Here is a 144,179-nt window from a genome sequence, read left to right as displayed (position 1 = left end):
ACTTATACATGTCTCAATTAAGTAATTAAACAATGAAGATGTTTTTTATTGCTTAAGTAGGGAAAGGGCCTTGATCCCTAACAAAGAAAGACAACAAAAAAAAAAACTAAGCAACAACTGAACAACAACCAACACCACACAGTAAGAAGCCATAAAAAAATCAAGTCTAGGGACCTTTGGCTCTCCGAAGGGGATAGAAATACTAAGTTCTTCCATTCCTCTTCTAAGCTTAAGAGGCTTCGTAATCGAATTTCCTGTATTATTGATTCTAATGGTAACAGTCTGGTTGATGAGGATGATATTGATTTTGAAGCCGTTAGGTTCTTTAAGTCACCGCTTACAGCGGAACCAGTTGCTATAGATAATGAATTTGTGAATTCGATTCCCCCATTAGTGTCTCAAGAAGATAATAAGATGCTTATGGCTCCCTTTTCGTTGGTTGAGCTAAAAGAGATAGTCTTTTCCATGCAACTGGAAAAGGCCCCAGGCTCGGATGGTTTTACGACTCTATTTTTTCAGAAGCGTTGGGACTTTATTGGAAATGATGTGCTATTAGCCTTGGAGGAATCCAGAAGAAATAGGTCGATATTGAGAGAGCTTAATACTACTCTTATTGCTATTATTCCGAAAGTGGACAATCCTAGCTCTTTTTCAGATTTTCGTCTGATTGCCTTGTGTACCACTTTATATAAAAATTTTACTAAGGCAATTTTGGTTAGGCCTTCTAGGCTCCTTCCTCAGATAGTTTCCTTGGAGAAGGGTGATATTGTGCCTGGTCGAGAGACATTTGAAGGTGCGATTGTAACTCATGAAATTCTGCACTCCATATCTCAACAAAAGGTTTCGGCCATGATCCTTAAACTAGACATGCTTAAAGCTTATGATCGTGTTAATTGGCAGTCCCTTGTGGTTGTTTTGTATCATTTGGGATTTTTGCGCTGTTGGGTCAAATGGGTGTTTTCATGCATATCTTCTACCCGCTTCTTAGTTTTGATTAATGGTTCCCCTTCGAGGTTTTTTGCTTCCTCTTGGGGACTTAGGCAAGGGGATCCTTTGTCCCCTTTCTTGTTTATTCTTTTGGCGGAAGCTTTAAGTAGGGCCATCTCTAATGCTATGACATCTGGGTTATGGTCAGGTATCAAAGTTGATGGCCTCCTTTCTCCACAATCCCATTGCTTGTTTGTTGATGACACGCTTCTGTTTGGGGTTGCCTCTTTGAGGGAAGCTCGAGTTATAAAGAAAATTATCTCTGACTACATTGCTTTTTCTGGACAAAAGGTTAATAATCAGAAGTCCAAAGTCTTTTTGTGAATGTCTCCCCTCTAGTTAGGGATAAACTCATCTGCTTTTGGAGTTTCCAAGTAGGGATTTTTCCGTGCATGTATTTGGGCTTTCCTTTCTTTTTGGGCTCTGAAAAGACCTCCTTTTGGGATAAAGTTGTTCATTCAATAACCTCCAGAATTTCCTCCTAGAACCACAAGTGGCTTACGATGGCCAGTAAGATCCTTTTAATCAAATCAGTTTTGAATGCCATCCCTACATATTTGATGTCTATTTTGCAGGCTCCCTCTCAAGTTCTTAAGGACATTAAGGTTTCCCTTAGATCCTTCCTTTGGAATGATAATTTGGGAGGTAGGAAGAAGATCCCTCTTCTTGCTTGGGACAATATTTGTCATCCCAAAGAGCTGGGGGGTGCGGGTATTCATGATTTAGCTGTTCAGAATAAGGTGTTGGGGGCAAAATTGGTTTGGAAGTTATATGCAGACCCTTATAGAAAATGGGCTTCCATCATGCTTGCTAATTATTTAAGGGGAGCTTCCAGAGAAAGGATTTTTACTGCTACATCTCTTTCGAAGGGTTCTACATTCTAGAACTTTTTGGTATCTTGTAGGAGGGTTGTTTTACCACATCTATCTTGGGTTGTCCATAAGGTGAAGAAGGCCCGATTTTGGGATGAAGTCTGGAATGGGCATCCTGCTCTTTTAGGTATCCGAGACTGGTCTCCTTTTCCCAATATTCTATTGGACCTTTGGGGGCCTTTTGTTGCAAATTATTTTGACATTGCCTCCACAGGTCCATGTTTAGTGGCTAAATGGAAGATTATTCCTCCCTTACCTATTGATAATGATCTTAGACTTGCTTTTGTGGAAGAACTTCACAAAAGACCTCTTGTTTTTCACAATAAGGAGGACTCCTTGGTCTGGATTAAGAATGTTGCAAGTTCATATTCAGTAAAAGATGGTTATAATTCTTTGGTTTAGATTTCTTCACCCTCTTTCTGGCCTACTAATCTTTTTTGGTATCCGACTTGTCTTCCTAAGGCAGGGTCTTTTGCTTGGCTAGCAGTCCAGGATAAAGTCCTCATTGGGATGTGATTGGACAGGCTTGAGATTACAATAGTATTTCCTTATGTTTTTTATGGTTATTGTATGGAATCCATGGATCACCTTTTCTTGCTTTGTCCATTTGCTTCTGAGTGCTGGTATTGGCTGTTTGGCATGCTTGGTTGGTCTTCTACTCTTTGTCCTAATCTATTTTCCCAATTCATAGTCTGGTCCTTGTTGTTCTCCTCTTCATTTTATTCATCTCTTTGGGTTGTGGCCCTATCACTATTGATCTGGAATCTCTGGCTTGAAAGGAATTCTAGAATTTTCAAACATAAATTTGCCACCCTGATTGATGTAATTGGTAAAATACAATCCTCCATTTGTGAGGTGCTACAATCTTCCATCCATAAAAATTTAGATCACCTCAGGTCTTTTTCTCACTGGGACAATTGGGTCACTTGGAAATCGTCTTCGCTTTGTCTAATGCCTTCCCATTGGGCTATATCAGATGGACTATCTTCTCTTGTTAAACGCAAGATGGCTAAATGGAGCCCTCCCCCCTTCCCTTCATTCAAAATTCAATTTGATGGGGCTTCTAAGGGGAATCCGGGAAGGTCTGGTGTTGGAGTAGTTATTTTTTATCATTCTTCTAAGATCATTAAAGCCATGAGAAAACATATTGGTCAGGGTACTAATAATGTGGCCGAGTTGGGCTTGATCTCGCTCTTTCATTAAACATAAAAGATATTGTTATTGAAGGAGACTCAATGGTGGTGTTTTAGGAGGTTGTTGCCAAAAAATGTCTCTCTTGGCATTTGCAGTATTTTTTAGACCACATTCTTGTGCAATTAAAGTGCTTTTCCACTTTCTCTATCTCTCACTGTTTTAGGGAGATCAATGTCATTGCGGATTTCTTGGCGATTAAGGCTATTGCTGAGGATGTTGATTTCTTAGAGGTTTCTCCTTCGGACATTCCTGTTTCCTGCATGAAACTTCTTTCTTAGCAAGATCTCCTTTCAGAAACCTCCTTCATTTTCTATGTTTGATGTGGTTTTCTTTCGTAAGTGTTTGTAGTGAAGGTGTTGGTCTTCGGGACAATACCTTTGTTGTTGACATTTCCTGTTAGAATTTCCTCATGGAGTAGGGAGATTGTTGTGGCTTCTACTATCAGATTGAGATCCTCTTTATGGTATTGTCTTCTCTTGTCTCCTTGCTTTTTGTGTTTTTTCACTTCCTTATATGGCTATAGGGGGGATGTTCTCCTACCTTATGGCAACATCTCTATTGTAGCTATATTTGGTAGTACCTCCTCACTAAGTATGGAGGTTGGAGGGGCAACTTTTATTTGGCTGGTAGTTTTGGTATTGTATGGGCCTTTTTTTTGCTATCTGTCTGTCTTGTTTGGCTGCGTGCTTGTTCATTGATAATATCCTTGTCGATGGGTATCTCGATTTCCTTTTGATGGCATTCAGGTTTTGTTTCGGGGACTGTTTGGTACCAGTCTATATTCAACTCCACTCATTACATGCTAATTAGTATCTACTCGGTAGGGGTATGTTAGTTATATTTGTTAGATCCTCTGCTTTTTTAGTAATCATTTTACTTTGTGGTCGGAAGTTGGTGCCTTTCTCATGGGGCTTCGTATCATAATGAAAAGAGTTGGTCCTTTCTTTGAATCATTTGGCATCGTGGTTGATCTGATATTTAGGGAATTGCAATGTAATGATTGCGGTTGTTGTGAGGAATGGGTTTATTTCATCATCAGTTGAGCAGCCTCTTGCTTGCTGTTTTCTCTTATGATGGAAGGATAATCATTACCTGGTGATCTCATTCTCTGTTATATTCTTGATGGTGTGCAAATATGACATCCATTCTGTCTTTGCATTTTTTCTTACTAACACAAAATGCTCTGTCTTTTATGGAGACTTCTTGTCAAAATCGGTGGATGGTGGCTTTTTCCGAGGAATTGGAAAGAGCAGTTAACATGGTGGTGCAGATGGTTTCTTATCCTGTTGTTACTTCTTTGGCTTTTGCTTTGGATTATTCTATGGATCGGTCTCATCCTGCTTCCTGAGGGTTTTCATCACCCTTCTCTTCTTTTTATCTGGATTGGCATATGTTTGCTCACCATATTTGTGCTGGTAGGATCGCTTATTCTTGGTTCTCTTCTCGCTTTGAGTTTTGTTCTCTTCAGAGCCTTGGAATCATGGTGTATATACACAGATTGGTTTTGGGGTGATGGCACTGGTTATGGTTGGACATCATTGGCTCCATTTTGAGATATTTTCTTCTAGACTGGTTCTCACAGCTTCCTTTATATCTAATGCGGTTGGCTATGTATTTGGGGGGTTTATTTGGGATGCCTATGGGCTTTTTGTATTGGGTAGACAGGCTTCTGTTCTCTTGAGCAATACTGAAGGGTTTTCTTACTGGTTCTTTCCCTTCAGTGCTCTTTGAGCTAGACACATGTAAAAAAATTATAGATTTAATATAATTTTAGTGGTTTCATTCACTTTTATCAAAAAAAAAATAGTAGCCATAATAATATTAATAATATTGACAAATGATATTGCCATAACACAAGTAAACCCAACCATAGCTTAGACCAATGTTGATGAACAAGGTGAACTTAGACCAACTATAACATACTTGATGGTACACAAGGGATTCTTACAAAGTTTGACCAAATCAACTCATTCCAACATGAATCACCATCCATCTCATTGTATTAATATCAAACATTAATGGCATTGATTATTTCCAAGGAAAACTCATGTGATAAAAAAATCATATACACATTTCTTCAAACATGACATATCAAATTATTTCAAAGACATTTTTCTAATTTATTTTCCTAAACCTTTGAGAAAAGAAAAATAAACTTAAGAAATATCTAATAATCTTATGAAAAAAGAAAATGACATATTTTTTGAAAATAGTACTATATAATTTTTTTTACATAAATTAAATATTTTAAAGATGTAAAAATAAAATGAATAGAAATGAAATAATTAGATAAATATTAATTACGATACGTTTTTAATACCACTCCAGCTGGCATTGTCATTGTCAGCCTTCACTTCATTCATCCCCACTTGTGAAAAATAGCTCTCTTTTGGAAAATGACTTGACTTGACTTGATATGAAATAGCGTGTTTTCCAAACTAAAAGAGGAGGCGAAAAAATCCCGAGACATTTCAATTTTCAGCGTGTTTGACTTGACTTGATATTGTGGAAAAGCGAGAAAATTTCGCGGTTTGTAACTCCCAGATCAACAGATGGTCTTTTCTACTCCTCTACTTTCAACTTTGCCCAACAATTAGTCACAGACTATGAACCCAATAATTAGTCACAGATTATGAACCCAATAATTAGCGACAGATTATGAACCCAATAATATGAGAACTTCCTTTGCTACTCTAACAATGAAGATCATGATGATGCTTCCTCTGCTACTCTTTTTCTCTCTCTCTGCGCTGCCTCCTCACATGGCAGAGTCTCACATGGCAGAGTCTTCCAATCATTCTGATGAACAAGCTCTCATGGCTTTCAAAGCTGCTATCTCTCACGATCCATATAATTCCTTACTCCATTGGTCTCCCAATCACACCTTCTGTAATTGGCCTGCCATTACCTGCTCTTCTCGTCGACAGCGTGTGGTTTCCTTGAATCTCACTGGTATGGGATTACTTGGCCCCATCTCTCCCTTTCTCGGAAATCTTTCCTTCCTCAGAGTACTTGATCTCAAAACTAATAGTTTCCAGGGCCACATTCCATATCAGCTTGGAAGGCTATTTCGCTTGAGATGGCTTCGGTTGTCTTTAAACAATTTAAGTGGAAGCATTCCACCTGAATTTAGTCTTCTTTCAAATTTAGAAGCCATAGGATTAGGAGGAAACAAATTGACAGGTATTATCCCACCTTTCTTAGGAAACATGTCCCTTCTAAAGATCCTTGACTTGTCCGAAAATACACTCCAAGGTGGTATTCCTGCCGAGTTGGGTATGCTTAGTCAGCTAAACTGGCTTAATCTTTGCATCAACAACTTCAATCCGAGTTCGATCCCCCTCCCCCTTTCAAATTGCACTCGTCTCCAAACTTTGGAGCTCTGTGATAACAACTTAAACGGCCCAATTCCATGGGAGTTTGGAAGGCTGTCAGAGCTGCAAAAAGTGGTTTTGTGGCAAAATCAACTCAGTGAAGAAATACCCTGCTCAGTGGGGAATTGGACTCAGTTGGAAGCGCTGGATCTGGGGATCAACCAACTGAGCGGCACAGTGCCCCTGGAATTTGGTAAAATGCAGCAGCTGAGATGGTTTTATTTGTGGGGAAATAATTTTGTAAGTGGAAGCAGCGGTCTGCCTATTCTAACAGTGCTAACTAATTGCTCCAGCTTGGAAATTCTTGAATTGGGATATAATCATCTCACTGGCGTCTTGCCCACTTCAGTTGGTCGCCTTTCAAATTCACTCTCTGCTTTATCTTTGGACAGAAATGAAATTGGGGGAAACATACCAAATGAGATTGGTAACCTAACAAACCTGGCAACATTAGATCTAAGTGCAAACCGATTCAATGGGACCATTCCATCTGCACTTGGCAAACTTCCAAATCTGGAAAGATTATATCTAGAGGCAAACAATTTGCAGGGAAGAATTCCAGAAAGTTTTGGACAATCAATAAGGCTTGGATTGTTGTCACTCAGTGAGAATATGCTTTCAGGCCAAATTCCAGATAGTCTTGGCGAGCTTGCACAATTAAGAGACCTTATTCTTTATCGCAATCAACTATCAGGCAAAATACCTGCCAGTTTAGGGAAATGTAAGACATTGGAGATGGTGGACTTTTCCCACAACAAACTAACAGGAGACATACCTCCTGAAGTTGCAGGTCTTCAAAATCTCCAGTTGTATTTCAATGTTTCCAACAATTTCTTGCAAGGTTCTATTTTGGAAATGAGTAAAATGGTTATGGTTTTAGCTATAGATCTTTCTCAAAACAATTTCTCGGGTGTCATTCCTAGTGCACTAGCAAGCTGCAAGGGTTTGGAACATCTAAATCTTTCTTGGAATGCATTTGAGGGGCCAATCCCTGCATCACTAGCAGATCTGCAAAATCTGCAGGACATGGATCTTTCTCGCAATAATTTGTCAGGTATGATACCGGTGACTTTCAAAAAGATGAAAATGCTCCGACATCTCAATCTCTCTTCAAACAAGTTGACTGGAGAGGTCCCAAAGGAAGGAGCTTTCGCAACACTCGATGCCTCAGAAGTTATGGGAAATCTTGGCCTCTGTGGTGGATGGATAAACTTGCCACCATGCCCTCATTCCAATCACAAACAGCCATCAGTCTCCAAAAAGGTGATTATTCCTGTCATAGTAGGCATTGCAATTTTGATCATGTCTCTTCTATTGGTAGTATTTTCTTATATATTATGGAGACATTCTAGTACCCCTGCTCTCAATGTATGGCCTCCAAAAATTTCATATGAAGAACTTGTAGATGCAACTGGTGGGTTTAGTGATGAAAATCTGTTAGGAATTGGTAGCTTTGGGTCAGTTTATAAAGGGATTCTAAAGAATGGTACAATTATTGTTTTAGCAGAGAATGCAATGCATTAAAGAGAGTTCAGTATCGTAATGTAATAAAAATCATTTCAGCATGCTCCAATCTTAATTTTAAAGCCTTAATTCTTTCATTCATGTCAAATGGAAGTTTAGAGAGATGGTTGTATCATCTCGAAGGTGGTAGATTTAGATTAAATTTGAGTGATCGAATAAGGATAGCAATGGAGATAGCAGAAGGAATGGCATATCTTCACCATTATTGCTTTGTTCAAGTGATTCATCGTGACCTCAAGCCCAACAATGTCCTGTTAGGAGATGACATGACTTCATACATAGCAGATTTTGGCCTTCCCAATATTATTTTTGGCAATTCCGTGGATTCTTTGACTTCTATAGATGCACTTAAAGGATCTGTTGGCTACATTGCACCAGGTATATATTTCTCATTATTTCATTATGCATTTTGCTGGTTTTCTTTATCTTATACATTGTCAAATTCTTCAAATGACAGTCTTTGATCCTTGTTTATTTGTTATTATAGAATATGGAATAGGTGGAAAGCTTACTACAAAAGGAGATGTATATAGTTATGGAATTTTAATTCTAGAGTTGTTCACAAGGAGGAGACCAACAGATGATATGTTCACTGAAGGAATCAATCTACAAAAATGGATAGAAATGCATTTTCCAAATAGAATCTCAGATGTGGTGGATAATTGTTTGCTTATAGATGCTCATGAATCAGGGACATCAATGGTAATAGAATGCCTTACTCAATTTATGCAAATTGGGCTCTTTTGCACAAGGGAGTCACCTCAAGAGCGACCTGATATGACTGAGATAGTTGAGAGATTAAATACAATCAGAGGTGCATTTCTTGATACACCTAAAACTCCTCAATTACCAATAGACATCTCACCTTTTCTTGACAATACAAGAGATATAAATATGGCTGGTTCAGGGAACAATGAAGGTTCATCTACATCTACTTCCTAGGTCTACATAAATATTGTTGTTTTGTTTGCTAGTCAACTAGATAATAATAATGTCCATGTATTATATTTTGTAGTTCATTATATATAGTGGGGAGATGAAATAATGTTTAGATTGTGATATTTATAATGTATAGAATATTGTGACATTATTTATGATATATTTGAAATTGTGAGCAAAAAGGAGATGTGCATGTTGTTTATTTTCAGTTATATCAATCATACAAATTAATTTTTTTATAATATTAGTTGTATTTTATTTTTTATTGAGAAGATATTATAATGGTAAATTTTGTATATCTATGACATTTTTTATATGGCTATTTTTAGAGAATGCTTTAATACATGTATATATTGTAAAATGACACAATCTAGTGTAAAGTTTGGGCTTGATCATTTACCTCTTACCTTATTCTAATTTTGAGATAATAAAAAAGATTATTACTTTTTGATCATTAATGAATAAATTAGGTACAAAATCCACATTACTCTTGATTCCCCAAATTGAATTTCGTATTTATTTATATTTAACTTCTAAAAATAACCTTTCAATATATCGTTTTCCAACTTTTATTAACTTTAATTATGATTTACTAGTTAAATAAATACAAATAAGATACTCTTATCCAAATCATCATCTTACATCTAAGATTCTGCCTTTTAGTCACTAAACAACTTCATGCTAACATTTTTCATTTTAAAAATTATGTGTAACTATTTCCTAGTAATTCAAGCATGTAACTGTTTCTCATATTATAAATATCTTATATGGATCTATAGTTTTTTTATTGGAATAAAAATAATTATTATCAATAATAGTTACAATAGTTACAGAAGAACACAACTGCCACAAAGTTGTAGCTAAACATGGGCCCATAGTTTATATTGACTTAAAAGCTGATTACACTAGAAAAGAAACCAAATCTGATTCCATTGATAGCCCATTTCAATATAAAAGTTACTCTCTACCAACCCACTAATGGAGTCTTACAGACTGAGTGACATTATGAATGTTTATATTCCCAAGGAGAATGATAATTTGAATTGCCAATAATATGCAAGCACTATACTAAACTTTAATAAGAAAAGATTAAATCATATAATGTTGTCTGTTTTTTGTTCAATGAAGAATTCCGAGGAAGGAAGTGTTTACAGCCATATAATAGGTTGTTTATTGGGTTTTTCTAATTATATACAACAGATTAATTTATATAGGTTTTCCTCTAATCTCTTTTAGTGTGCATTCTATCAACGACTATCTGCTATAACAACTTATTTGCCCTCAGTTAATTCTGTTTTGCATGCATTCTATCTTTTATAATACTTGATACAATTTGAAATTTGAAAAAGAATTCGAATTGACTAATTTAATTATATAATTTATATTTTTATTGGGCTTTTCGAGGTGTATATTACCTTTTTCTCAAACCTTTATAATTGGTTTTAAGGCTTTATGTATAGCATAGATGTTCATAAATTTCTGTAAGTAATTATTCTCCTGCAATGGCTTCTATAAGACATGGAATGGTTTTGATGATAATAACAGTACTGTGCTTATTATCTAAGAGGATCTAGTATGCAAATCTATCCAAGATTGTGAACATTCTTGATTTTCATATCAATGGCACTATTATAAAGCTTGTGCACTATGCTCTAACTGACTAGAACAGTACCCATGTAATAATAATTAATCCTTTGTTTTTTGTGAGATTTTGCCAAGATCAAGAGCTCAATGAAAAGTACAAAATAGAGAAAAAATATTGATAGGAATAAACTGTATTCTATCAAGATGAAATACTGATCAACTGGATCATCAATCAATACATACAATGAATATGAGCTTGCTTATATAGGCAAGGCTATATGGATATGTGAGCACACAAACATGACATGTGGCTCAATAAGAAACAAGGGTAGGTAGGAAATAGGTGTGGTAGGTAGGAGAAACAATATAATATTCTACATGAGATGGATCAAGGGCATTGTTGCATGTTTTTGTGTTGGTAACAAGGGCATTGTTGTATCATGTTTAGTATACATTTCCACACACTCATAATTGTATTGATGTGAACAAGTTGAAAATGTGTTAAAGAGATATGTCATCATCAATTGTAATAATACTAAGATATACATAAAATAGATATATTGAAAAGATTTTAAAATTTCAAGAAAATACATTTGGTAAGTGGATAGACAAATTCCACTCCCTTTGCCAACATAATTTTCCATCTACCAAATTAAGATTTCTAGAATAGAATATCGACATCCATCAAAGCATAGTAAATAAATGAATTTCATTAGATGTTTAACTTTGCCCCATGTTGTAATTAGAATTCCCTTAGTAGAAATATATTAAAAAAGGAAAACCTAAAAAAGGAATATAAAGAATTTGAAGTAGTGCCTCAAAGAGATGTGCTCTCTTGGAGTATAATGATTCTAGCACATGCACAAAATTTATTATTGTAATTTCTTTAAAACATTCAAGTTAATGCAAATTGTAAGAGTAAATTAAGGTTTGACAATGTTTGCTTATGTCAAAATAAGATTTTTGGTATCTTTGGATGCTCTTTTGTATAAATACACGAGAAATATGAAAATGTAGATAAAGCAGAGAATAGTATCTTTCCAAATAAAATGAACAAGTTTTGTGTTCCATATCAAGGATGTACAAAATATATTTGTTGAAATGGCTTTATAAATTTTAGTAATGACAAATATTACGTGTGAAAGTTACCCAATGACTTGACTTGGTATTAATCTTCTTTTCCCAACAAGTACATCGTGTTTTTCTGGGCAAGCATCAGGGCTACGTTGGAAAAGTCTGTAATAACAAATGCCTGGAAGTTAGCCAATGACTTGACTTGGCTTTTCTTGCCAAGTGTTTGGGCTACGCTGGCAATGCGAGAATAGACAGAATGAAGGATGTGCAGGTCATCTTCACCTCTCACTTATTCACAACACACTCATCTTCAGCCTTAGACAAATACAAGAGGTATATATGTGGCTGGTTTAGGGAATAAGGAAGGTTCATCTACATATACTTCCTAGGTTTACATTTGTATTCTAGTCAATTAGATAATAAGAATGTCCATTTATTATATTTTGTAGTAGATAGTATTTTCGAAGAGATAAAATAATGTTTAGATTGTGATACTATTTATGACACATTTAAAATTATGAGAAAAAAGGAGATGCAGATGTTATTTATTTTTCAATTAAATAAATGATACATTTATTTAAAATTTTATAATATAAAATATTTCATTTTTTAATTAAAAAGATATTGTAATGGTAAAGTTTGTATATTCATGCCATTTTTTATATGTTTTGTGATTATTTTGAGAGAATGTCTTAATACATGTATATATTGCAAAATGACACATACTTGTGAAAACTTGGTTCAAACATTTAACTCTTACCTTATTCTTATACATGTACTCTAATATAATCATTCAAGACTTGTATTTATTGAATTTCTTTCTACATTATCCTTAACAAAAGTAGTATTCATCTAGACTTGATAGTTTGCATATCCAAGGTCATTTTGATCAAGTTGTGAAAATAATCATTGACTATATAAAATCTAAATTTAAATGTTGGTTAATTTTTGCACATTTTTTTTCAATAGAATTGTTTTACCAAGTATTAATTGCCATGATTTACTTGTATATGCTAATATTTAAGGGCATTCAATTACATTCATGTCATATCTTCTTAACTTTGAAGCATCATTCACATATCATTTGCATTAGGGGAGACAAACTCTTCAATTGGCATATTAAAAAGAATCCAGATCTCCGTGATTACCCTAGAAGTGTGTGTATGCTTGAGGAGAATCACAATTCTTTACCTAATATTTCAATGAGTTTAACTAATAGAATGTCTCCCCTTATATTATTAATGATAATTTTCTAAAGGTATTTCTAAATATCACAAGTATTAGACATGTAAAATGAGTATAAAAAATGAATAAAGTAATAATGTGAGAAGTGGAGAAGAGAATCACACAAAGGACAATTGATTTTATACATAGAAAATAAATCCACAACTATAGATGAGAGATATACTTATAGATTCAATCCCAAAAAAGAACTAATTAAAGATAAAATTAGACAATTTAGAAAGATAGAGAAAATGCCATTCCTAGAATAAGTATTAGCCAAATCAAAACATCATTAATAAATAAAATCATTCTTCACTTGCAAAGTTAAGTAGCCATTTCCATTATGTTTCATTTTTTAGTGTAATATTTAACTTTAGAATGAACTATGGCTTATAATATACACGTAATAAATATTTTTAGTTTAGATATATTTTTAAAAATATGACTCAAAGAGCATTAGTCAACACAAAAAAGTATAATGTCTAAAATAATTTAAAAAATGATTATCTAGGCTTAACTAACCATCATAATATCATAATAAAAAAACAGATCAAAGAAGAACTTGAACTATGATAAATTACACAATCTATTCTAATTTATCAAAAAAGTGTTGGCAACAACAATGAGAGAAAACTGAGAGGCTGGGTGAATCAGTTTTCTCCGGATCAAAAAACTTAATCACAAAAATAGATCTGATAAACTGCAACACTAACAAAGATAAGCAAATTGATAACACAACACACAACACCAATATTTTAACGTGGAAAACTTGTTTAAGGGAAAAACGACGGTGGGAACCTACCCACAATAAGATGATACTTTGTAGTAGTATGTGAAAATATTACAATGGGGAATGGACATGCATTTAGGCACACATCTTAGAGCTCACTACTCAAAAGATAATGACCCAAAAGGCTACAACCCTCAGGGAAGTCTCATCAACATACAACAAGATTCAAACTACGATTCAGAAAGAATGAATTGCAATAATAGCATCTCCAAATGTCTGATGACAGTTTTGGTTAAGCACGATTGTCTGTTCTGCAACACCAATCTCTGCTCAATCACAATGCCTCAAAGGATGAATCACTTGATCACACATACACCACGCTCTGATAATGTAGACACAACCACAACACCTAATTAACATGACTATATCACCTATTTATACAATTCATCAACCTTGACAACAAGGTCGACTAAACTCTCAACTCACAATTACAAAATTACATCACATGATACAAAGATCGACCACCTGACCAATATAATGATTTACATGACATAACATGGACCTAATTAAAATTCCAAAATATGCAACACCACTGAAGATCATGCCAAGATCAACTGCAACACACTACACCACTAGGAAAACCACATAACATGAAGAGCATCATCGAATTAGCAAAATCAACAAAAAATCACACAACGATCAATGCAGATCATCAAAATAAATAGGACACAATTAGGAAACACCATAAAGCATGTTAGAATCATTGGTAACAACTACACCAACACAACTTATCAAATCTTCATTGATCAACATTTGAACCTCAAGAATACTCAAACAACAACAACTGTCACAAAGAAAGATAACTTGCAGAACACCAAATCATGAACCATATACAGTAAAAATACACAAGACCATCCCAAACAATATCCCAAAATCTCAGATCTAGATCTAATCACACCAAAATATACTGAAGGAAATAATAAACTCTGCAAAGCACTGACCAGAAAAGTAAACTGCAAAACTGGATCATATGATATGATCAATTAAGCTTCATGAATCACCAAAAATAATACAGAAGAATAGAATGATACTAGAAATAAACCATGCACCAAACCATAATCCCAATAAACCAATCCGCAATCACCAGAGCATGAATATGTTATCAATGACAACAACATATCCTAGCAGTAGCAATGTCCAAAAATCTCCCCCTTTGGCATTGATGGCAACATATGAATGTGAAAAATAATCAATGCAAAGAAAGAAACATATCCAGCAAACTCCCCCTAAGATCAAACAGATAAAACAATTTTTCATATGCATCTCTCCCCCTTTGACAATAATGCCAAAGATCTCAAAATAGATAACCAAACTCTCCCCCTTTGATAAACAAATCATGAATTTCTCTCCCAGGCTAGTCTACCACAGGAGCAACACCAACTCATCAATGCAGATAGAAAGATAAGGCTATGAGATCCACTAGATTGATGCAACTCAATGCATCTAGTTCTCATCGGGAGGGGTGGATACCCAAAACTTGTCTCTTAAGTAGACAAATGTATCTGTAGGAAAAGGCTTAGTAAAAATATTAGCAATCTATTCCTTTGTAGACACATACTCCAACTTCACTTCCTCTTCAGTGAATTTTTTCTCTCAAGTAATGATATTTGATTGACACATGTTTGGTTTTTGAATGTTGCACCAAATTCTTTGGCATGTTAATATCACTGGAATTATCACAATATATGACAGTAGGCTCATCATACATAACTCTGATATCCTTCAACATTTTCTTCATCCAAACTACCTAAGTGCAGCTACCAATAGTAGCAATGTACTCAGCTTTAGTAATAGATAAGGATATTGAATCTTGTTTCTTACTATCCCATGAAAACAATTTCTTTCCTAAAAAGAATACACCACCAGAGGTACTTTTTCGTTCATCAACATATCCATCCCAATCAGCATCAGTGTAAGCACATAACATGAAATCATCATTCTTCAGATACAACAAACCATAATCTACAGTTCCCTTCAAGTATCTGAATATTCTCTTCATGACAGTGACATGACTCTCTTTCGGATCATCTTGATATCTAGCAGCCATGCACACAACATGCATAATATCTGGCCTAGTTTGAGTAAGATATAGTAGTCCAACAACCATAGATCTATACAAGCTCTGATTAGCTTTCAAAGATTCATCATTCTTAGATAATTTACAATCAGTCACCATAGGAGTTCCAACTAGTTTGGAGTCATCTAACCCAAACTTCTTCAACAATTCCTTCACATTTTTGGTTTGAGATATAAAAATACCTTTTCCAGTCTGTGAAATGTGCAAACCTCAAAAAAAATTTCATCTCACCTATCATAGACATCTCAAATTCCTTATGCATATCACTGGAAAACTTCATGCTCAAGTCATCATTACCTCCAAAGATAATATCATCAACAAAGACTTCAATAATCAAGATGTTATCATTCTCAATCTTAAAATACAGATTACTATCAACAATCCCTTTATTAAATCCCAATTTTAACAAATACTTACCCAATCTAGCATACCAGTCTCTAGGGGATTATTTTAGTCCATAAAGAGCTTTCCTTCAATTTACATACCATGTCTCCATCATCTAATAATTAAAATCCATCAGGTTGCTCAATGTAGACTTCTTCCTCAAGATCACCATTCAAAAAGGCAGATTTGACATCCATCTAATCTACCTTGAAATCTTTATAAGAAACATATGCAAACAACAATCTAACAACTTCAAGTCTAGCTACCAGAGAAAAAGTCTCCTCATAATCAATTCCTTCTTTCTATGAATATCCTTTGCATACCAATCTTGCTTTATTTCTGACAACTTCACTGGCTTCATTCAATTTATTCTCGAATACCCATTTAGTACCAATAACATTCTTATCATTCGGTCTAGGCACAAGATCCCATGTGTTATTCTTTTCAATCTAATCTAATTCCTCTTCCATAGCTCTCATCCAATTTTCATCTTTGCAAGCCTCAACAACATATTTAGGTTCAACTTTAAAAATCAAACATACCTCTTCAGCAACTAACCTTCTTCTATTCATCACACCTTTATTTTATTACCAATAATCTGATTTTCTGAATGATTCAATCTTACATACCTCCGAGTCTTCTGATTATTCTGATTTTCAGGTTTGCGGACCTCTCCACCGGCAGCAGCAACATCTGAATTAATAGTTTCTATTGGATCAGTCTACTCTGAATAGGGTTTAGAACAACATGATGACCATCATCATATCCGCAAGCTCTAATCTCTTTTCTGTAATCCTCATCAACCTTTACATTTTCACTTTTCACTATCCAGTCTCTTATTGTAGCACTGATAGGCTTTTCTCTTTGTTGAATATCCCAAGAAAATTCCTTCATCACTTCTTGCATCAAACTTTCCTATGTCGTCATCTCTCTTGATATAACATTTGCTACCAAAAATTCTGAAGTATCTCACAGTAGGAACATGATTAAACCATAGCTCATAAGGAGTCTTACCAGTATCACCTTTGATATGAACTCGGTTGAATGTGTAAACAACGGTGCTAATAGCTTCTCTCCAATAGATCTTCGAAACATTCCCTTCAATCAACATAGTCCTTCAACATCCAAGACACCCCTGTTCTTCTTTTCAACAACTCCATTCTGCTATGGGTAACTAGGAGCAGATAATTGTCTTCTAATCCCATGCTTCTCACAGAATGAATAAAACTCACCAAAACAAAATTCCCCACCTCTGTCAGATCTTAGATATTTCACCTTCAATCCTGACTCAGTCTCAACCATTGCTTTGAATATCTTGAACTTGTCTAATGCTTCATATTTCCCCTTTAAAAAGATAACCCACATCATCCTGGAATAATCATCAATTAGCAACATAAAATATCTGTCTCCCTACACACTTCTGTCATTTGTAGGTCCACATAGGTCAGCATGCACAAGATCTAGCAATCCATCAGATGTATACTATTTTCTCTAGAAAGAAATTCTTGTTTGCTTACCCAATTGACATTCCTTACAAACCAGATGAATAGGCTTAACAATTTTATGCAAATCTCTAACAACTTGAATAGAATTGATCTTAATCATTGAATCAAAGTTAACATGACACATTCTCCTATGCCACAACCAAATTTCATCAATATGAGAAATCAAACAACTTTTGTCACCAGCATTCAAATGAAAAATGTGACCTTCACTCTTAGTTCTAGATGAAATCTCTATACCAGAGGTATTTAGGATCTTGCATTTACCATTCTTGAATTGTAAATCATAACCTTTGTCAACTATCTGTCCAACACTCAAAATATTATGCTTTAAACCTTGAACATACAAGACACCATCAGTGTTATGCTTACCATCAAAGGAAATAGAACCTCTACCATGGATCACATGGGCTTTGTCATCTCCAAATCTCACCATTCCACCATCATACCTTTCCGTACTCATAAATTTTCTTTTATCACCGGTCATATGATGTAAACAACCACTGTCAATCACCCATTCATCTTTCTCTTCAACTTTAGCAGCTAAAGCTTTCTCCTTAATAATGCAACTTGTGGAATCAACAGGTATCGGTCTATCCTCTTTGATAGGAATAAATGCAACTTCATCTCCCTCTGATTCTTCAACTATAACACCTTCATCAACAACATAATAGCAGTTCTTCTGATTCTTATACTTCCAGTTATATTTGTAAGGCTTGTCATACTTCTCATGCTTCTCATATCTATTATTCCTATCAAACTTATAAAATTTATTATTCCTATCATACTTATCCATTCTCTCTAGGAATCTAGAAGAAAAATGTCCTATTTAATTACAAGAGAAACATTTCAAAGGCAATTTTCCATCATACTTACCATCTCCCTTAGGCAATCTGTGGGCAATCAATGCTTCAAGCTCATCTAGTTCTCTTTCTTGCTCTTCCATCTCTCTCCTTTCTCTTTTCTATCTAGATATTCTGCTTTCATCATGATCATATTTCTTCTTTCCGGATATAGATGCTCTAAATGTTGTCTCAAACTTTCCGTGTGATTCACCACATTCGCTCAGCTCAAAAGAAACAATCTTTCCAATCGACATATCTCTTGTCACTGTAGTCACACTTCGGATCTCATTAATAGCAGGTACCTTATATTTGTAAGCATGAGGCAAATATCTTAGCACCTTAGCAACAATTTCATCTTCTTCAAGGGTTCCATCAACACATCTGATACCTAGGACAAGGTCATTCACCTTAGCAATAAAGGTATTTATATTCTCATCTTCTCCCATCTTCAACATCTCATATTTCCCTTTCAAACTCTACAACTTAGCAACTTTCACTTGTTTATCTCCTTCATACAGGGTTTGAAGCTTCTCCCAAATCTTGTGTGTAATATGAAGTCCCATTACATTTATCATCTCTGAATCAATCAGGGCACTCATCAATGCTTCCTTCACTCTAATGTTATGTTTAACTTCCTCGATCTCATCACCAATAATCCATTCAGAGGAGCAAATTAGGCATTCTTTGTAATCTTCCAGTAATCCTCTCCAAGACATCTCAAGTGCACTTCCACCCAGTTCTTTCATATAGCATAGTTACTCCCATCAAATCTCAGACTTCCCTTTTTAAAGATAACACCTCCAGTTCTAGTTGTCATCCTGGGTCTCCTCAAGTGGTTAAGCTTCTTCGGGAAGATCTAGCTCTAATACCAATTGTTGGCAACAACAATGAGAGAAAACTGAGAGGGGGGGTGAAATGGATTTCTCCATATCAACAAACTTAATCACAAAAATAGATTTGATAAACTGCAACAATAACAAAGATAAGCAAATTGATAACACAACACACAACACCAAGATTTTGACGTGGAAAAATCAGTTAAGGGAAAAACCATAGTGGGAACCTACCCACAATAAGATGATACTCTATAGTAGTTTTTGAAAATATTACAATGGGGAGTGCACATGCATTCAGGCACACTGCCTAGAGCTCACTGCTCAAAAGATAATGAACTGGAAGGCTACAACCCTCAAGGAAGTCTCACTGACTTACAATAAAGTTTATACTACAATCTGAAAAAGAATGGACTGGAATAATAGCAACTCCAAATGCTTGATGGTAGTTCCGAATAAGCACAATTGTCTGCTCTACAACAATAATCTCTACACAATCACAATTTCAAAGGATGAATCACTTGATCGCACATACACCACTCTCTGATAATGTAGACACAACCACAACACCTAATTAACATGACTATATCACCTATTTATACAATTCATCAACCTTAACAACAAGGTTGGTTAAACTCTCAACTCACAATTACAAAATCACATCACAAGATACAAAGATTGACCATTGGATCAATATAATGATTTACATGACATAACATGGACCTAATTAAAATTCTCAAACATGCAACACCACTAGAAATCATGCCAAGATCAACCGCAATATGCTACACCACTAGGAAAATTGCATAACACGAAGAACATCACCGGATTAGCAAAATCACCAAAAACTCACTCAATGATCAATGCAGATCATAAAAAAAATAGGGCACAATTACGAAACACCAACAACCACGTTAGAATCATCAATAATAGCTACACCAACACCACTTATCAAATCTTCATTGATCAACATCTGAACCTCAAGAATACTCAAACAACAACAACTGTCACGAAGAAAGATAACTTGCAGAGAACCAAATCACAAACCATGTGCAAGGAAGATACAAAAGACCATCCCAAACAATATCCCAAAATCTCAGATAGAGATCTGATCACATCAGAATATACCCGAGGAAATACTGAACTCTGCAAAGCACTAATTAGAAAAGTAAATTGCAAAACCGGATCATATGATATGATTAATTAAGCTTCTCAAATCACCAAAACCAATACAAAAGAATATAATGATACTAGAAATACTCCATGCACCAAACCATAATCCCAATAAATCAATTTGCAATCACCGAAGGAGGAATATGTTGACATCAATGACAACAACATATCCTAGCAGCGACAATGTCCAGCAAAAAGGACTAGCATAATAACAAGGATCCAACATAAACATATCTCATATATAAGTACAACTCAATGATACTCTCTCTTAAGTTATCCTTTCTAATTTCCTCTCAACTTTTATTAATTGGGTTTATCTTTTTAATTAGATTAATACATATATACATGAAGCACTTCATTACACAACATTATAGAAATGTATATATAGGCACTTTGTCATATTCTCGAAGATCAGTAATACAAACTATAATTATATATTTAGAACCATTTGTAATATCTTGACCAACCTTACTTTTAGCTTTGTTAATAAAATGATTTTTAATAGTGTGGTTTTTCTTTACTTAAAATAAGTTAGCCTATGCACAAACCTATATATAAATAAGAAATTGTTGACTTCCTTTTAGAATTCAGAAACCATCCCACTTAAACCTTAGAAAAAATATTAAAATTTTGATAATCTAAAGAAAACATAAGATTATTTATATAGAATGTGGGAATTGGGTATCCCCTTGGAAACTGTAGTGCACTTGGTAAACTTTTTAATGAGATTGGTGACAAAGGCACGACACATCCTCTGGTACCACATGGGTTGAGGGTAGAGGGGACCTCATGACCTTGTTCTTTACCACATGAAGCTCTTACCAATCAAGCTCAACCCCTAATTTGAAAACATAAGATTTTAGTTTAGAAGGCCAATTTAAATTTATTAAGTAGTGTAGCATCGTAAATTGTACATCCCTAATTAGGGTTGTACAATTCCATGCTTAGGTTACCACCTGTCTTAGTGTGTCCCTTTGCATTTTTCATTTTAAGGATTCCTTTGATCATTTAATTATTAATTTGATTAAATCTAAAGTCCTCTCTCAATAATTCACATATTATAAAATTAGGCCCTTAACCCTAAGTGTGCCCCTTTTTATTTCATTTTAATTAATCCTAATAAAGTCCTAATTTTGATCTTCAAAGTGAATTTCGCACATCTAAACACCTTGGATTCACACACCAATCTATATTTTACTTTGTAATCATGATATTTTACTTCCCTCAAAATTTGGTAAAAATTCAGTCGAACCGCAGCAACCGTTGCCATGGTCTTTACCTTTTCTCCATGAATTTTAGGAGCTTAATTTGGCAGTATTATAATGTTCAAATCCCACTTTATGAATTTTTTTATCAATTCTAGGTTAGCCTATGATCAAAATTAAAGTTAGGGTTTCATATATATAACCCTTTCTTTCCTCATTTGAAGGATCCATTCACTAGCAATTGAACTTGAGACTCTTATGAAGTACTAGTGTAAGTTTTTATGTGGAGTCTACAATTAGAAAATTCATCATTTATCAAGTCATCATCAACCTTTTCATCAACCATGGAAGCTTAGGAGATATTGAAGAATGATAAGGAGATCACCGATTATTGATTGGCTTGTACCTCTCCCTTAAAAGTTTGGTATGGTTTCATGTTATTTTCATATCTCTATGTTAGCCTTCAGATCGACATATTGATAATTTTTGGATTTTCATTATTGCTTTAGATCCATATAGTATTTTTTATTTGAAGCATTTACATTATCTTCATTTAGGGTTTTCATTCCAAAAATAGAGTAGAACTCTAGTTTTGCATGTTTAGCTCATATGAATCTTACAAGCACATGAGATTCTAGGGCACACACACTTTTCAATACTTTATTGGCTATTTGTGAAGGTGGAAATTGCCAAAATAAGCAGTTTAACAAAGGCAAAACCCTATATAGCTACAAACACACCATTTCTTAGATTGCAGGTGCAAGTATAAGTTTCTGTTAGAGCTGCAAGTTTCTGAGAAGTTGCAATCAACAGGCACAGATCCAAATCCTAAATTTAGGCCCAAACCTCAAGGACTAGAGAGCCCAGTGCCCTAGTCCCAAGACTAGAGCACCAAGGGTAAAAACACAAAATTGTGTCACGTTTCAGGCTAACTTATCAACACAAGTTAATTTAAGTAATCCTAACTAAAAAATAATTTTAGTCAAACATATAGTCTATAGAGATTCACTAGCTATCTTATATATGGGCCATAACTTTTCCAATTGGAATTATCCACTAAATTTACATTTTATACCACTTTGGGCTAATTACCATTTTTTTTTTTGAAAAACTCAATGTTTCAACAATTGCTAGTCTTATAAATAATTTTTTTTTGAAATGTAAAAATACCTTTTTATTTATCTATAAGTGAATTTTACAAAATATATATATTTTAATATTTAATATTTTATTTTTATTGAAAGTAGGTCATCAACACTAAAATATAAGGCTGATTATCTTGTAAAGGAAAAATACTACAATTTATTTAAACTTTTTGAAAAAAAAAATGATGCACTAGAGAAAAGAGTCTATGTCTTGAGAAGATATAATTCTTTTCTAATTTGATAAATAGTTAAGAAAAAATGTGATTCCAAATGGAAAGAGTTATATTTCAATACATGCAACTTTTCAAATTTATTGAAAAATATATATACATAAAAAATAATTCAAAATATATTTTGCGCTAAAGGTTTAAGTTATCAATATAAACAAAATGAATTGAAGAAAAATAGGTAAAATTTACCATATAAAGTGTGATGCCTCATGTAACTTCAATTTTAGCATTTTATCAGCAGCTAAATTATATTGTTTACTTTATAAGAAAGTAAAAATTCAAAAAATATTTATTTCACTTTTTATTGATTCTACCTAAAAATTTGGATTAGCATTGGCCATTTCCTTTATAAAAGTGTGACACAACTTTGTGATTATACCCCCCAATGCCCTGGTCCTCCCCAGTTATGTGCAAAATTTGGAAGTTTTGATCCGGAGCACTTCAATCTACAAATTTCTAGTTTTCAGCTTAGTACAGTCACTGGAATCAGAGTGCCCAGCATCCTGGTCCTACCAATTAAAGCCCAGATTTCAATATCAGGTGCACATTAGAATTCCTCTCCCAAATTTGTACCTTGTGTCTTAGTTTCACTTCCATATCAATCTGTTATTTACTCTTATTCTAGTTTTTTTCATTACTCCTACTAGCTTAGTTTGTTTGCATCCTTCATTTGACTCATTCACTTTCATATTAGTAAAGGAATAGAAACCCTAAAAGTATTCCTTGAGAGTTAGTCAAAGTGAATCACTTCCTTAAGCTCTTTCATATTCCAATGTATTAATGAGAGTGGGATTAGGTCCTAGTTTACCTAATCCCATTTTCATCCATCACAAGTAGTTAACCAATTTTTTGGGAGAGATTTCAATACTATAGAACAAGACATCAAGTCATGAAATAGAAGCAACACTTGCCCAAACAAACATGTAAGAAATAACTGTATACTAATTTTTTATAATAAAGTTAAAAATGTATACTTGAAAGATTCACGCAATCCAAACACAAGACACAATTTATTCTTGGAACTAAGAAATTCACCTACAAGAAATGTTTTTAATAATAAACCCTCTAAAATAAATATTTTTTGGGCTCAATCACAATTGACCAAATATTTTCAAACTTGGTGAAATATCTAGATTTTAGATCATTTATCCCATAGGAGTTAAAATTAAATTCTAATCTATCAATAATATAAAGCATTCCATACATAATCTAAATAGTACCATCCAACAACATTTTGCCACATGACTCTGACAAGTTATCCCACAAATTAAGATCATAATTCCAATGAGAAAAATATTTATTTTCTTTGTTAAATTATTTGTGGAATGAAAGTTCTCTATGGAGATTAAAGGATTTTTCATTTAGTTTAATAGACCATCAAATATATCTAAAAGAAAAAGTATTATCATTTAAGATATCCTTGAAAAAAATGCCTAAGATTAGCTATGGATTTTAAATTGATTACTAAGAGTGGTTTTTCCCATAAGTAGGTAGAAATTAAACACACTACAACATGACATATAGTGGTAGCCCATCAAGTAGATGTGAATCTCAAGATTGTGTCATCATGTTTAGTATGTTTCACATGCTAATAATAGTATTGATGTGAATAAATTAAAAAATGTGCTAAAGAGATGTTTCTTAATCAATTGTAATAACTTGAAAAATATAAATAAAATGGATCTATTGAAAAGATTGCTAAATATCTCAAGAAAACACAATTGGTAATTAGATACAAAAATTATACTCCCTTTGCCAACATAATTTTCCTTCTACCACAATAGGAGCTTTAGAATAGAATAAGGACATCCATAAAAGCATAAAAACAAAGAAATTTCATTAGATGTTTAACTTTTCCAGATGTTGTAAATAGAATTTCATTGGTTGAAGAATATGAAAAATAGGAAAGCATAAACAAGGAAAAGAATTTGAAATAATGTCTCAAATTGAGGTGCTTTCATGGATTATAATGATTGAAGCACTTGCATGGAATCTATTATTGTAAATTATTTTAAAAAGTCAATTAATACTATTTGTAAGTGTCAATTGGGGTTTGACAATGTTTTCCTAAGCCAAAATAGGAGTTTTGGTATATGTGGAAGTTTGTTTGTATAAATACATGAGAAATATGGAAATGTAGATTATGTAGGGAATAGTATCTTTGCAAAAAGTGAGCAAGTTTTTTGTTTCATATCAAGGATGTATAAAACGCATTCATTGAAATGGATTTATATTTTTTTAAGTAGCCCCACACACACCCCCCCTTTTGATTTGTTTTTGATAGGTAATGGGCCAAAGCCAATAAGGTGTACATACCCTACCCCCTTCTGGGATTTGAACTTGTCACCTCTGTTTGAAGAATACAAGTTATCCACCACTAGGCCAACTCAAGTTATATCCCACACACACTCCCTTGACTGACAACATTTAAAAGAATAAAATTTAATTACATAACACCTAAAGGTCTCTATAATTTGAGTGCCCATAAAATATGACACACCAAATTATTATTATTTTTTATTGGTATGACACACCAAATAATTAAAGTTATTTTACTAATTTAATTTCTCAAACCTTGGACACAAGCAAAATAAGCTTAAGGAACATCTAGGATTCTTATTAAAAAAAAGAACTGAACATATTTTTTGAAATACTACCATAGATTTTTTTTACCTAGACAAAAAAATTCAAACATATAGAAATAGAATGAGTGGAGATTTTGAATTTCTTCCCATGGTGTGTTGGTTGAGTGGTGGTGTATTTGTTGTGGCCATCAAGGTTCAAACCCCCGCAGGGCCATTTTGATCATAGGCTTGTACCTTCGTCTCACATTTTGAGATTGCTAATACCATTTGATAGTATGTTGATATGCATACCTTATATTTTTGCTCCATCCTCTCAAGTTGTTGAGGTAGATCGATTAATAATTTTGAGTAGCGGGTATGTGCAAGCTCATGGTGGGCCAAATAGGCCCTTAGGTGGCAATGAAAATTAGAAAACTAGAGTTAGGAAACTTGACGTAAAAATTTGAATAAGTTACCAACATTATTTCAAAAATATGTAAGAATAGAATCTGTAGAAAATTGAATATAGTTTCTAAGCTACTAATTATTTTATAAAAAAATTCTATTTGATGAAAATTTCAAATTTCAATGCAGTACTACTAAAATTTCAAGAAAAACATAAGAAGCAAGTGTATGTTTGACCACCCTAACCACAATAAAATCATAATATTTTTTATAAGATTTTAGATATAAGTAGGAGGCTCATGTTCAGATGTGACACATATTTTTTTGTACTTGTTTTTTAAATAGATGATTAATTATGATTCTTTTACTACAACATTTCAAAAATCTAAAAAACTTGTATATCTAAACACCATAACTTGGTCAAAATTTTATGATTTTTTTTTTAATCCTATAGTATACGAACCATAGAATGTGACACATGTTTCAGATTCAAAAAATGTGATACTATTTGAAAGTTATAAATAATTTTCAATCAACCTATTAATCAAGACTTTAGTCAAAATATCGCCACTTTTTGGCCCCTCATGATCTTGCACATACCCTAGTTTAAACATAACCATTTCTGTGAGATTTTGCCAAGATCAAGAGGCAATGGAAAGCACAAATAAGAGAGAACAAAATAGATGATAGAAATAAACTGTATTCTATCAAGATGAAAAATATGATCAACTGGATCATTAAGCATTCAATTGTTACATACAATGAATATGAGCTTGCTTATATAGGCAAGGCTATATGGATATGTGAGAACACAAACATGACATGTGGCTCAATAAGAAATAAGGGTAGGTAGTAAATAGGTGTGGGTAGGTAGGAGAAATAATATAATAGTCCACGTGAGGTGGATCACCCACTGAATGTGGAGTGTAACAACAAGATCAACACCATAAAAGGTGGAATTTATCCTACACACACTATCCCAATGTGGCACAAACACCCAAGTGTCTCATACCCAAACTACTATGAAATGCATTTCCTAAGTAAACTTAAGTAAAGTGTAATAATATCCATGATGAATAATTATTTACACCAACACCCCCCCTTAAGTGCAACTTAGGGGAATGCACTAAAGTCTACAATGCAACTAAGCAATGCAAGATGGGTCCCGACTATGAGGCCATGTTAGGTACCCATGTACAAATGCAAATGCATGCAAACCAATGCAATGAAATCTCTCACAAAGCGGGGAAAGAGAGAAAAACCCAATGGGAAAAAATGCTCCCCCAAAAGAGAGATGAAAAACTAGATACAAAGAACTCTCATAGAAGTATGTGAAGGACAAAACCCCATGTGAGGAAAAAGTCCCCCCCTTATGAGAGAAGAAGAGAAGCTAGGAAGCCCCCCCTCAATGTGGAATTTGCACCAATGATAGAAGCTCGATGTATGAAGAAACTACTCCATGAACGTCGAACAATATTCCTCCCCTCAGGAAGAAACAAAACCAAAGGTGTATCCATGAAGTCTCCCCAATCATGAAGGGAAGATGTATGAAGAAAACTCATGATGAAAGGAATCTCTGAAAACTGCTCATGTGTCCCCATGTCGATGCTGAAAGATACCCCCTCCAAAGGTGGTAAACTGTGCCACACTGTTGAAAAAAGAACTCCAAGATCTAGTGGAGATGGATGTAGAACATGTCCCAAAGACTCACATGTCTCCTCAAAAAATAAAGAGACCTCCTCCAACTATTGTACATAAGTATCCACAATCATGTCAACCTCTAAAGATTGATCATGTAGAGAATGCACAAGATGGTCAAAGTGTTCCCTCGCAACAATCGAAGAAGGATCATCTTCATCAAAGAGAAGATGAATGTCATCAATGATGTCTCCCAAATCTGTAATGTAGGATTCCATAAACAAACTTGCAATGTCTATCAAGTAATCATCCCCTGAATATGAAGCTGGAAGACAATGAATATCTTGCTGCACTGAATCACATGAAGGAAAACCTGTCGCACTATCTGCATCATCAAGTGCAATAGGTGATGTGATATCAATATGAGGAGATGAAATACAAGGCTCAAGAATGGGGTCACATGTGAGAATCCCCATTTTCAAGTGTCAAAATTTCTCCTCAAAAACTGAACCATCACAAGAAGTGTGATCATCATGTGTAGAATCATCAAATGTGAAATCATCATCATCAATAAAATCTGAAAAGGAGTATAACCGAGATGCATGATCAACCATCCCAGTCACAATGATAGCTCTAGTCTCCAAGTCTCTAATGAAAACTGACTCAAGTGTGAACTCCACAACTCTCTTAGTTGCGCCATGTGTGATTTGATAGATAGAAAGGAGATTGTTTGTCAAGTGGGGTACACACAACACATTATTGAAGGAGTTATCCCCAATGTCAATAGATCCTTTCCCAATCACATCCACGTATGTATGATTTCGCATCAAAATCTGTGGCATGGTGCAAGGCTCAAATGTAGAGAACATAGACTGCAAAGATGCCATATGATGAGAAGAACCTGAATCTAGAAGCCATCTCTCTGAATCATGACTAATAGTAGCACATAGAGCTTTTCCTTTTCTTGTCCCAAAAGAGTGAGTCTTCCCACTTGTAGAAGCCATGAATGCTTTCCCTTTTCCTTTTAAATGTGAGGAAGTGGAAGTTGATGAATCATCCTCTTGTAGACATTAGGCAAATCAATGTTATGCTTTTTGATGATATGTGTGAGCTCATCAATCTTCTTAAAATGGCAACAATGCTCCTCATGACCAAACTTTTTACAACAGGCACAAGTAGGTCTCTCCCTCTTTGGTGAGTTATCCCTCTTGGAAGAGGATGGATCTCCTTGTCGTGGGGAAGATGATGCTTTGTCCTTAGGATTTGATTGCCATTTCTTCTTGTTTGAGTTGTCCTTTCCTTGATTTCCTTTGTTCCCTTGATTTGCCACTAATGCTTGAGACTTAGAAGCCTTAAGAATGCCCATGCTTATCAACTTAGTTTGTTCCATCATTAACATTTCATTGAAAGCATCAAATGTAGGCATTGTGTAGCTTGAACCCATTGTCATCCTATGGGTTTGGAAACTAGAAACAAATGCTGCATATTCTTGTGGAAGCTTGCCCATGAAGTTGAAGATCAATTGAGTATCCTTCTTATCAATGCCACAATCTTTGAGTTGTGCCCTCAACTCATTTGCCTTGGTGACATAATCTTGTATAGTATCAAAGTTCTTGGGATCCAACATGGTGAGATCACTATCAATTTGATATCCCCTAATCTCATCAACTTGACCATACAAGTCTTGAAACTTTTTCCAAGCATCGTTGATTAGAGTACACTTCTCAATATGAAAAATGAGATCCTTTGATACATACTTTCTTAAGGTACCAATTGCCATGATATTTTTAGTGAGCCAATCCAAGTGACCAACTGGATCAACCTTAGGATCAACGGGAGCAACAATAATTCCATCAATGTAATGAGTTAGTCCTTTTTCCATAATTTTACTCCATGCATCAATTTTCCAAGTAGCATAATTATGAGGAGTTAAGAGAGGAAACTTAGAAGAACCCATAGAAGAAAAAAGGAAGGAGCACAAGAGCACAAAAGCACAAAAGCACAAGAGACACCCTCCCAAATTCACTCAATCAAAGTATCCCCCCAAAAAATAATGATTTTGGCACTTTATACTTAGTGCGTATACAATGGGCCACTTGTAAAACAAGGCAAATTGGAATTCTGATTTCAATTTACAACTTCTCAAAATGAGATCTAAGAGACTTCAACAAATACTGCTAGTGATCTAAACTGAGATCCAAGCAAAATGCAAGTACCAAATATGCCAAAAATGGCCAAATACTGAAAGTACTATTTCTACTTAAAATCACTGCAAACAGATGGCAAATTATGAAAGTAGATAAAAAAATATGCACTTTCAAAAAAAATGGCACCTGAAAAGGAGTCCATATGAGTCCAGACGAAGCCTCCAAAGTTGTAAAAATCAGGATTTTGTGATTTCGGAAAAACCTGTATCCGAAAATCAGAAAAATTCTACACCACTGTATAAATCATGAAATTATACCCCAAAACAAAAAAAAATTCTCGTAAAAACGAGTCCGGATGAGTGAGATATCACTATTTGAAAATTGCCTGCAAAATTATAATTTCTGGAAAATTTCCACTGCAGCGTCAAACTTCAAATGCCTCTAGATTTGGCCTCCAAAGTCTGATTTGGATGAAGCAAAAGGCAAAAATGACTTTCTTGGACCTCCTCAATCTAATGATAACCTTAGATTTGACCCATCAAGCTTCAATAATAACCTGCAATAGAAAACTCCAAAATACACAATACCAAATAGCATCATTTTCTCTCAATTAGCAAATCAATGACACTCTAATGGCTCTGATATCATGTGAGACATGGACCAGCGCTGATACCATGTGAGATTTTGCCAAGATCAAGAGGCAATGGAAAGCACAAATAAGAGAGAACAAAATAGATGATAGAAATAAACTGTATTCTATCAAGATGAAAAATATGATCAACTGGATCATTAAGCATTCAATTGTTACATACAATGAATATGAGCTTGCTTATATAGGCAAGGCTATATGCATATGTGAGCACACAAACATGACATGTGGCTCAATAAGAAACAAGGGTAGGTAGGAAATAGGTGTGGGTAGGTAGGAGAAATAATATAATAGTCCACATGAGGTGGATCACCCACTGAATGTGGAGTGTAACAACAAGATCAACACCATAAAAGGTGGAATTTCTCCTACACACACTATCCCAATGTGGCACAAACACCCAAGTGTCTCATACCCAAACTACTATGAAATGCATTTCCTAAGTAAACTTAAGTAAAGTGTAATAATATCCATGATGAATAATTATTTACACCAACAAATTCCATAGAAATGTTACCTTAAAATATATGAAACAATTTCTACTAAACTTTCCTATATGGGGCCAACCAATTTGACAAAAATGTGGGCTACACTAGTGAGCTAATAAATCTTTTTGCACACAAAAGAAATTTTTAGTAATGCACTAAAGTTGGCCAATGACTTGACTTGGTATTAATCCTCTATTTCCAACAAGTACAATGTGTTTTTCTTAGCAAACAAATGTAAGAAATTCTTGCAATTTTCACATCATCTTGAGCCTTCACTTATTCACAATGTCTGGCCTACATTGGCCAAGTAATGACAAATAAAATATAGATAGGAGGCACCCCATCTTCTACCAGGAAAATAGCTCAGTTTTGATTTATGCAAATGGACTATAGTGTGTTTTCCTTGGTAAGGCTAGGGTCCCATGGAGGGGGGCTTCCTAAAAACTAGAGCTAGAGTTGCTGATATTTTTTAGGAATATTTTAAAGTTTGTGGACCCATGAATTTTGTATTGCACTTCAACTTAAAAAATTAAGCTCCTAAATTTAAGGATGTTGAGTCTCACCTTAAGTTTGAATTCCTAAATTTAAGCAAGCTAGTGGTAAATAAATTTAGTTTTCCCTCTAAAATTCAGAGAATTGACAAGTGGCATAAAATGTTCCTAAGCTGGTGGGGCAATTTCTAGCCCCACCCCATTTTCACCTGCTTAAAATCAGAAGCTTAAAAAGTAGGGGATCCTATTTTTTGGGAAAAGATTCCAAATAATCTCATAGCAGAAAAATAATTTCTTTATGAGACCACCTCTTCCTTAAAAATAGAGCTTAAGCCCCCTCCATGGCATCCCTACCTAGATTCCAAGAAACATGTGGAGTTCATCTTCAACCTTCACTATAGTCATCAATTGTATTCCAAACAAAAATGGAAGAGAGAGAAATCACAAGACATTTCAATTTTCATCACATAGCTTAGTTATGCATCAAATAATTAGTGATACATATATATCTATTTTTATTATCCCATGTTTGTTGAATGTATTTTGTGTTTAAATTTAAGCAATTCAAGCAAGCCATGAATGATAATTTAAATTCTTTTTTCATTTGAGTAGAGTAGCTATTGTTCAAATTTGAAATTAGGCTATGTTTAAAAAGCATTTGGAAATAAAAAATTATATTTTGAGAAAAATGTCAAGTGTCTAATTTTTTTTTCTTTTTTTTTTTTCATTTGTCTCTAATTTCTTGCTCCAAATTTTACCCACAAATTTGATTATTAATACTATTCATTTATACAAACATATAAACTAGGCAAAAAATTATGATTGAACAAATTTTGATTACACTTATTATTTGAAATATGGATCCTTATGTGTGAATGAATTTATATATATTCACTCTATTCATTTACATTGGCATTTGCAAGATAACACAAAAAATTCAATAGTTTAAACGTGTTATCCATTTGGTTTGTTCATGATCTATTGCCTTAACGAGTAATACATAATAACCTAAATATTAGTACAACTTTCTTGACCTTTCTCAAGACAATTACAAATCAACACATGGCATCACTATTGTAGACTTTCCTCTTAGTAGAACCAAATTTAAGATTGCAATTTTGAATATCAATAATAATATAGATGTCTTGAATTTTGCATCAAAAAGTAAAAAAGATTCCCATTTTTATAGCATATCAATTGGTTTTACAACCAAAAATCTAATATATCATATCCTTCATTTTTGTTTGATATCTAAAACAAGTAGAAAAGTATACAATTTCCATCTTGAATTTTTAATTCAAAAAGTAGAAAATTTTAATATGTGAAGTAGTTTCACTCAACCATCTACATATTTGTATCTAGATCCATGGTTTCCCTCATCAAACAACACATTTTCCTTAGGAAAATATCCCATCTTCATAACTTTAGGCCTAACATGTCATCCCTCATTTTTATCCATAGCCATCTAGATAGCTTTACAAACATCCCCCTTGATAATAGATCCATTAGTTTCTCTCAACACTTCAACACCCTCCTGCAATTGCATAAAGATCCATATTACAACTTGTCTATATACATATAAAAAACCTCTCAAGAAAAAAATTTGACAAATTATTTGGATAGAATCCCATTTCAATAGGAGGACAAGAAGGCATTAATTTGATTGTGTACGTTCATGAACCTTGGTAAAAAAATGGGGACAATTCTACTAAAAAAGGTTATTTGAAAACATTTTAATTAAATTCTAACGTATGAGTGCTGATATCCTTCACCAACTCCTAATATCTAAGAGTTCATTATGGTCCTATTCATTTATAACTAGTAATAGATCATAGCCCCTAAGTATGTTTTGAACTATCTATTGGATATTGTTGAGAAGTTTGCTGGAATGATGTGTTGTCATTGATGTCAACATATTCCTTTGTGTTTTCTAGTGTTCAGTCAGATTAAATGAGTTGGTTTGGCTAGTGTGTTACAAATGAGTTGTTGTAGATTAATGGGTTTTGAGATAAGTATATCTAGTTGATTCAAATAAATTTTCAGTGGTCTGCATGATGATTTGATCAAGTTATGAGATCTAGTATTGTGATTGGTTTTCTATTTGATCAGTGTTCTGGATTCTGCTCTGCATTGCTCCATGTTGTAATATCTTCATTTGTGGATTTGGTAGAGTGTTTGGGATGTTCATATGTGTCCTCAATTTAGATGGTTCATGATTTGGAGGTCGGCAAGTGAATCTTTCAATTTGTTAGTCAATGTGTGTTCTTGAGGTTCGGTATAATGATGATGAAGATTCTAGTAACTAGTGATGTTGCAGTTGTTGTTGTGGTAATTCATGATGCTTGTGGATGTTTCTAGATCATGCCTTATCCTTGTTGATGGTCCACATTGATCGTTGTGCACATTATTGATCATTTTCTTGATCTAGTGGCATTCTTCGTGTTATGTGACATTCATGATGATTGTAGCGTGTTATGAATGTTCGAGGCATAATTCTTGGAGGTGTTTCTTGCGTGCGATATTGATTTAGGTCCATACTATATCTTAGCCAACATTATTTTGATCCACATGTATCATTGTAACGTGTTCTTGTAATTTGTGATGTGTGTTGAGTTGACCTTGAAATATAGGTTGATGATTTGTATAAATATATGTGTAGACATCTAAAATTGTCTTGTCTAATTAAATAAATATTTTATTTATTTAATTATTTTATCCTTATTCTTCTATTAATTAAATGAATCTTTATTTATTTAATTAATTCATTTATCCTTTTCTAGCCTTATTTCTCATTTAAATAAATATTTTATTTATTTAATTGATCCCACTTCCTCTATTAATTAAATAAATCTTTATTTATTTAATTAATTCATTAGCCTTTTCTACCCATGACACATGTCATTCATCTCTTAATTCTTACACTACCTACTCTCTTATTATTTTCTTATTTCCTCTACCTACCCTCTAATCCTAGCCGACCATTTATCTTTTACACCTCTTCATCTTATCCCTCCATTTCTTATAGTTTCTTCTATATAAGAGGATGCTTCTCTCATTATCAAGCCCCCTGCCTACTGGACTAGCATTCAAACTTTCATATGCGATCAAGCCTACTTACAACCACATTTCCGTTCTTTGTTGAGCTCTTGTGCACACATAAAATTTGAGAGCAAATATATCAAGTAAGATCAATGGAGATAGGAAGAATGGAGATTCAAACCCTATTAGACATGTGATGGTATAATCTTTGTGATTTTATTGATTTTCATTGTCTTAGGTAATCTTCATATGTTATGGTGGATCTTTGTTGTTGTTAGGCTAGGGTTTTGTGGTTGAATTCATTTAGTCTTTCAATGTTGTTGTTTCTATTTTTACCATAAACAATATGTAATAATCATGTGAGAGATGGATCTGCGTGGTATCTGTGAGTGTATCTAAATGTGTATGATCGGATAAGTGTGTGAGAAAGTGTTTTGATATTTTGAAAGTTTGTAGAAGTGTGGCAGATCAGATCAAACTATGTGCTTAACTAGAACTGTAACCATGTATGAGGAGACGTTATTTTATAGTTCATGATTCTCTGAATGTAATCTAAATGTTTTTGTAAGATAGTGAGTCTTCCTTAGGGTTGTAGCCCTTCTCGTTATGTGATTTGAGTAGTGAGCTCTAGGTCATGTATTTGAATGCATGTGCATTCCCTATTATAATATTTCATATACTTCTAATAGGGTATTAGCTCATTGTGGGTAGGCTCCCATGTGTTTTTTCCCTTAAGCGGGTTTTCCACATCAAAAACCTTGGTGTTATGTGTGTTATTGATGTGGTTTTAATTTATGCTTTCATTTCTAATTATGAGATCTGAATTTGTGTTTGAGTTTAGTAAAGTTTGTGAGCAAAATGATTCACCCCCCCCTCTCAGTTTGTTGCATTGTTGCCAACAATTGGTATCAAAGCTAGATCCTTCAAAAGAAGTTTGACTGCTTGAGGTGATCCAGGATGGAAACCTATGCTTTCAAAAATGATAGGTTGAGATTTGATGGAATGAATTACACTCTTTGGAAGAACCAAATGGAGTGTCACTTGAGATGCATTAGTGAAGACTACTAGAATATTGCCAAGACTATGTATAATGCTCCTCTGAATGATCCTAAAACTCTAGATGAGATAAAGGAAGATAAATTCAATATGAGAGCTAAGGAAGCATTGTTGAGTGCCTTGTTTGATTCTGAGATGACTAATGTGATAGATTTGCAAACTGCTCATGAGATCTGGAAGAAGCTAGAAACTTTGTATGAAGGTGATAGCCATGTGAAAGTTCGTAAGTTGTAGATCTTGAAGGGAAAGTATGAGATGCTAAAGATGGATGAAGATGAGAACATTACCTCCATTATGCAGAAAGTGAATGATCTTGTGTTGAACATTAGATGTGCCAATGGATTATTGGAAGAATTTGAGATTGTAGCTAAAGTGCTTAGATCCTTGCCTTCTAATTACAAGTACAAGGTTGCTGCTATTGAGAAGATTTGGATGGTGACAAATGTCACTAGAGACATACTGATTGGAAAGCTTGTTGCCTTTGAGTTGAGCAAATTTGGTGAATCTCTTCCTAAGTTAGAATCCGCATTCAAAGCTACTATTTTCGAGAAGCAGAAATATGATCCGAGAGAAAGTTCTACAAGGGTGTCTAGATATGAGAAGGAGATGAGAGAGATTGAAGAAGAAGAAAGAGAGCTTGTAGAGCTTGAAGCCTTGATTTCTAGGAGATCGCCGAAGGGAGACAGTAAGTATGAAGGAAAGTTGTTGCTTAAATGTTTTCCATGCAATAAGATAGAACATTTTTCCTCAAGTTCTTTGGAAAGAGTTCCTAAGAAGCCATTATAGCCATATAAGCCTAAATATAACAAAGAGTGTTATTTTGCTACTAATGAAGGTGTGACAAATGATGAATCTGATCAAGGAAACTTGGGAGATGAATGGGTGTTTATTGCTATCAAGTAAGATAATCTAGTGACTACTGATTCTACTAGCTACATTATTGAGGAGAAAGCTTTAGCTGCTAAAGTTGAATAAAAAGATGAATGGGTTATTGATAGTGGCTACTCTCATCACATGATAGGTGATAAGAGTATGTTTGTGAGTATGGAAAAGTATGAAGGTGGTGTAGTAAGATTTGGTGATGACAAAGTTGGTATAATCCATGGTAGAGGTTCTATTTCTCTTGATGGTAAGCATAACATTGATGATGTGGTTTTTGTCTTAACTAGGTTTTCCACATCAAAAATCTTGGTGTTATGTGTATTATTGATCTGATTTTGATTTATTCTTTCATTGCTAATTATCAAATTTGAATTTGTGTTTGACTTTAGTAAAGCTTGTGACCAAATTGATTCACCCCCCCCTCTCAGTTTGTTGCATTGTTGCCAATATTATCAATATTAATGATTTTAAAACCATCACCTATAAGGTCTAAAGGAATCTCATGGGGATTCACATGTGGTAAAAGAGACTCAATTGGGTGTTAGAGCCATTTGAACAAGATTATAATAAGTTTTTAGATGATGGTAGCATTGGAATAGTGTTGGCCTTTGGGTTGGTACCAACATAGTTAGGTGAGGATTTTGATGTTGTAGATGTGTTTGGATAGATCAAAGGAGATAAATGATACTTTTTGGGGTAATTTTGGACAACTTGTCTAAGAATTACTATTTATAGTAAGTTCCCATGCTTTAGGAAGAGTTAGTCTCCACATTGTGTTTCTAGCTAGGAGACTTACTATTTTTAGTAAGTTTCTATTTTTGGAAGTTCCTAGTTTTAGGATTTACTATTTATAGTAACTATTATTTTTGGCATCTAGTCATAGTGTTTCAGTTTTATTTCAATTTTAGTATGCAACACCAAGTCAACTCTATGGATTAGCCTATCACTTGGGTCTTTGTAGGCTAATGGGATAAATTATAGACCATTCTAGCTATGGGCACATTGATTGCCAATTTTCTGAGTTTGTTGAATATTCAAAATACTGAGGGGGGAGGGGTGAATCAATATTCCATTGAAATTATTATATATATATATGTGGGGGAGGGGTGAATCAATATTCCCTTGAACTTATTAAAAATTCTAACTAACGAATCACATAACATAATTTAAAAATAGTAAAGAAATTAACACAAAATACATAACACTAGATTTATATGTGGAAAACCTAATATGGGAAAGACCACGAAGAGGATGAACTCTCAAGTATAGTTTAATATGTAATTGGTTACATAGTAAAAATGTGGCTCACTATCGGTGGGGCTCACTACTCGGAGGGCTCACTACCCAAAAGAAAAAAAGGCTCATTGCTAGAGAATAGGCTTACAACAATAATACAAAATTGAACTGCTAGAAGTACATCTGACATATGCATGATCTACAATTTAGTTGAAGTGCACAAAATTATTTTACAAGTATTGTACATATATTGCCTAAACAAAATTCACATTTGCATAAATTTTTGCATATACAATATGTACACAATAGTTGTTCTAAAAACAACTCTGCTCATATCTTGCAAAAACTACTGATTATATATCCACATCAGAAATTTGATAAGTAAGCTCAACTGGAGAGGGGATGAGACTAAATCACACACATGCTAATGCAAAATAGCTTCATATGATGTCAACCGCAATCTTGAATCAAAACACCTTGTAGAATATGCCTCCTTCATATCTAGATAGGACTAAATCCAAAAACTACCTTCTAGAGCATGCCTTCGACATTTTCGGATGTGATCAGACCTAAGATGCATTGCTGGATCACAAAACTACATGAGATAAATACTAAAAAAGTATCCATACTCTTCATAATTAAAGGAGAAAAAAAAGGGCCAAAAACATATGTCAGAACACACAAATAGCTGGACAACACCAAAACATATATGTTGGATCGTACTTCATCAGTGACATCAATGACAATAGGCCAACAATCTCTCCCTTTGTCATTGATGACAACATAAAGAAATAGTGTATATTTTTGCATATAAAAATGAAAACTGAAAAACTAAAACTCAGAAGAAATTTTGTCTAAAAGTATCACATAACATCACATTGCACTACTCCCCCTTTGACAACAATGACAAAGGGAAAAACTAGAAGAAACATTCATAAACTTAACTCCCCCTAAGGGAGAAAGACCACGGAATCAAAGAACTACTTAATCATTTGAATGTGTGTTTCCCATGAATCTTTATGCTTGTCCCAATGTGAAATGGCTTATGTCACAAACTCAATATGCACCTGCAAGGATGCATACACCTACTCTGCTTCTTGCACTAAACAAGGGAGAGAATACTTGAACTTTTGTGACTTGGAAAGAGCATGGTTTATAACAAATATGCTTTCAATACACATGTCTCTCAATTGATCCAAAGGTTGTTGCAGCTACTATATAGCCGATCCACATGAACTAGATAGATCATGAGTTAACTAGCAATAATGTTGATTTCATCTTTAATAAGTTGGTGACATCTAGCCACTGAAGACTGTATGAGAAAAGTACATTCCCTTTTGATAAAAATTATTTACCATGAGAGATAAGTTTGGAGATTTGTTGATATGCAATCTCACACTTACCTTTAAGTTCAAGTAACAGTTTCTCTTTGTCTTCATCTCTATCTTTCTCATATTTTTGTTTCAATTTTTCTAAGTAATTTTTTAAAGAATTTATCAATACTTTACACTTGTCAACACTGGGGGTAGCCAGATCTAATTCACATTCAAGCATAGCATCATGAAGTGTAGTAAGTAATTCTTCAACAATTTTATCCATCTTATGTGACTCACCTATGAAGTCCTATTTGGTGAAAGATAGAAAAGCTTCTCCAATCTGAAATTTTTGTACAGGATCAACCTTAGTAAAGTCAACTATCAATTTAGATGAAGTTATGGGTTGGATGTTTAGAGGTGAGACGAACAAACTCTTCCAAGATTCATCAGTTGTACCCAAATTGGTACCAATCTTGACACCTATCTGATCACTATCCTTCTTGACCTTTGTCACCTGAGCTATCTATTTCTTTACCTTTAATGAAATCATTGTTTAATGGAGGACCAACAAAAGTTTTAGGTACATTCATTTCATCATCCATAATGGGCACATTATCAATAGGATTAGAAATCATATCCTTAGACATACCAATGGCAGTATCAGAATCAGTAGTTGGTAACATTCCACAGTTCTTAGCTATAGGCATTATCTTTTCAATGACTTCTTCTTTAAGTTTTTCTATAGCATCTAGTTCTCCTGACATGAGACTACCCAAACGTTTCTTTGCCCTTCATTCTGTCTTATAGGCTTCTATAAGACTGGCTTTGTTTTCTTCCAAAGAGCAAAACTAATAAAATCAAAATCATGATCCTTAATGACTTGGTTTTCTTCTATTTCAACTTGTCTAATCCTAATTAATTCTTTCCATAATCCTGGTATATATTTTCTAAATCCTTCTACAACCATGCCTAGCTTAACAATACATAGTAAAAAGGATTTTAGTATAATAACTTTATCTTCATTACTAGCCTCATTGTGGAGATTACCTACCTCTTTTAGGTTATCTACATCAAGGGGTCTCTTTAGTTTCTTGACTTTGGATTTACAAACTTGTATCCAATATTTCTCTGGTTCTTCTTCTTCCTCAGGTTCAATTTATATGGTTTTCCATTTTGCATCTTTCTACTTCTTTTCTTTGGAGGAAGTACCTTTAGATTCCCTTTAGCAAAGGTTCCGGGTGAACTAGCTAGTCCTCTAGAATGCCTATACTCTATAATCTCCTCTTCAGTTACGTTTTCTTGGTAATGTTCCATTTGAATCTTCAAAGACTTCTCAGCTGCTATTCCAAATCTTTCTTGCATTTCATCCACAATGCTCTTCAACAATAGCTGAGTTGTACCTTCTATCATGTCCTTGGTAACCTCATAAACAAATGGTGGAATCCAAATTTTCCTTTGGACAAGAGCCTCCAAGTAGGATTTGTCAGTTGTAAACATGAAAGTGATATCTTCTTTGTATTTTTCAATATTTCCTTGGGAATCCTTTGTCTCCTCCGCATGTTGAGTTGAAACAAAGAAAAATAGGAGGTGAAGGCATTTTCCTTTGCCACATCATTAGGGAATCTCCTCAACCACTATGTAATTTGATGACCTACCGGTCTTTCTAGAGACCAAAGTACTCTTCCTTGATCAAGAACTTCTTGTAGGAAATAGAACAAAATACACAATGCTATGGTTCCATACTTGAAAAGGTGTTTCTTCTTTTTGCACTATGCAAGGTTTTCTAGGAATTGTCGTCTCAATATTCCATATTTCAAAATCCTTGTTTAACTCTATTATCCCATAATTCATGTTTATCATCATGGCATAAGTGAAATTGTGTTGGTTAATGAAGTAAATTTTGTTTCCTATCATCATTGATAGATACTTTACAACCTTGTTCTTAGCAGAAGTGATGGACAGGGATCACTCGTCACAAGTTGCCCCTATTAGTTCCACTAAATTCTTGTTCTTCGCTAATTTCAAAACAAAACTGGCCTCAAAATCACTCAAAATAGTAATAACCCTCATTAATTTCTTAGTGATAAGATAGGTCTGATCTAACCATAAGAACTCATCATGGACTCTACTCATTGCTATTATTACCTATTTATCTTCATAACAAACATTTGGAAAATTATTCCAAGCATTAAATTTATTTTCAACTAGGGTTTTTTATCAGGGTTTACCTCAAGATTGTTTCCCATCATCTTGTCTATCCACAAACTCAATATTTTCCCATGGTTAGTGAATTCATCAAGCTTCACATGAATGTATGACCAAATATCTTCAGCCAACACAACTCCAACTGGTATACTACAAAATGTTTTTGTTGGATCAGTCTCCATCACCTTGTATGAAGTTTTCTCAAATACTAGGCAAGGCTCAGTCATGATGTCAATAACTACAGGAGTATCCATGAAAGTAGATTCAATGGACCACAACTCAGATAAATTTGCTAGGAAACACTAAATCCCTTGATCACCTTCAACACTTACAATTCTCTTTCTATTTTTGATGGGATAAAACTTCGTCGAAAATCCTCTTTTAACTTCCCATCCAATAACATGCCAAATTTTTATGATGAGCTATAACTTAACGCACTTTTCTAGATTTACACACACTTTGCCAAGCCGTCACTGCAGCCTTAGTTTCAATGGTAGGCAAAAAGATTTTTTGTTGATCTCCCCCTGGGCCAAAGCCACATGTTCTTCAGTTTCGAGATGAAGTATATGCACCAAAGATGGGTGCATCGAAAGTTTCCTTCTTTTTCCAGATCTTCTTCATTTTGGCCTTCACATCATCTACATTGATTCTCTTTATTGGTTTATTTGGAGCTTTAACCTCATTCCTTCTGCATTGTCTTGCCATGTGTCTAGATCTGTTGTAGTTATAGCATCTGATATTTATTGGAGCTTGCCTTGACCTACACTGTGTTGGCAACAACAAGGAAGGAAAACTTAGAGGGGGAGGGTTGAATCAATTTTCATTGGACTATACAATTTAAGCACAATCTTAGATCTAATCAACTATAGCAAAAAGAAAGATAACAACAATAACAAAAACACACATAACACCAATATTTTTGACGTGGAATACCCGATTAAGGGAAAAACCATGGTGGGAACCTACCCACAATGACATGATACTTTGCAGTTGTATGTGTAAATATTGTAATGGGGAATGCATAGGCATTCAAGCACACTACCTAGATCTCACTACTCAAATTAAAATGACCTAGAAGGCTACAACCCTCGGGGAAGGTTCACTATCTTACAATAATGTTTGGACTACAATCTGGAAAATATGAACTACAAAAATAGCATTTGCTAATGCCTGATGACAGTTCTGATTAAGCTTATATGTCTACCCTACACCACACACTTTCTCCAATACACCACATCGAAATATGAATTCTCTTGTTCACACATACACCCATCTTTGATAATGTATACTGAACACCTACACCCAAATTACATGAATATTACACCCATCTATATAGATCATCAACCTTGACTACAAGGTCGACCAAATCCTCAACACCTAATTACAAAATTACACCCCACAATACATAAATCAACCTGCAAACCAATACAATATCATAAATAACATATCATGGACCCAAATCAACTCCTCGAACACACACCACCATTGGAATTCTCGCCAAGCTCAACTACAACATGTTACACCATCAGAAATACAACATAACATGAAGAATATCACCGAACCCATAAGATCATCAAGAACATGCACAGTGATCAATGCAAACCATCATAACAAATAGGACATGATTAGGAAACACCAACAAGCATGTTAGAACCATCCACAATAGCTATACCAACACCACTTATTCAAATCTTCATTGATCAACACACTAACACTCAATAACACTTAATAGTAGCAACTCGGACAAGAAAGATAACTTGTGGAGAATCAAATCATGAACCATCTAAAATGAAGATACACATGAACATCCCAAACACTCCCAAATCCACAATACATGATATGATCATACTAGAGCACAACAGATCAAACACTAGAACACTATAACATTGAACATTGAAAATGAACCTCCATACCAGAATCCTCTACTCTATCAAATCACCACATAACATCATGGAATCAATAAACAATGAAGTATCTTGAGTTGTTTTGGCATAGAAAATAGATAAACCAACCATATCAACTCACTGCAAACACTAGATCACCAAAACATTTCTTTGCAACACCAAAACACAGGAATATGTTGACATCAATGACAACAACATATCCTAGTCGCAACAATATCCATCAATATCCTCCTTTGGCATTGATGGAAACATATGAATGTGAAAAATAATCAATTTAAAGGAATAAATCAACACCAATAGACTCCCCCTAAGACCATGAACACAATGCTCCAAAGATAGGCATTTTTTCACATGCTTCTCTCCCCCTTTAATAGCAATGCCAAAGACATACTCATCAATCTTCTCTCCCCAAAGCTGACAAACTCTCCCTCTAAGAAGGAAAAAATATCCCCCTTAGGATAAACTCACAAATCTGAACAACATACTGACTACCTTAGCTAAGTAGCAGCACCAACTCATCAACCCGGATAAGAAGATAAGACTGTGAAGTCCACTGGATTGATGCATCTCAATGAACCTAGTTCTCATTAGGAGGGGCAGAGACCCCTAACTTATCTCTCAAATACACAAATGTATCTATAGGAAAAGGCTTAGTGAAAATATCTGCAATTTGATCCTTTATAGATACTTACTCCAGTTTTTCATCTTCATCACTAACCTTCTCCCTCAAGAAATAATACTTAATTGATATATTCTTTGTTTTAGAGTGTAGTAAAATATTCTTGGAAGTATTAATAGCGCTTGAATTGTCATAGTAAATAATAGTAGGCTCATCATACACAACTCTAGATAATGTCTTTTAGCATCTAATTCATCCAAACTACCTGAGTATAGTTTTAGTTCTTGTTGAATGACTCACAAAATTGAGAAATTTGTTCTTCACAAGTGAAAGGGTTGAAAATGAAAATGAAGGCAACCTTGGAACAAGAATAAATTTGTGAAAGGAGGTTCCTAGCATTAGGGAATTTTCACTCAAGAGTTCTTTCACAAGCCTAATCTCCACTTGGAAATCCTTACACAAACCACCCATGAGTTCTTGCACAAATCAAATTTCCACTTGCATTTGGGTGTTGAGTTCTTGCACACTCCAAATCTCCACTATGTCTTTACGCATAGAGGTGAAATCAAATCAAGCCTAGCCAACTTGAGGAGACAAACAAATTTTTTTCCTTCCAAAAAAATTAATTTTTAAATGTACAAAGACCTGGCCGATGTGATTCAAATTGAGTACAATTTGGATTTTGGGGGAAAATAAAGAAAACAAGAGGAGAAAAAACCCCCTTTAGCTAATCCCTTTTTCAATGGTGAAGTGTTTCATGAGAGGCATATAAAGGAAAGATCATACAAGTCATTTTACATTGCAATTCAAAGAAATCAATTCAGGAGTAGAGCAAAAGTGGATTGAGTGTGAATTCAATACAACAAAATCAGAATTCATTTGTAATGGGAAGTCTATAATAGGATTGGCCTTTTCATTTGTAAAGGATATATAGTTAATAGTGAATAGATTGTTAGGAGTTGTGGTAGGAGGGGGAGATTAGAAATTGTAGTGAAGGCTATGTCGAAATTAATACATGATTTTTATTGAAGATATGATGGATCTTTATGTGTTGTTTTTACATTTTGTATGGTTTCTATTTCTCAAGTTTTAGTTGAAATTAATTGATTGTGATGGAGAAATGTGGAGATATGTAATTAATTTCTTGGTTCATACCATTTGTGATTTGTTGATTGCAAGTTACTTTGTATCGTTAGTTTGAACCTCATTTGGCAATAGTTCGATTATTGATGTTCATTTGGATTGTGCCAACATTGGGTATTTAAATGGATGTTTGTATTATAAAATCATTCAGTACCTTTGGAGATCGCATGAGTTTTGTGTAGTTGTTGATTATCATGGTAAAGCAAAACTTGATGTAAGGAATTTGTCTATCTAGCATTATCTATTATCACCATTGTCCTTAGGTTCATAGTTTAGATTCTTTAACCCTTATGCCTTTGTCTTTTATTTGAAGTTCAAGTCAATTTAGTATTCTAGTTCCAATGAAAGCATAAGTCCCTTTGTGAGAACAACAAATCACATCATTCTATTGTGAGGTATTCACAAATTGCCCCATTGCAAATGGGGAACCCCCACTTTTTGCTTTCTAGGTTGTCTTAGAGTCTTTGCATTGAAGGGATAGAGTTTCTCCAATAGCTAGAGGGTTCATCAAGTCAAGTCAATCTCCTTAGGGTTGAGTGAAAATAGTTGGTTGTGAGCATGAAAGTAGATCTAGAACCCCTTGGATCATGCCTAGATTTCTTGTGTTATCTGATCATATTTCTAGTTGCAAAAGTAAACCTTGGTTGAATGAATTGTGTCCTCCTTGAATTTCACAGGAGACCCTGTACCTTGCCAAGGACATAGACTCTTGTACCTTCTGAAGGTCCAAGAGTGAATTTTTTAATCAAGTCTTGTCCTTGTCACGACCCAAGAGTGATTTTTATCTTCAAGGTCATGTCCTTCCTAAGGACATTGAGCGAAATTCCTTGGATACATCCTAAGGCGGATGTTGAATTGACGTCCTTCCAGAGGGCATAGAGCAAAATTTTCCTTCAAGTCTTGTCCTTCCAAAGGTCCTAGGGAAAACTTCATGCCTTGTCCTTACTAAGGGTCCAGAGAAAACTTGGATATGTGTACCTTGGAGAAGTCTTAAAATGAATCTTTACCAAGACCTTGTCCTTCCAAAGGACAAAGCGAATTTTCATTTTAGATCCTGTCTTTCCTAAGGACAAAAAGTGAATTTTCATTATAAATCCTGTCCTTCCTAAGGACAAAGAGCGAGATTTTGTTTTAGCTCTTGTCCTTCCGAAGTTCACAGAGTGAATTTCCTCTATAGGTGTTCTTAGGGCACCGAATTGATGAGGCTTTCATGTGAAGAAATTGGAAAACTTAAGACTTAAATTGATGAGGTAAAAGGAAGTGGTGAGTTTCAAGCCATGTCCTTGTAAGGTCCTAAGGTGAACTGCTAAGTCTTGTCATATAGGCCCTATCCTTGGAAAGGACATTGAGCAATTTTTACATACCTTGACCTTGTTCTTCTAAAGGACGGTGAGTGAATTATGTTTTGATTCTTGTCCTTACCAAGGTCATAGAGAGAAATTCTCATCAAGGACATTGATCGAACTTCTTCACTTAACCATGTATCTTGCATCAACTTGGAACGAATAATCTTTTAGACCTTGTCCTTGGATAGAGCATGAAATGATTTTTGTTATAGGGCCTGTCCTTTCAAGGGACATAGAACGAATTCCATTTTTGAAGCTTGTCCTTAGAAAGGTCCTAGAGTAAAAATTGCTATATAGGTCCTGTTCTTCCAAAGGACATTGGGCAAAATTATCACCATGCCTTGTCCTTGCTGAGGGTCCAAAGCGATCTACATGCTTTGTCCCTGCTGATGGTCTAGAGCGAACTTGAATATGTCTTAGAGTGAACCTTGTTTAGAATCATGCCTTGTCCTTACCGTGGTCCAAGAGTGAACTTTATCGTTTGAAGCTGTTCTTAGAAGGGTCTTGGAGCAAAAATAGCATTATAGGTCCTGTCCTTGCCAAGGACAAAGAGTGAACTACATTATAAGTCTTGTCCTTGTCAAGGGCATAGAGAAAAAATATCATGTTCATATTGGGCATGTTCTTGCTAAGGACCTGGACCAAAACACCTACCTTGACCTTGTCCTTTCAAAGGACATAAAACAAACCGATGTGAAGATGGCGTACCGCCCACAGGTCATCAAGTGATTTTTTTGATATAGGTTATGTCCTTTTAAAGGATGATGAGTGAACATCAATTATAGGGCCTATCCTTCTGAAGGATAGAGGGCAAAATTTTGATATAGGACCTGTTCTTCCAAAGGACAGGGAGCGAATGGCATTATAGGTTATGTCCTTGGAAAGGACATAGAGAAAAATTACTACCTCAAGTGAATTGTGTGTACATTGCAAGAGACCTAGAGTGAAATTCAACAAGACAAGCATTTTGGCGCCATGATCAATTCAAAAATTTGAATTGGTAGAAGGGAGAGTCTAATCTATCAAGTCAGCTGGCATGATAGAAGCAATTTAGTTTTTTAGTAAATCAAGTCGGCCATGCACTCAAGGGACATGACTCTTGCTTTAAGCACCTATAAAGGAAGGGTTAAAACATTCATTTCAACCATTAATTCAAGTATATTCTTCTCTCCAAGTGCAAATTTGAGAGCAGACCTACTGAACTTGACCAGCAAGACAACAAATTTCTCTAGCTAGACATCAAATTTTGTCAGCACATAAGTGAATTTTATCAGAATATAGGTGAGTTGCTGCGGCACAAGGGCAAAATTAGACATTGAAGGTGTTGACCTGATGATCAAGGAAGACAAATTTGAGTATTGAGGATGTGGATCTGATGTTTAGGGGGATGAATTCATCATAGAGCATCAGAATTAAACAAAGGAGGAGTGAATTTGTCAAAAGGGAAGCAAATTTCATTATTGAGTAGTCCAAATTCATCTAAAGAGCAGAAAATTCATCTTCCACAAGGCAAAATCCCTTAAGCTACAACAAGATCCTTGATTATTATCAATCCTCTTTGATCAAATTTAGAGAAAATAACATAAAATCAGAATGAGGGACTAAGTAGTATGTAAAGGTTATATACCATGTATGTTTGATGCCCAATTGTTTATTTTGTAGGAGGTAAGGAAAGAGATCAAAAGGATCAGGTTGGAAGAAGATTAGAGTGAGTATCTTAAGGAGAAGTTATACAATCACTCCAAGGCAAGCAAGCAAGGATGGAAGGACTCAACTACATCAATAATTCTCATCACCACTACTTTGAGCAAGCTAGAGAATGTTGAGTATCAAGAGATATCTCTTGATATCCCTTCATGATGATGAATCAAATGAAGACTATGAAGTGCAAGATAAAGGTGGAATCCTAGTCATCGTCCCAATCACTACCTCCACCAATCAGAAAGGTTCCACTTCAACACGTCCAAGTTTAATGAATCAAGCTCATATATGAATGCACAAACTCCAATGTACCTACCTTTGATATCTATTAGTCCACGTTCATTGAATGTGATTTTCTCATTGGTTGAGAGTTTGTTGTAGCAAACCCTAATTAGGTTTTCTTTGTAAAATCTTGGCCATTGATGGAGAATCAATCTTGTCCGTTCATTGTAAATGAGCTCTCTATATAAAGCTCAAACTCTTCATTTGTAAAGGTTAATGGTTAATAGTTGGCTAGTACGGAATAGAGTAGTGAATAGAGAGAATAGAATAGCAATTAGAATAGAACTTAGATTAGGAGAAGGCAAAGGTTGTTGCTAAACCTTGTTGTAAAGAACAATTGATTTCATTGAAGTTATGATGAATTTGATTTGTTATTTCAACAGCTCACATGGTATTTACTTCTCAATTTATTTTCATGTGGATTAGATTGAATGGAAGAAATTGTTGAATGAATTTGTGTGGAATTCGGTTTGTCCATACCACTAGCCTCTTGCTGATTGTAAGTGTGCCTTGCGTGGTCAACTAGAGTGATATGAGCTCAAATTCAAATCGTTATACATCCATTGCTTATGAATTAACTTGAATGGTGATCAATGTTGATGGTAATGATTTGAACATCTTTGAAACATCCTTAGAAGATTGCACTAAGCTTGTGTCAAATTGTTCAATTTGATGGTGAGACCTTGCCCAATAGGATTCCAACTAATCATTCAACTATCTTCTTACATTCTAGGTCTTAGAATAGACTCTCTCAACCCTTTCCTTTTGCCATTTTTTCAAACTTGAGCTAGTTTAGGATAAACAACATCACCATATAGCAACATCAGATGATCAAGTTCCAACAAATCAAGCATTCAGGAATTCAAACGTAAGTCCCCTTGCGATTCCAGCATAATCACATGAAACCAACAAAGCTTATCCACACATAGTGACTCTACATTCATGAACCTTGGAGTCTTCTCAAGTGATCCTTAAGCTAATCTTCAACATTTGAGAGATTTTGTTCAAGAGAGGATAAGATACTTTTTGGTTTTTTATTCTATGTTTGCATGTGTGTGAAAAACACATCAACACGTTCCACTGAGTCTATCCATTGCATCGTCAAGACCTGACATTAAGAAGCTTGGGTTTACCTTAACTGATCACATTACTTAGCATTTGAGTTTTTGTTGTTCATAATATTTATTATTTTATTCTATGTTGTAGAGTGTCACAAAACACACATCAACACATTGGAGACTACAAAATCAGCAAAAGTATTTGTTACTACATCCTCCAAGTCCATATCAGTAATGTGGAAAATTTTAGCAAACACTTGCTTGTATTCTTTGTTGACATCTGCATTTCTATATTGCAACACCCTCGTCAACAAAGAAAGGATCTCATCATCTATATGGTATCACACTAGAAGAGATAGATTTGCACACTTAAGAAATATGTTGAATGTGGTGGCCTGACATTGCTGTTGATGACTTGTTAAGGTTGGCCATTTTTGCAGGGCAAACTTCATAAGGTACTAGTGATGTCTTATTTTCCATTGAGGGATTTTGTGGCAGATTTACAGAGTATTGGCCACACAAGCCAAAGTTCAGATAGAGGATATTATTATTTCAAAGGGTCTCGAGTATCTCTCAAAATGGAAAGATCATGGTAAATTATAGTGGGAAGATGGATGATTAGGCAATAAAGAAGTACTACATTTCAATCTATTACTTAATGGAGTACATAACCTTACGGAAAACAAGTGTTAAAAATTAAACAACATTTTACATCCTTTAAAGTGCATTGTTATGCCCTATTGCAAATAAAAAGAAAAAAGAAAAGAGAGTATTTAGGAAAATCGCCATAAGGATAACAATGATTTTTTTTAAACACGGTGCAAAGGAATATAAACAAGAAAACAACAATAGTTAACCTACTGCAAGAGAAAAAGAATTAGAAATCAATACATTTCAATTTAGGGTGAGTGAACAAAAAAAGAAATTCTGAAATTCTCTCATTTAAATTTATTTAAATATTTTTTTTTGATATTTTGCATATTGCACCAATGGACAATGAAAAACCTTATGGTCTAATGGTTCATTGTGTTGAATCACAACAATCCACAAGGAACTTTGAAATTGAAAAAAAGAAAGAAGGTCAAACTACTTTGCAAAATTGTCAGATTTCCTGCTAAATTATCAAATAGAAAATAGTTAATTCTATTGATTTTGAAGCTTAAGTGAGAAACTTATTTCTTTTTCAATTTGTAGCTCAACCTCAAGAAATTCTCATTTCTATACAAGATTTTGTCCTGAAACACTGAACAAATGCATGTTTTTACTTTTAAGGCTCTAATGCAATTTTGTTTCTTGTCATTGCTAGGGACATGTTGGTGCTGCAATTGCATATGGAGCACTTATTTTCAAAGGTATAATTGATGCTTAATATGAATTATTTACTTGTCTGATACAAATTTGAATTGATAAATAGCATTTTCCAATCACTTTTAAGACATGCAATAATTTTTTTTTTGACAAAGCTATCTGGATGGTTAATGGAAGGAAAGGAAGATAAAGGTGTTTGGCAATGAGCATGCTAGTTAGCAGAAAACAAATGGCTATTAACTATTGAACATGCATCATTTGTAGTCTTTAAAACAAAAAAAATTGCTTCTATGCTAGTCAACAATGATCAATTAGTATATACTGATCTTTCATTTGATTCTGCTTGGTTTCCAGTGAGTAAATTGTAATGTCCCCTAGTAAATGTGGTCTAAATATGGTCAAACATGGAAAATATTAATTACTTTATATTAATATTTCATTCATTAATATAAATAATTAATTTTATATGTTCCTATTTATTAAAGCATTTTAATAAAGTATTTCATTAACACCATAACTATTCTCTTAACTATTACGAGAATAAAACCAATTTTTGGCGAATAAAAGGATGGATTCGGGAGATGGGAGGTATGAGTGGAAGAATAGATTTGAAGCCTGCATGTGTTAACACACAGAGATTAATATCCTTTTGTCAGTCCTTAACTGACCTATTGGTCATACGATTTCAGAGAAGAATCAATCTTGCTTATTCAAGAGTGTAGTTCATAGTGATCCCTGATTTATATTGCGGAGTGCGTATTAGTGCAAACACAAACAGCAGAGTCATGAGATGCATACACAATGAAATCACAGGAAGTAGCATACACAACGTCACTCATACTAAACAATAGAACCATGAGAAGCATACACGGTGCTAGTCCCTCTGCAATCCGGAAACACTGCGGCATCTAAGCGGGCCTTGGTAACCCGATATCGGGTAATGATGTGGATGTTTGCCTAACTGCATAGAGGTACTGCCATCAATAAATGGGAGGAAAGAGATTGCTATCATCGCAGTGTGGGGAAAATGGAAACTGAGTGTAGAATTTCAGAGTATTTGCATATAGTAGAAGTGTAGCATCTTCGAACCCGATGCAAATGCACATACATTATATGCTCTGGTGCATCAACTACAACCAGAAATGTATCATTTTGTCCTTCTATTGAAGTCAATGTGAAGTCTTAATCAACTGACATTACTTCCTAACCAGGTGCATCATAAAAGACTTCTCTACCTTGTTCTCTGAAGGACTAAATTGATATCAATGTCTATTTTAGTTTATTATATGTTTCAGTGATTACTAAAATAGAATTAGAATCAATGCCAATAAGGAAGACCCCAAATAAGAAAATAATGTGTAAGGTGTTCATTTTCACCTTTGACTGTGCTGCATAAATAATTTTCTGCTATGTCTTGGTTGTGCAACTGAGTGCAATTAAAGCCTAGTTAGGGAATTTTACAGTGGTATCAGAGATTAGAATTCTTCCCAACCTGTAGGGTGTTCTTGAGTTAGAAATTCATGTAAAATCTATGCACAACTAAGTATGCACCAGGGAAATTATAATTTTTGAAATACTAGGGTCTGACAAAACAGATATCCAAATTCTCCTTTAGCACAAAGTAGTTCTTCTATTCAGTTTGAAATTGAGGATAGCCATACTGCAACTGACGAAGAGATTATTTTTGAAATAAACAATATGGGGGAACCGGAAAATAAGAGGGATCTCATAACAACTTTAATTAGAAGTCAACAAGATATGCGGGACAACTTCAACAAAATGACTAATTTAATGATCCAATTTATTAATCAGCATCAAAATAATGGAAATAATCAACACCATAATGTTGAGACAAACAATGGGGGTAGAGATGAGCATTCTGTCAATAATCAGCTGGAAAGAATAGGAATAGCCAGACCTTTTATGCCAACGTTCACTGTTAGAAATGTGCAACCAGAAAATGAACTGACAATTAGAGAATTACAGGATGAGATACACCAAGATTGGTTATTATCAGGGGATGATTTTAGATCAACCATGAAATTTAGAGAGTATTTGGATGTCAGAATGAAACATAGGCCAAGGGGACAACGTGGGAATACCAGTGAATTGTAGAGGAAAATAGGTAAGATGTCTATCCCTTATTTTGATGGGTTAGGGAAAATAGCAGCTTGAGCCTCGGTGCAGAAACTTGACACCTACTTCTAATTAAATCCTATGTTCGAAGATGAAGCAATCAAATATGCATCATTACATCTTGATGGTGTAGCACACGAATGGTGGCACCATGGGTAGGTAACCTTGGGTCATAATCAGATTGTTACATATGTGGAATTTGTTAGGATTCCCATAGATACTGAGAGGGGGGGGTGAATTAGTATCTGACCGGTGAATAGAATTTCTTAACTTAAAACATACAGAACATATTATAACAGTGTACTGGTAAGCAAGAATTAATGCAATAAATAGAATCAAGAACATCCACATGAAAAGCACACCATAACACAAGGATTTAACAAGGAAACCCGATGTAGGAAAAACCTCAGTGGGATTTGTGACCCACAATATTCACTCACTGGCCAATAAGAGAATATTACTTACAATAGGGGCCTGCACATGTAGGAAGGCCAACTGCCTAGAGCTCATTGCTCAAAATGAGAAGTCTCACTGACTTACAATGAGGATTATACAAATCCAATATCTTGTACTGCTTTACAATAGCATCTTCAATGCTAGATTCAATACCAATTTCTGCTCTGTTCTTTACATATACCCTTAACCTATATTTCGCATAATAGCTCTGCCTTATTTTTTGCCTACATCTTCCTTACAAAATGTTATACAATGACTTCTTATATATACAAGTCATTTTACAATGATATCAAGTCGGCTTACAAAGTTTTTACAATAATAAACAAAATACAATATATCAAAAATCCATATGGCCTCTATGTCGATATGCTTCCTTTTTCTGTGCCAGTGTCAGTGCCTTGAGTGCCAGTGTAGAGTGTGATCTACTGATGCCGGTGTAATGCCTTGCTGGTGCCATAGGATTGTAAGGTTGCCATCAATGAGAAAACCTTCAATCACTTACAATGTCTCATTGGAGTGTGCATATGCCAACAATCTCCCCCTTTGGCATTGATGGCAACACTCATGAGAAATTCAAAAAGTGTCCAAAAACTTGTAATCCAAAAATGTGAAGTCCAAAAAAGTTACCAAAAATATGTGCTCCCCCTAAGCATATGATTCTTGTGATTTGAATTTGCTCATACTACTACTCCCCCTTTGGCATCAATGACAAAGGTTGTCAAGATGTCTGTAGACTTTTTAGTTTCACCCTTGTGCTTGTGTGATTACCATTTGAAATATATCTGCTAGAATAGAGTTTATACTCTCCATGAACTTTTTAATATCTCTTATTGCTATCTTTGTTCTCTTAACTATACTGGTGAGATGTTGCAAGTGCTCTGTCGATGTTTTTTGTCCCTGTATTAGTGCCTCAGATATTTCTTTCCACAGTGATGCGAGATAGTCCAATCTTGGACTCAGTTTTAATCTTAGATGCTTTGCCTTATTCACTATTCTTTCTTTCTCTCTTTCCAATTTAAGTAAATCTTCCTCAAAATTTGTTATCTTTTGTTCAAAAACTGATAGTGTGTCAGGTGAGTTAACAAAATTGTCAGCAAGTTTATTGATTTCATCCTGTATCTTGCTCATCTTCTTGTCTATATCTACCATCAAAAGGTTTGTCTTACATGTGTCTTTGTATAGAGTTTTGTACTCTTTCAATGAATTACACAATTCTGGTAGAAGTGTGTCAAAATATTTGTTACACTTCTTTATTTGTTCATCAAAGAATTTCTGCTTTTCAATTTCTATTTTATCCTTTAGTGTCTCTTCTCTTTAATTTCTCAATGTTTTCTATGATATATTTACATAGGGTATCAAGTTGTCCTAAAGAATCTTTATTGTCTATATTACAGTTAGGAGCAATTACCTTCAAAATTAGTATGGTATCATCTATTGCCTTATAAGCTTGTGAGCTGCAGTCTGCTATCTTTTTAATTGAATATAATAGTACCTTAGTCACATTTGTAGGTTTGAAGCCTGATGACGAACCAACATTCTGAATACTGCTAGTGGGAGCACTAACCTTGCTAGTAGTGACCTCTGGTAGGTTAGTCCGTGTTTCCATTTCCTTTACTGGTGGTTTCCCTTGTTTACCAATTGCTGGTGCCACTGTTTCCTTCTGATGTTGTTCCCATTGTTGCTGTTCCAGAGCCTTTTGCTTTGTTTGTTTCTATGTTTGTTGCATTGTCTCAGTCTGAGTCTGAGTTTCTACTTTTTTCTCTTTGTCCTCAATCGGTTTCTCCTGTGTGTTGTCAGTTACCGGTGGCTCACTAGTCATTTTTGTTTTATCGGTTGTATCTTTGTCTACCACAATGTTGATTTTTTGTGTATCAACATTTACTATGTATAGGACCTCAGAGTTAGGATTACCATCCTCTACATCCATACTTTCAACTACCGGTGGATCATCTGTAATTGTTGTTGTTGTTGCTACTACCGATGGATTAATCAAAGGAGGTGGGGGTAAGTTGTCTTTAACCTTGATGCTAGGTGGTCCACCAACTTTATCTTTACCCTTGTCTCTATCTTTTTGATAAACTTTTATAGGTTTGGGATTCCTGTATTCTTCTTGTTTTTCTTTTTCAACTAGGAATATATCCCATCCATTTTCTATCTCCTCTTTTACCTCATTAATTCCTCCTTACATTAAAGCAATGTGCTGGTGTGTAGTGGAAAATATTGACCAGTTGGCTTGAGCAATTAGGTCATCAATTTCTTTGGGTGAATTCACCGGATATACAACAAGTAGCTTTTCAACCTTTATTTTCTCGTCCAGTTCTACTACTGCTTGTCTTCTTTCTTCCAGTCTATTAAATAGTTCATTTGGAATTTCATTTACTATTTCCATCAAAAATTTCTTATACATATCCATATGCAATATAACACCATTTTCAACTTGTTCTTTTTCATCAGCTGTTAAAGTGTCATATATTTTCTCTATATTCTTCAATTTTCCTTCCTTTGTAATTTCAATCAACAATATGTCAAGAGGGACCAAGTCCTTGTTTGTCCTCTTCTTCCTTTTGGGTGTCAATTTCTTCTTTGGTGTAGCCTTTCTTACCGGAGATCTCACTGCTTGTTGTTTTTGTCTTGTCCTCCTAGGTGAGGGTGTGGTTGCCGGTGAGGGATCCCTTTTTCTTACAACTCTTTTGAAAGTTGTAGGCATGTCATTCTCCGAAGAAGTACGTACCAGTGATAGGTGAGTTTTGGGCTGTAATGCTGCCAACTCTTCCTCTGTCATACCAATTAGTTTTAACCCATCTTCTTTGATGGCCTTTGCTTGTCTGGAACCTCTTCTTACACCTACCTCCATCTTTTTCACTCTTTTCTTAGATTGAATTTCATCTTCAATTGATTCAGCATTGCCAAATATTTCTTCCTTAGGTTCTTTAGGGGCTTCCAGAAGTGCTTTAGCATATGTTTCAATTATATGATCATCTGTTTCATAGCCCATCTCTATCACCCAAACTGTCCTAGGGATGACTGCTTCCATCCAGATCTCATCTTTCTTGATTAGAAAGCATATTTCATCTTTATATTTGTCGACAATCTTTTGTGATAACTTGATTCTTTTCTTCATTTTGGCCTTTAGTGCTTGAAAGAAATCATGGATATTGTTTTCCTTATTATCACACATGTTATTGAATAGTTCTGCCAACTGTTTCCCTACCGGTATATCAAATCCAAACTCTTTATAGCCTATACCAGGAGCTTGTTTGGTTAAATGTAGCATTAGACATACTAACAGATTTCCAAATTTGAAAGTTCCTTTCTTATCCTTCTTGATCTTTCCAAGGTTGTCAATTAATTCATCCTCTAACCATTCACATATATCAATCTTTGCATTTTCTGTTACCATATCATAAGCACTCTTAATGCATAAACTTGAAACTAAATTAAGTCTATTTGCATGAGTAGCTTTATACCCTAGTATCATGCTAATAAATCTCACATTAATGTCTATTACATCATTTACTCTTAAGGACCTTTTATCGAATGTGGCACCAGTTAGCTTAATAACTAGGTCATTGGATACCTTCTTAGTTTTGTCTGGTCTTTTACCAGTGGCCGGTAACCCTGTGACAGCTTTCACAGCTTCCTTAGTGATTTTGTGAATTGCATCTAGCCAAAAAAATTCTCCATGCAGCCTACTTAAGACTATCCTAATCACATCCTTGGGAAATTCAGGAATGCTAAGGATCTCTGTAAATCCTAGGGTTTCAATAATCTTGTGTTCATCTTTTACTTTGTCGGATTCATCACATATCACAATTTTAAACATTGTCTTAATCTCTTCATCTCCTAATTCCTCAATGTTATAGTGAATGTAAATTCTTGGATCTTCAGCATAAACAACTCTCTTAGGAATTTGAGAAAAAGCACCTATAGCATCATCTTTCTTTGCTACTTCAGAAATTATTTGAAATACAGGCCTAGGTCTTTTTATAACTTCTACAATAGTAGGGTTTTCTATGTATTCAAGTGCAGAGGTTGATGCCATGATAAAATACCTTTTATTGCCTTTAAGATGGATGATTGCTTGGAGAGTTCTTGCTTCTTTCTTGGAATGCCTTAGCTTGGAATCTTCGCGCTCTTTGTAGGTTTGAAATCTTGGTGAAATGAAATGGAGCCAAAACCACAAATTTATAAGCTTTACTTTGCCATCTACCATATTAAGTATATGCCAGTTAAGTAATATCTTAATATGTTTGTCAGTATATGAGTATCTTTCAACTTCTCATCTCTAACCGAGGGAATAATAGCACATGTGTCATTTGATTTGCCAAACCCTCAAAGAAGCTTTCTTCAATTCGATGAAGAACTTCCTGCCGGTGGAATACTACTCTATCCTGCCAGTGGAGTGTTGATTGAATCTACAGGTGGAGGAGTATTCCCAACATTTAGATCTGCTTTTCTAATCCATTTTTTTGAGAATTCTTGTGTAACCTCTTCAACTTTTTCTTTACCTTTCAAGCTAGAACTTTTGTTGTCTACTAGTGATCCTTTACTTCTGCAGAATTTTGCAATATGCACAATCTTGTTACAAGCATAACAAGTCACATTGTTTTTCTGAATAGCTTTGCTATAACCTATGCTAGTTTGTGTTCTGCATTGATTAGATAAGTGTCCAAATCTTCCACAAACATAACATCTCACATTCATTCTACAATTTTCAGAGTTGTGACCAACTTTGTTGCATTTTGAACATTGACTGGTGGGTGTGTTGATGTTTTGAGAACTTCTAGATCTACATTGATTTCCTCTATGCCCATACTTATTATAGTTAAAGCATTTTCCATTGAATTTATAAGCATTAGGTTGTCTTACTGGTTTGCTATGATCCGGAGTATTTGCGGTACCAAAGCTTTCTCCAACTTCAAAGCCAATTCCACAAGTGTCACCATTAGGTTTTTGAATCTTCAATAAGTCACCATTTCCTCTGAGCTTTTCTTGAATTTATCTTTGTGTTGATTTGCAATATCCAATTCTCTTTGTAACATCTCTTCCTATCTCATTAGTTCATTTGAGTTATTTTGTGCATGCAACAGATCTATTTTCAATAAGTCATTTTCATAACCAAGTCTTGTATTTGTATTTTCAGCATCATTCAGTCTTCTAGTCAATTCCTCTTCATTCTTTTTCCTTTCTTCAATTTCTTTGCAAAATCTCATAGTCATATCCTACATCTCGTTCTTTGTTTCCATGTTCTCTTGCTTTAGCTTGCTTATTGTATCATTAAGAGTTTCTTTTTCATCATTATCACTCTGCATCTTTTCACAAAGTTATCTTCTCTTGTTCCTTGAAATGGTAAAATTCTCTTGAAGTGCTTGAATGATATCCTGAGTTGCCTTCAGATCATCTTCAAGTTTGATGTTTTTCAATTTTTCTGTATCATAGTCTGAGAGAGCTACTTCAAGTTGCTTCATCAAATTTTCCATTTCTACCAGTGTCAAGATCTTCCTCAAGCTGTTAGGCTCCTGAAAATAGAGGACTAGGCTCTGAATCCAATTGTTAGGATTCCCACAGATATTGAGAGGGGGGGGGGGGGGGGTGAATCAGTATTTGACTGGTGAAAAAAATTTCTTAACTTAAAACATATAGAACATATTATAATAGTGTACCCGTAAGCAAGAATTAATGCAATAAACAGAATCAAGAACATCCACATGAAAAGCACACCATAACACAAGGATTTAATGAGGAAACCTGATGTGGGAAAAACCTTGGTGGGATTTGTGACCCATAATATTCACTCATTGGCCAATAAGAGAATATTACTTACAATAGGGGCCTGCACATGCAGGAAGGCCAATTCCCTAGAGCTCACTGCTCAAAATGAGAAGTCTCACTGACTTACACTGAGCATTATACAAATCCAATATCTTGTACTACTTTACAATAGCATCTTCAATGCCAGATTCAGTACCGGTTTCTTCTCTGTTCTTTACATATACCCTTAACCTATATTTCGCATAATAGGTCTGCCTTATTTTTTGCCTACATCTTCCTTGCAAAATGTTCTACAATGACTTCTTATATATACAAGTCATTTTACAATGATATCAAGTCGACTTACAAATTTTTTACAATAATAAATAAAATACAATATATCAAAAATCCTGTCGGCCTCTGTGCCAATATGCTTCCTTTTTTTGTGCCAGTGCTAGTGCCCTGAGTGTCGGTGTAGAGTGTGATTTACTGATGCCAGTGTAATGCCTTACCGATGCCATAGGATTGTAAGGTTGCCATAAATGACAAAACCTTCAATCACTTACAATGTCTCATTAGAGTGTGCATATGCCAACAAAATTCACTAAGAAACTTATTGATAGATTTGACTCTAAAGATCCTAAACTTCATCTTAAAGATTAAACTTAGCTTAAGCAATCTGGAACTGTTGAACAATACATTTCTGAATTTGAAAAATTGGCAGTTTTAGTAACTAAAATTTTAGAAAGACATAAAATTGTGCTATTCATAGATGGATTGTCTGATTCGCTCAAAGGTTGGGTTAAGTCCTTGAACCCTCCTACTTTACAAACAACTATTAAAAGAGCAAGAGAATTGGAACCATCTTCAAAAGGGAAAGTTTTTAATAAAGCCCCACCAACTAAACCTGAAAATGACAAACAATCTTTCAATAAAGATAATTTCTCTAAAAATAAGTTAGAAAAAGAAGAGAGAGAAGAACTCAGAAGGAAAAAACTATGTTTCAGCTGTAGAGAGTCATGGTAGCTAGGACACAAATGTTTGGGAAAGGGAAAAATTTATTACATTGAGGTTATGTCAGATAGTGATGATGAAGAGAATGTTGATCCTAATATAGAAACTGTACCATAGAACACAGAATCAGGGACAGGAACTAAACATGGAGAAGGGGTAATAGCATCTATGACAAGAACACCTCATTATAATATTTTCAGAGTTGGAGGAGTTTTGAATGGGCAGCATGTGGTTGTCATGCTTGATAGTGGTTCTACTCATAATTTTATAGATGCAGCTCTTGTGGAAAAATGTGGATTGCAAACTGAAAAACATGAAGGTTTTGATGTTAGAGTCATAGGTGGAACTAATTTGTCTAGTACTCATAAAGTCCCTAAATTGAGTATTACTCTTGGCAATTATACTGTTACTAATGATTTTTTATGTGATTCACTTGGCTGATACAAATGTTGTTTTGGGCATTCAATGGATGGAAACATTAGATGAGTACACATAAAGTTTTAAAAGATTGGAATTTTCTCTTAAGATTGATGATAAGAAAGTAGTACTTTGGGGTATGTCTAACGGTGGTCCTAGGATCATTAGTGCTAAAAGAATGGAGGCTATTTTTAGACATGGTGATGTGGCATGGTCATCACAATGTTTAATTTCCAATAAGGTAACAGGTTTTGAATCTAAAAATTATCAAGATGATTTATTGAAAGTATTAGGTTCACATAATCAAATTTTCAGTGATATACCTCCAGGAGTTCCGCCTGACAGAGGATTTGAACATACCATTGAATTAGAGGAAGGCACAAAACTCGTTATCACAACTCCTTACAGACATCCTAAAACATTCAAAGATGAAATAGAAAAGGCAATTAAGGAATTGTTGGATATGGGGCATATTAGGCCCAATTCTAGTCCTTTTGCATCATCAGGAGTATTGGTCAAAAAGAAGGATGGGACTCTTCTCATGTGTATAGATTACCGTGCTCTTAACAAAAAGACAATCAAAAAAAGGTATCCAATTCCTCGAATTGGTGAGTTGTTAGATGAATTACATGGTGCTGTTTATTTTTCTAAAATTGATTTGAGGTCAGGATATCATCAAATTAAGTTAAGAGATCAGGATGTCCATAAAACTGCTTTCCGTTGTCATTATGGTCATTATGAATTCTTGGTTTTTCCATTTGGGTTAACAAATGCTCCGACAACATTTTAGTCTTGCATGAATCATACTTTTAACAAATAGTTGAGGAAATATCTGCTAGTTTTCTTTGACGATATATTGATTTACAACAAAACTTGCCAAGATCATTTGAAACATATTGATATTGTTCTTGGTATTATGGAATCTCAATCACTTTATGCAAAGGCCTCTAAATGTGAATTTGGAATGACAAAATTTTTGTATTTAGGACATATGATCAGTGCTACAGGTGTACAAGTTCATTAGGAAAAAATAAGAGCCATTTTGGATTGGCCACCGCCATGAAATCTTACAGATTTACGAGGATTCTTTGGATTATGCAGTTATTACAGAAGATTTGTCAAAGGATTTTCACAACTCGGGGCATTGTTGACAAATCTTACCAAAAAAGGGGCATTCCATTGGACGGAGGAGGCACAACAAGTTTTTGAGAAGCTGAAAGAGGTAACGAGTTCTTGCCCAGTACTTGCACTTCTAGCCTTTTGTCTTGGAATGTGATGCATCTACTGAAGGAATATGAGTGGTCTTAATGCAAAATAAACATGCTATAGTGTATGAAAGTAGGAAACTTAATAACCTAGAGAGATTGTATTCTATTTATGACAAAGAAATGTTGGTAATCATGCATGCATTGGCAAAATTTAGACAATATTTGGTTGGTGGCAAATTTGTAGTCAGAACTGACCATAATAGTTTGAGATATTTCTTGGGACAGAAAGACTTGAATGATAGGCAACAAAAATGGATCAGTAAGACCCAAGCTTATGATTTTGAAATTGAATATGTGAAAGGTAAAAACAATGTTGTTGCAGATGCACTATCTAGAAGGCCTGAAATAAATGCATTATCTGTAGTAACAACTGATTGGAAATCTTTATTGTTGGTTGAATATTCTAAGGATTCTTTTGCCTGTGATTTGATAGATGGTAATACACAAGATGATAAATATAAGGTTATAAATGATATTATCTATTACAAAGACATGATTTACTTGATTCCAGGATCGAAGTTGAAAGAGAAAATCCTCCAATCAGTGCATGATGTTCCTTTAGCGAGGCATCGCAGCTACTTCAAAACTTACCGGCAGATAAGGGAAAGATTCACTTGGAAAGGTCTAAAGAATGATGTCCTTCATTATGTCAAAGAATGCATCACTTGTCAACAAAATAAGGTAGAGCATACTTATCCTATAGGACTATTGCATCCATTGCCCATCCTAGAATAGAAATGGGAAAGTATATCTATGGATTTCATTACAGGCCTACCACGATCTCAAGGTAAAGATTGTATTTTTGTTGTGGTTGATAGATTAACTAAATTTACATATTTATTATCTATCACTATAGAATTCACAGCTATTCATCTCGCCGAACTATTCTTTCAAGAGGTGTTCCGTTTACATGGTTTACCAAAAAATATAATCAGTGACCGTGATAGCAAATTTTTTAGTATATTTTGGGGGGAACTTTTCAATTTGTCAGGTACAAAGTTAAATCACAGTACGAGTTATCATCCACAAACCAATGGGCAGACATAAATAGTAAACAAGTGGATTGAGGGATACCTTCATAATTATGTGTCTGGACATCAGAAAGCATGGATCTGGTGGTTATATTTTGGTGAATACTGCTATAATACTACATATCATATATCTATCGATATGACTCCTTTCAAAGCATTATATGGGTATGATGCACTACCTTTTATTGATCTTTCTTTCGATCAAAGTAATGTACCCAAATCTCATGATGTACTTCACGAATGCCAAGATATATTGAAAACACTTAAGGAAAATTTGTAATGTACACAGAATCAACAAAAGATTTATGTCGATAAGAAGTGTGTTGAGCATCACTTTGACATAGGAGATTTGGTGTATCTCAGACTACAACCCTATAGGTAGTCATCTCTCAAGCATAGTGGGGCTAAGAAATTGAAGCCTCAGTTTTATGGACCGTACCAGGTAATTTGAAAGGTTGGTGCAGTGGCATATGAATTAGACTTACCGGTCGAAAGCGGAATACATAATGTGTTCCATGTGTCTTGTCTCAAAAGAGCTTTAGGGCAACAGGTGAAGGTTTCAGAAAATATACCACCATTGGATGAGGAAGGAAAATTAGCAATGATACCTGAAGTGATTTTGGAGACCCGTGACAGGCATTTACGGAATAGGACAATCAGGGAATATCTCATTAAATGGTAGAATTTACCTTTAGATGATGCTACTTGGGAAGATGAGCAGGTTCTTCAACATCCGGAGTTACAGTTGCTTGCGAGCAAGCAACATTTGTGCAGGGGAGACTGTAATGTCCCCTAATAAATGTGGTCTAAATGTGATCAAACATGGAAAACATTAATTACTTTATATTAATATTTCATTCATTAATATAAATACTTAATATTATATGTTCCTATTTATTAAAGCATTTTAATAAAGCATTTCATTAACACCATAACTATTCTCTTAACTATTACAGGAATACAACCAATTTTTGGCGAATAAAAGGATGGCTTCGGAAGATGGGAAGTATGCATGGAAGAATAGATTTGAAGCTTGCGTGTGTTAACACGTAGAGATTAATAGCCTTTCATGAGTCCTTGACTGACCTATTGGTCATACGATTCTGGAGAAGAATCAATCTTGCTTATTCAAGAGTGAAGTTCAAAGTGATCCATGGTTTATATTGTGGAGTGCGTATCAGTGCAAACACAAACAGCGGAGTCGCGAGTTGCATACATGATAGAATCACAAGAAGTAGCATACACGACGTCACCCATACTAAATAGAAGAACCAGGGGAAGCATACACAGCGCCAGTCCCTCTACAATCCAGAAACACTACAGCGTCTAAGCAGGCCTTGGTAACCCGATATCAGGTAATGATGCGGATGTTTTCCTAACTGCATATGGGTAGTGCCATTAATAAATGGGAGGAAAGAGATTGCTATCATCGCAATGTGGGGAAAATGGAAATCGCGTGGAGAATTTCAGAGTATTTGCATACAGTAGAAGTGCAGCATCTTTGAACCTGATGCAAATGCATATACATTATACGCTCTGGTGAATCAACTGCAACCAGAAATGTATCATTATGTCCTTCCATTGAAGTCAATGTGAAGTCTTAATCAATGGACATTACTTCCCAACTAGGTGCATCATAAAAGACTTCTCTATCTTGTTCTCCGAAGGAATAAATTGATATCGATGTCTGTTTTAGTTTGTTATATGTTTCAGTGATTACTAAAATAGAATTAGAATCAATGCTAATAAGGAAGACCCCAAATAAAGAAAATAATGTGTAAGGTGTTCATTTCCACCTTTTACTGTGCTGCATAAATAATTTTTTGCTGTCTTGGTTATGCAACTGACTGCAATTAAAGCCTAGTTAGGGAATTTTATAGTGGTATTAGAGCTTAGAATTCTTGCCAACCTATAGGGTGTTCTTGAGTTAGAAATTCATGTAAAATCTATGCACAGCTATGTATGCACCAGGGAAATTATAATTTTCAAAATACTAGGGTCCAACAAAGCAGATATCCGAATTCTCCTTTAGCACAAAGTAGTTCTTCTGTTCAGTTTGAAATTGAGGACAGCCATACTGCAATTGATTAAGAGATTATTTTTGAAACAAACAATATGGGGGAACCGGAAAACAATAGGGATCTCATAACAACTTTAATTAGAACTCAACAAGATATGTAGGATAACATCAACAAAATGACTAATTTAATGACCCAATTTATTAATCAACGTCAAAAAAATGGAAATAATCAACACCATAATGTTGGGGCAAACAATGGGGGTAGAGATGAGCATTCTATCAATAATCAATGGGAAAGAATAGGAATAACCAGACCTTTTATGCCAACGTTCACTCTTAGAAATGTGCAACTAGAAAACAAACCGACAATTAGAGAATTATAGGATGAGATACACCAAGATTGGTTATTATTAGGGGATGATTTTAGATCAACCATGACATTTAGAGAGTACTTGGATGTCAGAATGAAACATAGGCCAAGGGGACAACGTAGGAATAACAGTGAATTGCAGAGGAAAATAGGTAAGATGTTTATCCCTTAATTTGATGGGTCAGGGAAAACAACAGCTAGAGCCTAGGTGCAGAAACTTGACACCTACTTCCAATTAAATCTTATGTTGGAAGATGAAGCAATCAAATATGCAGCATTACATCTTGATGGTGTAGCACATGAATGGTGGCACCATGGGCAGGTAATCTTGGGTCATAATCAGATTGTTACATATGTTGAATTCACTAAGAAACTTATTGATAGATTTGACTCTAAATATCCTGAACTTCATCTTAAAGATTTAACTCAGCTTAAGCAATTTGGAACTATTAAGCAATACATTTCTGAATTTGAAAAATTGGTAGTTTTAGTAATTGAAATTTCAGAAAGACATAAAATTGTGTCATAGATGGATTGCCTGATTTGCTCAAAGGTTGGGTTAAGTCCAACCCTCCTACTTTACAAACAGCTATTAAAAGAGAAAGAGAATTGGAACCATCTTCAAAAGGGAAAGTTTTTAATAAAGCCCCACCAACTAAACCTGAAAATGACAAACAATCTTTCAATAAAGATAATTTCTCTAAAAACAAGTTAGAAAAAGAAGAGAGAGAATAACTTAGAAGGAAAAAACTATGTTTCAGCTGTAGAGAGTCATGGCATCTAGGACACAGATGTTTGGGAAAGGGAAAAATTCATTACATTGAGGTTATGTCAGATAGTGATGATGAAGAGAATGTTGATCCTAATTTAGAAACTGTACCATAGAACACAGAATTAGGGACAAGCACTAAGCATGGAGAAGGGGTAATAGCATTTATGACAGGAACACCTCATTATAATATTTTCATAGTTAGAGGAGTTTTGAATGGGCAGCATGTGGTTGTCATGCTTGATAGTGGTTCTACTCATAATTTTATAGATGCAGCTCTTGTGGAAAAATGTCGATCGCAAACTGAAAAACATGAAGGTTTTGATGTTAGAGTTGTAGGTGGAACTAATTTGTCTAGTACTCATAAAGTCCTTAAATTGAGTATTACTCTTGGCAATTATACTGTTACTAATGATTTTTTATGTGATTGACTTGGCTGATATAAATGTTGTTTTGGGCATTCAATGGATGGAAACATTAGATGAGTACACATAGAGTTTTAAAAGATTGGAATTTTCTTTTAAGATTGATGATAAGAAAGTAGTACTCGGGGTATGTCTAACGGTGGTCCGAGGATCATTAGTGCTAAAAGAATGTAGGCTATTTTTAGACATGGTGATATGGCATGGTCGTCTCAATATTTAATTTCCAACAAGGTAACAGGTTTTGAATCTAAAAATTATCAAGATGATTTATTGAAAGTATTAGATTCACATAATTTGATTTTCAGTGATATACCTACATTTATGTCGACCATGAGAAGCATACTGTAAAAGTGTCTTATGATTGATAATGTTGTAGGTCTTGTTGGTGTTTGTTTTATCATCTACCAAACATTAGATTAAAATACCCCAAGGATACTCTATTCTTTCCTAAAAAACCACCACTTATGCTAAGATTGCGAGAAGATCATATGGCAATTCCAAGGTCTATATGTGCGAACAAGCGACTTTAGTGGGATAGCTTCTTGGGTAGTATATGCTGAAAATCTCAAGGGGGACTTACGCTGTCAACTCATGTCATTTAAGTTGTACTTAGGAAAATTTTAAAAATTTATGCTCTCTATTTTTGGATTTTTTGGTTTAGGACTTCAAAAAATGATAAAAGAGGATAGTGTTTAGGGGTTCTAACTAATTCTACAAACTCAAGAGATGGTGTAGACTGGGTGAAACTAGTAACAATACTCTGTTTCACCACATGTGAGACAACTATGCAAAGTATGTGCAATTTTCTAGGATTGTGCTTATGATTTTGAAACTTAGGAATAGTACCAACAATTGAAGAATATTATTCCAAGTAGAAGTTAAACATCCACATTAAAAGCTCAGGCTAACTTTACACATTGAATGGAAATCATCCATCCAAAGAAAGTATGAGCAAAATCTCACCAATCTATACTATCAAATCTATCTTTCATCTAACAACTTCAAAGCAAATAACTTAAGCAAATTTAATCTAAGTGTTGAAGGAAATATGCAACCATGCAACCATTTAGCAATAAAAAGATTTCAAGAAAATACTGATAATGAACATTTATTACTCAAATAGCTCTAAGCAAGAATTTCATAAATCTCTCCACACTAAAATGAAATAAGAGAATGAGTTTATATAGAGTTTCTGAAAACAAATGAATGACCAAGATTGATCTAAGATCAATGGTCGAGATTAAGACAACCTAACGCTAATCAAAGTTTCCATAAATAGGTCAAATATCCATCAGATGAGAGACAAGTTGCACAATATGCTATCTTTTAGGATTGCATCCCCTTCTTCTGATATTCAATGAACCTAGTGTAATATCCTCAGCAGTGGATAGACTGAATATGCAAGGAATACTTACAAATAGTTGGTTGACAAACTTCAATCTACTGTTCAAAGGTATTAGATTGTATAACCTGTGTGCTATGCGGTTTTCTGGACAATTGAATAACCTTGCATGTTATGCAGTTTTGGCTAATATAATACTTCATACTTGTTTTGATAGCATTAACTTTGACTTACAATCAAAAGATGACTTGCAAAAGTTACTAAACAAGAAGATAACCCTCTAAGATGAATGTACAATTGTTTTGTATTTTTCTGATGCAATTACATGGATCAAATGCAAGAATTGTACACCTACAACAGACTATTATTTTGACAAACAATTGTCATGCATCCTCAGATTAGTAGCAAGACTTCATGACAACATATATAAAGCTCAAAACCCACTCCTTTATTGGATGCAATATCTTATACAAATTTAGTTTTGAATTACATATATATGTTTGCTCAAATCATATCATCTACAACAGCACAATTGACCCAAATTGACATGGAAACAAAGAAAAACAACTTGGTTACAAAATTGCCCCAAATGGTAGTTGAAGAAGCAAGAAACATCCAATACAAATGCCTAGATAATGTAGCAGTAATGTTCACGACCACTGTAGTGATGATACTATTCATGACCACTGTTCATGTCACCTACAAACTTAGGAAAGCCTTCAAAACATGCTGGAAATGATGGTCTAGTTTGAGAAAAATGATTGGTCAAATACCCAGAACGATTTGCCTCTTCTATCAAATGCCATGAACATAAATGTGAGTCTCATGTAGTCTAATCAACCTTCATGGTAGACTTGTATAAATCTGAGAACTGCCTCCAAACTTCACAAAATCACCTCCAAATTACTCCTAAATTGAATGCCTATCTTCTCTCAATAAATGGACGCTAAAACTGAAATCAATCAATTCACAAGTGAAGGCTCCATACCAAAAAATCTCCATTTACTTCACAAAACCGAACTTAAGCTGAGTTGGCCTTTCACTCCCTCAAGAGTTCTTTCACTCCCTCAGTTATGCTATCAATGGGAGTTTTCATTCCCAAAGACAAAGATCTGCAGAAACCCCTTGGCTCCACAAAACCCAATCAATTCAAATATCAATTCCTAGCTGCCTTGAAGCTCAACTTGATCTCCTTTAATACTTTTTCACCCCAACATTCAGAAGCTTCTAAAAATAATATTAAAATAATATTATTTCAGTTAAGTGATTTTATGATATTATATTTAATTAAGTCACTTTATTAAATTAATTAAATATAAAGTCATTTTTTAATTTTTAATTTATTTGATAACTTTATAAATAATTAACTTAATATTATTAATTAAGCTATCCATGAAAAATAATAATATTTTGGACAACTTAACTAATTAAATTAATTAATTAATTCTTCTCCAAAAAATGGGGACATTACACCTAGACACAATTTGGTAAACTTCCTCCATTGTGACATGTGGCAACATGTTGATCCTGAATTCTAATCCTTCCAAGTCATCTGCACATAGAGAAAAAGTGATTTCCCAATCTAGTTCTTGCTTCTGAAAAGCATCTTTGATGCACAAGAGGTTCGATGCCTTAGCCAAATTTCTCTTCAACACTGGTACTATGATGGCAAAGAAGATGTCTTGTGTTTTGACCTTCAGATTCTCCAACTGCATATCCCTTTCCTTGATAGTTTCTTTTCCAAGTATCTATGCAACTATAAGGAAAATCTTGTCCTGGATTGCCTTTATCTGTTATTCTATTCTATTAGCATCAACCTTTACCTTTTCTAAGACTTCATTCCGTGCAACCAGTGTCCAGTGCCAACAGTTGAAGTCATAGGCAGCCCCTGCTTCAATTATCTTTCCATTAACCAATTCTTGTGATGGGACTCCTTTCAGCTCGCTAAGGCATGGGATAATTCTATCTTCTATATCTTGGAAGTCAGCCCATACTTCTGCCATGTTCACAAGCCTGGAAAGTAAAGAAGAGGTTTGTTCATGTACTGATGATATTCCTTCCATAAATGTGGCTACTTCTTTTCTTATAGTTTCCATCCAATCTTTAGTCTCTCTAGCTGTTATCCTTTCTTCCTTAGTATTTTCAATGGTTTCTTGTGAATTTAAGAGCGAAAGAGCTTCTGGATTTGCTTGATCAAGTGGTCTAGTAGTCAAATGTTGAATGTAATCCCTTAGGCACTCAACTTCTCTCTTATACTCCTTCTTTCCCACTTCTTGTTCTAGTCTTGCCTTGATGGAAGCAACTGAATTGTCGAAATCTTCAGCTTCCCGCTTCTTGGTAGTTGGTTCCAAATTGAATGCAATGATTTCATATTCATGGGGACCAATATCTCCCTTAGCCTTGTCTACTTTTGGCACTGCAATCTGTAATGTCTTGCATCCTATTTCATCTCTCTGTATGGTGGAGAACTTTTTGGTTGTCTTCTTCACAACACTTTACTTTAATCTGGCCAAGAAATCAACCATGTCATCTTCTTCTTGTTCTTCTACTACTTGTGTTTTTATTTTCAAATCTCTCCCTTATCCAATTAGGAATAGTGGGATGCTCAATGCCTTCTACTTCTTGGTTTCCTTCTATTTCTTGGTTGCCTTCTTTACGTGCAATACCTCAGAGAGTTGAAATCATTCCCTCTTGAAATTCTCCTTCTTCAACATCGATTTCATTTTTTGATTGTAGGATTTTTGTGCTAGTTGGAGACGATGGTTCATCTTCTTGATGGACTGATTCTACATTCTCCTCATGGACTAGGGAAGGAATTCCCATTTTTGCGGATGTGGCAGAATGAGATGGTTCCACCCTTTGTTTCTTTTGAACAGGTCCTTTAATTGCAATTGCCTTCCCTTTAGCTTTCGAAGAACTTCCTACTTTTTGTTTTGCACTTTCAATTTGTCTGGCACCTTGAGAAGCTTCAACATTTGAGGAACATTCCTTTGCTTCTCCCATAAAGTCATATGTCAAGTTTACATTTCTTTTTCTCAGACTTTGGATTTGCTGATCAACCCACCAATGGGAATAGTTTTCTATTGCTTGTATCGGGGTAGCTAAGTAAGCATGTTTAGGTTTTGACCATTTGATAGGAAGGAGAGGCATATCCCCATCAAAGCATGGCTAAGTGCACCCTTCACATTCTTCCACTTGATCTAGTACAAGGAAAAGTTCACTGATCCTGATCAAACAAATTGGCAACCTAGACCACATCCTTTTCTTGACAGCATACTCATCAACAACATCTGCCTAGTAGTCTTCTATATCCACTCTATGTCTAAATATTTCTCCATTCATTAATTCAATATTGCCCCGAGGATAAAAGTTTGCCCTTGATTGGTAGAAGGTAAAAGGGTACCCTTGCATTTCCAATCTAGTTGTTTCAGTTGCTTGTGCTGAAGGACAAGATTCCAGCATGTTTCCAATAAAGAATGGAAAAGAGATAGCAGCCTTCTTCCTTATTTTCTTGAAGCTCTGATATGTTTCAAATTGTCTAAGAACTTCCAACAAGACCATCTTGTTGGTTAGATAGATTGGCAATCAGTAAGGATGGCTAGCGAAACCTTGGATTCTAATATAAGTGAACTTTGGAAACTGGATAAACCAGGATCCGTACTTCCTGATTAGACTTTTTGATTCAGGAGAAAGTCTCTTATGAGTACCTCCTTGCAATGTTCTTGTGATATACATGAGAAATGCATCATTCACCCATTTGAAATGACTTTTCTCCTTAAGTTGCAGTTGACTATAACAATCATATGATTGGAATTCATTCTCACCACCTCCAATTGTGCCTTTGCAAATCAAACCTAAATATCTATAAGTTGCTGCTAGTAGATAGACTATGTAAGAACTCATGTGAAATGTCTTCATCCTCTATAAGTCCATCAACTATTCGTGAAGCTTGTCACTGATTATTTGGGACTAGTTAAATAACTTGGTTCCTGAGGTGATTTCATCTATAAAGTAATACATCCATGTTTGGAATGGTGCACCCTCATGGCTGCCCATTATTCTATTCAATAGTAGGATGATATCACCATACTCTTCCTTGAAGTGAGGATGCAATAGATGCTTTTGTATTTTCCCTTGAGGTCTTTTCTTTTCTAGCCAAGACTTGTTAACATTCATAGCATAGAGTTTAGACTGACTTTCATTGACCCTCTTGGCTTGCTCCTTAATCTTGTATGTGGTCTTACTATGGCTTGGTATGCCAAATGTCTCTTGAATAGATAATTCTAAAAGATTAGCCACAACTCTTCCATCTAGTTCAATTATCTCTCTTGATTGTGTGTTAAAGTGCAAAACACAATCAACTATCAGCTCAACACACTCCTTGGCTAGTGGAAATCCCGCTGCCTGGACAATTATGTTGATACATGATAGCTTCGGTAAGATAAATGATTGAATGAGAGATAAATAAAGTCTCACATGCAATCATCTATCTCATCGATAGAGTATGATAAGACTTCATTTATCATTCCTTTGTCTGATGATTATTATAATTGCTCTTCTATATGTTATTGCATTATCGGTTTTTCTTATACCAATAATGATGATCATATGCATGATCATTCAACTTTATGTTGATATTTACATATTTGATCTTGATGTGATTGTATTCCTTGATTTGTATATATAACCTTGCAAAAAAATCCCGATTAATATCGGGTTCTTAACCAATGCATAAATACTGATTAGCATCGGTCATAATTCGTAATGCACAAACACCGATTAGTATCGGTTGTATTTGTTAAATACATTCACACTGATTGGTATTGGTAAAGTATGATTATGGTTTTGAAAAGGAACGATCAAGTAATATCTTGATTGGCCATGTCTAATAGACATGACCGGTCAAGGTATTACTTGATTCCCTTGCTTGCATATATATATATATATATATATATATATATATATATCGATCGATGGATGTTTGAGAATCATCAAAATTATTAATGCTCTCTCCACCTACAACATAGAATATAATAACCAGTTTTATTATATAGTGAATTGACATTTACATGAAAAATACAATAACATTATATATCTTGCTCATTGAATAGAAATTTGAAAACATTTACATGCTATCAGAGCTATAGTAAAATCGAACCTGTGGCTTTTCAATTTTGTGTAAAATTCAAGTCAAGAATATATCCAACATCACTATTCTCCAAATGGCCAACACTATCAGATTCAAAGATAGACTTGGAGGAGGCGATGCTTTCTCAGCATGGAAGTTCAGAATTAAGATGATTCTAAGAGAAAATAAAGTTGAATCATTTGTAAAAGCTGAAACTACAGAATCTGAGACTGAACCTAACAAAGCGACATGGATAGAGGGAACTAAAAAAGCCATTAAAATCATAGTTGATGGGGTGAGGAATAATATTATGCCCATCATAAGGAAACATGAAATGACCTACAACATGTACAAAGCACTTGAAGATGCATTCAAGATATCCAATGCAAGTAGAACCTTGGCTTTAAAGAGAGAAATAAATCATATTTCTATGATCAAGGGGAGTCATTCAATGCCTACATCATGCAGATATCATCCCTAAGGGATGAGCTAGCAACCCTTGGATATGAGATCCAAAACAAAGAATTAACACTCATTTCTCTAGATGGGTTGCCCAGTATATGGGAAACAATCGTCCAAGGCATCAGTGCAAGGGCTAAATATCCAAAGTTTGAAAGGCTAAGGGTAGACTGTCTCCAAGAAGAATCAAGGTTAAATAAGAAAGGGATCAAACAAAAGAATATAGATGAAGATATCCAAGTCCTAAATACAAAATCTAATAAGAAAAGAAAGAAGAAACAATTTAGGAAGAGGAAAGGTCATCAAGGCAAGAATACCTCCCATAAGGATCTCTCTCATATTCAGTGTTACAGGTGCAACAAATTTAGGCACTATGTTGCTCAATGTCCGAAAAGAGCTAAACAACAAGCAACATTTACCAGAACTAGAAAATCAAAGGGAGGAGATTACTCTGAGAAGTGTGTACTCTACTCGGCACTTACAAACCAAGCAAACAAGGCTAACTCATGGGTGATTGACAGTGGCTCATCCAGACACATTATAGGGTTTAGAGAAGTGATAGACTCCATGATAGAGGAGAATGATGAGGAATGGACTATCAAAGATGACTCTACACATCTAGTTAGAGGAATTGGAACTTGCACCATCAAACTAAAGTCAGGCGTGTCATTGCAGTTTAAAGGAGTACTATATGTACCAGGCATCAAGAGAAACATAGTATCCATCTCAGCACTAGAGGATAATGGGTACAAAGTGACCTTCATGGTCAACAAAGTGTTGGCTTGGCCAAGGAATTCATCCATTAAGAAAGATAAAACCATTGGTCAAAGGCAAGGCTACTTATATGAGCTATGCATAGAGCCCAACCTAGCCTTAATCCATGAAGTTGTAGATGCTAATGAAGTTTGGCATAGAAGACTAGGTCACCTAAATTTTAGAGCTTTATCATCAATGGGAAACCTTGTTATAGGTCTACCCAAGTTAAAGCAATATCATTCAGGGGCATGCAAGGGATGTGCCCTAGGTAAACATACTAAGGGTTCTTTTCAAAATAGTACTAGGAAAACAAGTAATGTTTTAGAATTAGTCCACTCTAATGTATTTGGACCTATGTCTGTACCCTCTTTAGGGGGATTCTTGTATTATGTAATATTTGTTGATGACTACTCTAGGAAAACTTGGATCTACTTTCTAAAATGTAAAGAATCAAAAGAGATCCTTAATAGGTTTAATGAATTTAAATCACTAACAGAAAACTCCTCAGGGAATAAAGTTAAAACCTTAAGAACTGACAATGGGGGGGAATACACCTCAGATTTGTTTAAAGATTTTTGTAAAAATGATGGGATTAAGAGGGAGCTTACCATACCTTATAATCCTCAACAAAATGGGGTAGCTGAGAGGAAAAATAGGACAATTGTAGAAGCTGCCAAAGCTATGATCCTAGATCAGAACCTCAATACCAATCTTTGGGCAGAAGCAACTAGCATTGCCATGTATATACAAAATAGATGTCCTCACTCTCATCTTAGGGATAAAACTCTTGAGGAAGCCTTTACTAAAGTAAAGCCAGATATCAGTCATCTTAGGATATTTAGGTGTCCTGTTTATTTTCATGTACATAAGACGAAAAGATCAAAGCTAGAGCCTTCTGGAAAAAGGGGAATACTTGTTGGGTATAGTGAAACCTCCAAGGCTTACATAATCTATATACCTAGTCAGAGGCATATTGAACTTAGTAGGGATGTAATTTTTGAGGAAGACGTAGCCTTCAAAGAGCCCAAAGTTCCATGGAACCTGAAGTCCATGTTCCTACCCCTAGCATAGATGAAGATCCTACCCCTGAGTTTCAAACAAAGAATCTTGAGGAAAATTAAGGTGAAATACAAAACCCACCTAGAGAAAATCTCAAGAAAAGACCACTATGGGCCACCAAAATTGTTGAAGAAGCTCAGAAGTATGCTGCCCCTTTAGGAACCTTCAGAGAAAGCAAAATGCCTAACAAATTCACCAACTATGTTGCCCTCATGAATGATCTTTCAAAATCTGAACCTACCAATGTATCAGATGCACTTAAACATCAAGTATGGAAGAATGCCATGTCTGAGGAATACCAGTCCATTATGAAAAATGATGTTTGGGAGATTGTTCCTAGGCGAGCTGGAAAATCTGTTATCTCCTCCAAATGGCTCTTCAAGATCAAACATGCTACAGATGGCAGCATTGAGAAACACAAGGCTAGATTTGTAGCCAGAGGGTTCTCACAAAAGGAAGGAATTGATTATGAAGAAACCTTTGCACCTATAGCTAGATATACCTCAGTAAGAATAGTCTTAGCCATTGCAGCAATAAAAGGATGGAAAGTACATCAGATGGATGTAAAGACAACATTTCTTAATGGAAGGATTACACAAGAAGTATACCTAGAGAAACCTGAAGGGTTTGAGATTCATGATGTAGAGTCTCATGTGTGTAAACTCAAGAAAGCTCTTTATGGGCTTAAATAGGCTCCCAGGGCCTGGTATGAAAGAATTGACACTTATCTCTCAGGGCTAGCCTTCTCAAAGAATGATGTAGATCCCAATCTCTACTATAAGCAAGACAAATGTGATATGCTGATATTGATTTTATATGTTGATGATTTGTTAATCATAGGAAAAGATCACCTCATAGATTAGTGTAAGAGAGACCTTGCTAAAGAATTTGACATGAAGGACTTGGGACTCCTTCATTACTTCCTAGGTTTGGAAGTATGGCAGAATTTTGATGGCATTATACTAAACCAGGGTAAATATACCTTGGATATTTTGAAGAGATTTGGAATGCTAAACTATAGACCCATGACCTCTCCTATGGAAACAAACCTTCATAAACCTAAGGAAGCAGCAATAGAATCACAACCCTCAAATCCTACTCTATATAGGCAAATGATTGGGTCCCTGATGTATCTGGTATATACGAGACCAGATATCTATTATGTAGTTAATGCCTTGAGTTAGTTTATGTGTGAACCAAAGGAGATACACCTGGTAGCAGTAAAACATATCATGAGATATCTACAAGGTACCCTAAACATTGGTCTTAAATATGAGAGAGTTGAACTAGATTTACACGGATTCACAGATTCAGATTGTGCTGGAAGTGTAACTGACAAGAAAAGCACCTCAGGATGCTGTTTCAGTTTAGGTTCAACCATGATATCCTAGATCAGCAAAAAATAGTCATTGGTAGCATAGTGTTCCACTGAGGCCAAAAACATTGCAACTTCCATGGCTGCTCGAGAGGTAGTATGGCTTAGGAAGTTGCTTGTGGGGTTATTCGGTGAACCAATGAAACCTATAGTTATTCATTGCAACAACCAGAGTTGTATAAAAATTTTAGTGAATCTGGTGTTTCATGACAAATCCAAACATATTGAGATTCCATATCATTATATGCGAGACATGGTAGATAGGAATGTGATCCAATTGGAATACATTTGTACAGGAGATCAGACAGTAGATATTCTTACCAAACCACTTTCCAGGGTGAAAATTGAGCACTTCAAAAAAGGTCTTGGTATGATTGAAATTTAATTTTCTTTGTATTCCTGTACTTATATTATTAAGATGTTTAATGTGTAAACTTTTTTGTCGTGATATGACTTTTATGGGCTCCACCCCCTGTGTACGTTTCTAAGAGTTGACGATCTCTCAGATAATGAACACTTGTATGTAGACATTATAAGGTGATGATATTATAATGATCAACCTAGATATCATGAGTGATTCCTGGTATATCATGGATGTGCCATGATTATGTTGTGGTAAAGAGATTTGGAAATGCTAGTGCACATACCACAATTTGGATAAAATGAGAATTTAATTACTCTTATGTATTTATCCTTAGTATTGCTTACTTTGCAATACTGATATCACGTGCTTAGGTGATATCTTCTTATCACAAGTTGATGTGATGAACTTTTGTATCACGTGTTTAGGTGATACTTCATGTCATTTACTTAGGTGATGTGATTTCTTGTATCATATGATTAATGATACTTCATGTCACATGTCTAGGTGATATGATCCTCTGGAGAGTGAGATTATAAGACTACATAAGGAATACTGACCATCATGAGAAATGTGATGCTAGATATGTTGTCTTTCATCTTCCCTAGCTAAGAGGGAGTGTTGATACATGATAGCTTTGGTAAGATAAATGATTGAATGAGAGATAAATGAAGTCTCTCATTCAATCATCTATCTCATTGATAGACTATGATAAGACTTCATTTATCATTCCTTTGTTTGATGATTATTATAATTGCTCTTCTATATGTTATTGCATTATCCATTTTTCTTATACCAATAATGATGATCGTATGCATGATCATTCAAACTTATGTTGATATTTACATATACGATCTTACTATGATCGTATTCCTTGATTTGTATATATTTAACCTTGCAAACAAATCTCGATTAATATCGAGTTCTTAACCAATGCATAAATACCGATTAGCATCGGTCATAATTCATAATGCACAAACATCGATTAGTATCAGTTGTATTTGTTAAATACATTCACACCGATTGATATCGGTAAAGTACAATTATGGTTTTGAAAAGGCACGATCAAGTAATATCTTGATCGGCCATGTCTAATAGACATGACCAGTCAAGGTATTACTTGATCCCCTTGCTTGCATATATATATATATATATATATATATATATATATATATATATATATATATATATATATATATATATATATATATATATATACTGATTGGTGGATGTTGGAGAATCATCAAAATTATTAATGCTCTCTCTCCACCTAAAACATAGAATATAATAATAAGATTTATTATATAGTGAATTGACAATTACATGAAAAATACAATAACATTATATATCTTTCTCATTGAATAGAAAATTGAAAACATTTACAAATTCCATTCTGCATCATCTTGCGAACAATTGGTGTAGGAATGTGTCCACCATGTCCATAGATTCTTTTCTTAAATTCCTCCAAATCAACATGTCTGAGGTCTATGTCAATGATGTTCTTCCATTTGTATTTGATCTTGGACTTCGATTGTGCTCCCTTGTTGGCAAACTTCATTGGTGCTTCCTTGGTCATCCACCTGAAAAACACATGAAAACTTAATGTTATTTTCAGATTTTAATTCTGATTTTTAATCCTCTTTTCCAAAAATTTCACTTTCAGTCTATTAAAAGGTTAAGTTTTTGCGAAAAAGTAGACTTAAAGTGAAGGGTTTGGCCAAGAAATTGATAAAATTGAGAGAAATAAGACAAAAAGGTAAGAAAATTCAATCGGATTGAATTTTTGAATTACTGAAATTTACCTTCAACTTGAAATTCTATCTTAAAATCTAAAAAAGCACCTAATTTCTTGATTTCAACACTTGGGAAGAATTTTATTCTGGAAAATTTCTCTTTAGTGTTCTCCGAATTCTCAACCCGAGTAATGAATTGTGAAATGAATTGGCTGAAAATATATAGAGTCTAGGGTTCTTAAACTTAGAAATTTATTTTTGTTTTTTAATTATTTTATTATTTTTTTGTGTTTTTTTGTTCCAAAATGGAAAGTTTTTATTTTCCTCTCAAAATTCCATCCTTAGCTAAGGAATCTTCTAGAAATTTCTTTCAAATTGAATTTTCTTGGATTTTTAAATTTTTTCGAGTGTTGAAAATTGTTTTCATGTGGATTTGGCAAAACTTGTCTTTCTTCATGGCATGGCAAATTAATTGCCCTCATGTCTAATTAATATATCAATTTTATGTCTCTGGTCAGGCAGCTTCACATATTCCATTTATGTTTGGATGAATCAATTTGTGTCTATGCTTGATTAAATTTATTTGGACAAGGGTTTGGACAATTTTTTAGTCTTGTCTTATGTCTTGGTTGTGGATATGTCATGCTTTAGGGTTTGTGTCTTGGAACAAATTTGTTTCAATCTGCACCTTCCATGTCTTGGCATGCTCCATGTCAATTGGTTTTGCTCTCGGATTTGGAATGTTCTTGGACAATCATCCTTCAAATTGCTTTAATTTCTTCTCCTTTAGGCGAACTTGAACTTTGAAGGGTTTTAAGCATTCTTTTTGATCATGGATGTGCTTTATGTTTGGCTTGGCAACTTATGTCCTGGATCGGACTTGGAATGATTTTTGACAGTCATATGTCTTTTATGTCTTGATGGGCATGTACATTTGGAAGTTGTCTTGACTTGTGCTTGTTGTTTATGGTGGACTTTAATGATGATCAGACAATTTGTCTTGCTCTTTGTCATGTCATCTTTGCAAGCTTTATTTAATCTTGTGTCATGTTTTATTATCCAATCCTAGGCGTACTTGGATCATGTTATGCTATGCTTTTGTAAGACAGATTTTGAACTTTAATGAAATAAAAACTATGTTTTATAGCTCCTTGGCGGTTTCTAGAAGCTTTATTCCTTGCTTTGTTCAAATTTTTAGAAAGTTCCTTCAATCTCAATGAACTTTGGAAGCTTCATGAAGTCTTGCCTTGGCTTTATCTTCAATTTGAGCAAACTTTAGGAAAGTGTTACTCACTTTTTTCTAGAATGCAAGCTTGATATGATCCTGTGGCTAAGCTTTAGCTTTATTTGCTTGTTTGGTATTGTTTATTGTTTTAATTGCTTTCTTCTAAAGGGAGATTTTGGGAAATCCTTTGCTTTCTTCTAGAATGTGAATTTGAGAAATCTTTATTTGTTCTCAAATGCCATGTCATAATGCTTCTAATTCAAAACCCAAGCGAACTTTCCTTATTAGCTTTATTGGCTAATATCTTTTGCAATTTTGAAGCTTCCACCATGTCACTATGTTTGATTCCATTTTGCCATCTTTTAAGTGAATTTGTGAATTCCATGTCACTTGTTTTATTTGCTTGGGTGAACCTTGATGCCATGTGATTAAATCATTGCCAACTTGGCAATTCTCATGCCAACTTTGCTTTATTCCAACATGGTGAGTTTGGGTGATTTCTTGACATATTCATACCAACTTGGAAGGCTCCTAGGTAGACTTGGATGAATCTTAGACAAGACGGTGTTGGATAGAGGCTTCTCATGTCTTGGTGGACTTGACAAAGACTTCGCCATGCTCTATGCTTTGTTGTCTTGGACAATCTTGGATAACCACCTTCCTATTTGCTTGACCTCATCCATGCCTTAATTTATTTTCAACTTGATTTTGCTTGCTTGACTCTACATAAGAGTTTTACTAGCTCTTGCCAAGAGTTAATTAACCATTGGTAGGAGTTTACCAAGTGTCAGACAATTTTACTTGGACGTGAAGTGGACTTGGATCTTCATTGGACAACTTTCCTATGCCTTGGCAAACTTGACTGATCATCTACCATTTCACTTGTTTGACTCTGAGCCTTGGCGGACTTGATTGATCATCTGCCATTTTCATTTCTTCAACTTAGGCAAAATTTTCAATGTGCCATTTCCCACTGTTACCTTCATACTTGATCAATAGTTCATTTGGGTCGAAACCCTAATTAGGGTTTCCACTTTGCCTTTTGCACTTGGAGACCTAATTTTTGAAATCTGAGAACATGGGCACTGATCATATGGATAATCTTTTGGAACAAAACCCTAATTAGGGTTTGCATTTTTCTTTTTACCCTTAAAGACATAATTTTTGAAATCTGAGAACATGGGTAGTAATAATTTGGCATGAAGATCAAAACCCTAATCTCAGAAAAAAGCAACAATTGAAAACCCTTTCTTTTTATACTTAGAAGCAAAATTTCTCAAATCTGAAGACATGGGCAGTACTGATATGACCTAAAGAACAAAACCCTAATCTCAGAAAAAAAAAAAGCAAAATTTTTTAAGTCCTTTTTATACCTAGAGACAAGCTTTTCAAATTCCAATAACATGGGCAGAGATGAAATGACCCGAGGAACAAAACCCATATGCCACTTTTAGAAAAAGCAGAAAAAAGCAAAAAACAGAAATTTCCAAAAATAGAAAGTTGTCCGAAATGACCCAAAGCAATTGCGATCCTTGTCCTTCAAAGCTTCTAAGCACTTTGACAACATTCATACATGATTTTGAGCATGATTCCTCAATTTGGCTCGTGATGACCTTAAAAAACTCAACCCAAAAACTAAGCTCAAAAACTCACTCAAAAATTGGATCCATGAAACTGTAGAGCTAGGAAAAAAACCCTAAGAAGAAAACATCTGGGGGTCCCCATTTGCAATGAGGCGATGTGTGAATTAGGTCACAATAGGTCTCTAGGATGCCTTATATCAATTCTAAATTGAAAAATACATCATTCTATTTCTTTATTTTGGGTCACTAACCCATTTGTTGGTAATTGCTCACCACATGCGAATATCTTGGCTCAAGGTCTTTTCCTACGATATTTGCTTGGGAGGATATGAAAAATTGCAAGAAGCATAACTTACGGAGCTTACCTCTTTATGGGAAATAAAATTTTGACCATTTGCAACATCGTTACATGTGAGCTTTGGTTTTTGTTTATTTCTTTTCTTCCCCCTATTCTTGCAAGAGTGCAAAATATTAACACACATATGTCTTGCTTTATGTAAATACAATGGAATTGATGTACAAAGGTGAAGTTTGTTGATGGGTGTTTTGTGATACTCTCCAACATAGAATAAAATACACAAAGTATTCTATCCTCTCTTGAATAAGGAAACCTCAAATCCTAAAGATATGATCAAATAAGGTCACCCCAATATTCCTATTGTCAAGTCTTGACAATGTGAGGGATAAACAAAGTGAAAAATGATGTGATTTGCTGTTTACACAAAGGGATTTATAGTTCTACAAATCTGAAACTTTGAACATCTGTTATGGCAATCTAAGTGATGCTTTCTGCTAAAATAACTTGAAATCTTCAAATAAAAGGACAAAAAGATTAGGGTTAGAGAAACTAGGCTAAGAACCTGAGGATAATGATGATTATGGATAGTGTTTTAGATAGACAAATTCCTTATGGAACTACTTTCTACTTAACCAAAGATAGCTCACAACGACATAGAAAGAGTGCAATTTTCAAAGGTAGTGAAAGATTTTCATATTGTAAATATCCATCTAAATAACCAATGTTGGTGCAATCCAAATGAACATCCACAATCAAACTATTGCCACCATAAGGTTCAAACTAACCATGCAAAGTAATTTGCAATCAACAAAATATCAAATATCTTTGCATTTCACCATTAAAATCAATGAACTTTAACTAAATATTGAGAAGTGGAAACCATGCAAAATGTTGAAACCTGTCACAAATGTTCACCATATCTTGAATGAAAATTATGTATTTAATCCAACATAATCTTAGCAACAAGTTCTAGTCTCCTATATCATTATTATCATTCTTTTTCTTGCACTAAACATATTTATTAATGATGAAACAATAATTTGTAGATAAATTACTATTAATATATATATATATATATGTATATATATAAAATAGTATTATTAAATGATATTAAAATATTTATCATTTAATATATATTACTTTGATCAAGTATTGCAAATTAAAATAAAATGAGAATAGTGATTTGTGCCTAATATTTCAATTGAACGAATGCCTTGGTTCCTAAGTCTATCGGTCATCAAGGAAAGAGTCATCCCTTGGCCAAGTAGACATCTCCATAAGAAGAGACGTGATCATTTGCCAATACAAAAGGTATTAATAATGGTGCAAGCTTCCATCAAAAGGCATTGAAAGATAAGAAAAGGTGAAAGGCTAAGTCAGTGGATGTTGGCGACTTGTAACTTGCTGCCAATGGTATGCTATTATTGTTATACTATTAAGGTTTTGTTTTGAGAATATTCTGCTGAACTTTTAATATCAAAAATATAATTAAAAGTATATATATATATATATATATATATATATATATGTATGTATGTCTTGATCAGGAAAAATAAAATTAGATTGTAAATAGGAAGAACTCTTAAGGTAATAAACAATAAGAAGAATACCTATATACAATTTCATTCTTGTTACTATTGTTAGTATTTAAGAAGATTGGATTGAGTATTTTCCAAAGAGGGCCAGTCTAAATCTAATCAATAGGAAGATTCCCAAGATAGGGTAAGGATCAGCATCCCGTAAACTTTGAGGGCATGGTCCCAAGATAGGGTAGGGGCTGTTGGCATATGGACACTCCAATGAGACATTGTGTGTGATTGAAGGTTTTGTCATTGATGGCAACCTTGCAATCCTATGGCATCGGCAAGACATTACACCGGCAAAGTATTACATAGGCAACCTTGCAATCCTATGGCACCGGCAAGACATTATACCGGCATCAGCAAGATCACTCTACACTGGCACCGACACAAAAAAAAAAGATGTATACCGGCACAGAGGCCGACAAGATTTTTGATATGTAATATTTTGTTTATTATTGTAAGTCGACTTGGCAAATTGTAAAATGATTCTTGTATATAAAAGAGATCATTGTAGTCATTTGTAATATATGGATAGGAGGCATAAAGAAAATTATAAGGCAGACCTAATGTGTGAATTGTAGGTCAAGGGTATATGTAAAGAATAGAGCAAGAACCGGTACTGAATCTGGCATTGAAGATGCTATTGTAAAGTAGTACAGATCATTAGATTTGCATAATCCTCATTGTAAGTCAGTGTGACTTCTTATTGAGCAGTATGCTCTAGGTAGTTAGCCTTCCTGCATGTGCAGGCCCCTATTGTAAGTAATATTCTCTTATTGGCCAGTAAGTGAATATTGTGGGTCACAAATCCCACTGAGGCTTTTCCCACACCGGGTTTCCTCGTCAAACATCTTGTGTTATGGTGTTCTTTTCATGTGGATGTTTTTGATTCTTTTAATTACATTAATTCTTGCATACCGGTATACTGTTACTTTATGTTCTGCATGTTCTATCTTAAGAAGAAAATCTCATTACCGGTCAGATACTGATTCACCCCCCCCTCTCAGTATCTGTGGGAACCATAACAAGGGCTTGGATCTGTAAACTTTGAGGGAGCCTATTGTATTTTGGCCTCTAAGCACTTTGGTAACATAGACATCCTCTTCTTTCTTATAACTGAAGACACTTGCATTAAGAATTTTGGATGATAAAAATAATTATCTAGTATGATGGAATTAATTATCTAACATGGTAGATGAACAATTTACATTGAGCGGAATGGAGTGGAGCGAAAAGGAGTGGGAATCCCAAATTTCAAATTGGGAAATGGCAAAATTTTTGGGAACAACGGATTTCCTAGAAACTGTTGTTCCCCTGGAATTGAATCTGGCATGCAGGCAAGAGGTCAGACATCTCAAGGGTTAGAAGAGAAAAAGGAAATAGCAAAACTGGGAAAAGATAAAGATTCGATCTTTGGGGATCCACACGACAAAGGAAAATGGAAAAAATGGTCATCGCTCTTTGGAGTGAAGCCACTGGTTAAATCTGGGCTTCCGGAAGTTATGAACATTTCAGACCCCGTCTCTAGTCTGGTTGCTATTTCTATCCTGGACAAAGTGGTCAATACGACTATAGCTGACCTATCAATGACCTTAGTGGGATGATTCTCTGGCTTGAGGCCCAACATTGATGATGTTAGAAATTTCATAAGGAGAAAATGGATGGTAAAAGAACAAGTGGAAGTGGCGGCGCTGCCTAGAGGGTTTTTTACCTTCACCTTCAACTCCGAAGAAGACATGAACAAAACTCTTTGTGAAGGCCCCTGGATGTTCGTCAAGTCTTCCTTGGCTCTCTAGAAATGGGCCCCAAATCTTGTCTTGGATGAATCCTTCTTCGTTTCTACGCTAGTATGGACATGCCTTCCTGGGCCTCCTGCTCAAATACTGGAACGAGGAAGTTTTCAAGGGATTGCAAAATCCTTTGGATAACTCTTATCGATTGACTCAATGACGGTGGCTAAATCAAGGTTAGTCTTTGCTTGCATTTGTGTAAATGTTAACCAAATGAAAAATATGCCTCAATCCATAGATATCATATCTAAACTAGGAAAATGGTCCCAAGCTATTGAATATTTATCTCTTCCTTTTGCCTGTTTCCACTACAAAAAATCTGGGCATTGGGCAAAATCCTATCTGCTCAAGAAAGGAAAGGAACCTAAGTCAGATAGTATCCCTAAGAACAAAAAAAATTGGCAAACTACAAACAAAAAAGTAAATTCATCAATATCCGAGAGCAATCAAAAAAAGGATGCAATGGATCATATGAATGAAGCCAAGAGGACTGGGAGTAGCAACAATGACAAACAGGATTGTGTTTGCTCCAACGACCTTCTAGAGAGATCCAAAGAAGTAGAGCCAAGTATTGAGTTGATCAACAAAGGAAGCCCAGTAGCCCAGGAGAATGAAATTGTAATGTAGGAGAAGGATGAATCCATTCCGGACCAAAAGGATGGATTAGCTAGTCAGGAGAAGGAAGATCCATCTATAGCCTCTTCTCTCCCTCAATCAGCTGACTCAAACTTCAATGACTTTAATGAAGCCCAAGACCCCTATGATTCTGAGCCCTTATTGCTCTTAACCAATGGAAGCCCCAAGCCACTCCAATGTAAAACCCCTCCCCAAAGAGTGATTTTGCTGGATGAAACCCTTTGGATTTTTGGGTAAGGAAAATTGAACAAGGAGGATCTCAAGGAAGGAATCTCAACTAGAAGCAAGATTAAGAAAAAAGAAGATGTTGGAAACCAAAATAAAAAGCAGGGAAGGCCATCCCTAAAACATCAAAGGGAATAGGAAAGCTGGAAGAACCGTGCTGATGGAACATAGTGCTCCATCGAGTCAGCCCTATCCCCAGTTAAAATATGAAGATTATATCCTAGAATATCAGAGGGCTAAATGCCCCCCATAAGCAAGATGTGTTACAAAATGTCATCAAAGATCATAAACCAGATGTGGTCCTTGTTCAGGAAACCAAGATGTCTAAAGAAAAAGTTGAAGGATCAGAATTTTCAAAGAAAACAGAGTCATAGGAACTAACTCAGAGGGTACCTCTGGAGGAACTACGATCTTTTGGAACAAAAATACTATAATAGGAAAGGAAATCATCTCTGCCTTTAATAGGAACTTAGTTTTGCTTGAGCATATTAAGGACAACTTTGTTTGGGTGTTATCTAACGTCTACGCTCCTAACTCCAAATCTGGGAGAGCTAAATTCTAGAAAAGCTGGATTATCATGGGAGACTTCAATACCCCGCTCAGAGACAAAGATAAGATGGGAGGAATCCCCCTACATCTTGATGGAAAACAAGACCTTATGGATTTCATTAATGACCAAGCTCTCATTGATGTTGATCTCCAGGGCATCAATTACACCTGGACTAATAGAAGAACCGAAGCTGATTTGATTCAAGTCAGGCTTGACAGATCCTTAATTTCCCCTGACTAGCTTTCTAAGTATAGCTATTCCCTTGGTTTTGTTATCAAAATCGATTCAGATTGTTTCCCTATCTCTTTTTCTGCCAACTCCTTTTCGGCTAAGAGAAATTTCCCTTTCAGATTTGAAAAAGCTTGGCTCTCCCACCCTTCTCTGGAAGCCTGCATTACTGAATGGAGGAACTCTGAAGTGGAGGGTAAAGCTCTCTTCAGAATTGCTAAAAAGCTCAACACCATAAAAGCCAAAATCAAAATTTGGAACAAGGAGATCTTTGGGGACATATTCAAGAACAAAACTCAAGTTAAAGCCAACCTAAAGCTTGTTTAGGATAGAATCCAAGAGATGGGGTTGTTTGAATATTTCTAAACGGCTGAAAATGATCTACTTACTAAATACCACTCCATCATTTCTAATGAAGAGACTTTCTGGAGACAAAGATCTAGAGCTCTGTTCCTAAAGGAAGGCGGTAAAAACACTCGCTTCTTTCACTGAACTACCCTTAAGCATTGGGCAGCTAATAGAATATCCAGACTCACTTGCAATAAAGGAATCCTAACTGAGGATTGTGATATCAAAAAGGAAGCTCTCGAGCATTTCAGCACCTTGCTGGGTGAAGTGGAAAACCTGGATCACACCAAGCAAAACACTCTTTTACAAGCCATTCCTTCTATCCTATCAGAAGTCGACAATCGCCTCTTATCCCATATTCCTTCTAATCTTGAAATCAGAAAAGCGGTGTTTTCCTTTCAGGGTGATAAATCCCCTGGCTCAAATGGCTGTCCCATGTTTTTCTTCCTAAAATTCTGGCACATAGTGGAGGGGGACATTTGCAATGGTGTTAAGGAATTCTTTGGCTCGAGAAGACTTCTTAAGGAACTGAATGCTACTTTCATAGTTCTTATCCTGAAGATTCCCAGAGCTGATTCTCTCAACAAGTTTAGACCCATCAGCTTATGCAACTCTGTTTACAAGATCCTTTCCAAAGTTTTGACTTCCAGGCTGCTTGATGTTCTCCCAAGGATTATCTCTGTCCAATAGAATGGATTTGTCCCCGAAAGATAGATATTGGACTCCATCATCTCTGTTCACGAAAATATTCACTCCCTGAAAGTGGTGAGCAAACAGGGATTCTTCCTTAAGTTAGACATGGCAACAACTTTTGATAGAGTAAACTGGCAGTTTCTCCTCAGGATTATGGAATCATTTGGTTTTGGTGACAAAGCTATTTAGCTTTGTTCTCAACTCATGTGAACTTCCTCCTCTACTGTTATTGTCAATGGCTCCCTGTCTAATTTCTTCAAAAGCTCCAGAGGTCTCAGATAGGGAGACCCCATCTCCCCCATCCTGTTTACTATTCTTTTTGAATGCCTGGGCAGATTCATCCTTAAAAAATGTGGAAGAAGGCAATCTTAAGGGTCTGAAACCTTCTTCCTCCAATGTCATTTGCTGTCATGAACAATGTTGATGACTCTATCACCATGGCGGAAGCCACCATCTTGGAAGCCAAAAACATGAAAATTATTTTGAATACCTATGAATTGGCCTCTGGTCAGAAAATCAACTGGGATAAAAGCTCTTTGTTCTTCATTAACATCCTGGCCCAAAGACAAATTAGGATTGGTAGGATTCTTGGTTGTAACATTTATGAGTTTCATTCTACATATTTGGGGCTTCCTCTCTATCTCAAGCCTGAGGATTCCTTCTGGAATAAGTTAATTGACAGACTCAACCTGAAACTCACTGGCTGGAAAGGGGCTATCCTTAGTCAGGCTGGTAAAGTTACTCTGCTCAAAGCCACTCTCCAAAAACTTCCTATGTATGCTCTTAGCTTGTTCAAAATCCCCTCTAAGTTTGCAAAAGCTATTGAAAGAATCCAAAAAAAGTTCCTTTGGTTGGGAGTGGAAGCTAAAAACATAATCCCCCTTATAGCCTAGAACAATATTTGTACCCCTAAAGCCTTAGGTGGGCTGGGCTTAAGAAGTATTAGCTCCATGAATAAATCTTTATTAGCCAAAAGAATCTAGAGACTCAAAGGGGAGGAAAGAGAATGGAACTCTATTTGGAAAAACAAATACCTCTATATGCAACCCTCTGAGGAAGAATTCTTTGACAATTCTTTCTCTATTGATGGATCTGCCATTTGGAATGCAGTGCAATCTGCTAAAGGCTGGGCAGCTATTGGCAAAACCTGGAACCTTGGGAATGGGAGGAAAAATAGATTTTGGGAAGATAGATGGATCTTGGATAAACCTCTAGAGGAAATCCCTATCATTAAAGATTGGAAATACAACTTCAAATGTAGGTATGATGATATGGTTAGAGATTACTAGAATAATGGGAACTGGATTGACTTTAGCTAGTAGAGTCCGGATCTCAAGTCCCTTCAGATTGCTCTTTCTGCTAAAATCCCTATAGATAACAAAGAGGGCATTCTAATATGGGGGAAAACTATGGATGGGACATACTCTATTTCCTCTGCTATAGCTATTCATAATGTCTCGGAGGAAGCCACCCCCATCTGGGCCCAAGTTTGGAATAAGAATTTGGTTCCCAAAATCAACATCTTTTGGATTTTCATCCAAAATAAAATTTTAACCTTGGATAATCTTCATAAAAGAGGCATCATTTTTCCTAACATGTGTACTCTTTGTTGCAGGGAAGAAGAGACAGCTTGCCACATTCTCAATCAGTGCTCTTTTAGGCATGACATATGGAAAATCATCCTGAACAGGTGGAACTTGAGCTGGGTCTTCCCAAATTCTCTCGGTGATACTTGGCTTCAATGGCATTGTCCCAACTCTAATCCTAAAATTATGGAGATATGGAAACTTACTTTGCCAATTGTCATCTGGAATATTTGGAAAGAGTGAAACAACAGGATTTTTAGAGATAAAAGAGCTACTCCTGAAGTGGTTGCTGACAAGATCTATAGAAGTATTTTTGAATGCCTCTATGGTACTGATCAAGGAAATGCTGCAAAAGAGGATTTCAAAGACAGCTGGAACCTTTCCACCACCACTACTAGCAAGGAGAAAGGCAGAGAAGATCTTGTATGGTGTTTCCACCCTTAGGGATGGATTAAGGCCAACTTTGATGGGGCCTCTAAAGGAAATCCGAGTAAAGCTAGATATGGGGGCATAATCAGGAATTTTGCTGGAAGCTGCCTTAAGGTGGTTGCTGGTCCTCTAGGAAATCAAACTAGCCATTTTGCTGAAGCCTCCACTGCCCTGCATACTTTAATCATAGCCAAAAATCTCAATTATGATAAAATTTGGCTTGAGGGGGACTCACTTAATATCATTAAGTGCTTAAAAGGGGAATTGGAGCCTTCTTGGTCCATTGAGAATATCATCATGAAAGCTAGAGAGATTATCACCAGTTTCAAAGAAATTATTATTCGACATGCCTACAGAGAACAAACAATGTTGCTAACTATTTAGTGAATGAAGGAGTTAATTCTGACGTTCAAATGATTTGGCATGAGGATGACCTCAATTCAAACATTAAAGAGATCCTTAGAAAGGACCATTATATGGGGAGAGAAGGACAATTAAATCTTTACAAGTAAAAAGCACCACTCGTGCCTCGCTAGAAAGGCCATCATTACCTGGCACCGCAGCAGATCTCCCACTATTTCCAAAAAAATTTCGCACGCTTTGTGGGTTATTCAGGGTGATAATTTGAGTTGCAAAGGGAAAGAAATTCTAAATTTGCAGAGAAACAAAGTCGACATCTTGCATCCAAAAATGGGAGGAGATCTTAGACGCGAAGAACCTAACAACACGTCGACTTGGAAAGCTATGCCTAAAGTCCGGGCAAAGCTGGAGAAGGGCCATCTCACCAGCTTCATGGAAAAGCTTGAGGACTACGACAAAGGTAGGGTCAACCTCGCTATTTCCAAATTTTTGAAAACTGGTCTAATGGTTCTTTTAAACTTTACAGAGTTAAATTTAAATTGGATGTTGGGCTTATTTCTACTATAACTGGTATGCCCCACTCTGGGCTCAACTTCTTTCGAGACCTCAAGGTCTCCAACAATGTTGTGTCCCTATTCTTGTGCAAAGAGAAAGAGTGGGCCAAAATCGACAAGGCTACTGGGGGCTACTATGATGCTACAAACATCAAGAAGTATATTATGGTTGAAGGCCGCTACTCTAGGGCCCACACTTCCCACTTCATGCTCTTGAACCATTTCAGACATGACAAAAAAGTGTCTTTGCCCTACTACCTTTTTCGATCCCTCTCTAGGTCCCTGAACAAGCACTTGACGAACCCTTCTAGCCCGATTCTCCATTGTGGGCTCCTGCTGCTCATCTATGAGCATTGCAACACTCTCACTCTGCAAGAAAATAAGCGGATTTTCGCCTCCCCTGGTAAAAGGAGGATGGAAGAGGGAGACACTAGCAAAGAGAAGGCATCATCCAGCAAGAAAAGGAAAAGCTCCCCCGGGTTGGAAACTGAGGACATTGTCAAGGAAAGCAGTGGTATGGAGACAGATGACTCTAACGGAGAAGACAACTGGAAGGAAGAGGAACAATGAGGAAGAAAGTAGAGATTTTGAGCCTGGACAAGAAAGCCCTATTCCAAGTGATCACCCTGGTAAAGACAATAGAAATCTAATGGAGGAGACAACACCTAAGGATAATGAGGAAACCGAAGTTAATTCTGAGAAGGAAACAAACAAATGCTCCAAGAAGAACCTGGCTGAGGAAGGGGATAGCAAGGACAAAGATAGTGCTGGTGAGGGGCTTATCCTGGATAATCTCAAGAAGCTCTCAGAGGCCAGAATGAATTTTGACTGACAGACTTACGAAACTCTGAAAAACCTAGAGAAGCATGGGATAAACTCAAACAAAAAGAGGGAGGGTGAAAACAGAGAGCACGCTAACTGGAAGCAGGAAATGGAGAACAAGGTAAAATCACTGGAAGAGGGAAAAGAAGCAATGAAAAATCTGATGGGAATTATCCCAATCATCCTCTCCACTGTCACCAAAAACCTGGAAGACATTGCTAAGGTCTTTGACCATTCTCCTAAACCGGTTGTAGACCTTGACCTAGAGGAGGAGACCATCCAGACTGGAAGTGTTGGTGATGCTACCCCGGCGGGCAGAACAACTTAGAGAACCAGGGCCAGTATTAAGAAAGTTGTGGCTGCTACGGCCAAGGACCCTCCCAACCTCAAAGACAACATCAAAGAGCTGCAAGAAATAAGCAGCACCCTGGCCAAAGCCCTAGATAAAATCTGATTCTTGGACAACCTGCTGGCTTTCTAGGGCTTTTGCTAGCTTTTCTCGGTTTTATGCTGGTTTTTCTCCTTTTGTTATGTTTCTCTCTATTTCTCCCAGCTTTTCTATTTTAAGCTTGTAAAGGGTTTCAAGGTCCCTTCAAAACCTACTTTTTCATTAATCAAAAACAATTTACATTGAAAAAGTAATTGAACTATGGAATATACACAAACTTAAGTCTTGAAGTAAGAAGGATCATATCATTCAGGGAGTTTTGTGAAGCAAAGAAATATGAAACCCCTAGGAGAGAAAAGGGACATTCAAGCAAGGACTTAAAGTAACCCTCCCAAACTTTGATGGTCAGCTAAAATCATAGCCCATGCTTAATTGCAGAAATTAAATACTTTTTTGTCCCTAAGTCCTATGATAGAAGAGGATGCAGTCCAATTTGCCATCCTACACTTGGAAGGCTTAGCCCACCAATGGTGGCACCATGGGATCCTCACTCAAGGACACCAACATATAACCTCTCATGAAGAATTATAAAAAAAAATTGATTAAAAAGTTTGACTGTAAACATCCCCCAAAAGACTTCAAGGATTTGACCAGCTAAAACAGCTAGGGATAGTGGATGAATACATCACTAAATTCCAAATAATTGCAGTAAGAGGTGTCTAGATAGATGAAGATAGGCTAACCTATCTATTTATGGAAGGGCTAAAAGAATCATTGAGAGGATTGGTAGTTGCCCTCAATCCAATAACCCTAGATGATGCTATTGAAAAGGCCTTAATATTAGAATCATCAACTCCTAAATACCAAAGCTCCAAATGATCCTACAAAATGTTGGTATTCCAATTACAATGAGAGATTGTTGGCATTTCAATAATGATATTGAGAAAGTTGTTGATGACTATGGATATAACTGATTAAGGATGTTTACTATCTTAATAATATTATTTTGTCATTGATGTCAAGAAATTTATTTTCTGACTCAGTATGATGTTGCCATATCTTAAGAAGTATGATTTGATGAGTATAAAGATGTTGGTAAGTGACATAGAAAGAATGTGAAGAATAAGGGGAGAAATAAGTTATTCAATGGGCAACTATTACCGAGTTAGACAATGATGAGATCATGTTGTTTATATTATTTTGATATCCTACATATGTTGTTGATTGTAAGGTTTATACTATACTATTTTACCGAGCAAAGAACCTAGTCAGTAAATCTTAAGGTTATCGATATTGGTTAATGAAGGCAGAATGGCTACCGAGTGAAGTTTAGTATTTACCGAGTAACAACCGAGCTATAACAAAATGCATCGGACGAATACAAGCATTATTTAATGAAGGATGCTAATGAGCTAGAGTTCATTAGATGATTGGTATGTCATGTATGAAATTTGTTAAGGATCTATGGCAATGGAAGATCGACACGAAGATCTACAGCTCAGATTGAACTGCAATTACCTAGCACAAGTTCCAAGGAAGAAATGCAAGTTCCAAGGGGAGGTAAAACATTTTTCAGATCGAAGGATACATTGAACCTAGTCAAGTTTGAAGATCTGATGGCTATGATTGATCATGGGAAATGTGATCAAGGAGATTAAGCAGTTAGTAAATTGTTTATAAATAAGGAACTGTTGATAAACAATGTATATGAGCAAGTGCAAGCACAGGGATGCTACATAGTGATTACCGAGCATAAAAGCTTGAAGATCTGTTTGAATAATAGAGTAGGGAGCCCACCAGAGGGACAAGATAAGTCCTATGAATTGATTGTATTGAGAAAATAAGAATCTACTTTAACATTTTAGATGTGAAGTTGTAAATATATTTTTATTACCGTTATTTTGTAAAGTGACAAAAAATCTCTTAACCGAGTGGACTTAACAGTCTTATTTGTAAATCCTCTAGCAAGGTGACATTTTGATTGAGTGTTTGAAATCCTTTGACAAGGTCACTTCTAACAAAGTGAAGATCCTAACAGATCTGAGGGAAATCCCTTAACCAGGTCACATATAGCAATGTGTTTGTAATCTTTAACAGGATTTGCTTTTAATCGAGCATACTCTAGAAGAGTATATTTCTTAGTGGTTATGAAATCCCACAGTGGTTTTTCCCCATTTGGGTTTCCACGTTAAAACTAGTGTTATGAGTGTTATGATGATTATGTGTTTATGAGTTAGCATGCTTATTAGTTTTTTGGTTATATTGCTGAAGTATAAGTTACCGAGGTTGAATCTATTCAATATATTGAAGATTAAGTTTGTATGATTCACACCCCCCCCCCCTCTCATCTTATTTATAATCAGTATCAGAGATTAACAATTGGTATCAAAGCTTTGGACTCTGGAAGAAAAGTTTAAAGGCACATGAGGCAAAGATCCAAAAATGTATAAGAGGGATGCACCAAAGCTGAACAAGCCGAGTTTCTCTACATGGCAGAAATGGATGAAGCTGCACCTATCAGGAATTGGAGAATATGTTGTATATTATCTAGAGAATGATTTCATTACACCTAGCACCTATCCATTGACAATGGAAGAGATAAAGGCAAAGCAAGAACATATTCAAGCAATGATTGAAATAACATCTGCATTGACCGACTACGAGTTTAATGATCTGGAAGGCTGTATTGATGCTAAAGCAATGTGGGACAAGCTCATATCTGTGTATGGTGGTGATGAACATGTTCAAAGAGAAAAAGTGGATAGTCTAAGAGGACAAATTGAATCTATGAGAATGAATGAAGGTGAGAACATAACCCAGTATAGTACAAGATTAAAGGAGATTGTCAATCAAATCAAAGGAGCAGGAGGAACTATTGAAGAAAAGGATGTAACAAGTAAGTTGCTAAGAACCCTTCTACCTGCTTATGCCATTCAAGTCTCTGCAATCAATGAATTAAGGTCTATACCTAACATGCCAGTTTCTTTGGATGCCACTATCGATAAGCTGCATGCATTTGAGTTAAGTAATTTTGATAACAGTGGGTCTTCGGTAAACAAAATTGAATCTGCATTCAATTCTTTTCATATTGATGAATTTGATGACTACAATGATAGAAAGTATAAGTACTTTGAAGGGAATCATAGTGGAGCAAGTGAAAGATTTTGCAAAAATATGGATGAAGTACACAAACTATATGAGGAAATCAGAAAGCAAGAAGAGTTTGAAGCACTATTAGCCAGAAGGTTACCAAGAGGCAAAGGTAAGTATAAAGGAAAGCTACCTTTGAAATGTTTCAATTGTGATAAGATAGGACATATGGCTTCTAACTATCCTAACAAGGAAACTAGTGAGAAAAGAGATTACCGAGATGACAGACAAAAAGATAATCATTACAAAGGACACTGAGACTTCAGAAGAAGAGATAGAAAGACATGCCTAATAGTTGATGAGGAATCCAATGATGATAAATCTGATGAAACTGAAATAGAGGAAGTTGTTTATGTGGATATCAAAGATGGATTAGATGAAGAAAGGTATGAAGAAAAAGCTTTAATATCTCACATAAATACTAATGATTCTTGGATCATAGATAGTGGATTCTCACATCACACGACAAGTGATAAACACAAGTTTGTTAAATTAAAAGATTATGATGGAGGCTATGTAAGATTTGGTAATGATGCACCATGTCCAGTAAGAGGTAAAGGATCCATAACACTTTTTGACAATGCTAAAGGTAATGATGTTTATTGGGTTGAAGGTTTGAAATACAATTTGTTGAGTGTAGCACAGCTAAACAATATAGGATACCAAATAGAATTTCATAAGGGAATTATCAAAGTTCATGACAAGCATGAAAAGTTAGCTGCTATCGGGACACAAAAAAGAGGTAATACATTTCATCTTGACTCAACTCAGAACAATTGTTTGTATGCTAAGATAGAAGATACCTGGATATGGCATAAAAGGTTTTGTCATGTAAATTTTGATAATCTGATCAAAATAAGTAAAAAGCACCAAGTAAGAGGTCTACCAAGTTTGGAAAAACCTGAGAATGCTATGTGTCGAGGATGCCAGATGGGTAAGATGACAAGATCAAGCTTTACAAGTAAGTCCTACACTTCTAAAGGAATCTTAGATCTTGTGCACACTGATCTTTGTGGTCCTATGAAAGTTAAAAGTTATTATGGTGATAAATATTTCATATTATTTGTGGATGATTACTCAAGGATGATGTCAGTTATGTTTTTGAAAGAAAAATCAGAAACTTTTCAAATGTTCAAATAGTACAAGGCAAGAGTTGAAAATGAAATAGGAAGACAACTGAAATGTCTTAGATCTGATAGAGGAGGAGAGTTTACTTCTGATGAATTTAACTTATTCTGCAATGATCATCGTATAAAGAGACAAGTATCTGCACCAAGAACTCCTCAGTAGAATGGGATAGCTGAAAGAAGGAACTGATCTATTGTAGATTGTGCAAGAACTCTGATGATAGAAAAGAGGGTACCTCAAACATTTTGGAGAGAAGCAATAAGCACTGCAGTTTACACCCTGAACCGAGTACAACTGAAGAAAGGAACCTTGAAGACACCATATGAAATCTGGTATGATAAGAAACCTAATGAAAGTTACTTTAAAATCTTTGGAAGTAGATGCTATGTTCACAAAGATGATAGAAATGGAAAGTTTGATCAGAAAAGTGAAGAAGGAACATTTCTTGGTTATTCTTCTAGAAGCAAAACATTTAAATGTTTGATCAAATCATCTAACAAAATAGTAGAAAGTGAAAATGGGAAAATTGATGAATTTGTAGAAAGAAATGATGAAGGAAATTCCAAAGAACTAGAAGATTATGAAAGATTTGTATATGTTCAACTGAGAAGTCCTACTGAGAAAACCGTAGAAGGAAATGAAGAGAATATCCAGTTACCGAGTGATGAAGAAGATCATACAGAGCCTACCAAGCCTGTATTAGCCAAGTATGTCAGAAGGAATCATGCATCAAGTCAGATTATAGGAAATAAGGATGATCCAATGATGACAAGGAACAAACTGAGACAGAACAAATGTCTGATATCTTAATTTGAACCGAGAATAGTGAAAGAGGCATTTAATAGTGAAGATTGGATAAATGCTATGACAAAAGAGATTGATCAAATCAAGAAGAATGACACATGGACATTGGTCCCAAGACCTAAAGACAAAAATGTAATCGGTACAAAGTGGATTTTAAGAAACAAGCTAAATGAAAAAGGTGAGGTCATTCGAAACAAAGCAAGATTAGTTTGAAAAGGTTATGCTCAAGAAGAAGGAATAGATTATGGTGAGACTTTTGCACCTATGGCAAGACTTGAAGGTGTAAGAACATTGTTATATCAAATGGATGTCAAATCTATAGTTCTGAATGGTATATTAGAAGAAGAAGTTTTTATTGAACAACCTAAAGGATTTGTTGAAGAAGAGAATAAAGATCAGGTATATAAATTGAACAAAGCTTTATATGGTCTGAAACAAGCACATAGAGCATGGTATGAGAGATTGCATTCTTATTAAATCAAGATTGGTTTTATAAGAACAAGTGAAAACAGTAACATGTATATGAAGCATGATGAGGACAATAGGATACTGATCTCAGCCATATTTGTTGATGATATTATTTTTTGTGGAAATGACTCTTTATGCAAGAACTTTGGAAATGAAATGTGCAAAGAATTTGAGATGACATTAATCGGTGAAATAAAGTATTTTATAGGTTTACAGATACTGCAAAAGAAAGATGAGATTTTCATTACTCAATCCAAGTACATAAAGGAAATCTTGAAGAAATTTGGAATGGAGGATTCTAAACATGTAAGTACTCCTATGACTACCAACTGTAAACTATCAAATAATGATGAATCTGCATCTGTTGATGAGACACTTTACCGATCTATGATTGGAAAGTTGCAATATGTTGTTCACAATAGACCGGATATAGCACATGCAGTAGGTATTGTTACAAGATTTTCTGCAGATCCCAAGGAAACACATATGATAGCAATCAAGAGGATTTTTAGATACCTGAAAGAAATTGAACATTATGGCTTAGTATATCAGAAAGGAAATTTTTTTGATTTAAAAGTATATACTGATGCTGATTGGGCAAGCAAAATTGATGATAGGAAAAGAACAAGTGGACAAGCTTTCTTTTTAGGAGAAAGAGTAGTAAGTTGGCTTAGCAAGAAACAAGGATGCATTTCATAGTCAATAGCTGAAGCAGAGTATGTTGTTGCAGCATTGAATTGTACCAATATAGCATGGATTAAACAACTGTTGGAAGGCATAAATGAGAAAGTTACCAAGTTGGTAACTGTATTCTGTGATAATACTAGTGCCATTAACATTTCAAAGAATCATGTTATGCATTCTAAGACAAAGCACATCTCTATCAAGTATCATTATCTTGGAGAAGAAGTTCAAGAGAAGAAAATGGTGTTGGAATATGTTAGCACAAAGGAACAAATAGCAGATATCTTCACCAAGCCACTACCAAGGGATACTTTTGAGTATCTCAAAAGTCAGTTAGGGGTCCTACCCATATCTTCTACTCACTGACAGAGTTCGATGAAAGCATCAATTCGATGACTCTATAGAATACTTTTATGAGTTGATGCGGATTTACACACTTTAGGAGGTTTTCTAAAGGTGTGCAGGAAACAAAATAGGGAAACAGGAATTGAAAGACAAAATGCTCTGACCGAGACTGAGTTGATACATAACAGCTAGGGAATCACTTCTCAGAAGAAGAAATCATGTATTAGTTCTTTTACTTTTTGGCATTGTTTTCAAAGGGGGAGAAGACTACATGAAGAAGCCGGGAGAAGACTAATGACAGAGGGAGAGCATTTTAGAATCTCATGGCAATATGAATCTAAATCAATAAGGTCAAATCAATTGGTTTTGCCATCAATGCCAAAGGGGGAGATTGTTGGTATTCCAATTACAATGAGAGATTGTTGGCATTTCAATAAGGATATTGAGAAGGTTGTTGATGATTATGGATATAACTGATTAAGGATGTTTACTGTCTTAATAATATTATTTTGTCATTGATGTCAAGAAATTGATTTTCTGACTCAGTATGATGTTGCCATATCTTAAGAAGTATGATTTGATGAGGATAAAGATGTTGGTAAGTGACACAGAAAGAATGCGAAGAATAAGGGGAGAAATAAGTTATTCAATGGGAAACTATTACCGAGTTAGACAATGATGAGATCATGTTGTTTCTATTGTTTTGATATCCTACATATGTTGTTGATTGTAAGGTTTATACTATACTATGTTATCGAGCAAAGAACCTAGTTGGTAAACCCTAAGGTTATCGATATCGGTTAATGAAGGCAGAATGTCTACCGAGTGAAGTTTAGTATTTATCGAGTAACAACCGAGTTGTAACAGAATGCATTGGATGAATACAAGCATTATTTAATGAAGGATGCTAATGAGCTGAAATTGATTAGATGATTGGTATGTTGTGCATGAAGTTTGTTAAAGATCTATAGAAATGGAAGATCGGCAGGAAGATCTACAGCTCAGATTGAACCACAATTACCTAGCACAAGTTCCAAGGAAGAAATGCAAGTTCCAAGGTGAGGTAAAACATTTTTCAGATCGAAGGATACATTGAACCTAGTCAAGTTTGAAGGTTTGATGGCTATGATTGATCATGGGAAATGTGATCAAGGAGATTAAGTGGTTAGCAAATTGTTTATAAATAAGGAACTGTTGATAAATAATGTATGTGGGCAAGTGTAAGCATAGGGATGCTACATAGTGATTACCGAGCACAAAAGCTTGAAGATCTATTTGAATAACAGAGTAGGGAGCCCAACAGAGGGATAAGATAATTCCTACGAATTGATTGTATTGAGCAAATAAGAATCTACTTTAACATTTTAGATGTGAAGTTGCAGATATATTTTTATTACTGTTATTTTGTAAAGTGACAGAAAATCTCTTAATTGAGTGGACTTAACAATCTTATTTGTAAATCCTCTAGCAAGGTGACACTCTGATTGACTGTTTGAAATCCTTTGACAAAGTCACTTCTAACAAAGTGAAGATCCTAACAGATCTGAGGGAAATCCCTTAACCGGGTCACATCTAGCAATGTGTTTGTAATCTTTAACAGGATTTGCTTTTAACCGAGCATACTCTAGAAGAGTATATTTTTTAGTTGGTCCGAAATCCCACAGTGGTTTTTCCCTATTTGGTTTTCCACGTTAAATCTGGTGTTATTAGTGTTATGATGATTATGTGTTTATGAGTTAGCATGCTTATCAGTTTTTTGGTTATATTGCTGAAGTATAAGCTATCGAGGTTGAATCTATTAAATATATTGAAGATTAAGTTTGTATGATTCACCCCCCCCTCTCTCATCTTATTTACAATCAGTATCAAAGATTACCACAAAATCTTTCACAAGGAGAATCACCACAAGGGTTACCTATATAGAGATGAGATTAAAAGAAAGAACTTATGCTTCAAATGTTAAGAACCTTGGGAAATAGGGCACAATTGTCATAAAGGAGGTTTAGATAAGAAAAAATCATGCTATAGATGCAAGGAGAGATGGGAACTTGGCCATAAATGCAATAGCCAAGCCCACCAATTAGAAGCAACTTCTGAGGAAGAGAGTGAAGAGAATCCCAACAAGAAGGCTAAGTATAGTGAAGAAGAACAAGTAACTCTAGCCACTATCACTCAAACTTCCAAACACCATCCTTTCTGCATTAAGACCACCCTTAGAGGACAAAAAGTCATCACCTTAGTGGATAGCAGAGCCTCATTGTTGAACACAATGTACCACTGAGAGGGGGGTGAATCAGTGGTTCCCAATATTCTAAACCTTTTAAGCTAAACTCTTGGTACCGGTTAGCAAATCAGACACAAGGAGGATATACTAGTGAGCTAAGGATAGAGATCAAATGCAAACACAAAAAGATACTAAATACATAACACCAGATATACGAGGAAAACCTAATGCGGGAAAAACCTCGATAAGAAATGCTGTTGGAGACTACTACTCCTTTCTAGCCTCACAATAAACATTGATTACAAAGTTTAGTGCACCAACCCAAGGAGCACCAACCCCTACACCGAGCTCCAACTCAGTGATGTATTATAGATCAGATTAATACAATAGTTGTAATCTTGTTACAAATGAGTTTTGTAACTCTTGCAATCAAAAACTTCACCAGTTTAACTCTTCTCAACTGGTTCTCCCTTGTTCAGTTCTTTGCTAGTTCTCTGTGCTCTGTTTATACCTTTTTTGCCTAGATTTTGTCTTGCATACCGTTCACTAGTACACTCTCTTATCTCCTTCACCTTTTGCAGCTTTCTTCCTAAATCCCCCTTGCCAGTTTACACAATTGTAGTTCTATTTGGCAGCTTGCCGATCGCTCTAACCTTACCAGTAAAACCTTTGATAAACCTTCTACCGGTTCTACCTTTCTATCAAACAACTCCAACACTCAGATGCTTTTGATCTTCTCTCTGATCACTCTCTTCTCTCTCAATTACTCTAAGTTTGCTGGCATCAAGCATCATCAACTTAAGTCTTCAGTCTACATATTTATACTTGATTGTTCCTGCCAAATCCATATCAAATCTAATTGAATCTCCTCTCCTCGATTGATGATCTAGAGCAGATCAAACACCATCACCATTTCTGATGACATTTGTATGCACTTTTTATATTTAGTGACTTGCAACTTGTTTTTTGGCCTTGTTCTGTCATTCACCATTAATGCCTCAGTTGTTTCCTTCAACCAGCGAGTGCTTGATTTATCTCACCAAAAAGCTTCTGCATCTCGATCCGCCTTGAGCTGCACTTCTTTTGTCATTGACTCGTGATTCACGGGTTCCTTATTTAAAGTTGACCTGCTCATCACCTATCATGTCAATGGACGGTTTGCTTGGCACTGCATACTTGCTACATGGAATCTACGTGTCCTCCTCAGACATCATCCAACTCAACCCATACTGCTATGCCAATTTGAGTTCATCCACTAACCAAGACACAAGACCGGTGTTTTACCAGTTCATATACCTTACTGGTAGATCATATTGACTTAGAATGCTTCTGATTCTATGTCCATACTTCATGTGATCTAGTAAACATTCACTCTGTTGGTTTGTCTTCTTCATGTTCATACATTCTCACTAGTGGATCTCCTTATTGCATCTGCATACTGGAACATACCTACTGATTGACATTTCGTACTGGTTTCCAATACTTACTTGCTGGTTATCATTCCATACCAGTTGACATCAATGACAACACAATGCCAACACTCACAACTTCATAGATGAAAAATTGGTGGCAAAAAGGAAGTTGGAAACTAAAAATTTCAAAGGATTTACTGTGATGACTGCAACATGAGCCTTGGTCCAATGCATAAAGATTGTACCACAATTAGAAATGCTTCTAGGGAAGCACCCTATTAAGGGGGACTTTTATGTAGTACCATTAGATTTTAGTTGTCTCTCATTCAAGAGTTGTGTTTTCTTAAGCATATGAAAAGACATGATTTAGCGCATAGTGACTTTTATGTAGAGATGTCACACGATTTAACATAATTTTTCTTAAGTATATGTTAATAATGAAGGGACATGATTTAGCGCATAGTGACTTTTATGTAGAGATGTCTTTCATTCAAGAGTTGTGTTTTCTTAAGCATATGAAAAGACATATAAAGCAATTAAATTTATTTTGAGGGGAGAGCATAGAAGAGGAGATCAAAGAAGAAGAGATTATTATCATCTGCAGATCCATATTCATTGACAAGTAGTAAACATCCTTGTTCTTAGTGATGTGCTTAATATGCATGATTTATATATGAAGCCCAATAATGTTTTAATGCAAAACTTAATAGTAATACTAATATAGACTACAATATGTATGACAGTCATTCTTAATTTTGTATACAGTGGTAGACCAGATTTGACACATGTCATATATGTCTGCTCTTACAACCACTAAATATAGTTAGTGCTTTTAGGCAGTGGTCGAATTAATAATTTATATAATAGGTTATTAGCTAACACATAAATTATTGGTAATATTGTTTAATTCATTTACATATTTATGTATATATATATACTCAATTCAGAATAAGGAATAATATAAGGGTTATAAATATAAATTTTAATATAATAATAGATATTAATATAATATCTTTTAGAAACTGCTCTGCAGTAATACATAATAATTCATGTATCTAGTATTTAATAAATATGCAAATGATATATAAATTAATTAGAATAAGATAAATTATCTAGTATGGTAAATTGGCAAGTACTTGATAGACTAAAGAAAGATAGAATACACTTGGCTCTTAATCAAGTTGTTTAAGTCATAAGTGCATTGAAATAGATTAATTATAGGTTAAATATACCAAAACCTAGTAGGGGACATTACACATCATATAAACAACAAAACAAACATAAACTTGTAATCATAGCATCATGATCGTATTACCATAATAGCATCATATACGTCAAGTTTAATATCAAAATGACAAAATATTCAAGTATCATTGTTTCAACCTTCAACAATATAAAGTTTAATCATCAAATGGATCATCTAATTCATCCTCCATATCAAAATGACAAAATATTCAAGTATCATTGTTTCAACTTTCAACAATATAAAGTTTAATCATCAAATGGATCATCTAATTCATCCTCCTCCTCCTCCTCATAATTGACATTGACATTAGATGAGCCAATGCCACTTGCACTATAAGTTGGCTCGACACTTGAATCATCAAGTGTCAATGCAAGAAGTTGAGAAGTGGGAGCATTCAAATCAGTATGCTTTGGCTCTATATCTCACATCTTCATTTCCCCTTGTGTGTAGTCACATTGTTTGTGTGAAAGAAGACGTAGGTTGGAATGTACATATACTAAATTCTCCACTCTTTTTGATAGCAGCCTATTGCGCTTTATTGAATGGATGAAAGAGTATGTGCTCCAATTTCTTTCTAAAGCAGATGAACTAGAAACCTATGAAGATAAAGTAAACAATTAAAGTTATACATTAATAAAATTAAAATTAAAAATTACTAGCAACCTATGAAGACAAAGTAAACTATAAGTATAAATAAACTTGTGATAAAACTTTTACAACGTGGGGTTGTAGGTGTTGGAAGCATGCACCATGAAAGTACTGTTGTGAGGTACTCACAGATCACCCCATTGCAACTGGGGACCCCCACTTTTTTTGCCTATTTAGTTGGTAGTGTCAAGTCTTTTGTTATTAGCCTTTGCATTTGAAGGGTGTAAGTTGTCAAGAATGGCTAAGGACTCAAGTGGATAGTCTTGCATAAGTGTGTAGTAGGTTTGCAAAGTCTAGGCATGATGAGTTCAATCATGAGTAAGAAAGGATCGTGAATTTGTAGGTCACTCCAAGTGCTCCTTTTAAAAGAACAAACTTCACTTCATGAGCATTCCTTGTGTAGTGAATTTCTTACATTTCTCCCACAGAGCAAAGACTCACTCTAAAGATCTCACGTTGAGAAAGTTATTAGGTATTGAAGTTGAAAGCACAAGCAGGATTTTGGTCTTGGTTTGAAACCCACTTCATGAACTTAACCTCAAGGGCAAACTTCATCCTCAAGGACTTAGGAGCGAATTTCATGCTTAAGAGACTTGGAGTGAACTTCTTCATGATGGAAGTGGAAGAATGAGTGAGATTTGAAAACAATTACTTCATGTTCAAACAATCAATGGCAAACTTCACAAGTTGGGAGATAAAAGCGAATTGCATGAATGAGCACGCATGAATGAATTTCAACTTCAAGAGTCCAAGATTTGGAGCGAACTTCCTCAATGAGCATACATGAGTAAACTTCACCTTCAAGGCTTCATGAGTGAAGTTAGAATAGAAGAGAGAAGTATGTTGGATAGAACTTCACCTTGAATGGATTCAACTTGAATCTAAACTTCAAGACTTAGCATTTCCAAGCAAACTTCATGTTGGAGTGTTTTGGAGCGAACTTCATGTTGGAGTGTTTAGGAGCGAACTTAATGTTGGAGTGTTTTGGAGCAAACTTAATGTTGGAGTGTTTTGGAGCGAACTTCATGTTTCCACCTCTTGGAGTGAAGTTGAACTTCATGACTTAAGCAAGTGGGGCAAAATTCATACTTCATGACTTCATGCTTTAGAGTGAGTTTAACAACTTCATGACTTGCCTTTTGGGAACGATTTGTTTTAACTTCATGAGTTGAGTAATTGGAGTTAAATTCTCTACTTCATGACTTGACCAAGAGGAGCGGACTTCCAACTTCATGAGTGTGAGTTTTAGAGTGAAGTTTGCAACTTCATGAGTTTGGATTTTGGAGTGAAGTTCATGATCTTACAAAGTGGAGAGATTTTAAGAGTGAAGTTGGGTATAAATAGGTAGAAGTTGATAACTTCATGAATCATCATTTTGGAGCGAAGTTGATAACTTCGGTAGTTGCAAGAGTGGAGCGAAGTTTGAACTTCATGGCTTTGCTTTTAGGAACAAACTTCATGAATCCACCTAGAGGAGCAAACTTGAACTTCAGGAGTTCTCTTCTATGAGTGAACTTCATGACTTTGCTTCTTGGAGTGAATTTCATCAATGACCATGCATAAGCAATCAAAATGTGAGCGAAGTTGAGTAAGAGAAGAAGGATGATCACTTGAGTAGATACAATGACAAATGAACTTCATCATTCCACCAAGAGGAGCGATTTTACTACTTCATGAGTTGTCATTTTGGAGCGATTCTACTACTTCATGACTTGAAGGATAGGAGTGAACTTCGAGTTCAAAGGTTTTGGAGCGAAATCATTGTTTCATGAGTTGCATTTCTCAAGCAAACTTGACAAATTGACTTAAGAGAGAAAACTTGAACAAGAGAATGAAACAAATTCAAGAATATCAATTTCATGATCTCTCAAGATGGAGCAAAATTCAACAATTTCATGATTTGAGACTTTGGTGTGAAGTTCTTACTTTGGGAGTTGAGTGATAGGAGCGAAGTTCATACTTCAGAAGTTGAAGGATTGGAGTGAAGTTCATGAATCAATGAAATGGAGCAAACTTCATACAAAATACACTTCATGAATTAATCTTTTGAAGCAAACTTCATAAGTTGGGGATTTGGAGTGAATTTTGCCTTTAAAACTTCATGAATGAAAATTGGAAATAAAAGAATGAGGCAAATTTTAGATGAATGAATTATATGAGTTGATGAGATGAATGAATTTCACGAGTTGGTGAGATGAATGTCAACTTCATGAGTTGACAATTTGGAGTGAACTTATGTTTGGGAGATTTAGAGCGAAGTTCATAACAAGTATACTTCATAACTCAAGGATTTGGAACAAATTTCACACAAGCAAGCTTCACCCAAATGAACTTTGTGAGTTAGAAATCATGAGCGAACTTCATAAGTTGAATCAACTTCATGAGCGAGTTTCATGTAAAATCTTATGATTTGATCTACATTAACAACTTTATGATTTCAGTGAAGTGAGTGACTTCAAAAGACAAGGGCAACTTAATGAATATCAAGAGTGGAGTAAATTTCAAGACCCCCTTTTATGAGTGAAAATCAACTTCAAAGTGCTCCTTCATGAAGGCAAATTCCTCTAGATCTTATTATCAAACCTGCAAAACACATAAAATCAAGAGATATATCAAGCTAAGAAGAACTATGAAAAGTTATATATTATATATTTGATATCATGTTTGTTTTGTTTTGTAGATGGGAGAGGATGGTGATTGCAAAGAGAAAAGATTGTAAGACCTACATCACCGTGCAAGAGGAGTAACTTCATGCCTAAGAGAAATTTCAACCTTCCCTGCACCATGGGGATAGGAAGAGATCAAAGGAGTGCGAAAGAGAAGTTATACAATCACTCCAAGGCAAGAAAGTGAGGATGAAGGACTCAGTTACCTCAATACATCCCATCACCACTAGTTTGAGCAAGCATGTAATGTTGAGTATCAAGAAATGTCTTCACGATGATGGTCTATCAATCCTTCAAAGTGCAAGATAAAGGTGGAATCCTAGTCATTGTCCCAGTCACTATTCCTCCAGTTAGAAAGGTCCACCTCAGTGTGTCTTGATTCAATGAACCCAACTCATCAGTGATGTCACAAACTTCGAGGCACCTACCCCTAATATCTATTGGTCCACACTTTCTGAATATAATTTTCTCATTAGCTAATGAGAGTTTGTTGTAACAAACCCTAATTAGGGTTTTTATTGTAAAATCTTGGCCATTGATGGAGATTCAATCCTGGTAATTCATTGTAAATAAGCTCTCTATAAAAGCTCAAACTCGTCATTTGTAAAGGTTAATAGTTGGTTAATAGTCAATAGTTGGAGAATAGCTAATAGTTAGGAGAGAATAGAATAGAAGTAGATTAGGAGAGGGAAGAATTGTTGGTATGACTTGTAAATGAGATACTCTTTTCATTGAAGTTATGGTGAAATTTGTTATTTCAACAAGCCTCATGGTTCTACTTCTCAATTTATATTCATGTTGATTAGATTGAATGGAAGAAGTTGTTGAATGTATTCATGTAAAATCCATTAGTCCATACTACTAGCCTCTTGCTGATTGTAAGTGTGCCTTGTGTGGTCAATTGGAATGTTATGCGCTTAACTTTAAATCACTATACATCCATTGTTTATGCATTAACTTGAATGGTGAGTAGTGTTCAATGGTAATGATTTGAACATCTTTGAATGTCCTTAGAAAATTGTTGTCGGCATAAATTGCCTATTGTTGTGTTTGATAATATTTGTTATCCTACAAGGTATTAATTAATTATATTGAGTGGGTTGTCAGTCTCGGGTGGTTATGTGTTGGTTGGTTGATGGTTGTGTACCTCTCGGAAACCGTCAGGTCCTTTAAATATGTTGTGTATTGTCAAGGAAGAGGGATGGTATTATTGGATCTAGTGTAATCCTTGGCCGACCATCTTTGGTCTCTTCTCTGTAATAATTGAATGTGTGAATAAAGATATATTTTCTACCGTGTCTGGTATGCATTGTCATGTACATTATTATTTCCTATATTTAATTTACCAGTTGTACCAACAAACATTTTGGCGCTGTTGCCTTAAAAGAAATCGGGCTAGCCTTAAGTGATTCATGTCCGTAGATCCCATCAAAGGTGAGAAGAGCCCACAGGGTGGTCAAGACTAAGCGATTAGGTGATTTGCCGACCCTCGGTCAGAGGGAGCATAGAGACAAGTCAAAACTTGGAAGTACTCGGAGTGTTGGGACACTGGAGGTGGACATGTAGAGGACACACGCATGTCTGAGAGTGCAAGGAAAGTACTAGAACGTAGTAGTCAGAACAATTCACTCAGGTTGGACACACCTGGAAGTACTCGAAGTGTTGGAGATGCTGAAGGTGGACGTGTAGAGGACACCTGTGTGGCCGAGAGTGTAGGGAAAGCACTAAAATGTAGTGGTCAAAACAGTCCACCTAGGTCCAGCACACAAGGCGAATACACACGTACCTTCTGAGTGAAAATAATGTTGAACACCTAGGAGAAGCAAAAACTATCGAAGTTCACGGGAGACAAGTCGGAGGACCTGGTATGACATTGCAAAACATGCATAACCATTTGGGAGGCAAATGGCAAAGATGAAAAGGACTAATAGCTGAAGGCATTTCCCGCCACCCTTTGGGGGACCGCCATTGACTGGTACACAGACCTCAACGCCCAACACAAGATGAGATGGAGTGATCTGAAGAGGGTGGTCCAGGAGGAATTCAAACTCTTGAGGGATGATAATGAGATCATGGCCAAAATCTATAATACTAAGTAAGGGAAAAATGAGAGTGTACGCGCTTACAACCGTAGGCTCAAAGAACTGTTGAACAAGATGGAAAACCAGCCAATCGATGGGTTGAAGAAGAGGTGGTTCACGGAGGGATTGATAACCTCATTGCACAAGAAGATGAAAGTAGTGCCTTCGTCCTCATACGCTGATGCGTACAATCGAGCGATGGACATCGAGAGTGAAAATAAAACCTTTTCCTGAGAGAAGAGGAAGACCGATGATGATGAGAGCACCGAAGGTAGCAATGACGAAGAATCCAAAACTGTATGAGCCCTTCGACAGGATATGTTGAGAATGATGAAAGAATTGAAGGCTGAGAAAGGAACCATCAATGAAGGTAATGAACTATGGTGTATTGAGTGCAAAATAGAGGGGCACACGAAAGATAATTGTCCGAGAAATATGTTTTGTGAAATTTGCCAAGTGCTGGGGCATTCAATCAAGGAGTGCCTATACAATTTGAAGATGAGAAGTACACAAGTACTCTTCACACAGGGAGAGTCCAGCCCATTGAAATCATAGAATGTATCGCCAAGTGGTTATGGAAATCAACGAGGGTGAAACCAAATACAGTATGATTCTGGAGGATGTCCTATCATATAGTATTGACAATGTAGTGAATGGGGACACTTTGTGAGAGACTGCCATTACAAGAAAGACAACATACAATTATTGTGTAAATGATGTGGACCAGGTGACCATGAAGACACCAACTGCCTAAATTAGAAGGGTATTAATATGCTAGACGTGGAGGAACAAGAGGATGTAGTTTTGGCAATCACAAGAGCACAAACAAAGAAGGCAATGTCTAGACACCTAAAATTGTCATGTCTAATTAAATAAATATCTTTATTTATTTAATTATTTTAAGCCTGATTCTTCTATTAATTAAATAAATCTTTGTTTATTTAATTAATTCATTATCCTTTTCTACCCATGACACATGTCATTCATCTCTTAATTCATACACTACCTACCCTTTCATTATTTTATTATTTTCTTTACCTACCCTCTAATCATAGTTGACCTCTTTTACACCTCTTAATCTTAGCCCTCCATTTCTTATAGTGTCTTCTATATAAGGAGATGCTTCCTTCATTATCAATGCTAACTATGCATTTGAATCAAGCACTCTAACACTCAAGCTTTCATATGCAATCAAGCCTACTTGCGACCACATTTCCGTTCTTTGTTGAGCTCTTGTGCACACATAAAATCTAAGAGAAAATATATTAAGCAAGATCAATGGAGATAGGAAGAATGGAGATTCAAACCCTATTGGATATGTGATGGTATAATCTTTGTGATTTCATTTGATTTGCATTGTCTTAGGTAATCTTCATATGTTATGGTGGATCTTTATTGATTGTTAGGCTAGGGTTTTGTGGTTGAATTTATTTAGTCTTTCAATATTATTGTTGTTTCCATTTTCACCATAAACACAATGTATTCAAACTCTGGTACAGAAAAGGAACAAGCCAAAGTAGAACAAGTGTTGGCAAAGGAACAAGTAACTTCCAATGGAATTGCAAGTATGTCATTGCAGGAGTCAGAGAAGAACATATTCCGATAGGTGCTACAAACAACTGTACCCATCAAGGTGGCATACCTTCTTCAAACTATGCCGCACCTAAGAATGGCAATTGCCAACATAGTCAGTGATGACATAGTCTTCCAGAAACAATCTAAGCCACACAAGAAGGAACTGAGGGGAAAACCATCAGCCGAAGGGAATGAGTCTAGTGATCCAATGTTGTTGATGGTGAGCATCGGGAGGAAGCTGACAGTCATCGAGATGGAAACAATGGGGAAGAAGTTGACAAACACCATTGTCGATGGAGGCTTGGGAGTAAATGTACTGCCAGAAGACACATGAAAATGTTTGGGGAAGCGGAAGCTTTGGCCGCCAACCTTCCACTTGGTAGGTGTCGACCAACACGACATCTTGCCATTGGGAACATTGATGGCACAAAAAGTAATGATTGGGACATGAGAATTTTTCTTGGACTTTGTAGTTATCCGATTATAGAAGAAGGTGTATGATGCACTCCTTAGGAGGGGAGGGTTGGTTACTGCCAAGGCAAATCATAACTGGAAGTGAAACAAACTCGATTGAGAGTGATGGGAGGAAGCACGTCATTGACTTGAGGAACCAGGTGGTGAGTGAAAAATTGGCACCCTCAGACTTTGAGTTTAAGGGTGGAGAGTTAGGTATGGACGGAGGAAGGAAAGGCATAAAACCCAACGATGAAGGGGTGTTCAAACTAGAAGATTTCTTTGAGGATGAGATGAGTTCTATTAATGGATTATTTCATTGGTAGATGGAGGATTATGAAGTTTTCCACCCCGACTGTAACATGCTACAAATTGGCCAAATTGAGGAAGTACAAAGTCCGCCATACGATATTCATCTGTGCCAACGTTGGTGTGTCTGGGTTGTACGAATAGTTACCAAGTGAGCCTATACCATATGAACAGAGGTCACTGAGTGGGAATAGGGAAGTATCTAAGGTGTACGAAGAAGATTCATAGGGTGAGGATCTGAAATTGGATGTTGTAGAGCTTGGCAGAGATGCCTCAAAGAAGTTAATACTATACACTAAATAGTTCACATCAGCCGCAAGTAATTTAGTTGTACGATTCAGAGTAGACAAGAGCAAGTTGTCTCCTAAGAGTCCAGGTTGTGTCAATGTGATGAGGTTACCACACGAAGATAAGAGCCCCAGCTACACCGTACGAACTAGAGAAGTCGAGTGCTGGAGATCCGTATGGTCAAGGGAGAGCCAAGGAAGTAGACTTGATAGCAAGACAATCGAGAGAGGGAAGGGACATTCCCATCCAGCCACAGGAGAAGTTGAATCCGTACGGTTTAGGTGAAGAAGCAGAAATACCATACAATGTACGGTCAACAAATATGGTCAACACACAGGCGTAGAGAAAGGCGAGGAGTCCGTATGACATATGGCAGAGCAACATTTCGTATGACATAGCTCACTTGTAAGACGTAGCTCATCCACCCATTCTATACGGCGTAGTCCATTCATTCGAATCATACGTCATACAACATAAACTACATAGAGAACAGGGTATAGTGTACGGTGAAAGACATCGTACGACATACATGGAAGCCATACAAACATTGTACATGAGGCATCATACGGTATAGAAGGATGCAATCAGGGAAAGGTCGTTCGACCACACTATAGGTATGACAACCAAAGGCGGAGGCCGTACATCAACAAGGAGAAATCCATACAGAGAGCAGGAGGAATATTGTACAGTCAAGGAAGCAGTATGTCAAAAACTCGAAGGCATCAACTTTGAGTTGGATGAAGGGAGTCTCAAGCCACACACCTATGCATCGTACAACCAAGAGAGAAGCACAAGCCTATACGAAAGAACAAGTCTATATGCAAGGAGGATAAGTCCATATGGAAGGAGAACAAGTCAGAAAACACATACTCATAAGGGAGAAGGCACCTTGATCAAAATTTTGACTTTCATTGGCCTTGTTCCTAATGTCTTAAAAAAGCAAAAATTTGATGCACGCCATGGAGTTCCATGTGGGTTTGAAGGTTGTAATTTGGTGTTGGTGATGGGACCTTGCGAGGGGCGCTGTTCCTCGACCCCATAAGGGGCTCTGCCCCTAGACCCCCGTAAGGGGCACTACCCCTTGACCCCATTGGGGGCGTCGCCCCAAACCCCCATTTGATTTGGCAGGTACGCTACAAGTTGGGTTTGTCCAGTCGAAGTCGCTGTTTATTGTTAGTCTTCCCAAATATAACTTGATGTTTCCTTGTCATCTGGAAGATGACTTTTTCTTTTGGGGGGGATGATGTCATCATCATAAATTGCCTATTATTATGTTTGATAATATTTGTTATCCAACAAGGTATTAATTAATTGTATTGAGTGGGTTGTCAGCCTCAGGTGACTATGTGTCGGTTGGTTGATGGTTGTGTACCTCTCGGCAATCGTCGGATCCTTTAAATATGTCGTGTACTGTCAAGGAAGGGGGATGGTATTGTCGGATCTAGTGTAATCCTTGGCCGACCATCTTTGGTCTCTTCTCTGTAATAATTGAATATGCAAATAAAGATATATTTTTTGTCGTGTTTGGTATGCATTGTCATGTACATTATTATTTCCTGTATTTAATTTACTAGTTGTACCAGCAAACAAAGATTGCATTGAGCTTGTGTCAAATTGTTTAGCTTGATGGTGAGACTTCCCTTAGTAGGATTCCATAAAGTCATTCATTCATCTTCTTACATTCTAGGTCCTAGCATAGACTTTTCAAACCATATTCCTTTTGCTCTCTTTTTTATCTTCTAGCTGAATAGATAAGATCTAAATTCCAATAAATCAAGCATTCAAGCATTCGCATGTAAGTCCCCTTGTGATTCTAGCATAATCACATCAAACCAACAAAGCTTATCCACACATAGTGACCCTACATTCATGAACCTTGGAGTCATCTTGAATGATCCTTAAGCTAATCTTTAGCATCCGAGAGATTTTGTTCAAGAGAGGATAAGATACTTTTGGTATTTTATTCTGTGTTCGATGTGCATAAAAATACATCAACAAGTACCACTAGCTATGAGCATCCTTCTTGGATCTATGACGAAGTGCATCAACACTTAGACCATTCCCATTTGCAAATTCTATGAACTCATTTGTAACAATATCTCGCAAATCATCATGATGATATAGTCTAAGAAATGCTGCCTTGTACCCATCAGATACTTCTAGATCTCTCCATGGTGGGATCCTTCTTGGTTTGTCAAAGGAGTGGTCATCTTATTCCCCCTTTCTACAATAATTGCTCCCACTTCTTCGAAAAATTTATCTTCAGGGTCATTCTCTTTTGCATTTATAGTGAACTTTATTTTTTCAAGCATTGAGTTAGTGCCATCATAAATCTCACCAATGCAAGGCCTATCCATGTCGGTATAGTGAATCATGCTCATAATGGGCTCAATGATACTTAGGAGATAGGTAACAAGATCCCACCATTTCTCATTCAATATTCTCTCCCTCATTTTTTTTGCCCTCTCACTACTACTCTGCTTCCATGCAGTCCAATTGGTGTTGATCACCATATTGCATAATACCACTCTAACTTTCACAAGTTGTGTTAAGACGATTGTGTTTGATGCAAAACGGGTCTCAACAACCTATAACACAAATTAATGCCAAAATGATTAAAAATTAAAGCCAAACTTTAAAGAAGAATACACAATATAGCTTACACAATGATATTATGAACATTGAAAATTAAAAAAATCAGAAAATGTAAAATTAAATTACTTTTTCACTTACCTTCAATAGCTCCAAATTCGAAAAGGATCTAAAAATCCCTTGAGACATGTGGTGGTTTGTGATGAACATCTGGATGTTCGCAGCCTCTACATACACATCTCTGATCTATTTTATTTTAGTCACAATCCTTTGTAGCATAAGATTTGAGTGAATGGACCGCACAAGCTGTCCAAAATATGTGATCATCGCATTCCTCAACCAACAAACTAGCAGCTCTACAATTTTTTACATTGTTCATTATGACTTTGACAACATTGTGGGGTCCCACTGACTCAATGGTGGAGATGAGAATTTCTGCAATAATTTGGCCATCTTTTACTTGGCCCTCACAATTCACAACTTTCAAAAACATTGCCCCTTTAGGGGACACTGCTATGACATTGATCAAGGGATGATTTTTAGCATCTTTCCACCCATCTGAAACAATTGTTACACCTGTCTCAGCCCATGAATCCCTTATGGGTTTCAATGCATCTTCAACCCTCTTCACCTCTTTCTCCAATAATGTTCCACGTACCTTCTCATAACCTGGGCCCTTATACCCTCTTGGAGCTTCATTAACACTTTTTATTATTTGCTTCCAATATGGGGAGTGAACAACATTGAAAGCCAACCCATTTGCATAAATGCACCTTACTACATCTTGGTCAGCAATGTCTCTACTCTCATTTTGAAATGCAGTTTCTAAAGGCCCCTTTGTTCTTTTGTGTGTCAAGGGTGGTTCGCTTTTAGTTTCATTTGTGGAAAAGAAGGGATGTTCTTCTACTACAACATCGAGATTAGATGGGGCTTGCATTCCCCTTGTTTTATTGGGTGCAGTTTGATTCAATCTACGGGCTTCTCTCTCTTTTGCCTCCTCATGCTCCCTAATATATTTCATCATTGTCTCATCTAGTATAGGTTTACCATCTTTTCCAAGGCAGTTTTTGATGCCTCTTCCTTTTATTCGACACAAATGGCCTACCACCCGATAATATGAACTATTACGTTCAATACCACATCTTTGGTGTCTTCAACAGATTCCCCAACTTCTTGGAAGTGGTTTTATAATGTCAACATACTTTCATAAGGGAGAATTTGGATCATTTCTTTGTTTTACAATTGTTTGTTCATTGCCAATGGAGGAAGAGGAAGATGCCATTCTAGTTCCTATGGCAAGAAATAACATAAACATATTCAAAAACAAAAACAAAATAATGAAAAACAATTAATGTTTCATGTTTGACAATTTGTGAAACAAAAATACTTGGGAAAAAAATGTTGCAAAACCTACCTCTTTTAGCCAATGGGATCTTGCAAATGTATGGAAATGATGTTGCAACACTAGTTGAAGCTTCAAAAATCAGTCTTCAAATCTTCCTATTTGATCTTGGAAGCTAAACTTTGTTCACCCTTTCTTCAACTTGTTGTCAAAAAACTTTTGTTTGCAACACAAATGAGGAGAAATGAGCCAAGATTATGTTTTAGAAGTCACTTTTAAGGTATAAAATTTACTTTTTACCTGGGGAATTCTGAAAAAAAAATTAAATTTTGCATAATATATTGCTTTTTGGGCTGCCCAGTTGCTCAAGTTCGACCTGGGTCCACTTGGGTTTGATCTTGGTCCACCCAGGTTCGAGCCAGGTCGAACCCTCTCTGAGAAATTCTAACCAAGGCCTTACCGGACCTGAATGAGGGACCCAGACTGGACTAGACTAGTACCAGGGGTGTCTAGGGGCGAACCCGATAAGTTTACTAATAAGTAATAACCAATCCTTCTATTCTTCTACAAATTTTGGCATATGCCCACTAAGTTATCCTCAATTAGTTTTGACTATGATTACCACCATTTTTTGGTAGGTGGGAAAGCCTTTAAAAGTGCAAATAAAATTATTCACAAAAAATTAGTCTAACCAGTCAAGCTAATTTTCTAGTGCATCAATTTCAATCTTACCTTCAAATGGAGGGATGTCCAAATTCATTGGAACTTTGGAAGGTGCTGGCCCTCAAATGACTTGCTTCTTGTTGAGGACTGAGTTGAGGGCATTAATTGTTGAAGGATTTGAGCAAACTGGAACATCATGTCTTTCCCTGCTTCTTAAGTGTTTCCTTAAGCATCTCTTGAAGATGGTCTTGTCTACCTGCATCACATTTTATCCAAAATTGTTTAAACTGGCAATGTAATCTAAAAGCTCACACATCTTGCCAATGGTTCAATAGGACATAACACAGAGGAAAGCAACTCTAATATCATTGCTCCAGATCCCAGGAATAATTTTGGGAACAAACATTAAGTCAATGGAAATTTAATGTGTTATATAGTGAGGTGAAACTATGTTGTCATGGTCCACCTTACATGGAAAGGAGAAATTTGGCAGGAAGAATCTGTTTAAATTTTATTCATATGAAAGTTCTGATATGGAACAGAGATAGCATTGGGAGTATTGAAATCAATGCTTCTATTGTCGTTTATTTTTTTGCCTTTTTGGGTGCCGCCCCTCGACTGTGGAAAGGGCTGCCCCTATCCTTGATCCTACAGATCAAGGGAAATGGTAATGCGTTGTTTGGGCCTTCTGGGTACTTGACCACTAGGGCTCTTAGAAATTCATTCCAGACTCCCACTTGGATCATAAAGGGTCTTGACACCTTTGGGGTAGTAAACAAGGTTTAAATCTAGTTATTTTTATTTTCATAACAAAATATAGTGAGGATTTTGCTTTTATTATTTATTAACCAACTTGGTAAATTTCTCTTCAACTTGTTGTACTTTGATCATCATCTTGCCTGATGTATAGAGTTCAAAAATCAATTACATTAGACTCCAATTGACATGCAGCATTTTAGTTCTCTTAAAAAATTAAATTCTTGGATTATTCTGGAGCTCCCCATCTCTACGATCATTTGAAATTGTATCCTTGGTCTTGTGGATGTTACTGCAATAATTTTTCTGGATTACATTGTAAGACTTTGTAGGCATCAACATTTCGGATGACATTCCATGATCCGTCATCAGAATGAGAGTGAGAGAGCTGTAGGAGTGATCCATCATTTTACTCCCACAGCTCTCTCACTCTCATCCTGAGGATGGATCACAGAGTGTGATCCAAAAGGTTGATGCATACAAAATCTTACACACTGTAATCCAGAAAAAATATTGCAGTAATGACAATGAACTGTGGAAATTTAATCACTCCTACTCATGGATGTTATTAAAAACTTTTATTTCATTTCATCCTTGGAACCTGTGGTACTCATGTGTATCTTGTATATTCTGATTCCAGCTCAAATGGCTACTTGATTTTCCCCCTTAGATTTATTTGTTATTCACATGCTAAAGAACTATAATAGAAAATATTACTGTGCAGCTTGCATCCACCAGGGATCACGCAGTGTTCCAAATGCTTCAATGCAGCCCTATATTGTTTGATTTTATAGGGTGGAGTTTGGTTCTTCCAAGTAGTGAGCCACATCTTGTCTTTGATTACATTTTGATAGACAATGTGAATGGAGGATGAGATCCTCAATTGGTATGTCGTATGCCCAATACACTGGAATTTTCTGGGACTACTTCATTTTCCATGTAAGGACAAGTCATTAAATTTGTGTGACCTGTAGTGTTATTATAGTTTAATATGTATAGAGTTTTTAGACGTAGTAACCATATGCTAAGATGCATGTTTTTCTTTTTTCCTTTGTGGGAATGGATGTCTAAACCCAGATTACAGTTTTACTTTCCACTTGTCAGGAGATTTTAAACAATATAATAACTTGCATGTATGCCCGTAGTGGGTATCTTTCTATTAAAGTATTTTATGTATCTTATCCCTCCAGAATAGTTGTATGGTGAGAGTCTCTTATAAGGAAAATTTACTATCTCATGTTTCATGATACATATTGACTATTAGGATACAAGGTTACCCACATTCATTCGTTAAGCTTACTCTCTACTTGGAATGTTGGTTCTTTATTAATTGTTGTTTAGATTGTGATGGCCTTTAGAATGTAATCAGATTGGATTAATAATTCTTATTGCAGGGAAGAAAACACCTGATAAGATAGGTCATTTGGCAGGCAGTGGTAAAGTGACAAGTGAAGCTAGCAGCAAAATACGTAACAGATTGTCAAAGAGAACAAGTATAAGATCCATTGATGATGCAATAAATCAGTTTGAGGTTGCTGCCAATGCAGGAAATGATCTTGCATTTATATGGTTAAATAGATTACATGAACAAGAAGAAAACGAAACCACGGATTAAGGTATGTTGGCTTGCTCCTTTCCCATCTTATGCTGCAAGATCATTAACCTTTTTGAAGGCATTTGTAACGTATAGAATCTGTAGGAGTTCAGAACAGATGCTTCGATTTTTCCTTTGTATACAAGTTATGGTGCGCTTTTGTTCCAACTACAAATTGATGGTCAGACTTTGCTAACATTGAATTATAGTTATTTTTTGACTTTGATGATAGATCTCACAATATCAGCTAAAATTATAATCTCTATGTATACATAATTGTTTAGCGAGATTTCTTAACATGAATTTTTATATTAGGACAACTATAAGATGGATGCACTTGCAGCTATGAAACAATAGAGATTAGTGGAATTAATGATTGCTTGTGGGTCTATGTGGCATATATATCTTGTCCAATCCAAGGTGAAATGATTTACTAATCACAACCAGCCAAAATATGATTATGAATTATAATTATATGCTCGAATATATAGTACCAACTATTTAGGAAAAATATTTACAATAATAACACTAGGCTTGTTGGCAAAGAGATCTTGATGGTTGATAATTAGTAATTGCTTAGAAATCAATTGTTAACGGATTGATTAATGGTGCATCAACCCTGGTTATGATTCAAGTGAATTTTGAGTGCAAAACATTATTGATGTCTGCCATCAAGGATAAATATTATTGCAGGGTCTTCAACATATTGTTATGGCAATAATAAAAATTCTGATATATCGGCTCTGTATTCATATCCATTATTTTACAAGTGAGGGCCAATTTGTCAAGTTTGAGTTTTAGCTTAGGAAGCACCACAGTTCAAGCCTTGTGCGAAACAGAGAGTGCCCAAGAATTCATGCTACCATGCCATGTTGATTGTGCACATCATGTTCATAGGAATTTGCATGAAAATAATAAAATTGCATGTTTGTTTGCTATTTTTTTTCTAATTTTAAGGGGCTTTAAAAATCTTTGTTGATTGTGTCAAGATTGTCCTTGCTTGGACAAATTGAAAAATCCAAGGTCATTGGACAATTTAGACCTAATTTATTAATATTTATTGTAGGTTATTATGGAAATATGATGCTAGAATATATGGTAAAATAATTGTGTATCAAATTTACATGTTTTTTTTTCAACACAATAAAAATATGATACTAATACTATCTTTAAAATCCATAGTGATTGTGATTATTAATCAAATCAACAAAATGGTTGTTTAATTCAATGTTAAAAGGTTGCTTTTTCAATGTTAAAAGGTTCTAAAGCAATGAAATCTTGTATTTGAACTATTTGTCATAATTAAATTACACACCAATGTGCATGAACAAATAAGTTGAGATTGGTTTATTGCATAATGTTATAAGTGTGTCTGAAATATGAAATAATTTATTACTTAATTCCACAAGAAGGATATGAGATACATGAAAAAGAGCACAAAAAATTACGGGAATAGTATGCCAATGAAAGCTATGAAACTTAATATTCTTGTAAGAATGATTAAATTCTAATTGGTGAGGTGGAGAAAAAGTTGTTCATTTAATTTTCCTAATTGAATATATTTATTAAAAAAAAAAATTATTATATTATAAAATGATGACGTGGTTAATTTTTTTTTCAAATGTGAGTTTGGGTTTAATAATTTCTCCAAACTTGTTTATAAATAAATTTTAATTTATTCACTATTTTAACTTTTCTTTTTGAAGTGTAGCTTTTGATTTAGAATTTTTTTTGATGAATATGGTCACATGTCTTTAGTTGTTTTCAGCAAATTTAAAAAAGTTTCTATTACTTTTTTTTGGTAATGGGTCGAAGGCGAGTCGCCTTTGACTGGAGCTATGAATCAATGAGACCACATTTTTTAGATTTGAACACAAGATCTTGCTTGAAACAAGGCTCACAACATCGGTTGCATTGTGGGGTCATCACTCCAAAAAGTTTCTAGTACTTGTTATGTTGAATATTTTAACAATTAATTGTTCTTTGTGAATCAAATTATTTAAAAGAAATAAAAATTGGAATATTAAATCAATTTTTATTTCTTTATTTTTCTTCTTTTATAATTGTAATGTTAAAGGATACAAACACACATTATAATTGAAATTCAAGATGAATTTATACAATTTAGATAGACTCGTTTTTATGCAATTATTTATATATTATGGGAAAAAATATGAATCTATTTCTTTTTTGAAAATGTAAATTGTAGAGATTTTTTTTTGGGTATGTATCATTTAAAAGAAATTTTAAAATTCTTTAGATATATTTGATGTTTCTAGAAAAAAATGGTGCAACAATCTCAAGTCTCAATTAAGTTTTATTTACAAAGATTGTTCAAATTATTTTTTAAAAATAATTCTAAAAGAAAGTACATACTTCAAATATCAAACTCGATCAATTATTTTTGAAAAAGGTGCTATAAGAAATAGAGTTGGAAAATCTAGTACATATTTTTTTGAAAAAAAGGAGTAAAGATTTATTCATAAATCACATAATTACAAAGAAGCTTAGGCCCACCAAGACAACAACAAAAACTAAAAGGATCCTAAAAGAACCACCAACACCACTACTATAAAGTCTAGTGACCAAAGCATTAGATCCGAGTGTCAGATTTCCAATGATAATACTTTTTTGGAAAGCCCTCAGAAAGATGATGTTTATAGTAGGGCTAAAGGCCAACTACTTTGGAATTACACCAAAAACCAGGCTCATTCGGAGCATCAAAGGGCCTCAAAAATGACAATGAAAAGGAAACAAACATAAGAGGGAAATTGATCCTACACCACTAGGTGCTCTTGCATCATCATGTCTTCTAGCATTAACCTGTCTAAAGTTTCACGATAAACATGAAGTAGACCATCCCTTCCACTAAAATCCCAACCATCAACATGCTCTAAAACCTACTTGGTCAAACAATCAACCACTCTATTCCACTCCCTGGGAATATGACAAAAGGAGACAAATTCCAATGTATTACATAGTTGTAAAATTTGTTTGACCACATAAGCTAATTGCTAACTCACATCATTCAAATTTTGTTTGTTCAACATGTCCACAACAATCTGAGAATCTAATTCACAAATAATCTTCCTCCATCCTAAAGAGCAGCCTTGCCCAACAATAATCTTAATAGCTAGGGCCTCCATAAGATTGCTAGAGTGTTGCCCAATATAAATAGAGAAGAAAAAAATTGCACAACCATCATCACCTCTACCTATAACTCCAATACTTGCATGTCCAAGATTCCCATGGGACGAGCCAACTGTATTAATTTTTAAGATTCCCACAGGAGGGGGAATCCACCTTCCATCTCTACTTATCTGCTGCTTTGCATGTCGAGATCTATTTCAAGCAATACAATCCATTTTAATGTTTTCCAATTGCAGATTCCTTACAATAGCATAATCACCTGGATCAACATTTTCAAACAAATTGCGCTTAGCCAAGATTGTCTCCTGAAGCCTATTAACTATCTTTTGCCACAACTGAAGACTCCCTATATGTGAATCACAAAAGACCCTCTGATTCCTTTCTAGCCACAAATTCCAAATAATAAGGGCTGGCCCAATAGCCCAGGCCACTTGAAGAAAAGAGGTCTTTGTTAGGGGTCTGCCCAGGCTATCCCAAAAGTCAATTAAGGAGGTAGCATGAAAAAAAGCATGTTGCCAAGCCACCCACCACTTGTGCCAAATCTCCCTAGAGAAAGGGCATAGAAAAAACAAGTGGGTATAGTCTTCCTCATTATGCATACAAAGATAACAGATAGATTGTCCCTGGAAGCCTCTCTTACGAAGATTCTCCCATGTGAGGCATTTCCTCTGAGCAATCGACCATAAGAAAAAAATACATTTAGGCCAAGACAAGCAATTCCAAACCTTCTTCCACCAGGGAACATTCGTCAGGCCATGCAATTGCATATCAAGCTGAGCATAACCTTCAACAACAAAAAACTTGCCTTTTGGGTTACGACTGCAAGCCAAAATATCTCTCCTTGAGGGAACTACATAACCTGCCCTCCAAGATATTAACCAACACCACACGATCTTCATCTAAGCCACCCAAGGGCCATTCAAGAGGATCCTTCCAACAAGTCACCTCAACCTGTTCAATGCACCTAATTATTTTAAAATTCTCCACCTTAACCCATCCAGCATCAGTGAAAATGTTGCAAAGAGGTTGAAGCTGTGGATAACTAGACATAATAGAAGGGTGACCATCCCAAGAGTCTACCAAAAAAGAGCTTCAAAGCCTCTATTACAAATCCAGAAAAAAAACGTCTTTAATAAGTTGGGCACCTTTTTTAAGAGTATCCCAGATACAAGAGCCCCTACCCACTAAACTAAGACGAGGCACCTCATGATCATTAGCACCAGGGAGATACTTGTGGGTTAAAATCTTGGCCCAGTCCTGATCTTGACTATTACACCACCTCCAATATAGCTTAGCCGCCAAGGCCTTGCTAACCAAAGCAACAGATCTGAGGCCAAGACCCCCAGCATGTCTCTGTCTACAAATAGAGTCCCATTTAACTAAACTCTACTTAGAAGAAAGAAAACTACTAGACCAAAGAAATTGATAGGAAAGAACATCTAACTCTCTCACAAAGCTAGAGGGGGGAGCCTGCACAAAACACCTATAAATGGGAAGCACTTGAACCACAGTCTTCAGAAGAATCACTCTTCCAGCAGAGCATAACGACCTGTAAGTCCAATGATTAACCTTGCAACAAAATTTATCCAAAATTCCCTGCCAAAAATCTTCACCCTGAACCCCCAAATCTAATGGAAACCTGAGGTACAACAAAGGAAGGGACCCCGTCTGAAATCTGAGGATCCTGGCAATCCTATTCTGAATAAGTTGAGGGGTATTAAAGAAATATATGGATGATTTATCGTCATTAATTTTCTAACCTGAGGCTTTGCAATAGATATGCAAAGCTCTTCTGAAATTCACTGCCTCATTGATTCTAGCCTTGCCCATCAAACCTAATTGAAGATAAGAGTAGGGAGGTAGAGCACTGCTCCAACTCCAGCCTTGAATAAGACCATGTCTCACCTAGGAAGTGAGAAATCTACCAAGACCTTCATCCATGAGGATAAATAAATAGGGAGATAAGGGGTCCCCTTGCCAAAGCCCCCGCAAAGTGCTAAACAATTCCAAGGGTTCCCCATTAATAAGAACTGAGAAAGAGGTAGAAGTCACACAACTAAGAACCCAATTCACCCACTCTTCTCCAAAACCAAAAGCCAAAAGGATCTTTTGTAAAAAATCCCAACTCACCCTATCATAAGCTTTGGCCATGTCAAGTTTAATAAACATAGCCTTCTCCTTAGAGGAAGCCATTGGATGAATAACCTCCATCGCTATCACAACTCCATCAAGGATCTATCTTACACCAATGAAACCACCTTGCTCCTTAGAAACCAAAGTGCAAAGGAGAGGTTTGAGTCATTCAACAATCAATTTAGTGATTATCTTGTAGACAACATTACATAAAGCAATAGGCCTATACTGATCCAAGCTATTAGCCCCCTCCTTCTTAGGAATGAGAGCCAAGAAGGTAGAATTCATAGATTTGAGCATTTGTTTATTCCTATGAGATTCCTGAACAACATCTAGAAGATCATACTTTATAATCTCCCAAAATTCTTGAAAAAACTCAATGGAAAACCCATTAGGGCTAGAAGCCTTGGCTTTTTTTATTTGAAACACAACCCCCTCAAGTTTAGACAACAAAATGGGGTGCAAGAGAGCATCATTTATTTCAACAGAGACAAGAGGGGGAATAGAGTTCAAGATGACCCTCTCTTCCACCATAGCTTCAGGATCCTCTTTGGTAAACAAATTAGAAAAAAAAATTGACAACTTTCGTAGCAATTTCTTCTTTAGATGAAAGATGAACCCCTTCTAAAGATATGATAGAGGTAATAGAGTTACCATACCTCCGAGCCTTAACAAAATTATGAAAAAATTAGTGTTTCTATCACCTTCTTGGAAACTATCCACATGAGACTTTTGTTTCTAGAAAATCTCCTCACACAACTCCCACTCTTCTAAGTCCTTTAGAGCAAGGGACTCGGCCATACTGAGCTCCATAGTCATCCCTTGATCCCTAATTTGATGCATAACCTCATCTAGCTTGGATTGAGCTACCATCTTATGTCTATACAGATTCCCAAAACATTGTTTATTCCACCTCTTCAGCCTATATTTCACATGTTGTAATCTTTTCCCAAAGGTGTACATAGCCTGCCCGTGGGTAGGCACCCCTTCATACCACCAATCACTCATAAGATCCCTCAACGACTGATCACAAAGCCACATCAATTGAAATTTGAAAGAGGGATTTTTGGAGGTTCTAAAAGATGTAATAGAAATCTTAATAGGCCAATGATCAGAACCCCTCCAATCAAGTAGATCTGAATTGGTGGACCACCTATCATGCACCCAATAGCAGGAAACCAAAAATCTATCAAGCCTTTCAGAGATAGCCTCAACACCACTCCTCCTATTATTCCATGTAAAGACACTATTAATTGGCTTCACATCAATGAGATTCAAGAGACCAATATTATCTCTAAGTAAATTTGAGGAAGGATCAAGCTTGAATAACCCACCTCGCTTTTCCTCCAAACTAGTAACGACATTAAAATCTCCGACCAAAATCCAGGGGAGAAAAGGATCTTGAGCCCGAACAAGATTGATGTGAGCCCAAAGATGTGACTTACCCACAAGATCAGTAGGATCATAAATATTAGAGAAGATGCATCTTTCTCCTGTCTCAAAGCTAAAAGCGACCATAGAAATGGAAGACCTTCTAGAAAACCACCACAAAGGGGAAACTTTCCTCGGGTTCTAGAAGCAAGCAATCCCCCCTAAACTGCCATGAGATCTCACTCCATGCCAAAGGCCCTGGAGCCAGACACGCAAAGGACAACTGGGCAAACCATCCACTAAAAGCTTGGTTTCCTGAATAAAAACAACATCAGGAGACTTAGAGTCAATTAATCTGTGAGCAACCTTTTGTCTAGGGATGTTGTTCAACCCCCTTACATTCCATGAGAGCACAATCATTTATGTGGTTGAGAGAAGTGGGAATCAATGGGCTTCATAGACCTCGACTCAACCAAAGTATCACCAATAAGCTTAACCTTTTCTTGATCCATTTTCGTCCACTCCTTAAAGGTTTGTCTAAAGAACCCTTTTTGAGGGTCTTCTGCTGCAAGCCTAAAATAGGCGGGGCTTTGTTACTCTTCATAGAACCTGAGGCCACTGTAGTGGAAGGAGGAGTAGACGCTATGACCACTGCACCTTTAGGGACCTGTGACCCACTAAGATCTCTGTTGTCCTAAACATGGGAAGGCAAATCCATAACCATTTGAACATCTTGTTGATTCTCCAAAGATAGGGCCTGACCCTCTTTCTTGGAATCCCCACCCAGCACCTCATGCTGAAATTGGGCACCCAAGGACATTTCAACTAGACCTCCTTCCTCTTGGACCAAATCCTCTAGAACATCAAACCTATTTAGGGTGACATCATTTTGCCTATCCAACCAGGTTCTCTTCTTTCCTTTGTCTTTATTCCAAGATTTGACAAGAATGAAGCCATCTTTATCAGCAGGACCATTAGGCATAGGGGCTTTCCCCTTATCTTCCCCCAAAATAGAGTGAGGAGGATCGGAAACAACCAGTTTAGAAGATTTATTTATGGGACATCTCCACTGTAAATGACCATATTCATGAAAAATTCTACATCTAAATGGCAGGTCTCATAGTCTAGATGTTGGATCCAAGAAGATATCCCCAAACAGATTTCCATAGAGTCTGGCAAAGGATTATTTAAATCAACTTCCACATATATACGAGTGTAGGAAATTGCCTTTCGATCTTGAGTTTGTGAAGCCAAACCCACAAGTTTACCAAGAAGTAGTGAGATTGAGTGAAGAATATCTTCTCTCTAGAATTCCAATGGAAGCCTTGTCAAACAGATCCACACAAGAACACGAGAGGGAAGCTCCTCAACAGAATTAAAGCCAATATGCCAAGGTTTGATAAAGAGTCCCACCTGGTTGAAAAAATAAGGGCCACCCTCAAAAGCCTTGTTCTTGTCTGCCAGGTTGGAAAAAATAACCAAAAAATAGTTATTGGCTTCCATAAGTAGTTCCATGTCTCCTTCAGGATTCTAGACATGATGTGCCCAAGACTCTAAAACAGGTATAGAGAGGTGAAGACCGATAAATTTGCATATGAGAGCATGATTACAGCAATATTCAACATCCTCCAAAATTTGCTTTGGTTGAATAACTAGAACTGGACGATCTTGGAATTTCTCCAAACAACCATTCACCTTTTTCATACAAAAAGGCTCTTTTGAAGAAGAGACACCTGCCCCTGATTGGGAATGACTAATGTGTTCCTTTCCACATGCATTCATCAAATGAGATGGATCTGCCATATCCAGATTCCAAAGATCATTTGAGAAGAGGATAATCCTCTATTCTCCATGGACCCAAAGAAAATACCAAAAGAAGAAAAAGAAGAGGGGCGAAAAACCCAACCCCAAAACTCCACACACCCCCAATAGCAACCCAGAGCGGAAGAAACAAAAAAGGGTTGCAAAAAAAACCTGCGGCAGCCCAGAAAACCTGACCACGGGCAAGCAAAAATCGACCCCTAGAGGCATGCCCATTCTTTATCTCATCTTCGAAAATATAGTACATATTAACAAGACGTTAATCAACTTAGATATTTTAGGAGACATCCTGTAGAATGTTCTTCCTTACATCCACATCAACCACCTTATACTTGTTTGTTAGTATATTTGAATATAATTTAATATGTTAACATTCTTAATGGTAATATTTATAACATGTATGTTCAGAATTATATTGCTTTCAATAATTGGAAAAACTTAGTTAATATCATCAAACATATTCTCGCACCATAGTGTTAAGAGTGGACTTGTTGTGGACCCACTCAATATTTATACTTAGACTTAACAATAAGATATGGTCAAAACATGATGTGACTCAAGCAAATTAAAATGTAACAAATTTAATATGTATCTCACTTTTATGCTTTTACATTATATTGAAAATTTCTTAACCATTTTATAATAGAATTAATGAAATGGTTGTAATATAATTTGTGGTTAATATTTTTCTTTAGATTGTAGGAATGGGGTAGCCCCTATAAATTGCAACGTGTCTGGTAATTTTTTTAGTGTGATCGGTGACTTTATTGTAACATGTGTAGGTACCACATGGGTTGGAGGGGAGTGGACCTCATTACCTCATGTCTACCACACAAAACACTCACCAATCGAGATAAGCCCTCAACTCAATCATGCTACACAAGATTCAGCCATCACTCTTGTCAATTCCAAATTGCTAAGAATTCTCATGCAAGGTTGAGTATTCTTCATTGAAGGATTCTAGGGAAGCATATGCTTAATAGTTGGATGGTAAAGTATTCCAAAGATGTTCTTGCCACGGTATTCTCATGTGGCCACATCAACTTTTGGGGTTTATGTATTCAAACATTATTTTTTATTTATATTTTTTTGGTCCCTATTTACATATCTAGAGCAACTCAGTTCAATTTATGTTTATTATGTGTAGTTTGTTATTTTAATTTTTTTTGGATTAGATATATAGTTTGATGAGAACCTCCACTTATGGGAAGATGATTACATTAGATATATCTTAATTATAACAACAAAAAAAGACCAAAATAGAGAGTTTTAAAGGACTATGAAAAAGAGATTTTAGATTCTAGTGCAAAGTTGGCTCCCAATGGAGGGATCCATGCCACCCAGCCCATGATTCCATCCTCCCATACTTCCACTCGGCCATCAAGTATGTCCTGTTTGTGGGGGTGTAAGGTGCGCTCATGAAACAAGTCAGCTTCCTCTAGAGAGATCTCCATGTGTAGGTATCTACGGTCGATCTGTCTCATGAAGGCCATGAGTGCTTGCACAAATGCGGCCTTTCCCAGTTCATCTCTCTCCCACGTGAAGCCATGGGACAACTCTCAGATGTATACAGTGGTGGCACCTTCCTTTATCCATCTTTCAAACTTATCTGAATCTAGCTTTATTACCAAAGTGACCTGCATCGAGACAGTATAAAAAATGAGTCTCCTAAGAGACCTAATGAGGTGCTTGGTGTTGTTATTAAAGACATCATCATCACAGTATTTCCAAATGAGCCAAAGAACTTCTAAAGATAAATAGGACCAGAAGATATTTGCAGTTTTCCTACAACCCTTAATGTAGCCTAAAACAACATTTATGATTGCAACAAAATTATATTCCAGATTAAGACCAAACAAATTCCATATTTATTTTGCAAAGAGACATTCAAAAAATATATGTTTCACAGTTTCAGGTACTCTACATATTTTGCAGTTTAGGTAGTTACCCTCCTTATCTTTTATGGGGAATTTATTTAATAGCAAGCACCAGCCAAAGAACTATTTTTTGGGTTCATTTTGAGCCATCCAAAACTTACCTAACCTATCTTTCCATTCCTTTGGTTCCCATTTTAGATCTTAGCATCTGTTCAGGTGAAGAAAAATGGTATCAACCTCAGTGAGAGATGCATATATGCATTTGGCTTTAAGGGAGGGGAGAGGTGTGCCATCAGCCCAATAGAGTGCAGAGATGGGGGAGTGGGGGAGAGCAGGGTGTGGGGGGAAAAGAAGAAGCTAAGGCTGTATTAAGGATGTTATAGGTTCTACTCTGGGAAATTGAGATAGAGAAGGTAAGTTTCAGATCCTCTCACATTCTCAATTGGCCATTCTCCAATAGCTGATCAAAATATTTAATTCCCATATTGTGCCATTTTAGTGTAGAGCAGCCTTGAAGAGCTGCTAATGGTTTCCCATTATGAAATAGATTCCACCATATAGATCTGTTACTGGCAATGTGCCACTGTATATTTCCATTTACATTGTAGTGTACCAAGTGTTTCACCTACTCCCAAGCTTTCCATATGGACTTAAAGACCCCAGACCCAGTTGGGGATACCTCTATCTGTCCAAGAAGGAGGTCAACCATGGGGAGATCCTTCCATTTCTTGGCTTTCTTAGGGATTGAGGATGAAATATTGTTTCTTATTAGGATTTTCCATGGCTCATCTCCATCCATGGCCTTGAGGATCCATTTGAATGCGAGGGCAATGTCTTGTATTTTGAGATCTTTTAGACCCATCCCACCATAGAGCTTATGCATAGTACACCACTCCCATTTCACTGCATGTTGCTTCCTGGTACCTTTTCCATCTGACCATAGCAATTCCCTAATTTGTTTTTGGATATGATTGAATTGATAGTTTTTGAAGAACCAGGCAGAGGAGAAGTAGATGTTATAAGAAGCAAAGATATTTTGATAGACTTGAAATCTTCTAGCCAAAGATAGATAATTCCTGTTCCATTTAGAGAGCTTCTTGTCTATCTTATTTCTTACCCATTCCCACATTTCTTTTAAATTTGGAAGGATAAAGAAAGGGATGCCTAGATATTTTACAATATGAGTAGGGCCCAGCCAATTGAGAGAAAATTTTGAGAGCCAGTTTGGGGGGTTGTCATCCTAGCCAAGTAGGTTGGATTTGTGCATAGCTATCTTACTGCTAGAGGCTAGGCGAAATATATCTATATTTTTCAATAGAGCAACACGGTTCTCTTCATCAATTTTAATTAAAATTGCAGTATTATCAGCAAATTGGACATTACAAATTTCCTTTTTATTAGGTAAGGATATGCCCCTGACAAGAGGAGTGACAAATGAGTCTTTGAGTAGGTAGAACATTGCATCAACAACTAGAAAAAATAAGGCTGGGGCTAAGGAGCATCCTTGCCTGATAGATTTGGTTAGTGTAAAATTGGGGGATCTTATCCCATTCACTTCAACAGAGGCATTGACATCACATAATAGTGTTTTGACCAGTTTGCAAAACCTAGGTTGGAAACCTAGTGATTGGAGCATCTAAATGATATATTCCCATTCTATTCTATCATAGGCTTTCTTGAAGTCTATGAGTAACATAGCTCCATTCTGCCTTGATTCCTTTGCCCAATGGAGTGATTCCCAACATATGATTAGGTTCTCTAGTATATACCATCCTTTGACAAACCTTGTTTGTGTAGTACTGATAATCTTAGGTAAGATTTTTTCCAATTTGCTTGCTGTCAATTTTGCTAAGATCTTATATGACACATTTAGCAATGTAATGGGTCTCCAATTTTTAACTAGGGTTCTATCACCCTCTTTAGGGATGAGCTTGATTAGACCTTGGTTAATGTTTGCTCCTAGGGACCCAATGAGTAGCCTCCGAATATAAAGTGTGAAGATCATCCACAACCCAATCAATATTTTCTTTGTAGAATTCTATCGGGAATCCATTGGGGCCAGGGCATTTGTCATTATTGAGGGCCAATATAGCTTCCTTGATTTCTTCTTTAGAAATAGTTCTTTCAAGCATCCTGCTATCTTCCTCATCAAGAAGTTTGGGGACCAAAGACATGACTACTTTTCTTGCATTTCCTGCTCCTCCCTAACTGGTTCTGCAAAGAACAATTGCTAGAAGAACTGAGCAACACTCTAGAATCTCATTTGGATCTGAGAGGTTTTTATTTTCTTCCCATTTGGTGTCTATTTTCTCTCTTGCTTGTTTCATTTTAAGCATCTGGAAGAAAAATTTAGATCCTCGATCCCCAGTATCTAGCCAGTTTAGCTTAGCCCTAGTTCTCCATTCTTTGATTTTTTGGTTTTGTAGCCTTCTAAGGTCATTTTTGGCCTTAATTAGTTGATTGGTGAGAGTTACATTTTCCAGATCCCCTTGAAGTTAAGACTTTGCCATTTGTAAGGTACTGTGCAATTGCATCTCAGATGCTCTGCCATAGCTTTCTTTTTACCCACCACTTGACAAAGTCAGGTCTAGGTTGTAATATTTTGATTCCATCTATCAATGTTTGTCAACTGGCTGTTACCATATTTATTATACATTCTGACCAGGCACAGTGCACATTTTAGATCACCATCCTTTAGCAGACTAGTGTTCATTCTAAAGTTCAAGCTAGGGCTTGGTTGGGCCATCCTACTATTAGTTACCTTTAGCCCAATCATAATAGGGTGATGATCAAATAATGTATATGGTATGACAGCATACTGAACACCCTCCTTATTTTTAATAATTTCAAAAAAATCTTTGTTGAAGTAAAATCTATCTAGTCTGCAATAGACCCTCTTATTGTACTGTTGGTGGTTACACCAGGTGTACCATATTGAATTATGCTCTCCCTTCTTTCCTGCTATTGGGTCAGTCAATCTCATTTTGTTAACCATCCTTTCCCAGTGTATTCTCTCAGCACCTTTCCATTCCACATTGTTCCCTCCTTGTTTATCTTGTGCATTGATTACCATGTTAAAGTCCCCTCCCAAGAGCCAAGGGATGTCTTCTAATTTTGCATTCCATTCCCACATCACCCCCCTTTCTCGGTAATCATTAGATGCATAGATTGAGCAGAGACCAAATGTAGTATTTTCATTCTGTATGATAGCCCATACTGCCCTATCGCAAGGGGATTGTCTCCATTTGACAACTTTATTCACCCATTTAGGGTTTAACAATATTGCAGCTCCACCCTTTTCTTTAGGGTGATTGGTGAAGAAGGGGGTGGCCTCCCTCCAGATGGATTTTAGACCAATTTCTAGAGAAAATCCCACTAATTTTAGTTCTTGGAGCATAAGGCAATCAATTTCCTTATGCATATTTAGAAATCATTGACCACATATTTCCTGTTAGGGGCCTCTAATCCCTTGATGTTCCATGTGATGGGTGATTCCTCAGGTTTAGAAAGATGGGTGGCATCAAAGGCCACGGTTGAGAGTGGTCTACCTCTCTTCTTCCTGAGTTCAGAGAGCTGCTCAGGTCCCAATGATTCTTTTCTAGCTATATTGTCTTTATTAACCTTAGGAGATCTTTTCCTCCTTTTTTTTTGTTTTATTACCAACTAGGTCTTCTCCCCCATTATTAGCTCCAACCTCAAAGGTTCTAGGATCAGGGGAAAATTAAGTCTCCCTCTCATTATTGCTAGTCACAATTTTGTCAGACTGCAAGCCAAGTTCAGTACCATGCCCTTTCTTTAGGGGTTGGTCAGAAGGAGAAGTGGTAGGCCCCACCTCCTCATCAGTGTTATTAGAGGTCCTTTCAGGATGTTTGTTGGGGTGTGGTGCTATAAACCCTCCATCCTTAGTCTCCACTAAAGTATTTTCAATTTGAGGGATGCTCATATCCCCGGAAGGGTCATTTTTACTATCTTTAGGTCCATGAGGGGAGTGACTAACCACCTTGGTAGCACTAGTGGTAACATGAGTACCACCATCTTCCCCTTTGATCAACTCTTAGAGGAAGGGTATAGTACATGATTAAATCTCCTTTTTTTGGTTATTTAATGTTATTTCAAGTTGTTTTCTATATTCTGCAACCATTTTCAACTTTTCAAAGATAATTTGTTGAGCATTTTGCTTCTTGGGTCCACCTGAATTAGTGCAGTTTTTAATTACATCTGGTTCCATTGATTTAGGTTCATTGGCAACCAAATTAGCTTCTTTTAAGGCCAAATGGTACTTGAGTAGAGATTCAGCAATTGAGGGAGGAGTACTGGCAGGACAGGGGTGGGTTTGTGGTTGAGAAGTTGGGGGAGTAGGATTAGATGATGGTAGTGATTCAACGACAATAGGTTGGGAAGATGGGTCAAGAGGTGGAGATGCAGAGTGCACTGGGTGAGGAGTAGGATCATTCTTTTTAGATTCTTTTGAATTCGGGTGAAGGTGGTTTCAAACAAAGGTCTTCTTGGAGTAGGTACCATTTTTCTTCACCATTAGTTGGCAGTTTTTAAGGAAGTGTCCACTTCTTCTACATCTATGGCATGCATTAATCCCTCCCAAATATTCTAGGGGGCATGAGAATAACTGGTTTTCTATACAAATATCTATTCCAGAGGGAAAAGTTGATCCAGGGTTGAAAGCAATGAGAACCCTCGCATCCATATGGGGTAGTCAAGAAACCGAGGAGTCAATTTTAATTACTTTGCCGAGAGGTTCTGTGATTTTGGTAATACAGTTTTAATAACTACCCATTTAGGGTTGGAGAGTGCCATTATTTCCTCATTACATGCAAGAGGGGTCCAGGGAACGACCCTAAAATAGGCATTACCTATACTCCAAAATTGTTTCTCGACAACCTTCCTCTGCATTTCTTTATCATTAAAAAAAATAAGAAATAGTCCTTTTTGCAACATTCTACAGAACGAAAACTGAATTCCAAATTTAATACACCAAGTATCTTGAAACCATTTATTCAAATATTGTCTAGATGGTATTTTATCTACATCAAGGGCTGCTAAAAAAATTTCAGAATCCCTAAGCCTAGTAATCTCTTTAGAAATGCATTCAGTCATAGAGGAATTAGGTTTAATGATGACTCTTGGGGCCGAGGCAACCTCACCTTCTTTGTAGTTTTGGGTTGCTGTTGCATCTTGGGTCACCTCTGGTTTGAACCTCGCCTCATTTGGGAAGGCCATGTAGAGCCCTTGGATGGATTGGCTAAATGTTTTTTTGCCATTGTTGGTGACTTTGTGGGTATTAATCCCAGTGTCATCGGGTTCCTTCTCCATTAATGGAGGCATGAGCAAGATTAAATGCGGGGGTTTCCCACTAGGTCTGGGAGCCCTTGGGTGGAGAGTCAACCTGCCACCAAGGATCGTTCGTGTGTGTCCTTGGTTGCAGAACTCCACCAAAACTTCTCTTGCCTATTATTAATCTTGTTTTTTCAGTTTTATGGAGGCTCTTATTGTTAGTGCAGGTTTTAATTTTCTCTTATGTTAGGGAATATTTATTTTTCCTACACACATTATTAAGCTTGCTTAGGTTATATCAGAATGGTTAGAATGAGGACATGTGACATAATCCTACAATCACATGTGTCATTCACACCCACATTTGGATGGTTGAATGCCACACCCTCTTTTGGATTTATTAGCCACCTCCCCATAACCATTTCTTCTCTTTACCTAAGTTGGCATAACCATGTATTTGACATTTACCAAGTAGGTAAAACTCCCTCCTATTTTGGGCTATAGGGAGTTATTATTCGTCTTGGTTTTATTTGCACATATTTATTTGTATAAGCAAGTGCTCACCTCTCTTTATGCTGAAGTACTAAGAATCATAACACTAGCTCAAATTGTGAGTCTAGTTCAGTTCTAGGAGAGTGTTGAGTTTTGTTCATCTCTTGGATTCTTGTCTTGCTTTCCTTTAGTCACATTGATCTTGGGTGGCCTCATAGTTAAATTTAACATGGTATCAGAGCTAGCTATGAGTTATGGGTTGGCAGATATTTAAAAAATCTAGATTCATTTTGTTCTTGAAAGCAAATTATGATCTCTTGCATCTGATGCTAGCATTGAGAATAAACAAAACTTGATATAAATTATAGTTTCTAGGGGGTTCTTGTTTCTTTCTTATCAGTGCAGGTTTTTTGGAGGTTCTTGGAGCAAATCTGAGCTCACCATTGAGTTTAGAGTAGCCAAGAAAGTCAAAATTGACCTTTGTTTTGTGCAAATCGGACACCAGATGCAAATTTTGTGAAGGTTCCTAGCAAAGGTTTCATAGCCAAATCCGGAAGGTAGCTGATCTATTAGTGCATTTTTAGGCCAAACAAACTATGCCATCATGTCCAAAAGGCCCCAAAACATAGAGATTGATTGGCGATTTGTCAATTTTGAAGACAGTCAAATTTGAAGAAATGAGCCTATGGCCACTTGCCCATTATGGTATGGATTGATTTTTATTTTTTTTAAAGAATCACAGTTTTTTTTTTTTTTTTAAATTATTATTTTTTTACACTTCTAAAAAAATAGTTTTTTTTTTTGGAAAAAAATCTTTTTAAAAATCAAAATCAAAATTAAAAAAAATTTAAAGTCAAAATTTGTAGGGCTAACATACCTTACAACCCTGTCGCTTGTACCCTCTATACACTTAGAGGTACACGAGACCATGTGTCATGGGCCCCATGCCTCTCTCACTACCCTTGCACCTGTGGGTAGGGTTCAAAACCCCATGAGAACCTTGTAAAGGGTGTGAGGAGTGGCTCCTCCCCCCACAACCTTTGCACATGCGTGGACTTCCAAATCCTTGCACAGAGCATGTGAGCAGGCTTGTGTGGTGTTTTTGGCCTACGTGCTTCTTGTGCTCGAGCCCCCATGGCCTCTTGCCTACTGACCATTGCGTGGAGGTTTGAACCCACATGGTAGCCATTAAAGCCTATACCTTGGCTACTCAACCCCCTCTTGTACTTGTGTGCACCATGTCCTTCTAGGACGTGTCTATTTTGGCTCCAAAAGGGCCCTGTCATATGAACGATATGCATTGACGTACATGTCTGAGACATGCATACCATGCCAATTTTCCATAGTGGCCGAACCCACAGTATGTGACGTGGATTTGTCATAGACTTGTCGAGCCCCATGCGAAATTACGTGGACATGTCGGAGGACAGCCGCGACTCGCTTATTGGTTAGCGACGGTATTTTGTGCATAACACGCACATTAAAAGCTAGAAAAAAAAGCAACCACCGACGACTGAAGAAACCACATTCGGATGACATAATAGCGGGAAAAAGAGGCCATGGGCTTAAAAAATGGCCATAAAATAAAAAAATCGCTGGCGATTTAAGAAACCATATTCAGACGACATACCGACGGGAAAAAGACGGTGTCGCTTTCAAAAATGAAATGACCGTTTGGCGGGGCAAAATGAAATGGCAGCCATGCAGTCCATGAATAAGCAAAAGTGACTAACATGCCATGTTAGTCGAATTCACCGTTTTGTGGGGAAAAATGAAATGGTGGCCATGCAGTCCATGAATCAGCAAAAGTGAATAACACACCATGTTAGTGAAATTTGTCATTTCATGGTCCAAAAAGAAATGGCGGCCACACAGTCCACGAATCAGCGAAAGTGACTAACACGCCATGTTAGTCAAACTCGCCATTTTGCAGGCCAAAAGGAAATGGTGGCCATGTAGTTCGCGAATCAATGAATTAGACTAACATGGCGTGTTAGTTGCTTTCGCCATTTCGTGAGGCCTAAAAAAAAGGCAGCCAAACAGCTTGCAAATCAGTGAAGCTGCATAACACGCCATGTTAGTTGCTTTCGCCATTTCACGAGGCCATACAAAAAGGTAGCCACATAGCCTGCGAATTAGCAAAGCAGCATAAGACGCCATGTTAGTTGCTTTCGCCATTTCACGAGGCCAAAGAAAATGTCGGCCACGCAGTCCATGAAACATCGAAGGCACATAATATGCCATGTTAGTCTAATTCACCGTTTCATGAGACAAAACAAAATGCCAGCCAAACCATCCGCGAATCAGTGAAGGCGCATAACATGCCATGTTAGTCTAATTCACCATTTTGCAAGGTGAAAGAAAAAGGTAGACACGTAGTCCGTGAATCAATGAAGATGCATAGCACGCTATGTTAGACACTTTCTGTAGCATCGTAAATTGTACGCACTTGCTAGGGTGGTACAATTTCACACCTAGTTTAGCACCCGCCTTGGCGCATTTTGCATTTTGCATTGCATTTCCCCTTTAGCACTTAATTAATTAAATTAATTAGGTCTAAGGTCCTATTTTATCATCTCCCATATCATAAAGTTGGGCCCTTTCATTAAAGTGTGCCCCTTTCATTTTATTCTTCCAATACATCATTTAATCAAAAACCCTAATTAGGTCCTATTTTGAACTTGGGGGCTTGATTTCGGGGGTCAAAACATCTCGAAATCACCTGTAACTTCGGCATTCTCTCTAAAATCATCATATCTGACGGCCCTGAAAATTTGGTGAAAATTTGTCGGGACCATGGCGCCCGTGCAACATGGTCCTGGACATTTTTCCCAAAATTTTGGGAGCACGATCCAATCATAAAATAAAGCTTAACCCCAAGAAATTGGCGGGATATTCAATCTCTAGGTCAGGCAAAAGTCGAAATTAAGACCTAGGGTTTTCATACATAAGAGCTCTCTTTCTTCATTTGAAAGGATCCGATTTTCATTTTCAGGAACTTCATATGCAGTGAAAGAGCAGATCTTTGAAGACTTCAATAAGATTCAACATCCATCCATCAAGCATTCATCAATTTCATTCATGCATTTAGGGCTTTGAAGACATTGAAGAGCAATAGGAAATTACCGACTGAAGATTGGCTTGTACTCCTCCCTTAAGGGTTGGGTATGATTTCATGTTGTTTTCATGTCTTTGCATAAGCTTCAATATATCCTTTATTCATGCTTTAGATCACTTTGCATCTTGATTTAGAGCATTTACATTATCATTTACAAGCAATTAGGGTTTACTTTCTAGGTTGCTCTAGTTCGCTTTCTTGCATTTAAGGACCTTGCACACACACTAGGTCTGCACACACAATACATTTTACAATACAACTTGGCTATTCGTGGAGGTGGAAATCACCGAAGCGGGGGTTTGACTAAGGCAAAACCGTATATAGCCGCCCAAACACCTTTTTAGATATAAGTGCAGGTTTCAGGACTCGGACGACACCGCAGGTTGCAGATCTGGGAGAAGCAGACTGAGACCGACCTTCCCACCAAATTTTAGAGAAAAAGACCAGGACAGGGGCGCTGGGTGCCCTGGTCCCTTCTGGGCACCCTAGTCCTTACTGGGCACCCTGGTCCCTGGGACAGGGGCGCTGGGCGCCCTGGTCTGACAGCATTTTCAGCATTTTTGACAGCTTTTTCCAAAGTGCAAAAACAGCAGTTTCCGGAGCAGTTTCAGGGGCAGAATAAGGACAATGGCGCCCGCGCCCCTGTCCCGAACATTTTTAGTCAGATTTTAACTCTGGGTACGCACCTGCATTCTTATTTCATCCTTGTATTTACAGCTTTCCATTGTTTAAGTTCAATTCTGCAATCTTGTTATTAGTTCATACTTGCACTTTGGGGTTAGGGATTGAACTTGCATCATTTGATCTTCCAATTTCAACAAAGGAATAGAAATCCTAATAGATATCCCGTGGCTCTCTCTTTCACAAAAAGAAGTAGCCAATTGTGCGATATCTCTAGGCTCTTTCATATTCCGTAATGTGTGTCGAAAGGTAGGATTAGGGCATGTTAACCTAGTCTCGCTTTTTCCCCTACACATTTTGGTGAACCCGACGTGAATCTATCATTGCTTCCTCTTGCATTGCATTTGTTAGATCTAGATCTAGATTTAGTGTGTTTTCATTTCATTTTCATTAAAAAGCAAAAAAAAAAGTGTGTTTCTTTGCATTGTGTGTTTAAATTTTATACAATTTCAAAATGTTAGATTTTTATTTGCAAGATGATCATATTTGTGATGATTATGAGTTAGATGAAGCTTTAGATGAATTTTTGAAACCTAAATATACCAAACCTTCATTTTACCAAAAACTCATAAACCTTGTTACTATGCCATTTAGATGTGATGAGAAAGATAAGTCAAATGGTTCCTCTCAAGGGTACATTCCTATCAACTCTTCCACTGAATCTAGTAACATGGTTGTGTTCAATAATCCCCTCTATGAGGAAATATCTCCTTTTGAATCAAAAGATAAACCTTTTAATAGATATGATCATGCTTTGTGGGATGATGCCCTTGATGCCTTTGTGTCTCCTAAAAAATGCTCCCTTCATGAGGATCCTTGTGTGCAAGAAGATGACATTATCCCTACATTTCCTAGTGATGGCCTTTCCTTTTCCAACAAAATTCCCACTAGAGATGATGAATTAATGATAAATGCTTACCCTTCTCCTAAAGTTTGTCTTACCCATAGGCATCCCTTAGAGAAAGAAGATGAAATAATAAGCACTTTCCTTAATTCTCTCTCCCCTAAAGATCATATTGAACATATTTTGAGGAAAGAGGATGAGTTTAACACATTTATTGATGCTTTCCCTCCTAAGGATGAAGAATTAATAAACAATGTTATCTCCTCTCCCGAAATTGACAATACTTTAAACATTCCTTTCAACAACCTCACTATTTGGGATGAACCATTAGAAGAAGGTATAGATTATTCTCTACCCCTAGCCAAAGGGGATGAAATCAAGATTGGAAACTCCCTTGATAGTTTCTCCCCTTCCTTGAATCTCAATTATTCTCCCTCTAAAAATAAAGCATCTCCCTCTCCTCAACTTGGTTCTACTCATAAGGAAACCCTAGTTCAAAGCAAGATGGTTAACATTTCTTTCAAAGATCTCCCTCTCAAAAGTGAGACTTTAGAGAGTAGTGTTGATCCTTCTCCTAGAGAGTTTATTCCCCATGTCGATCCTTTGATGATAGAGGATGATATGACCTTTCCTCTTCCTACTAGAACATCAATGCTTACCCCTTGTCTCTCTCCTAAAATTGATTTAATCCGTGATAAGATTTTAGTGCAAGAGAAGACTATCAATAATTCTTCCAACATTTTTGTTCATTCCTCTAAACCATCCTCAATCAATTTGATACATGTGAATGAGACACCTAACAAACCTCTCTTCACTGTCCAAGGTGCTTGTCCTTCTCAAAATTCTCAACCTTTAAATAAGCCTATCTTAGTGGTTCAAGGTGGTTATGCTAATGATTCTTTTTGCACTCCTAAGAAACCTATTATTACTGTGCAAGGAGGTTATTCTTCTAAGAGCCCTTATGAGTATGCTAAGCAACTAACTAGAGAGAGTTATCATGTGGTTGCTCATACCTATAACACAAGAAACAATAGGCAACCTAGTCCTCCTCCAGTTATCCCCACTTCACTTCCTCCTTCCCAACCTATTCTTCCTCAAGCGCCTCGTATTTCACAAATGCTTAGTAAGGACTATGATCTCATAGAACAACTTAAAGCTACTCCGGCTAAGATATCTCTTTGGGATTTGATACAAACTTCTTCTGCTCATCATGGAATGTTACAAGATGCCTTGAAAGATTTGAATGTTCCTCCACCTAATACATCTAGTAATATAGTGTCTTTGGTTAACTCTGTGATGAATCCTAAAGCTCAAATTGTGTTTACCCAAGATGAGTTGCCTACTGGTGAAATTCAACAACAATATGATCCCTTGATGATTGTGGTTATCATAAATGACACTGCTATAAGACGAACACTAGTAGATAATGGCTTTGGCCTTAATGTGTGTAGCATTAATCTATTGCATAAGATGAATGTGGATACATCCCTTATTGAGCCTGACTCTCATCCCATTCGAGGCTTTGATAATGTGGCTAAGTCTTCATTAGGTATTATCACCTTACCCGTCACAGTGGGACATGTTACTTTGCCTACTCCTATCCATGTTATGTCGGGAAATTTAACATACAACTTGTTATTAGGGAGACCTTGGATTCACAGTATGCAAGCTGTCCCCTCTACATTGCATAGACAAGTTAAATTCATACAACTAAAGTTATCATGCGGTTGCTCATAACTATAACACTACGACTTCGTCTAACTCTCTTGTGTAAGTGGGGATAACTGGAGGAGGACTAGGTTGCCTATTGGTAGCTCATTTACTGGGGGCTCATTGTCATTCATGATGGTACAATGTCAAGTGCAATCATATTTTTTTGAAGCAACATAATAGCCTAATTTTCTTGTTCCTATGGGGACAAGAGTGATTTCATATATCTCTTCTTTTGCTTATGTCCAAATCTCTCCCTAGAAGATTGTGTAAGTCCTTCTCATTGAGGCAATGATCTTTCCTTATTTTTATCTAAGGATCCACTTTTTTTCCTATTTCGTGGATGGTGTGAACTTTATTACTTGATGTTATTCCTTGTAGGCATTTGTTGTTTGTTCAAGGATTCTCTCATACAAGAGGTGTAAGTCCTTGACTACAACCTCTTTTGCACTTGGTAAAATACATCTATAATGAATTCACTCTCCTAATTGCGTTAAAAGGAGCGTCATCCTTCATTAAGAATCACTTTCACCTCGCAAAAGAAGGAAGTATTGCATTCTTATTCTCTTCTTTGTATTATTCTAGAAGATGTTATATTTGTCTAACTCACGGATCACCAATGTGTGTATTCATGGCCTTTTTCCCTTTCTTTTTCTTCTCTTTGCATTTTGTTTCCATGTACATCCTTCATCTTGTGTTAGAGAACTCTCAAATCCTCACACTCTTTGTTGTGTTGAAATTGAGATTTAGTCCTCTTTCTTACGAAATGATTCTCCATTAGTTTTTGATCTCATATCAAATCTTCTTGTGAGCATTTGTCATCAATATTCTTTAACAATTCGAAGTGGTAAACATGATACCCTGTTTCAACTCACTAAAATTAGCAAGCCGAAACAGGGGGGGGCATATAGCTACCCTCGAATTTTCATCACCTTCCTTAGTAAGCATTAGGTGATTTTGTGATCTAACGTGTGTTTTGTAGGGTGTGGTTCCTAACTGTGTACTGCAGATACCGCTGGGGGCTTCGTTCGACAGACTTATGGATATATCCTTTTTCAAATAATGTTTACTTTTCTGTACTTTAGCTTGCATATGCATGTAGTGTTCATATGACCGCTAAAGTGGGGGCTAAATGTAGCATCGTAAATTGTATGCACTTGCTAGGGTGGTACAATTTCACACCTAGTTTAGCACCCGCCTTGGCGCATTTTGCATTTTGCATTGCATTTCCCCTTTAGCACTTAATTAATTAAATTAATTAGGTCTAAGGTCCTATTTTATCATCTCCCATATCATAAAGTTGGGCCCTTTCATTAAAGTGTGCCCCTTTCATTTTATTCTTCCAATACATCATTTAATCAAAAACCCTAATTAGGTCCTATTTTGAACTTGGGGGCTTGATTTCGGGGGTCAAAACATCTCGAAATCACCTGTAACTTCGGGATTCTCTCTAAAATCATCATATCTGACGGCCCTGAAAATTTGGTGAAAAGTTGTCGGGACCATGGCGCCCATGCAACATGGTCCCGGACATTTTTCCCAAAATTTTGGGAGCACGATCCAATCATAAAATAAAGCTTAACCCCAAGAAATTGGCAGGACATTCACTCTCTAGGTCGGCCAAAATACGAATTTACAACCTAGGGTTTCATACATAAACAGCTCTCTTTCCTCATTGGAAAGGATCCGATTTTTGGCTTTCAAGGACCTTCTATGCAGCGAAAGAGTAGATCTTTGAAGACTTCAACAACATTCAACATTCCTCTATCAAGCACTTATCAAATTCATTCATCCACTTAGGGCTTGGAAGACATTGAAGAACAATAGGAAATTACCGACTGAAGATTGGCTTGTACTCCTCCCTTGAGGGTTGGGTATGATTTCATGTTGTTTTCATGTCTTTGCATAAGCTTCAATATATCCTTTATTCATGCTTTAGATCACTTTGCATCTTGATTTAGAGCATTTACATTATCATTTACAAGCAATTAGGGTTTACTTTCTAGGTTGCTCTAGTTTGCTTTCTTGCATCTAAGGACCTTGCACATGCACTAGGTCTGCACACACAATACATTTCACAATACAACTTGGCTATTCGTGGGGGTGGAAATCACCGAAGCGGGGGTTTGACTAAGGCAAAACCCTATATAGCCGCCCAAACACCTTTTCAGATATAAGTGCAGGTTTCAGGACTTGGACGAGGCCGCAGGTTGCAGATCTGGGAGAAGCAGACTCAGACCGACCTTCCCACCAAATTTCAGATAAAAAGACCAGGACAGGGGCGTGGGGCACCCTGGTCCTGCCAGGACAGGGGCGCTGGGCACCGTGGTCCCTTCTGGGCGCCCTGGTCCCTACTGGGTGCCCTGGTCCCTGGGACAGGGGTGCTAGGCACCCTGGTCTGACAGCATTTTCAGCATTTTTGACAGCTTTTTCCAAAGTGCAAAAACAGCATTTTCCGGAGCAGTTTCAGGGGCAGAATCAGGACAGTGGCACCCGCGCCCCCGTCCCAAACATTTCCAGTCAGATTTTAACTCCGAGTACGCACCTGCATTCTTATTTCATCCTTGTATTTACAGCTTTCCATTGTTTAAGTTCAATTTTGCAATCTTGTTATTAGTTCATACTTGCACTTTGGGGTTAGGGATTGAACTTGCATCATTTGATCTTCCAATTTCAACAAAGGAATAGAAATCCTAATAGATATCCCGTGGCTCTCTCTTTCACAAAAAGAAGTAGCCAATTGTGCGATATCTCTAGGCTCTTTCGTATTCCGTAATGTGTGTCGAAAGGTAGGATTAGGGCATGTGAAAAAGTGACTGATTTCATTGGTAGATATAAGCATTTGTATGCTCAAATTTCTTTTCCAGTGCCTGATAATGATATTTAAAGAATCTTTATTTCTAATTTGCAAAAGATATTCGAGACAAACTTCTATTTTCTGAGTTTACTTCTTTCCAACAGTTGTGTGCCACTCTTCACAATTATCAACTGACTGTGAGTCAAATGGAACAATCACATCCTATGGCTCCGAGTGATAAGGGTGATAGCAGTCAACAACCATTTGGAAAGTTTAAATCGAACAAAGATTCCATCAAATTCAATGAGAACATCATCAACAACAATGTGAATGCAGCATCAGGTGTGCCTCCTATTTCTAAATTTTTCAAAAAAGAAAGAAAGTATACTCCTTTGAATGAATCATTGCATAGTATTATGAATAAGTTATTGGAACAAAATGTGCTTACTCTTCCTCCTATAAGACAAATTGATCCTGTAAATGTAAATGACTGTAAAACAAGTACTAATACCTTGTTCTAAGGATGTTGGTATCCTTATGTGCGAAGGTTTAGATGTTGTATGTTGTATGTTGTATGTTGTAGCATGTAGTATGTGATCTCCTCTTCAATGGTTGAATCCTTGTCTTGAATGCAACACTTGGCCTTGAATGGAGACTTGAAATGATCAATTGCTTGAAGGAATGCTTGAATGCTTGAGTATAGTTTCCATGCCTTTTCCATCATATCAAATGAAAGAGGAAAATGTAGTTTATATACTTGTCATTTAGGGCTGATAGACTGATTTTCCCGACCTTAGGCCGACCAGGGAAGTTTCTTTCCAATTTGCAAACAAAAAGACCCGAGCCCCTTAGGAGACCAGGCCCAAA

General features: G+C 36.0%; 2 protein-coding genes and 1 long non-coding RNA gene across 3 annotated transcripts; all 3 read left to right on the top strand.

The window, feature by feature from the left end:
• The first annotated feature begins 5,791 nt into the window (after positions 1–5,791).
• Positions 5,792–8,000, top strand: LOC131053631 (LRR receptor-like serine/threonine-protein kinase FLS2). Its single transcript, XM_057988239.2, has one exon. The coding sequence runs from the start codon at positions 5,816–5,818 to the stop codon at positions 7,949–7,951; it is 2,136 nt and encodes a 711-aa protein (XP_057844222.2). The 5' UTR covers positions 5,792–5,815; the 3' UTR covers positions 7,952–8,000.
• A 31-nt stretch (positions 8,001–8,031) lies between these two features.
• LOC131053643 (putative leucine-rich repeat receptor-like serine/threonine-protein kinase At2g24130) lies at positions 8,032–8,977 on the top strand. Its single transcript, XM_057988250.2, has 2 exons — positions 8,032–8,329; positions 8,439–8,977. The coding sequence occupies exons 1-2, from the start codon at positions 8,032–8,034 to the stop codon at positions 8,891–8,893; spliced, it is 753 nt and encodes a 250-aa protein (XP_057844233.2). The 3' UTR covers positions 8,894–8,977.
• Positions 8,978–50,399: 41,422 nt separating this feature from the next.
• On the top strand, positions 50,400–118,332 carry LOC131053645 (uncharacterized). Its single transcript, XR_009107751.1, has 2 exons — positions 50,400–50,477; positions 117,830–118,332. It is a non-coding gene; the product is annotated as an uncharacterized LOC131053645 (long non-coding RNA).
• The last annotated feature ends 25,847 nt before the right edge of the window (positions 118,333–144,179 follow it).

This window comes from Cryptomeria japonica, chromosome 8 (assembly GCF_030272615.1).
Source record: "Cryptomeria japonica chromosome 8, Sugi_1.0, whole genome shotgun sequence".
Lineage (NCBI taxonomy): Eukaryota > Viridiplantae > Streptophyta > Pinopsida > Cupressales > Cupressaceae > Cryptomeria > Cryptomeria japonica.
The sequence above is the reverse complement of the archived record's forward strand: the minus strand, read 5'-3'. Positions and strand labels throughout refer to the sequence as shown.

Excerpts from the sequence above, each read along its gene's own strand:
- LOC131053631 (XM_057988239.2), top strand. The coding sequence starts at position 5,816 with ATGGCAGAGTCTCACATGGCAGAGTCTTCCAATCATTCTGATGAACAA.
- LOC131053643 (XM_057988250.2), top strand. The coding sequence starts at position 8,032 with ATGTCAAATGGAAGTTTAGAGAGATGGTTGTATCATCTCGAAGGTGGT. Across the intron at positions 8,330-8,438 it reads TGTTGGCTACATTGCACCAG|AATATGGAATAGGTGGAAAG; the intron begins GTATATATTTCT and ends TTGTTATTATAG.